Source organism: Cupressus sempervirens, chromosome 11, assembly GCF_028749045.1.
Source record: "Cupressus sempervirens isolate cs-2001-9-10 chromosome 11, ASM2874904v1, whole genome shotgun sequence".
NCBI lineage: Eukaryota > Viridiplantae > Streptophyta > Pinopsida > Cupressales > Cupressaceae > Cupressus > Cupressus sempervirens.
The window spans coordinates 48,504,616-48,648,794 of NC_143128.1; the positions used below are offsets into that span (position 1 = coordinate 48,504,616).

A 144,179-nucleotide genomic window follows, 5' to 3' on the forward strand; every position below is an offset into this window, starting at 1 on the left:
TCTTGCCAAGTTCTTATTTTTCTTTTATTCATTTTTCTCTTCATAGTCGATTTAATAATTGGAATCCGAATGATCATCCTGGAAATTCAAATAGATTTTTTTTAACTAAAGGAAGCCGTAGAATCAGGCTCATCTCTATATTATAGACTCTCATAATCATATCACACACTCGCATTCTATTCTGCCTTCGAATTATTCACTGCCAAATCATCCCTCTTCATACGTTGTCACGGGTCACAGAACAGAAATTGAAGACAACCTTCCAAGCGCAAGCCTTTCCAGATTTTAATAAAGGAGTCATGTAAGGCATTGCCGTAACATGGGTTTCTTGTATTCTCTTTTCATGTTAAGTTCGATGCATATAAAACAGAATGTATATATATATATATATATATATACATTTTACCGCTGGATTCTCTGTTTTTATATTTCATAAGTATAACATTAGTAGTATGGTATCAGTGACACCGAGTCCATAGCATGATGTCTGCTGATTGTTATGAATTCAAAAGATAATAAATATAATCATTCTGCAACATATAATACTGATGTAATCCTTGGCGTGGAAGTTTTCAAACATGTAAAAATCTAATCATCTCAGCTTAGATCCAAATTTAACATTTTATATCTTACCATGGTGAAAATGATCTCTTAAGAAAACATTTCAAAACATCAAATTTTGACAATGTACATAATTATTATTATATATAACATTTTTGTCATGCAATGTGGAAAGTGGTTCATTATTTGTTAGTCTGACGAGCCAAGATTGCAACAACCTAAACTCTTCCAACCAAACTATAATGAGGTTAGGACGCGATTAACGCAATTTCCTTTGACAAATAACAATACAGTGTACATAATTATTATTATATATAATATTTTTGTGATACAATGTGGAAAGTGGTTCATTATTTGTTAGTCTGACGAGCCAAGATCGCAGCAACCTAAACTCTTCCAACCAAACTATAATGAGGTTAGGACGCGATTAACGCAACCTCCTTTGACAATTAAAGGTAGAATTTTATCCTATGAAATTTTATTTATGTTTTTGGCCCTCTGGATTTCATGGAATTTGATCTATTTTCTTGTGGTCTATGTTTGGTGCGTTTGTCAGGTACTTTATAAAGTTTCATCTATTTTATTAAGCTGCTCAGGAACTCCTTAAAATCTTATCTATTTTCTTGTACCACTCAGAGACAGTAGAATTTTATCTATTTGATTGTGAAATCTTATTTATTTTCTTCTGCCCCGTGGAAACTTCCAGCAATTTAGCTATTTTCTTGTGCTATTGAAGAATTCCATAGAGTTTTATCTATTTTCTTGTGTACTTATGGAAAACGTTTCCCTTGCTATATGCAAAATGTTGATCAGCAGCTCAGGCTTCGTTAGAGCATTTCGAGAGTTAATTTGCATGAGCTGAACTTGGGGGAGAATCCCGACAACGGAGGTGGCTGAGGGAGAATATGACAAGAGCGGGCTTAAAAAAGACGAGGTACGGTAAACTAGTTCTGGATACAGCTTTAGTACTTATTGATTAGAGCTTAGATACTTATGGCTTAGAATATCATGTATAATATTTTCCCATTCAGATTCATTGTTTTATTTTAAAAAATAAAAATATTCTTAGATATTATTTGAAGATTCATAAATAATTATAGTAAAGGTTTAAATAGGCCTATTACAAATTATCGACTTTCAAGAACTAATATCAAAATGTTAAATCAGTAAAAATTATAAAGATTGAGGATAATCTGACTTGTGATCTTCCAAGTATGATTGGCATCGCAAGAAAATGTTACTAGAGTCTCTCCCTCTTCAATCATCTTATGATTAAGAACTTTTGGATCACCTTTTTTCATATGGAACATATGAAAAGATTGAAATAACAGAATTTTCTTAGATCAGTCAAGAAATAACGCCATCATTTCCCAAATTATCAAACAACAATCTAAGGTAAATATCAATGCTATTACCTTTGAGAAATGAAGGTCAAACAAGAATTAGAGTATAAAAAAAATCCTCTTAAATATCTATTTGATTGGTATAGTAAAAAGAAAACTGAAGGTGTACCTAAGACACTCCTAGGAACTTTTAGTCGAGGAAAATATTAGAAATTGGAAAGTTACTTTTATTGAAGGTTTCAACAAAAGTTCCAGTATTGGATCAAATAATAAGACTGGAGCTATTGGTTCTTGACACAAGATAAAGTGCTTCAAACAATTAAATTATGACAAACACATCCTTAAAAGAGACTCAAAGTTATTAAAGGATTACTTGAAAGAAACTGATGGATGTACTTAGTACCTATTAAGGGTAGGTCCCCATGTGACTACTAAGCTTATTTTGGGTAGTTTCTAATGTTCAACTTTTTCAGGAATAATATATAGAGTTGGTGGCCCCATGGTTCTTGATGTTTGCTTCTTTATTTCTTAGTCGACATCTAAAATAGAATGTTTAAATTATAAATTTAATAATAAATTTTGTAAATAAGTTTCTTGAAAAAAAATAGGAGATAATAAAATAAAATAAAAAATATTATGCAGTCATGTGTCTTTTTTCTAAATAAGCACATATTCTAGCTACACATTTATTTAAATTTTACACAGAGACATTGAAAAAGTAGGGATAGATTCTAACTTATTTCTTTCCCCATAATAAAAAATTGACATATAGTTGCCTAATTTAAGTACAAATTGTACTTAAGTAGCCGCATGGGGACACTAGGTAAGTATCCTTGAGAATGTAAAAAAAAATCTATCTACTTTTAAGAGATATTGATGCATCAACTTCTACGGAGTCATAACTTTTGATTGAGGATTTATTTGAATTTTTGATTGAGCTCAACTCGATAGGTGGCCATTTCAACATTTTTTTCAGGAGCCTAAAATTTCATCTTAACCTCCCAAATTGAGGTTTTGTATTTTTTGCCAGTTTTTTAGAAAGTTTTTTTTCATAAATCTGAAATCATACTCTTGATTTCATAGATTAGTTGGAAATTCATCTTGCCTTAGTTGGGAGCTTTCTTTGGGAAAAATTGGTATTTGTAGGATGAATTCTGAAAATTAAAACAAAATTTTTCTTTTTTTATAATTTCCAAAATCCATCCTACAAATCTCAATTTTTCCCAAGAAAAGCCCCCGACAAAGGCAAGATGAATTGCCAACTAATATATGAAATCAAGAGTATGATTTCAGATTTATTTAAAAAATAACTTTCTTAAAAACTGGAAAAAAATACAAAAACTTAATTTAGGAGGTCAAGATGAAATTTTTGGCTCCTGAAAAAATGTCAAAATGGCCACCTATCAAGTTAAGCTTGATCAACCATCCAAACAACTCCTCCTCACGTGACCACCTATAAAATTTCAGCCAAAACCCATATCTGAGTCAAAACTTATGACTCCCAAAAGTTGATGCATCAGATATGATGTTAGCCATACTATAAGGGAACGAAATCATATTGCTAACCTTATGACTAATCTAGGACTTGACTTTGAAGATTGACACAATATTCATTTTGAATAATTGGTGCAGAGGCTTTAAGAAATCATTGCTAATGAGAGAAAATGTATGAATCCTCAAAATAGTTGTGATGGAAATTTTATTGAGAATTATTATGTGGATGATAATCAATCTAGTGTGGAACTCTAGAGATAGTATGTTGGATACTGATCAGCTAAGTTATTATTCAATTGAAAACATAAGACATTTAAAGAGTTATAATTGCATGCAAATGAATGATTATCCAAAAAGAAATATCATCTGTTATACAAATGATAGAAAGTGGGACACCATACTAAATCCCATTAGGAAGGGAGATATATTTTAACTCATTCGCATAAGTATGTAGATGGTTAAGGTGTTTTTAAACCAAACCATCCTAATGTATGACTATATAGAGTATCAGATTAGCTAGTAGCAAAGTACGATATATCACTCAAAAGGCATGGGGATAGGATAATCTCCAAACAAAATGTACTAAAGACAAAACAAAGTCAAACTTTTTTTTCCATAGTCATGAAAATATAGTTATTTTACTACAATTTTTTTGTTGTTTTCATCTGCAAACTATGTAGATCATGAAGATCAAATGCTATTAATTTTTTTGGAAAAATTCATGATGTTTTCAATTTTTTGAATAGCCACATCCAAAGGCATGTGGGTCCAAAATAATGATAACACTATTAGTGACTAAGAAATTGATAAATTAATATATTTTGATTAATTTTTTATGTAATTTTAAAATTTATTACGAGCTTTTTTCATAATCAAATGTAAAATTGATAAGAAAATTATTTTAAAATTAAAAAAGTAGTTTTTTTTCTTAAATACACAAGAAAAGACAATAATATTTAAGAAGGTGGTCATATCTCAAGGATAGAATAGTTTGTACACTTTATTGGTTGCCAATAGGAAGGTGGGAATATCTCAATGAGAATTTATTTTTTGAAATAAATGGTTGCATCAATCTTGATTATATCATTGTTAATTGCATCAATCTTGATTATCACACACCAATTAACTAATTGAAAATTTCTTCTTTATATATTGCCAATCATGAGTATGCTCCCATGCAGTATTGCCCAACAAAAGAAGATAACCTTTGGGATTATGCTTGAATTCCAAACATATTTCTAGTCCATAAAATCTACTAGATAAACCATAGTGTTGTAGGTATATTTGACACCAAACTCCCCAAAGGCAATCAAATCCCAAACAATAGAATTCTTGGTAGAGAAGGATGGAATTTGCGTTCCTTCCATAATACTTTTTAGCCCCTAGATTAGTTTCAAAATTGAGATAATATGGTCATGTTTTCTCCATTTCCCATCGTTATCAATATAGTTACTTATCCATGTGCAAAAATGGTTTAAATTCAAGCATTCTTCACCAAGAAATATTGGGTCACTACTACATTTCATACCAAATTACCATGATAGGTCTGTCAAAATTATGGCATCACAACCTATCGTTGTCGCAATTCTAACAACTTACCATTAGAATTGTCATGATGATAGGTTGAACTACATCATACTAATGACAAACCTATCATGGTCATTTGGTATCAAATGCAGTAGTAGGATTGGAAAGCAAGATCACGACTCCATTTGTCTTCCCAAAATATGATAGTGTTCATATTCCTAACTACCCATCTCTTTCCCTTCCTCAAAAGAGTTTAGTTTTTAACAATGTTTTTCTATATTCTTGATCTAGTTGAGCGGTTTTAGAAAGGAGAACCTCACATGTATTTTTCCTTCATAATTCTACACCAATATGCTACATTCTAAGTCAACCTCTATCCTACTTTAGCCATATGCAGTCAATTAAGATCTATAATTCTTCTAAAGTTTAATGCCCTTTGGTACTTAGATTTGAAGATCTTCTCCCAGGACATGAGATTTATCCTAGATTTCTGATCTATTCCTAGCCAAAAAATATTCTGCTGAATTTTCTCAATAGTATCCCTAATTTTTCAATAAATTTTAAATAAGGATAAAATGTAGATAGTTATACCTTGTAGGGAGGTTGAGAGTAATTTAAATTTTCCTGTACTATTATGAACCTTCCCTTCTCATCCAACCAAATTTCTCTACATGTGCTATGTTATCAAGTTCCAAAACTAGAGAGTATCCATTTGGTAATTTAGTTCCCTTATAATTTAGTTACACCAAAGAACAGTGTGAGTATTAGAAGGGAATATAAAATTACATTTTGTTAACCATAAAAGAGGTTTTGAAGAGGTTGTAAATCTCATTCAAACAGATTTTGAATGGATTCATAATCAAAAAACAAATAACTACAAAAAATAGATCACAAAACCTAGTATATGCTTGCCATCATGTCCAACATATTAGAGTATAAGATAAAAGGAATACAATTCAAAGAGGTGATGAAATATAACTTGGAAGGACAGAAAGGTGACTATCAATGGTATGGGATTTGAGATCTCTAAGGAAACCATTGTGAGGGTCAAAGAATTTAGTATGGAAGGAAAGAAATGGAGGAGATAGGCTAAGGTCAATGAGGAAGCCAGTTTGAGGAAATTTTTCAATCTCAAGGAAGAACTAATGCGAAAGCTTAGAGGGTTTTCACAAGAAGCCCTCCCTAAGCCTTGGCATGCCATCTGCTATGCATATATGTGGTATATCACCTAGGGGGACCACTTTCATGTAATCTATTATTACCACTTCCCTAATTTGAATTAGTTTAGGAATCTTGATAATATTTCATTCATGTTTCTATTATTGTACTCATTGGAAGATTATTTTTTTAAGGCTAGGAGGAAACATGATGAGGGTAAAAATTTCTACCTTATCCATTAGGATCTTATCAACAAACTGTATATCCAACACCTAGCCTAAAGCCTACCTCTTTTAGTTAACTCTCTAGCCTCTACCACCCCCCAAGACTCCTTGGACCTAGGCTTGATACCTCACCACAAGAAATTCAAGAAAACCCTAGCTCGGAAGTCAAAATGGACCCTGAGGTTAAGATCATCCAAATAGAGTCGCATTTAGATACAAGGATTGGTACACAAAGAACCAAAAGAACCAATAATTGTCTTTGGTTAGAAAAATTTAGTTCACACCCCCCCCCCCCCCCCCCGCCCGCCCCCAAGCATGATTCCACCTCTAAGTCTTCCAATAGTGATGCCAAACCTACGAGAAAGAAGAGACTTCCTTAGGACAACAAGCCTACACCTAGCTCTCTTAGCTCTTCCCATATCTCTTATAGCCTGAAGGACACCCCAACTAGAATGTGTGTGGGAGGATATCATTTCCCCTAGGACAGAAACCAACAAAGATGTTGGGAAGAAAGGGAAGCATAGTCACACTAAGGCTAGACTGGAAAGGTTTTAGTAGTCTTTGAAGGACCTAGCTAACAATCAAACTGGTGTTTTCCAGAGATTCAAAACTTTGGTAGGGTTTTCCACTAAGGTCATGCACTCCACTACCACAATATTATACTTCTTGTAGGTTAATAAGGAGGAGAAGGGCCTGGGAAAAGCTACTAAGACAACTTGATCCATCTATGGGTTTCTAGCATAGGACTGGCTAAAGACCATCCTAGACAAACTAGTTAAGGTGGAAGGGTAGGATAGAGAAAAGGATGTTCTTGAGGAAAAGGGGGAGGAAAAGCAAGACAAGAAGAGGGAAGCTAGCCTTGCATCTAGTCTTGGACAAAACATTTAGATCCAAGACACATAAAAAAAATCAACTAGAACGTGAATGCAATGAAAGCTTTCAAAACAACAAGAATTATAGAAGGCTTTAAAATTAGAAATTATGAATTAAAAATAAAAGTAAATAATTGTATGAATGTTTTTAAATAAAATTGATTATAATAGATGATTGCAATGAATGAATATATTAATTCTTCAATGGAAATAAATTGAACAATTGTTAGGATATGGATTATAGATCAGGAGTAAAAGACTAGTGCCTAATTAAATGGGTAATCAGAGTCAACATTATTAGTTGAAACGTACAACTTTATAAAGTTCAATATATTAAACTATAAATAATTTTAATAATTCTGACGTGACAGATCAATTATATGAATGCAATCTAAATTAGTCTAACATGCACTTTAACTCTTGCAAAGACAAATTAGACATAAATACGGAAACAATAAAGTATTTCACAGTATTTAAGTTTATCTAATTTAAAATGCAATAATGATCCAGTCCACTTATCCAAATATTAAAATGTTTATAGAAAATAATAAAAAACACTTATAAAGGACACAACTTAATAAAAAATTAAAACTCTAATACAAATAAATTAAATAAATACGTCTTACTGATCCGTAAATAAAATTGTATGGGAGACACTCCTCACAGATGATCCATCCAATACAACTCGACTCCAGACATGCACAAGAATTCAATCGAAAATCTACCATCCACAGGCTTAGTTCAAAAATTTATTTCTCTACTAATTAAAAGAATATAATACATCATAAAATATACAATAGGTAAAAAATAAAAATATGGATATGAATTGTCTTCTCTCCCCCTTGTCATTTGACATTATATACATTTATAAAGGTAAAAAGGTTGCAAACTAAAAGAAACCACTCTTCACAATACCTAATCACAATATATAACTATGTGATAATATTAAAGAAAGAATTTTAGTAAGATGAAGATTAAACTTCTGATGCACCAATTTAACCTAACATTTCTGGCAAAGACTATAGTTTGAGAAAATAATTTCCTCTTCCTAAAGTGAAGTATTTTATCGGCATGGTGAAACCCGTAGAGACTTGGACACTTAGTCCCTTACCTGTGCATAAGTTCCACATATTTTTGAACTTCACACTTTGACTCTCGCTATTTTTATCCTTTCTATAATTAACAGTCCATGGTAACTCTCTTTTAATTCATTCGCAAATGGTGGGAATCACACAGGTGGGCTTCAATACTAGCGTGAGTATCATCAATCGATGTGCCTCCATATGGTGCTCCCATAAACCTTTCCTAAACCTAATGCATCATTATTTCTCCTGCAGTTGGATCTGTAAATAATCTTAGACTGTATGTCCAAGTTTTCCATCCTCTGTTCGAGTGCCTGAAGACATGAGTCTATCCACATTTTCTCCAATCTTCCTTATCTACAACAAATACAAAGCAACATCAAACATAAATTTATCATGAAATTGCAAGTATGTTCCTTTTTGGTTACTACATTTGAGTAGGCTTCTACATTTGTACAATGGCTAGAAACACTATCATCAATCAGAACTGGAGTTTTTTGTGCATCACTAGCTTCAACTTTTGTACTTGTTTCGAAAGCCATAATATTAGTGTCTTCCTATGCTGCCATTACAATGATCTCATTAGTCAATCCATTGTCTTCCAATTTCATAACCAAAAAGGAAGGCCTAAGGAATTTCACAAGTGAAATACTCAAGAACTCTTGCCGAGTTACAAGAAAGCTCAAAAAAATTCATGCATTTTCTTTGCAGCAATTCTGAACCCTAGTAATGTTCTTGCATCTCCTTGATTGAAATAGAAAACTCAGTAATGGTCCAACTCAAAGTGTTAAAAAAATGATTAAGGAAAGATGCAAAAGCTTTTCATCTGAGATACATTTTTGTCGCAATAAGACTTGAAGCAAACTGGACCAAGATTCATGTTTTGATGTTCCAAATCCAGAACCCCTAAAGAGATGTAGAAGAATGTTTGTTACTGGAATCCAAAACCTATTATCAAATGCTGATAGTAATGCTCCAGGCATTCTTTCCACTAACACTTTATTTCTTTCAAAGGAAAACATGTATTCTGTATACTGTACCAACACAGATATAGAATGTAGAAGAACATTCCTTAGGTCTATATTTGCTACTCTTGAATCATTGAAATGCATAATAAAAATAGTTACGAATGATGAGAGTCCTTGTTGCAAAAGAGCATCAGGAGAAGCAAATGGAGGATCACTTCTTCTTAGTACATGGAAACAATCTACCAATGCTTGTATTGCTAAGACCATCGGAAAGGGACCTTGAAAAGTTGCTCAAAAGGCCCCTTCATGAGATCTAAATGAGTCAACAGCCAAGATAAATATAAGGATGGCAGATTAAAACCTCAAAATAGTCTTTATAATTCCATTCCTTAGTTTTTGCTATTCATCAACATGATTATCATGATCTATTCATGCTTGTTTGGTATATACTTTGCCACATCTTAAGAAGACTTGCATATATGCATACGCTGATTGTACTCTTTGGTCACTAGAGATAACCTTTTCTGGGCAGTAATTCATATACAAATAAAGCTTCTAATTACTACTTCAGTTTAGTTTTTGTTGCCCCTAACTACAAATATAAATACTAGAATCACAAAAAACTAAAATCAGCATATGCCAAATTCATTTCTAATTGTCACCGTATATGACTGTTGCTACTCCATTAAAGGCATGCATTGGATGTCTGAGTATTGTTTAGATTTATTAATAATCTCATTATGAACAACCAACATAATGTATACATATTTTCCTTTATTCAACCAATATTTTGAGACAATTAACCAATCCCGATGTAACTTCAAAACTAAAGGTGATGGCTGGAAGGAAACAAAACTATTGATAATTTCCAAAATATTGAAAGAATATTGAAGTAGATGGTAGCATATTTTCATTCAGGTAATGAGAGATCCAATTTTTCAAGCACCCTCTATCCTTCAAGACCATCAGTTCTACTTCCATGAACAGTGTCTCAATCCTATCTTTGTAATGATGTCTGATACAATTCAGTGACTGTATAAATGGAGACACAAATTTTAGGCTCCATCAGTGGCTCTTTTTGGGTATGTATTCTCCATGTGAGCATAGCGAGATCTCAGTTATCTCTAGAGGAGCAGACCAAGTACTCATGCTTAGCATGATGCGAGGTGAAATTGGGTAGCCACCGGCCCCCAAAAATGAAAATTGATTCTTTCCTTGATCAAATACCTGATTCTGAATCTGCAATACTATGAACCTGTTGAATATGGTATTATAAAAATCTGATCCATTAACAAGTGTTAGAAAACAATCATTACATAACCTGTGGATTTCATTCACCACTTGTCTCGAATTAGAATTTATAGTTGTCTTATCAATGAGATTAATAGAAAAGAAATAAATTTCATCACTATTTAACTCAACTATATGACCTCTTGCACCACTCATTTGATTAGTATAAAAAGAAATTAAATCCATAGAAAAAATATGATGAAAACTTGGAAACATTTTACTAAGCTTTTTCTCAATAAATATCATCATAGAATCCTGATAGATACTTACCTCGGTATGGTGCATATACTTCATACCTATATCAAATGCATCACAATCATGACCAATATTTACCAACTCTTTTTTATTAATGTAATTCTTCATATTTAACTTTTGTTTAACCTTTGAGAGATCTTCAAATACATTGTAATCCATGCTGAATAGAACACACTTATGTTTTTATTTGTCATAGAAAATATTGCTTTAGCTTTATTAAGAATCTGATTAGGTAAGATATTTGGAGAGCTTTCAGTACCACTTTGCAACATGTCCTCCTTATTCGATTTCATCTCATTCTCACATTCTAAATGCAAATATTGATCATAAAATGGATTGGAAAATGGCTCTTCCTTTGAATACATTGCTCCACATAAGCTATTATTTTTATTATTTTTAGAATCATCCTATGCCATTTCATCATTGTGCTGATCTAAAAACTCTTCTTCAAACATTGGACTCAAGAAGGAAACCTCGAGAATATCCTCAAAAGAACTTGTTATCTTTTGTTCACCCGCCAAAGATTTAAATTTCAAATGTTTGGCTCATCCAACGGCTAATTCTTGAAGATAATACTATTTTAATGCCAAGCCTTAGAACATGGCTCTACGAATCACAGGTTCTCTGCCGTCAGATCTAAGTCAGATCTATGGTCGGCCCTATCTCACCATCAGAAGCTGCACAAGATTTACATACATGACATGGCACCCTTTCGCCACATCTTTGATAGGTCCAACAGGCCAGGTAGCAGGTTTGGTGGTTCGAAAAAGTTATGTGGCACCATGGGCACTATGTCGCTATTGTGTGTTTGCCAAAAAATCTCCATGGTGACATAGCGCCTGTCGAAAAAGGTTCTACGGCAGACAGTCAATTCACGGACTGGAAAGTGTTCATGGCGGTGAGCGAGCATGTTCTGACAGCCGAAAGTCTCAAAAAGTGGTAAGGCGCCATGTCGCCAACGGAAAACCCATGAGTTTTTTGTTGGCGACATAGCACCCAAATGAAAGATCAGACCGACTGTAGGAGTGATTAGACAGTTGGGTCCCATTTGTACCTCATCTGCATAGTAAAAAAACCTGGTGCCATGATGGCGAATAAGAGGGAGCCACGTGCAATCAGATGACATGTCATCAGTTGGGCGCTACGACGCTATGGGAATTTGACCTCGATTTTCTCATAGTGACATGGCGCTTGGGCATCATGTGTCCCTTAGTAGGGTCAAGCGGTACGAGCCCTCCAAGTTGATGCTTTGTCAGACCAAGGTGGTGGTTTGTTAGGCTAATGGGGAGAAACCACGTATGCCAGGACAGAATACAGTCAGTGTCGCCAGTGCATGAAAGGATTAAGATCTCCACCATCAGATCTATGGAGATCAACGACAGGTGCCATCAGGCTATGGATAAGCTGCACAAATTTTATGTTAACGACATAGTGCCCTTTCGCCATGTGTCGGCAGGGCCAGGTTGCAACAGGGTATGTCGGTTAGATATTGCCAAGTGTCGTTTGGGCGTAGAGCAGTTACTGAGGTGGCACCAGATATGATGGGCCCGAGGTAAGAATAGTATAGTGGTACAATGAGTCTCCACGATCATCAGATTCAAGGAAAATTGACAGTTGGCGGCTGGCAATTAGTGTAACTGTTGCAGTTAAAGATAACGGCTCTGGGGTGGCGCGATTAGTCCAACGTAAGGAATGGTCAGCGCAAGGGACCTTGAAGAAGTGACAAAATAAAGAGAGACGATTGGCCCACGTGGCCTAGTTGGCACATAAGGAGCTGTTCAACTTGCTTTGACCTCATGGATTCATGAACCAAAAATAGCAAATCAGGTTTTGCCATGAGATTTCGATCCTTTGATCAATGCCACCGACTCAAGAGTGAATGCAAAACATAGAAAGAAACTCCACCATCTCAGTTGATCCATCTACCTAATTAGAGTGCAGTTATGGCACCATTTCTATCTTCTCCAGGCTCTTTCTCAAAAGAATATTAGATTTTTGGGTACTCAAGACCACCAGATCTTTGATTGGATTTTCAGGATGAGAAGTTAATGCCAGTAGGTGAGAAGTAAATGTAATGAAAAAATCCTCAGTTATGCCTGAACTATAAAGGCAATTTTGTGATCTTTTTCTAGGGTCGACTTTTTTCTGATTTCTCTGCTACTGCTTGTAGATCTGTAGTAAAAAATTCCCTTTGTCTCTGAATTGCATAACATTCTATATCATCTCCTTCAGCCATCAATGTGCATGTGCATCCATCTTGCCTCTCATTGGTGTATTGTTGAGATCTGTGGCTTGCATACTACATCTATTTTTGACCCATTGGATAATATATAAGTGAAATCCATTTTCCTTGTGTTGTTCAATCTGGTTCCTTGATCTGTATGTGGATATTGATTGATACAAGTCTGGGTGTGTATGGCTTTTGAATGTTATCTTGGTTTTGTAGCACATACATGGGCAGAAATGAGTCTGAACACTCTATTTTGGTGCATCACCTCTATAGTTTAGGTAGGGTAGAGTTGTTGTCTGCATCTCTTTCTTCCCCTTTTCCTTCCGAGAGTAGATAGGTGTGCCCTGATAGTAAGAGGAAGCTGGCCTTCTCCGAAGACTCAACCTTGTAGTTCAAGTCCCATAGCTTGGAGGTTGTTTCCATGTTTCACTAGGTTGTCCTCGTGCATAGGCCTTGGACAAGGGTGCAAACCTAAGTGACAACAGTTTTGGCATGCCCGATGGGACACTTTTTCAAACAAAATTTAAAGTCTACTGGTGTCAAGAAGAAAGAGTTTTAGAGATTAATGCTAAAGAGGTAGTGCTGGCTTTAGTATTCAAGCCTTTAAGAGGCTGATCCTTCAAAGTACTTGGCAACTTTGAACATCAAAAAATCTGGTTCCAGGCCAAAATTATAGTGATTCATGCCCGGAGCTGAAACAAGGGCATCTTCTAGAGGTAAATTTTGATATCAAGAGCTTTCTCTTTCAAATCCTAGAAGAAGGAGGACTACAACTTCATTATCACTAGTTAGGGGTGTAATAACAATTAATATACCTGTAAGATCTCTCTCTACTCCTCCTACTATTCAAACTCAGCCTAGATTGCCATCAACACTCATCAATAGAACACTTGTTTACATGGCATAGCCAAGAGTTCATGATTTTGCCACCTTTAATGGTGGAAGTCCTCTATTGTTAGCCCAAAGAAATGATATACCAGTATCTGCACTAAAAAGTATACCTAATTTTACTGGTGAAACTTCCATCTCCCCTTTAGAGCACATCCAAGAAGTAGCAAATGTCTGTAATATTCATGGTATCACAGAGGATGATGTTATCGTCAGACTTCTAGCCTCATCTTTAAAAGGGAAAGCATTACAATGGTATAGAGGCTTAGCTCATGGTTCTATAACTTATTGGGATGGACTAGGAGCAGGATTATGCAAACATTTTGAGGATAGAAGTGACCATCTGTCACTTTTAGAGCAGCTGACTACTATTAAAAGAGCCCCCCATGAATGTATGACTGAAACCTACCCACTATAGTGAAACCTACCTCTGGTAATGCCTTCTTGCATTACCTTAGAGCTTTTAACATTGATATTTCCACTACAATCCAAACTATGGGAGGAGATACCTTGCCTAATGCTTATGAGATAGCCATAAAAGCTGAGAACATCTTGATACAAGGAGGAAAATTGGCTCCAAGGCCCCCTATGCCTTCCTTTCCTGATGTTCCCAACCACAAACCAGCAACGGCCCCTCTTCCTACAACTTCTACATCACAAGCCCTTACTCTAGCCCCTCAAGCTTCCACATCCTCAAATGGGATAGATGAACTCAAAGAGATGCTCCAAGGTCTAATGCTGAATATAGATAAAAGAGAAAAGACCCTGGATAAAAAATTGAAAGAGGAGGGGAGGGAGTTGAAGGACCAAGGGAAGATATTAGAGGATAGTTTTTCTATAATACAAAAAATGAGTAACAAGGTGGTGGCCTTAGAAAGGCAGCAAGCTCAGGGTGGCAAGCCTCCCCAATTGCAATATCAAGCTTCAAATGGTGGTAGGTCTCCTAATCAGTGGAATAGCTCTTTTGATCAGGGTAGGCAAAATAGTCATGCATCTGCTTCAAGCTCAAATCAGAACAGAGCTATAGTCCCTCAAAATAACTTGGCCCAAGATCAAGATTTCTGTCCTTCCTGCAACTATTCTTATACCTATTGCATGTGCCAAAAGCCAGAATCTTATTTGGCCCTGACTGACCAAGAACCTATAGCAAAGCAATCATACAAGGAGGATCATCCCAAGGAGGCTTCATATATTCAAGGATGTAATGATTGCTCTTTCATGAATCATCAGATTGGGGAGCATTGTAATGTAAACTAGGATTTTGTTGCTCATAACACAAGAAGTAAGAAGAGAGCTATGGAACATGCTACCCCTCCTTCTCCTAAGCAGGCCTCAACTTCAAGTACTACACCTCATATACATGCAGCAAATGAACAAACAAGTACTTCACAACAGCAAAATCAAGATTCTAGAAAGAAAGAAGCAAGTGATCCTTATGTTGCCCCATCTCAACCTCTTATAAGTACAGCTCCCAGAGTTCCTACCAAAGTTGCTAATGCACCATTTAATGTGGTAGAGCAAATGAAGAAGACCAATGTGAATATTTCCATGTGGGATGCCATTGCTACCATACCAATGCAGAAGAGGATGTTGCAACAAGAATTAGAGAAGATTGAACCCAAGGATCAGCCATCTACCATGGAGAGTGCCACAAGTCTAGTACAACCAATAGGGGATGTGGAGACAAATAAAAAGGTTAGACCTCCTCCATTCTATGTTTCTCTGGTTATAGGGGGAAAATTAGTCCACAATTGCATGATAGATTCAGGGGCTAGTAGCTCAGTAATGCCTAGGTGTGTTGTTGATGCTTTAGGAATGAAATATGAGCCCATTGTTAGGGATGTGTTACAATTAGATGGTAGTACTATCAAAACTGTAGGCATCCTAAGGAATGTGGAGATGGCCCTACATGCATGCCCTGGTTGCACTGTGATTCAAGACATATCTGTTGCTGAAGTCAAACCCTATTTTGCCATCTATCTTTCAAGAGACTTCATTGCTCAAATTTGTGGATTCATATCTGCTGATTGGTCATATATGTCATTTAAGACTAGATATGGAGCCAATGCCTCAATTAGAGCAGAACAACAGCCCTTCATCACACTGAATCTTACAACCCCAATCCCATCAATATGAATTGCCCTATTCTAGAGATGGATGAAAATGACATAGTAAATGAGCCTACCACTTCCACAGTAGAGATTCCTGATTTCTTCTGGGATGAGTGGGCAAATGCATATCAGTTTGAGCCTATGTTAGAGACTCTTGAGACATGCCTTAGTACATATTGCATAATAGAGAAAAATGCTCAAGTTCCTGATCTTGTTGGGACTAATGATGATATAAATGGAATATGGAGTATGTACTTTGATGGCTCAAGGAATAGAAATGGATTAGGGGCTGGTGTTATGTTGATCTCTCCTGCACAAACAAGATACTACATCTCCTTTAGGCTCCAATTCAGTTGCACCAATAATGTGGCTGAGTATGAATCTTTGATTCAAGGTCTCTTACTTGCCCAAAAGAGAGGAATTCAAGCCTTGAGAGTATATGGAGATAGTGAGTTGGTAGTTAACCAAGTGAGAAATAGGAATATCACCAAAAATTTCCTACTCAAGTCTTACAAACATAGAGTTTGGGATTTGCTTGAGGGCTTCAATGTATTTAATATTCAGAGCATTCCTAGGAAAGAAAATAAACATGCTGATAGACTTGCAGCAGTGGGTGCAGCTTATGATGTACCAGAGAATCTTGAGGAGAAGAAGAAGCAACAAATAAGGGTGGTAGTGAGGCATGCCATCCCTAAAAACAACACTCATTAGCAGGTGTTTAATTCTGATGAGCAAATTGTGAGGTTCTTGTAGAATGAAGCAGAATTCTCAGATCGGAACTAGTCAAAACTACAAGATCAGTATGGTGATCAGATCATTCATCTCAATTCTAACAAGTTGCCCAAGGGTCTCATTACCTTGGAGAGTGCCTTTAATCTCGATGATCAAACAAGAGGCAAAGGAATGAATCTAGCTGCAGAAAAGGATGATTATGCCCCAGTTATAATTGCTGATAAAAAATTTCTGCATATGGGGAAGGTATGTTCTGAAACTGAGCAAGAAAACTTCATCCATCTATGTCAAGAATTTAATGATGTATTTTCTTGGAAATATGATGATTTAAAAGGATTTGAACCTAGTTTGTTTCAGCATACCATAGATTTAATTGATAAGGCCAAACTAGTAAGGCAAAAATAGAGGCCAGTGAATCCTAAGATTGAGCCTCTAATGAGAAAAGAGCTGTCCAAGTTGATAGAAGCTAATATAATATTTCCTATCAAACACTCATCATGGATAGCTAACCTTGTCCCTGTAAGGAAGAAAAATGGGGAAATCAGACTGTGTGTGGACTTTAGAGACCTCAATCAGGCTTCTCTTAAAGATCACCACCCTCTCCCTTCCATGGAGCAAATTCTGTCCAAAGTCAGTGGTTTGAGGAGATTCTCTTTTCTTGATGGATTCTCTGGTTATAATCAAGTGTCGGTTGAGGAATTTGACAGATATAAGACAACATTTACTACTAAATGGGGCACCTATGCTTATTGCAAGATGCCATTTGGACTAACAAATGCAGGTGCCACATTTCAAAAGGCAGTGGAGATAGCCTTTAAAAAATTAATTGACAAGTTTGTCTTAGTATACCTTGATGATATAAATGTATATTTAAAAAATGTAGATCATTTTGATCATCTAAGACAGGTATTTCTAAGATGTAGAGAGTTTGGGGTTTCCCTTAACCCAGCCAAGTGTGTCTTTGCTACAAGCCAATGAAAATTATTGGGACACATTGTATCTAAGGATGGGTTGACCATTGATCTAGAAAGAACAAAGGAAATACTTGCCCTTCCTCTTCCTAAACACAAGAAGGGGCTGCAAAGTTTCCTTGGTAGGATAAATTTTGTAAGCAAGTTTATTCCTAATCTTGCTACCATGGTGAAACCTCTTACAGCTATGCTGAAGAAAGGTATGGTCTTCTCATGGACCAAGGAAGGGAGGGAGAGTTTTGAGGGGATCAAGGTAGCCATAGCCTCAGCCCCTACTCTCATGAACCCAAATTTTGAGAAAGATTTCATCCTCTACACTCTAGGTGGTGAGTCAAGTATCTCTGTTGTCTTGACTCAAACAAATGACAAGGATGAGGAGTAGCCCATAGCTTTCTTTAGTGAAGGGCTCAAAGAATATGAGGATAAGTATAGCTTTTTTGAGAAGTAGGCCCTCGCGGTCATCAGAGCCTTAAAGAAATTCAAACACCTCTTATCCCACAATAGGATCCGTTTGTTGGTGCCCCATGCCAGTGTAAAAGACATCTTGTTAAGCAAAGATATCAATGAAAAGAGAGCTGGATGGATCACTAGGGTAATGGAGTATGATGTCGATATTCAGATTACCAAGCTAGTAAGGGGAAGAGGATTATGCAAAGAATTGTTATCAGGTCAGGATTCTAATGAAGAGACTGCTATGGTAATAACAGAGCAGCAGGAGGAAGGAAGTGCTAATGGTCCAAGGAGCTAGATAAATGATATGAAGAGCTTCTTATCAGGGAATGGATACCCTCAGGGATTGGACAGAACCAAAAGGAGACAATATAGAATGTAGTCCATTCCCTATGTTGTGATTGATGGCATCCTATTCAAGAGGGATTTTAATGGGACCCTATTGAGATGCATTGAAGAGGATCAGGCTGAGAGGATGATAAAGGAACTTCATGATGGCCCTGATGGTAGCCATTTCTCTACGAGAACAATTGCCATGAAGATCATGAGGGCTGGTTATTATTGGCCATCTCTGTTCCACAATTTTTATGGATATGTGAGAAAATGTGAGAAGTGTTCCTTCTTCTCAGGCAAATAGAGGCTTGCAACTCTCCCCCTTCATCCTATTCAGGTGGATCAGCCCTTTACCCAGTGGGGTTTGGACTTTATAGGCCCCATTAACCCTCCATCTAGTGCAGGTCATAAATGGATTTTGGCTGCTACTGATTATTTCACTAGATGGATAGAGGCAATTGCCTTGAAGGATGCCACAGAACCATTAGTTGTCGAATTCCTTAATGGAATTCTATCTAGATTTGGTTCCTTTCTGTTGTTTCCTGCTTTCAATAAGTGCACGGGCACATGGCTCTCTCTGGGAGTTGCCAGCTTTTCAAAGTTTTGGCAGTTTTGGGTCTTCTGTTTCCAAGTTTCGGAGACTAGGGTTTCATTTTCTATCCTTTCATGGTAGGGTTAGGGTTACATAATGCTCAGAATTTGTCTTATTTTCTAACTCTGTAGCCTAATGGATTTTATATGGCAACTGGTCATACACATAGCAGGCTTGTGTCCCATGTGAGTCGCCAAAAATGTTATCTTTTGTTCACCCACCAAAGATTTAAATTTAAAATGTTCGGCTTGTCCAACAGCTAATTCTCGAAGATAATACTATTTTAATGCCAAGCCTTAGAACATGGCTCTATGGCCCGCAGGTTCTCTGCCGTCAGATCTAGGGTCGACGCTATCTCGCCATCAGAAGCTGCGCGAGATGTACATACGCGACATGGCACCCTTTCACCACATGTTCGGTGGGTCCAATAGGTTAGGCATTAGGTTTGCTGGTTTGGAAAATTTTTGCGGCACCATGGGTGCTATGTCGCTATCATGTGTTTTCTAGAAAATCTCCATGCTGACATAGCGCCCGTCAAAAAAGGTTCTACGATAGACAGTCAGTTCATGGACCGAAAAGTGTTCATGGCAGTGGGCAAGCATGTTCTGATGGTCGAAAGTCTCAAAAAGCGGTAAGGCACCATGTTGACAACGAAAAACTCACAAGTTTTCTGTTGGCGACATAGCGCCCAAACGGAAGATCAGACTGATGGTAGGAGCGATCAGATAATTGGGTCCCATTTGTACCTCATCTACATAGTCAGAAAGCTCGGCCAAATGATGGTGAATCAGAGGGAGCCATGTACAATCGAATGACATGTCATTAGTTGGGGGCTATGGTGCTATAGAAATTTGACCTCAATTTTGTCATAGCGACATGGCGCCTAGGCACCACGTGTCCCTCAGTAGGGTCAAGCAATACGAGCCCTCCAAGTTGATGCTTTGTCAGACCAAGGTGGTGCTTCGTTAGGCCAATGGGGAGCAACCACGTATGCTAGGACAAAATACAGTCAACGTCGCCAATGCATGAAAGGATTAAGATCTCCACCATCAGATCTGCGGAGATCAATGGCAGGCGCCATCACGCTATGGATAAGTTGCACGAATTTTATGTTAACAACATAGCGCCCTTTCGCCACGTGTCGGCGGGGCTAAGTTGCAATAGGGTAGGTCGGTCAGATATTTCCAGGTGTCGTTTGGGTGTAGAGCGGTTGCTGAGGTGGTGCCAAATATGATGGCCCCAGGGTAAGAATAGTATAGTGGTACGACGAGTCTTCATGATCGTCAAATTCAAGGCAAATCAACGGTCAGCGCTATCTCACCTTCTGAAGTTGCACGGTGGATACCATGGTGACATAGTGCCTTGTTGACACGTGTCTCACTGGCTCAGCTAAGATTGACAGTTGGCGGATGGCAATAAGTGTAACCGTCACAGTTAAAGATAACGGTTCTGGGGTGGCACGATTAGTCCAATGTAAGGAATGGTCAGCGCAAGGGACCTTAAGGAAGTGGCAAAATAAAGAGAGACGATTGGCCCGCATGGCCTAGTTGGCACATAAGGAGCTATTCGACTTGCTTTGACCTCGCGGATTCATGAACCAAAAATAGTGAATCAGGTTTTTCAGTGAGATTTCGATCCTTTGATCAATGCCACTGACTTAGGAGTGAATGCGAAACATAGAAAGACACTCCACCGTCTCAATCGATCCATCTACCTGATCAGAGTGCAGTTATGGCACCATTTCTATCTTCTCTAGGCTCTTTCTCAGAAGAATATCAGATTTTTTGGTACTCAAGACCACCAGATCTTTGATTGGATTTTTAGGATGAGAAGTTAATGCCAGTAGGTGAGAAGTAAATATAATGCAAAAATCCTCAATTATGCCTGAACTATAAAGGCAATTTTGTGATCTTTTTCTAGGGTCAACTTTTTCTAATTTCTCTGCTACTGCTTGCAGATCTGCAATAAAAAATTCCCTTTGTCTCTGAACTACATAACATTTTGTATCATCTCCTTCAGCCATCAATGCGCATGTGCATCCATCTTGCCTCTCATTGGTGTATTGTTGAGATCTGTGGCTTGCATACTACAACTATTTTTGACCCATTGGATAATATATAAGTGAAATCCATTTTCCTTGTGTTTTTCAGTCTGGTTCCTTGATCTGTATGTGGTTAATGATTGATACAAGTCTGGGTGTGTATGGCTTTTGAATGTTATCTTGGTTTTGTAGCGCATACATGGGCAGAAATGAGTCTGAACACTCTATTTTGGTGCATCACCTCCGTAGTTTAGGTAGGGTAGAGTTGTTGTCTGCATCTCTTTCTCCCCCTTTTCCTTCTGAGAGTAGATAGATGTGCTCTGATAGTAAGAGGAAGTCGGCCTTCTCTGAAGACTCAACCTCGCAGTTCAAGTCCCACAGCTTGGAGGTTGTTTCCATGTTTCACTAGGTTGTCTTTGTGCATAGGCCTTGGACAAGGGTGCAAACCTAAGTGACAACAGAACCTTCATCTGAAACTTCCTCATGCTTTCCTACTTCACTTTCACAAAAATATTATGTCCAGATTCTCCATTATTTCATTGTGTAAGAGATCTGAAGTGATTTTGTAATCCTGCCTAGATGCATCTTCTTCTTCATGTATGCTCATATTGTCTTCAAAATCTGAGAATGTAAAAGGGCCATAGTATTCATTCCCTTCTGCTAGTTCATATATAGGATCTAAAAATTCTTTGAAACTATATCCAAATAGATTCCTTTCTATATAATACCCATCTTCAACAAATATTTCATCCTCTTGAGAATTATATACTCCTTGGGGTTCATTATTTTCCTCCTCATGAAAGTAATATGGACTTGTAGAAATCAAATTTTCTTGTTCATTAAAAGACACATCTATTATCTCATCAATATGCTTTGCTTTATATACAGGAAGAAATTTTTTACCAAGATCATCCACACTAAGAGAATCCTCCTCATCATTTCCATTTTCGCCTTCTAATTCCTTATTGTTCTCAGCATGATCAGATTCATCTTTTATTTTCTCTATAGTTGAATCCGAGACATCATCATATTCTTGTATTTCTTTGGTATCCTTTGCTTCATCTTTAATACCTTGTTCCCATATCTAAAGAAGAAGTTTCACATCATGGTCCTTTGGTGAAATTCTCAATTTGACAATTCTATTTAGGAATTCGATGTAAGGAGGTTTGAAATTTGATGGAATCTCATGGTAAGCATTCATCACTCTCAAAAACAAATGCGCTGAAATCTCTCCTTCATATCTCTCTATATTGAAGAAAACATCAAGTGGAAACATCTCAGGATCCTCTTCCATGTTGCAACTTCAATCAACATATTGTTCATAACACATCTCTTCTTCATGGCTTATATCATGAAATTCACAAAGGAACCATTGTTCTAAATATTTCCAAGATGAGATGCATTGTGTGGGTAATAATTCATATGCCTGTCTTGCATTATCCTTTAAAGTCCTAGCAAACAATTTCATTACCTAATCTTTGGAATAGATCTCATAATCCTCTAAAAATGTATAGAATGCATCCAAATGTCAAATTTTTGATTTGTTCCATTCTCCATGGAACTTTGGTACCAATTGTGAAAGCTTTGGAGATAACCGACTAGATTCATAATCAAAATTACTGAAATCCAATGGCCTGATGCCATCTAGAGAAAAAGGCTTTCTTTGAATTGATCGATGCATTTGAAAGACCATCTACAATTTCCTTCTAAGTCTACTTCCTCAACAAAGTCACTAATGCTTCAAGCACTCCTTCTATTAGAGCACCAACCACAATACAATAGAGTCGCCACCTCCAAATGGAGGACATGAATAAGCTTTAAGAATATGAGTTCTTCCTTCCAGTAGAGTATATCTCATTTGTGTCAAAGATTTAAAGAAGACACACAAATGCTCTACAAGATATAATCTCCACAAAGTAAATAGGTTTATAAAATGATTACAAGATCAAAATTCTCAAGGAAAAATGCACAATATTAAATGTAAAAGCTCATTAATCCAGAATTTCAAATATATCAAAGTTTTTTAACAAATTAAATAAAATCTAACTCTTATTGATATCAAAATAAAAAAATCTTAGGGTTTGTGTTGCAACTCACCCCAGCAGAGTCACCAATATGTTGGTTCCCAAAACTGCAAATTGGAATCCTACGAGCCTTGCCTACTCGATGCTAGGATGTCTAACTGGTTAAGGCCAACTTGATCGAACTGAACAACACGGTCCGAGTTCCCTATGCTTTCCACTCTGCAAAATCAAGGCAGGTGTAACTAGCCTTGGACAAAACACTTAGATCCAAGACACATAAAACAGATCAACTAGAACATGAATGCAATGAAAGCTTTCAAAATGACAAGAATTATAGAAGGCTTTAAAATTAAAAATTACGAATTAAAAATAAAAGTAAATAATTGTATGAATATTTTTAAATAAAAGTGATTATCACAGATGATTGCAATGAATGAATATATTAATTTTTCAATGGAAAGAAATGAAACAATTGCCAGCATATGGATTATAGATCAAGAGTAAAAGGCCAATGCCTAATTAAATGGGTAATCAGAGTCAACATTATTAGTTGAAACGTACAACTTTATAAAGTTTCAATATATTGAACTATAAATAATTTTAATAGTTCAGACACAACAGATCAATTATATGAACATAATCTAAATTAGTCTAAGATGCACTTTAACTCCTGTGGAGAAAAATTAGACATAAATACAAAAACAATAAAGTATTTCACAATATTTAAGTTTATCTAATTTAAAATGCAATAATGATCCAGTCCACTTATCCGAATATTAAAATATTTATAGAAAATAATAAAAAACACTTATAAAGGACACAACTTAATAAAAAATTAAAACTATAATACAAATAAATTAAATAAACACTTCTTATTGATCTGGAAATAAAATCGTATTGGAGACACTCCTCACGGATAATCCATCCAATACAACTCAACTCCAGACATGCACAAGAATTCAATCGAAAATCCACCATCCACAGGCTTAGTTCAAAAATTTATTTCTCCGCCAATTAAAAGAATATAATACATCATAAAGTATACAATAGGTAAAAATTAAAAATATGGATATGAATTATCTTCTTTCTCCCTTGTCATTTGACATTGTATATATTTATAAAGATAAAAAGGGTGCAAACGAAAAGACACCACTCTTCACAATACCTAATCGCAATATATAACTATGTGATAATATTAAAGAAAGAATTTTAGTAAGATGAAGATTAAAATTCTGATGCACCAATTTATCTTGACATTTCTGGCAAGAACCATAGTTTGAGAAAATAATTTCCTCTTCCTGAAGTGAAATATTTTATCAGCATGGTGAAACCCGTAGAGAATTGGACACTCAGTCCCTTCCCTGCGCGTAGGTTCCACATCTATTCAAACTTCACAGTTTGACTCCCGCTATTTTTATCCTTTTCGTAATTAACAGTCAATGGTAACTCTCTTTCGATTCATTTGCAAATTGTGAGAATCACACAGACGGGCTTCAATACTGGTGCGAGTATCATGAATCGATGTGCCTCCATATGGTGCTCCCATAAACCTTTCCTAAACCTAATGCATCATTCTTTCTCCTATGCTTGGGTTTGTAAATAATCTTCAATTGTATGTCCAAGTTTTCCATCCTTTGCTTGGGTGTCTGAAGACATGAGTCTACCCGCATTTTCTCTAATCTTCCTTACCTACAACAAATACAAAGCGACATCAAACATAAATTAATCATGAAATTGAAAGTATGTTCCTTTTTGGTTAGTACATTCAAGTAGGCTTCTACATTTGTACAATGGCTAGAAACATTATCATCGTTCAGAACTAGAGTTTTTTGTGCATCACTGGTTTCAGCTTCTGTACTTGTTTCGCAAGCCATAATATTAGTGTCTTCCTGTGCTACCATTACAATGCCCTCATAAGTCAACCCACTTTCTTCCAGTTTCATAACCACAAAGCAAGGCCAGAGGAATTTCACGAGTGAAAAACTCAAGAATTCTTGCCAAGTTACAAGAAAGCTAAAAAATGATCATGCATTTTCTTTGCAGCAATTCTGAAACCTGGTAATGTTCTTGCATCTCCTTGATTGAAATAGAAAACTCTGTTATGGTCCAACTCAAAGTGTTAAACAAATGATTAAGGAAAGATGCAAAAAGCTTTTCATCTGAGATACATTTTTGTCACAGTAAGACCTGAAGCAGACTGGAGCAAGATTCATGTTTTGATGTTCCAAAGCTAGAACCCTTAAAGAGATGCAGAAGAATGTTTGTTACTGGAATCCAAAACCTATTATCAAATGCTGACAGTAATGCTCTAGGAATTCTTTCCACTCTGACTTTATTGCTTTCAAAGGCAAACATGTCTTCTTTATACTATACCAACATAGATATAGAATGTAGAAGAACATTCCTTAGGTCTGCATTTGCTACTCTTGAATCATTGAAATGAATAACAAGAAAAGTTATGAATGATGAGAGTCCTTGTTGAAAAAGAGCATCAGGAGAAACAAATGGAGGATCACTTCTTCTTAGTGCATGGAAACAGTCTACCAGTGCTTGTATTGCTAAGACCATCGGAAAGGGACCCTAAAAAGTTGCTCAAAAGGCCCCTTCATGAGATTTGAATGAGTCAACAGCCAAGATGACTATTAGGATGCTAGATTAAAACATCAAAATAGTCTTTATAATTCCATTTGTTAGTTGTTTCTATTCATCAACATGATTATCATGATCTATTCATGCTTTTTTGGTATATACTTTGCCACATCTTAAGAAGACTTGCATATATGCATGTGCTGATTGTACTCTTTGGTTATTGGAGATAACCTTTTCTGGGTAGTAATTCATATATAGACAAAGCTTCTAATTACTACTTCAGTTCAGTTTTTTTTGCCTCTAACTGCAAATATAAATACTGGAATCACGAAAAACTAAAATCAGCATATGCCAAATTTATTTCTAATTGTCACCGTATATGACTGTTGCTGCTCCATTAAAGGCATACATTGGGTATTTGAGTATTGTTTAAATTTATTAATAATCTCATTGTGAACAACCAGCATAATGTATACATATTTTCTTTTATTCAACCAATATCTTGAGACAATTAACCAATCCTGATGTAACTTCAAAATTGAAGGTGATGGTTGGAAGAAACAAAACTATTGAGAATTTCCAAAATATTAAAAGAATATTGAAGCAGATGGTAGCATATTTTCATTCAGGTAATGAGAGATCAAATTTTTCAAGCACCCTCTATCCTTCAAGACCATCAGTTCTAGTTCCATGAACAGTGTCTCGATCCTATCTTTGTAATAATGTCTAATACATTTTAGTGACTGTATAAATGGAGACACAAATTTTAGGCTCCATCAGGTTCCACTAGCCAAAATGACAGAAATCAATAAAGGGGAAAAAATTGTGAGTAGTACAACTTTTCCCTACAAAACATTGGTAATAAAGTTGGTACTAGGAACGTCAGCACATGATAACTTATTCAATGGATAGGTAAGAGTATAAACTAAATTATCTAATCCCTTCTAAGAATAAACGAAATAAGAATACAAAACGGATAGAGATAATTCCATCAACTAATGTAAGAAACAATAAAAAAGCCTTCATCCCCACCTATAGGATGACCATTAGAAATAAAAACTGCAGTAATTTCCTTCAATAAGCCCCAAAAGGATAGAACCTTACATAATTAAGAACTTCCCTGTAGAAGTAAATATCCAAAAGATGTTATAATGAACAATAGCATCTGCATCATTAGACATCTCATACAAAGAAAGGGAAGGGAATGTAACTCCCAATTTATCCATAGAGACAAGCACCACAAAAAAGATAGGACCATAAAAAACGCTTAAGGTGGTAACTAAGACTAATAAATTAAAGTATTAATTCCAAAAAACTATAGAAAATAAAGCCCCATCTAAAATGGAACTAATAAAAAACCTCACCACAAACGTTTGTCTCTTTTGCTACTATGTCAAGACAATCCCTCCAATGACTAAGCCACTTAACATAGAGAAAACCATTTCATCTGCAACATCATCTCCTTTGTTTGTAACCCTTAAGAACCCAAAACACTAGTCAACAAAATATAGTGGGAGTTAAGAAACTTTATCCTACCCATCACCATCTTTCTCATTCTTTTATCCAACACATTCTCCTGATCACTCCCACTCCTATCTCATTTGCGTAATGAACTACCACTCTTGCCTATTACACCTTTTCTCTCCTAACACACCATTCAAAAGATAAACTTAGTTAATAATTGAACTGCGTTTCAATATTTTTTAGGATCATTCAAAATGATAGGACTTGAATTTTTTTAAACAAGATTCTTTAAGAGAATATAATATAGAAAATTAAGAAATACTACCAAGGATCTAGTTGCTTCAATAGAGTATAGGCTCATCTTGGTAAAGTTTTAATAACTAAAGATATAGGTGGAGATAAAAATCATATATAACCTCATGAAATAAATAATTCTCAAGATATCTAGAGTAGTGAGTAGATGGACATGGAGAATGTAGTCAGAAAGAATGTACATGAGGAAAACACTTATCAAATAAGAAACATCTCTTAAAAAGGAATCTTTAGAAATATGATTAAATAATCTATATGTGGTAACATCATTATAGTATTTTACTAATAGTATGAAGGATATGGCTGACTTTATAAATAATAATGATCTTTTAGATATGGAGATGCATGGTGTGAAGTTTACATAGTCAAATAATAGAAAAGGGGTTGACCTGATCCAAGTCAAACTGGATAGACTTTTGGTCCTAGCGTGGTGGGAAGGATTAACTTCCTCCTCTCTTATGGGACTACCCAGGATAATTTTGGATCATGCCCCAATCCTTTTTAATTGGAAAGAAGATTCCTTAGGAGACCCATGACCTTTTAGATACAAAATTATGTATAGACTCTTTGTTAAACTAGAAAATTTAATGAGAAATGTAGTGCCCTTGAAAAATGGTTATTTCAAGGATATTTTTAAGATCAAGGTGGAGGTGGAAGGGAAGTTAGTTGAACACAAGAAATCTATGGGGGAAGGCATAACAACGTATAACATGATCCAGGAAGAGGGGAATTACAGGAAACTTTGGAAGGAAACTTTGAGCAGAGTGAAGATTTACTAGAAAAATAGATCAAGGAAGTTATGGCTTAAAGTGGGGGACAGGAACACTGCATTTTTTCATAGATCTACTTCAATTGACAGATAGAGAAACACTATTGATAGAATTAAAGATGACAATAATGTGAAGCTAAACAAACCTGAAGAGATATGGAACTGGGCGATGGCTTATTTCAGTAATTCCTTCAAGGAAGAACAAAGGGACTTCAGAGAGGAGGATCGATAGTGGTTGATTGAGACTATTCCCTTGGTGATCTCATCTGAAGAGAATGAAGAGCTTGCACAGATGGTGACTAAGGAGGAAGTCCATAGAGCTATGTTTTCCATGAAAACTTATAAATCCCTAGGTCCTGATGGTTTCCCGCCAATGTTCTTTCAACACCTTTTGGAGATTATCAAGTTATATCTCCTTTAGGTGGCCCTTGACTTCTTTAAGATTGGAAAGCTTCTCAAATAGCTTAATAAAACTTTCATTTCTCTAATTCCCAAGGTGAAAGACCTGAAAGTTCTCTTTGACTTTAGATTGATCAATCTTTGTAATGCCACCTACAAGATTTTCTCTAAAATTTTGGTGAATAGGTTGAAGCCATTGCTACATAAGTTTATTGGGAAAACCTAGAATGAGGTTTTCCTAGGACGACAAATCCTAGATGCAGCAATAAAAATGCATGAATTTTTGCACTCTATGGAGAAAAGTGGTAATCCTAGTATAGCCTTGAAACTACACATCTCTAAAGCTTATGATAGGATCAATTGGACCTTCATGTATAAAGTTATGGAAAGGATTGGCCTAACTCAGAAGGTTATTAGAATGGTAAAATCAATGGTGGAAACTGTTAACTATTGTGTGATGGTTAATGGATCATCTTGAGGAAACTTTGGGGGGGGGGTGTAGGGAGAGGTCTTAGGCAGGGTGACCCTATCTCTCCCTTCCTATTTATTATTGTGGCTGAAGTTCTAGGGAGAGTGTTCATGAGGAAGTGGGAGGGGGGGATAATCAAAGGGATTAAATCTACATCTACTTTACCTCCTAAAGTGATCCAACAATTTGTGGATGACACCTTCCTTAGTGGGGAGTCTTTGGTGGGTGAAGCAAGAGCTTGGAAGTCGATGCTAGAGATATATGCTATGAATGCAAGATAGAAGATCAATTTTGACAAAAGTAAAGTGTTCTTTAATACTCCTCCAGTCTTTCAACAAAGGATTGTTAATATTCTAGCTTGTAATGTTGCTGAGTTGCCAGATACTTATTCAGGTCTTCCTTTAACTGTGAAAGAGGTTGGTATTAACTTCTAGAATAACATTTTGGAAAGAATGGAGAAAAAGCTGATTGGATAGAAAGGAAAAACTCTTAGTAGTGTAGGTAAACTGAAACTTCTAATCTCCTCTCCAAGGATTACCATTGTACTTCCTATCCTTATTCAAAATTACTCAATGTATGGCTAATAAATTGGAGAAAATTCAACATGACTTCCTTTGGTTTGGGGGAAGTGAGAAAATAAGATTAAACTTGGTCAGTTGGGATACAATCTATAAACCTAAGTATACGGGAGATATTGGGATAGAGGAATATGACTGATCTAAACAGTGTGCTTCTCACAAAGATGGGGTAGAATTTGATGAAGAGAGATTCTAATTCATGCAATATTATGAGAGCTAAGTACCTTGGTAATCTTAATTTATTTCATTGTACCTAGAGAAATGATCTTCCTATGGGCTCTAAAATCTTTGTTTACATCATGAGAAATAGAACCCTTTTGAAGGAGGGAGTAATGTGCATTGTGGGGAATGGTAACCATATAAATTTCTAGGAGGATCCATGGCTTATAGATAAACCTTTTTCAAAAACAAAGTTTGGGTCTCTCTGATATAACCTCCAAGACATGGAGGGTAGAATGGTTGTGGATTTTATTGGCCTGGGAAGAAAATGGAAGAAGATGAGGTTGCAATAGAATGATTTGATAGAAAGGGCCCTAATTGATGAGCTGAATTATTTGCTAGAAGAGTACAAGTTCTCAAGAAGAGATAGGACTGATGATTTCATTTGGAGGGCCACCTCTATTGGGGAATTCTCAGTTAAATCTACCTACAAGCTAATGTTTGATAAATCTCTTGAACCTATTGACTAGGAAATGTTTGGTTTAACCATTTAATCCCGAAAATCAACATTTTCTAGTGGACCACTATCCATGGGAAAATTCTCACTATTGACAACTTGAGGAAGAGGGTGTTCCAAATATGTAATAGATTTTGTATGTGCAAGAGGGAGGAAGAGAGCATCAACCACCTATTCTTACATTGTAGCTTTGCATCTAGGATGTGGTGGAAAATTCTCTAGAAGTTAGAGGTTAATTGAGTGTTCAATGAGGATATGGGACATTTGGTGAACTGGCAGGGCCTCTTCACCCACCCCCTGCTTATCATTTTTTTGAAGATTATTCCTCCCTAGGTGTGTTGGGGTATTTGAAAAGATAACAGGGTGTTCAAAAATAAGGAAAGGCAAGTGAAGATCATGATTGATATGGTCTTCAAATTGATAGTTTAAAACATTATATGCAGCAACTGGAGAAAACCAGTGTTCCCCCATTCTACCCTGGAGGTTAGAATTGCGAAGTGCTGGTCCTTCATGGATGGGATTATGGAAATTAACAACTCTAATCTTATGGCTATAAAGAGAACTCAATGGAAACCCCTACCTGCTAACTAGGTCAAATTTAATTTTGATTGTGTTGTCAGAAAGGTGGGATCAATGGGGGGAGGGATTGTCAGGGACTGTAAGGGAAGGATATTGGATTATGCTGGTCCATTAGGGAAAGTTTGAAATAATTTTGCAGATGTGATGGCTTTGTACTAGGGTATAAAGTTTGTCTTGAGTGTGGGATGGTGGGATGTGCAAGTTGAAGGTGACTCTAAAGTCATTATTGAGATTGCTAAAGGAAATATGTGGGAGGAATGGGCTATCAAAATTATTGTTGATGATATCAACTACCTATTAGCCATTAGCCATCCTCAATAGGTTTGAGTTGAATCACATTTTTTAGGAGGGAAATAGTGCGGCTGATGGTATGGCGACAATTGGCCTAATGCTAGAAGGGCTAAAAGGTTGGAGGAATAGAGTGAAGTATTTTTCAAGGACTAGGATTTGAATAGAGAGAGAGAGGAGAGAGAAAAAATTATAGAGATGGGCGATGACCTAATGCACATTGAACTGGCTATGATCAATGATAGTGTGAGGAAGGCCTTGGTCTGGTACATACTCAAGGTGGGCAGTTTTGTCCCGTTCATGGAGACTCTCAATGGTCATGACAAGAATTGTTCTATATAGTTTGTTAACTCATGGGAGAATTGCAAAGTGACAGTTATGGTATCTCATTTCACATTTTAGAGAAGGTGATTGCTATGATGATAGACATGGAAATGAAGGGAAGAAAATGGTAGAACATGACATGAGGGACTAATGAAACAAGTCTACAAAATTTCTTTGTGGAGGGTGAGGAACCAATTTGACATAGAGGGGGTTTCATGAGGGAGAAACTACCTAACCCATGGAATGAGATATGTCTGATTTTGATCAAATATGTTTCCCTAGAAGGAAGTTAAGGATTTTGCTACTACTATTATTTTCCTCTTCTTAATTATTTTTGACACTGTGATTTTCTTTGACTTCCCTTCTTCCTATTACATGATCTTGAGGATATTGTTGTTGATGTGAAATATAAAATTAGAAGGGTGGTTAATTTAACTATTCTACACCAGGGTTTTATTTTTTGGTTGTACCAATTTTACCTTGCCATGGTCCCCCATAGGGTTATAGAATTGATATGCCTAGTCACCCAAACCCTAGGCCCTAAATGTTCCCCCTTAGGATTATGGGTCCTAGAGCCCCTACCCCTCAACCCTTTCCCAATGGGTCCTTAGTGAATCCCTCCCTTAAGGGGGAAAAAGGAAAAGGTAAGGAGATAGTGTAGATGGAGTTGGAGGATGAGGGGAGAGGGGGAATGAGGAGGTTGGCTAAGTCTCAGGGTTAGAGGAAGTGAAGGGAGGGAGCCTCATAGGTGGAGGAATTAGATTCTAAGGATTTGAATTGCTACAAAAGAAGGATAAAGGAGAAAATTGTTAACTTTGGAGTGGGAGGTACTGAGGAGGTTGAAGAGGCAATTTTTTATTCCTCTAGATTGAACTCAGGTAATGGCAAGGAGAATAAGGAGGTGTTGCATGTCTTGATGATAGTTGTAATTGGGTGTGTGTACCAAACAAAAGATTAAAATTCCCCAAAATGGTGGATAGAATTCCTCCCCCATTACGATCTTCTCCCCTTTTAAGGCAGGTTCTAAAAATGCCACTAACCCCCTTATTGTGTAGGATACTTAGGCTAGCAGGGATGGACATCTGGGTGATTTGAATAAGGCTGGTAATGAGCTATGGGAGGGACTCCAAGTAGTGGAGGAAAGAATGGGATTGTTATCCAAGTTTACAATTAATGTCACTCATGCAATTGCTACCACTTTGTGCCTATTGAATGATGCCAAAAGGGACCTGCCCAAGGAGGACTCCAAGCTACTTTTTGACTTCCAAGTGGAAGGCTGGGCAAATTTCCTTCTAGGGTAGAAGGAGGTCAAGAAATCTTAAGGGCTCCCCCTTTCTTTCATTTTTGCATGCTATAAATCCACTAGTTTGTAGACTTTTTCAATTTTAAGGTTGTCATGCCTTTTTTTTTGTTAAGTGACTTTAGCTTGTTAGCAAGCATTTTTTTTAAAGCCTGTAATTACTTTTTTAATTATATTTTAAACTTATGTTTCTTTTTAATAGGCATTTTTTTTAAAGGTTATAGTTACTATAATAATTATAGTATATATTAGAATCTGAAAAGATTGATAACCTAGAAAACTAGTGCAAATAATAGATATCTAAACTATGAATGCAAATGATATAAAATCATAATAGCAACATAGAGTTAGTCTCCAAGAGAGTACTATAAATACTAGAAGCAAAATAACATTAAGAGGATGCAAAAGAAATCGATCACAAATACAAGCTAGGTAGCATGCTTATATAGACTAGGAAGAGGGAGGAGGTGGCAACACCGACCAATGAGGAGCAACCATCTATCAGACTAAAGATAGTAAAGTATCTTCCTAAGATAGCTAATGGATGCTCACATGTAGGAAGGTGACACCTCACAACCACTTTCTAAATAAGACATGCTTTATTAACCTAAGCAAGATTATTGAAAGTGTAGCAATAAAGGGGAAAAAAAAAATCACTAGGAAATTAAAAAACTACACTAACACCCCCCCATAAGTGAAGCTTAGGTGGATGGAGAAATGGGTCCCGACAAGTTAGGCCTGATGAGGTACCCATGCACATAAAATTCCCCCAAAAGATATAGAAGAGACCCTGAAAAAATAATCAGGACTCCAAGTGAGGAGAAGAGCCCCCCCCAAAAGATGAAGCATCCCACACCCCTAGCAAAGCTGGCAAATGAAGAAACTTTCTCTCAGTGAAGGGTTTGGTGAAGATATCAGCAACCTGCTCGGATGTCAGACAATAGTAAAGGTTGATGAAATGACCATGGATGAGCTCCCAGATGTAGTGCATGTGGATCTCAATGTGTTTGGTCCGTTGATGATGGACCAAATTTTGTGAGATCTAAATGGCACTCTAGTTGTCACAAAATATGGACTAATGGCCATTTGATCTAGATACCAAACTTAGTGAGAAGATGTTGAAGCCAAATGGACTTAGTGGTAGCATTCACAGCCCCTCGATACTTAGCCTCAGTAGAAGATAGAGTAATAGCATACTACTTCTTACTCGACCAACAAATAGGACCGAAACTAAGTGAGAAGCTGTAACTTGAAGTAGACTTGTGATCTTGAGAATCACTTGCCTAATCTAAATCTATGTAGCCCACCAAATCAAGCTCACTACCTGCTGCATAGTGAATCCCATAACTATGAGACCCTTAAATGTAGTGAAGGATTCACTTGGCTGCTCTCTAGTGTAGCTCGTGAGGCTCATGCATGAATTGAGAGACCATGCCTACAGCATATGAGATGTCAGGTCTCGTATGAGTCAAATAAATGAGACTCCCAACAAGTTGGTGATACAAAGTTCCATCAACAAGTGGAGAAGAACACTGAGCCTCAAGTTTGACTCCAGAAAGGAAGGGAGTTGGAGTAGGCTTATAGTTAGCCATATGAAACCTCGAGAGTAAATCTAGAACATACTTGGACTATGTGATGGTGATCCTAGAAGGAGACTGAAAGATCTAAATCCCAAGAAAGTAATGCAATAAGCCCAAGTCAATCATCAAGAAACTATTTTGAAGGGAAACTTTGACAACCTTAGTGGTGGGTGAAGAACTTCCTGTGATTAGCAAGTCATCAACATACAAACCCAAAAATAGGAGTGAATCACCTTGTTGTAGAATGTTGACATTAGGATTAGAATGGCACTGAGTGAACCCAACTGATAGAAGAAAGGAGTCCATCTTGGCATACCAGGCTTGAGGAGCCTGTTTGAGGCCATAGAGAGACTTTCAAAGACGACACACAAGTGAAGAATCTTGAAGGAAACCCTATGGCTACTCCATGTAGATCTCCTCATGAAGGTCACCATGAAGAAAAGCACTCTTCACATCCATCTAATGTACTTCTCAATGATTAGTTGTAGCAATGGTAAGAACAAGTCAAATAGAATTCATTTAGGAAACTGGCACAAAAGTCTCAGAGTAGTCAATCTCAGGAACCTGGGAGAATCCTTTAGTGACCAAGCGAGCCTTGTGTTTGTCAACTGACCCATCTGCTGCAAATTTTTTTCAATAGATCCACTTACATTGAACAAGTTTTCCTCCCTTAGGAAGAGGGAAAAGATCCCAAGTGTGGTTCCTCATCAAGGAACTATACTCTTCCTACATAGCTATATCCCACTCAAGAATACCAGAAGCCTCATGAAAGGACTATGGATTTGAGGCAATAGCAATGAAGACATGTGGAGCATCTTAGAATTATGAATGAGTCCACCTAGTGTCTAATAGATCCCTAACCTAATCACCTAGAGACTGCAAGCTCTGTCTAGTGCAAAGTGGACTATAAGATGAAGAATTTGGAGGAGAATCATCAACCTACAAATGATGACTAGGAGAGGAATGAAATGAGTCCTCTATATCACCCTCTGCATTAGAAGTGGAGGTGGAAGACTATTCAAGTGAATCTAACCCATCAGAAGAGTTGTCATGTATTCCAAGTGACTCCACTGTCAAAGTAGAAGGAGTTGGAGAAGTGATAGAAAGGAAGCTTGAAGTTCCCTCCTCAAACTAAACACTCCTCTCAATGAACAACTCATGTATAGTAGGGTGGAGTAACCGATAACCCTTCACACCATCAAGATAACCTACAAATATGCAAGGTTTGCTCTGTGGATCCAAGGCCTTGTGTTTCTCTGCAAGAATGTGGGCCCATGCAAGAGAGCCAAAAACTTGAAAGTGCTTAACTAATGGTTTTTGACCATTACAAGCTTCAAAAGGAGTAACTCCCTTCAAGGCTTGGTGAGAAACATGATTTTGGATATAGCAAGCACAGTTAATGGCTTCTACCCAATAGTGTGGTGCAAGAGATCTAGAGTGAATCATATAGTTTTCCATTTCTTTCAAGGATCTATTCTTTGATTTTGCAACACCATTCTACTGAGGATTGTATGGAACTAAATGTTGTAAATCAATCCTCTCTAAAGTGCAAAATATTTCAAACCGATGGTTGGCATACTCACCACCATTATCTATGCACAAAACATTGATGGCTTTCCCGAATTGCTTCTCTACAAAAGTTTTGAAGTCCTAAAAATGATCAAATACCTATGGCTTCTATTTGAGAAAGTACACCAAAGTATATCAAGAAAAGTCATCAATGAATGTGAGGACATATTTGGCCCTGCTAAAAGAAGGATGCTAAAATGGACCAACCAAATCACTATGAACTAACTCTAGTATTTGTGAAGCTCTTCATGCCTTACTTTTGTCAAAATTTTCCTTAGGATGCTTACCAAGAATGCAACATTGGCAAACACCACTTGAGAACTCAATCGAAGGCAACCCTATGACCATGCTCTGCTAGTTGAGATAATGCAAATAGCAAAAGTTAAGATGGCCAAACCGCTCATGCCATAATTTACTCACATCATTAGAGTGAATGAGAAAAATAGATGAAGAAGGATCAGGAACAAAGTGAGAAAATAGATAGAGTCATGACTGATGATCTGCTCTTCCAACTCTAACTATAGAATCACTATGCAACTCACATATCTCCACTGAATCAGGAGTGAATTCAACCCACTTGCTTGAACCTATGTGAGTGATCTTGTATAGTGATAGGAGATTAGTTGAAAATGAGGTTACATAAAGAACATCGTGGAATGTGTCATCTCCCACATCAAAAGACCCTCTCCTGCACACCTCAATAGGTGTGTCATCACCAATCAAAATAGAAGGCATAGTACACAGCTCCAAGGATGCAAGTTCTTCCTTAGATGAAGCCATGTGGTGTGAAGCACTCGAATCAAGAACCCAAGTGGATGGTGAGGAAGCAACTGCAAAAAGGGTCTTGCCCTTTCCTTTCCCCTTGCTATTTTATTTTTCCCTCTTAGACCCTTCATTAGAACTTTGTTTGATAGACTCAGGAACATTGATATTATTCTTCTCAAGAATGTATGTCAAGTGATCAATTTGTTTCTTCAAACATGTATGTTCATCATGACTAGGTCTTTTACCATAGGCACATTTGACCTTTTCTTTCTTGGGCTTATCGCCCTTGGAAGATGAGGTATCAATAGTTGCTTTTGAAGCAACCAGTATTTGATCCTTCTCTTCCTCACTATTATTTTATTTCTCATCCTTCCTATTGTTGTTACTACTTTGTCCTTTTTGTTCTTTTGTGCCTTGGTTGGTAGCTAAGGCATGTGACTTAGAGGACTTAAGAGTGCCCATCTAGATTAGCTTTTCCTATTCTTGAGTGAGATTGATAGCAAAATCATCTAAAGATGGCATGGTGAATTGAGTACCGAGTACACCCTTAGTAGCATAGAAGGTGGAGAAAAACACAAAATATTTTGAACTTAGCTTAGAGATAATACTAAGAATCAGTTGTTCATATTTCTTTTCAATTCCACATGGTTTTAATTGCAACCTTAGTGACTTCAATTTAGTGAAGAAATCCTAGGTTGTGTTGAAATTGCCTAGACTTAAACTAATCAGTTCATTTTCCAACATATTACCCCTTATTGAATCTTGTGTACCAAATAGTGTTTGTAGCTTTAACCATATTTCATTTGGTGTATTCAAAGATTCAATGTGAAATAGAAAATTAATAGAAATAGACAAACACAATGTTCCATATGCCTCATCACATTTGTTAAACCACTTAGGCTTGTCTTCATCTTTAGTAGGTTCAGTTTCAAGTCCCATAGTTATCCTATTTAATCCAACTTTCTTTAAGTGAATTTTCAAGCATGATTTCCACCAAAAGTAATTGTATGGAGTTAGGATGGGCATATTTGTTTGATCCATGATGAAGAAATGCAGAGAAAAAATGCCAAAAAAAGAGAATCTAGCCAGGACAATGCCCTTCCTTTTATTCAATCAAAGAACCCCCCCAAAGAAATATGATTTGGCACTTTATTTTAGTGCATTTACAACTACCACTAGAAAGAAACACTTAGTGGTCTTCATTTCAATGCATTACAAACCCTCATGAAGAGCATATTTTAAAAGTGAAATTTGGGCACAATAACCAAAGAAACAAATAGCACCATTGTAATCTACTCATAAAATTATTCACTTTCAAAAAAAGAATCACCCTAATACGAGGTCGTATGAGAAAGTTATGATCCTCCAAAATTTCCAAAATGAGAACTGTGCATAGTCACGACTGAGAATCTGCAATTTCTGAAGAATTTATGCATGAAAATTAAAAAATAGCTCCACTAGTGGATAGAGCACAAAAAAATAGCCAAGGTCATAATAAGAATCCTCAAAATCAGAGTCCGTATGAGAAAGAATGAGACATTTGAAAACTACGTTCAAATCTGCGACTACCAATGGAGAGGGGTATGACTGTAGCTTTCTATGCTCAATTCTTCAAAATATTGAGCTTACATGCAAAAACTAAAAGATACCCAGATAGTTTTTTGGTGTTGCAAACAAAACCCAGAAAGAGATTTTCTTATTGATGTAAAGAAGATGTTTCTATAGTGTAAATCAGATGCCTTTAACAGTAAAAAATAGCTCCATAAATCAAGAAATGACCCCAACAACCAAAATATGACATGCAAATGCTAGATCAGCTTCCTAAGTCCATCAATGGCATGTTGGAACCTATAATACTGATTGAAAACTCCAAATATGCACGTTGGTTGTTAGATTTGAGATTGAAACCCTAGAGAAAAAAATATATTTGTCAAAACTTTTTTGATTCTCAAGATCATCCAAAGATGCAAGAGAAGAGCATACATTTTTTTTTAAAAACTACAATAAAATTTATTAGCCCCCCCCCCCAAATCTCTAAAATAAGGAAACTAAAATCTACTCTTGCACATAGAAAAGCTCTGATACCATATTAGAATCTGAAAAGATTGATAACTCAGAAAACTAGTTCAAATAATAGATATCTAAACTATGAATGCAAATGATATAAAATCATAATAGCAACATAGAGTTAGTCTCCAAGAGAGTACTATAAATACTGGAAGCAAAATAGAATTAAGAGGATCCAAAAGAAATTGATCAAAATTACAAGCCAGGTAGCATGCTTATATAGACTAGGAAAAGGGAGGAGGTGGCAACACCAACCAATAAGGAGCAACCATCTATCAGACTAAAGATAGCAAAGTATCTTCCTAAGATAGCTAATGGATGCACAAAGTACCTTGTACATATTTATTTTTGATTAAAAAAATTCTAGCTTGACATGGGGGATAACTTTCAATAACTTAGTATATATGCCCATGTTGATAAAGGTTGAATAACTAGAGGTGGAGGTGTAGATAAAATTCATAAATTTATTTGACAAGTAAATAAGTCTCCAGAAATCTAGTAGCATGGGTATATGGGGAGGGAGAAGCTAGTAGTAAAGAATCTACATGACAAAAACACTTAGAAAACAAGAAATAGTTCCTTAAAAAAGACATATCTAGAAATATGATCAATTAACTTATATGTGTTAACATCATCACACTCACTAACAAGCATGAGTAATCATTTTTTCCTCTCTATAGATTGCTGCTGATAGTCAAGAATAAATTGTTATTCCTTGTTAATAAGAAAAGTTTAATTGAAAGTAAATCAAACTTAACATAGGAGGAAGATTTAGTAGAGTCATATATTGGAAGACATTATGTGTTACATGTTAGATTGTGGTGACTAATCAGGAAAGTACTGTACATACTTCATAAATTCTTTGGAGCTCAAAAAATGATTTGGGCCCTATTTTATCGAGATTTTGGGCCGACATGTAATTATTAATTATAAAGTGGTAAAAATACTTGTATAAAAGAGCTTAGGGTTAGGGATTGTTTCATTTTGTTGTGATGCAAAATTGCTTCTTGTAGTGGTATTGAGCTGTAAGGGATTACAGATTGTATTCAGGTTATAATCTTTGAATCATAATAATATTGGACTTGCTATTTGGTGGATGTAGCCCAGGGATAGGGTGAACCACGTTAAATTTTTGTGTCTTGTGCTCTTTTCTGTGTGATCTACTATTTTTTGTTATTGGTTATATTTGCATGTAATTGTTCCTTTTGTTCGTGGTTTAATCCTAACAAGTGGTATCAAAGCAAGCTTATTTTTTCAATTATCCTCTATAGGAAAGTCTCACAATGGAGTGGGAGTCTCACGGTTAAGTGGGAGCGATGGAAAACAAGGTTAAGCTGAGGGTTGATAGGTTTAAAGGGTAGAACTTTCAGTTATGGAAGATGCAAATGGAAGACTATCTTTATCAGAAGGATTTATGGAAGCCATTAGAAAGAAAAGCCAAGAATCAAGAATCTATATCAAATGATGAATGGGATCTTTTGGACAGAAAGGCATTTAGAAGCATTCAATTATGCTTGGCACCATCAGTGGTATTTACTATTACGAAAGTGAAGATGACAGAAGAATTGATGCAAACCCTAGTGAAACTATATGAAAAGCCCTCCACTTCAAACAAGGTATTTCTCATGAAGCATTTATTTAATATGAACATGACAGAAGGTGGATCTATTGTAAATTATTTAAATGATTTTAATACTATTACTAGTTAGTTATCTTCTGTGGGTGTCAATTTTGATGAAGAAATTAGGGCTCTCTTGATTTTGTGTTCTTCGCTCGAAAGTTGGAATGGCTTGGTAATGGCTGTGAGGAATTCTATTCCTAGATCTAGTACATAAAAATATGATGATGTGATCGGTGTTGTTTTGAGTGGGGAAAATCTTAGGAAATCCTCAAGTGGATCTACATTAGGAAGTGCTTTGAATGCACAAAGTAGGGGCATAACGACTGAGAGAGGAAGTAATTCTGAAAATCATGGGAAATCAAGAGGAAAGTCAAAGGGGAGGAGGTCTCAATCAAGAGGAATGAATGATTACTGGTATTGTGGGAAATCAAGTCATAAAAAGAAAGATTGATGGAATTGAAAGAAAAATGAAGGTGATAAATCACATGGAGACAAGGAGGAAAATGTGGTATGTAAAAAATCCGAAGAGGATTCTTTGCTTCTATCTTTAGAAAGTGTTGATGATTCATTGGTTTTAGAATCTGGTGCTTCATTTCATACTACACCTCATAGAGGTTATTTATTGATTATGTCCAAGGGGATTTTGGGCTTGTTTATTTTGGGGATAATGAACCCTGTCAAATTGTTGGAAAGGGAAAAATTAAGATTAAGTTACAGAATGGGAATCATTAGCTACTACATGAGGTAAGACATGTTCCAAGGTTGAGTAGGAATTTAATTTTAGTAGGGCAACTTGGTGATGAGGGTTGTGTAGTTACTTTTAAATATAAAAATTGGAAGGTTTCAAAAGGTTCTCTTGTAGTAGCAAAACGTGTGAAAGTAGGCACCTTATATCTTTGTAAAGGTCATATTGTTCCTTCTATTTTAATTGTATCAGAGAAAAATGAATGTTCAGGAACAATTGCTATAGTTGAGCAGGGAAAACAAATAGCTATTGTAGATTCTAATACAACGTTGTAGGACAATAAACTTGGGCACATGAGTGAGAAAGGAATAAAAGTACTTCATTCAAAGAAATTTTTACCAGGTCTAAAATGTGTTAATATGGATTTCTATGAAAGTTTTGTGTATCAAAAACAAAAGAGAGTGAGTTTTGTAAATACTGGGAAGGAAAACAAAAAGGAGAAATTAGAGCTTGTGCATATCGATGAATGGGGACTGGCTTAGGTATCTTCCCTTGGTGGCTTTCATTATTATGTTACATTTATTGATGATGCAACTAGAAAAGTATGGGTTTATTTCCTTAGATAGAAATCTGATGTATTTCAAATTTTTAAAAAATGGAAATGCTTGGTTGAAAATGAGACTGGTAAGAAATTAAAATGTCTCAGATCTAATAATGGTGGTGAGTATTGCATTCATGAAATTGAGGATTATTGCTCCACTAATCATATTTATAGAAAAAAAAGTATTCCAAGGACCCCAGAGGAAAACGGAGTGGCTGAACGTATGAACAAGACTATAATGAAGTGTGCAAGGAGCATGAGGTTGCATGTTGGGTTGCCCTCACACATGTTGGTAGAGGATATCAATACTACTATAAATTTGATTAATAGAGGTCCCTCTACTCCTTTGGACTGTGGTATTCCAGAGAAAGCATGGACTAGTAATAAGGTGAGTTATTCTTTTCGCAAAACCTTTGGTTGTGAAGCATTTTCTCACATAGATCCTGAAAATAGAACTAAGCTGGAAGCTAAGTCAAATAAATGTGTATTTTTTGGATATGGTATTAATGAATTTGGTTATAGGCTTTGGCATTTTGAAAATTAGAAAATTGTAAGAAGTAGGAATGTCATATTTAATAAGAATGTGTTATACAAAGATCTGTTGCAGCAACATGAGAGGAAAGAAGATGATTATGTAGTGCTAGATGATACTCCAAAAGCTGATGTTCCAACCATTCCTCATGATGTGCAACAATCATAACAAAAAATACCACAAACGTTGATGAATGTTAAATAGCCAACAAGGCAAAGTAGACCTCCAGAAAGATTATCTCCCTCTTTGTATTCAATTTTACTTATTGATGCTGGTGAACTTGAATGTTATGATGAAGCTATGCAGGTGGATGCTGAGATCTAGTAGGAGCCTACAATGAAAGATGAAATGGACTCTTTGCTAAAGAATAAGACATGAGATTTATGCAAGTTTCCTACAAGTAAAAGGGCTTTACAGAATACGTTGGTTTACAGGTTAAAAGAAGAGGAAGGAGGTAAGAAAAGATTTAAATCCAGGTTAGTTGTAAAAGGATTTGTATAGAAAAAGGGCATTGATTTTGATGAGATATTTTCTCCTGTTGTTAAAATGACTTCTATCCGTTATGTTTTAAGTTTTGTGGCTACTGAAATTTTTTATTTAGAGCAGCTTGATGTTAAAACAACCTTTCTTCATAGAGATTTCGATGAAGAGATATATATGGCTCAGCCACAAGGATTTGCAGTCAAAGGTAAGAAGAACTTAGTGTGCAAATTGAAGAAAAGTTTATATGGCTTGAAGCAAGCACCTGGGCAATTGTATCTAAAATTTGACAGTTTTATGCATGAGCATAGATACAATAGGTGTCATTTAGATCATTGTGTCTACTTTAAGAGGTTGGATGATGATATCTACATTAATTAATATTTATATGTTGATGATATTCTTGTAGCTGGGTCTAACATAGATCACATTAAGGGGCTGAAACACCAATTAGCACATGCATTTGCTATGAAGGATTTGAGGGCAGAAAAACAAATCCTTGGTATGAAGATTTGTAGAGATAGGAAGAATAGAACATTGATGCTATCTTAGGCTGATTATGTTGAGAAGGTGTTGCAACATTTCTCTATAGAGAATGCTAAAGCTGTTAACACACCTTTACTTAGTCATTTAAAGTTGACTAAGGAGATGTGTCCTAAGACACAGGAAGAGCAGGATAAGATGTTCAAGGTACCCTATGCTTCAGTTGTAGGAAGCTTGATGTATGATGTGGTATGTACTAGGCTAGATATTACACATGTAGTGGGAGTTATTAGTAGGTATATGAGTTACCCAGGAATTGAACATTGAAATGTAGTCAAATGGATTCTTAGATATTTGAGAGGAACATCCAATAAGTGTTTACACTTTGGGAGCTCTAGTACTAATTTTTTGACTCAAATTTGGCAGGGGATATTGATACTAGGCGAAGTACTACAAGTTATGTCTTTACTATTGGTGGGGCAGCCGTGAGTTGGGTTTTCAAGTTACAGAAGGTTAATGCTTTATCCACTATAGAGGTAGAGTATAAATCTGCTACAGAGGCAGCCAAAGAGATGATATGGCTTCAGTTCTTCTTGGAAGAATTGGGACATCCTCAAAAGGATAATTATTTCTTCACAGGTAGTAAGAGTGCTATTCATCTTGCAAAGAATTCAGCTCTACATTCAAAGACCAAAAACATATAGTTGTAGTACCATTTCATTTGGTCAATTTTGGAGGATGGACAGTTAAAGCTAGAGAAGATACATACAAATGGCAATCCAACAGATATGTTGGAAAAGGTGGTAACAAGGGAGAAGTTGAACTCCTCTTTAGCTTTGGTTGATCTTCTAGATTGAACATGAATAAAAGAACAACAGAGTCTAAGGTGGTTTGATCTAGTGGGAGCCGCATGTGGTAGTAGTATTGTTACAAGATTAGTCTCCAAGTGGGAGATTGTTGTTTAGTGTGGAGAATGATGAGTCCCCAAGTGGGAGATTGTTAGATTGTGGTGATTGATCAAGAAAGTACTATACATCATAAATTCTTTGGCGCTCAAAAAAAAATTGGCCCTATTTTATCGAGATTTTGGGTCACATGTAATTATTAATTATAACCATAAAGTATTAAAAATACTTATATGAAAGAGCTTACGGTTAGAGATTGTTTCATTTTGTTGTGATGCTAAATTGGTTCTTGCGACAGTATTGAGCTGTAAGGGATTATAGATTGTATTCATTTTATAATTACTAGATCATAACAATATTGGACTTGCTATTTGGTGGACGTAACCTAGGTATTGGGTGAACCATGTTAAATCTTGGTGTCTTGTGCTCTTTTCTGATCTTTTTTTTTTTTTTATTATTATATTTGCATATAATTGTTATTTCTATTTGTGTTTTAATCCTAACATTACATCCCAATTTTTGACCTAATTTAAAATGTAGCTGTTGAGGTTCACATGAAGTTAGTTGGTAGTTTAATTCATTATAATCCTAAGAAATGGTAAAACGGTTAGTCATTATAATTTCAAAGTGAGGATAACAAGTTAGTTGATCATTTATCATGAATTCATATAATTGAGAATATGGTTAACCGATATGATTATTTATATAATTTAAGTACAGAGAACTTTCTTGCAGAAAACATGTCAAAGGCTAGAGTATCACCATCACTAGGCAAATGGCTTGAGGACCTGGCGACTTGAAATAGGATACATTTGTAAGACTCACATTAGTTATTTAAATATATAATTTAATTAAAATAATTGGGTTAAAAGTATAAAAGAATCTCAAAGGATTTTAATTTATCTTTCATCATATTATTTTAATAAAAATTTATAAGTATTCATATTAATATAATATAAAAATGATTTGGAACTATTATCATTTAATAATTTAATAGAGTGATGTTTAGTTGTACATTATAATGATATTAGAGTTGTAATAGTTGAATTATTATAAATTCCAAATTATAATCTTCAAATTCTTCTTTCCAACTTCTTATTTTTCTTTTATTATTTTCTCACTTCATAGTTGATTTAATAATTGGAATCCCAATGGTCATCCTGGGGATTTGAAAGGATTTTTTTAAATTGAAGGAAGTCATAGAGTTAGGCACATCTCTATATTATAGACTCTCATAATCATATCACACACTCTCACATTCCATTTTGCCTTCAAACTCATTACTGTAGGTACTACCCAAACAATAGAGCTTAGTATACAAATTATTTACTGCCGAATGATTCCTATTCATACCTTGTCATGGGTCACAGAACATAAATTAAAGACAACCTTCCAAGCACAAGCCTTTCCAAATTTTAATAGAGGAGTCACATAAGGCATTGTTGTAACCTGAGTTTCTTGTATTCTCTTTTCATGTTAAGTTCGATGCATATAAAACATAATGTATATATATACTTTTCATTGCTAGATTCTCTATTTTTATATTTCTTAAGTATAAAACCAGTAAAATGGTATTAGTAACACCAAGTCCATAGCATGATGTCTACTGATTGTTATGAATTCAAAAGATAATAAATATAATCATTCTACAACATATAATACTGATGTAATCCTTGCCATGGAAGTTTTTCAAATATGTAAAAATCTAATCATCTTAGCTTAGATCCAAATTTATCCTTTTATATGTCACCATAGTGAAAATGATATCTTGAAAATTAGAGCACCAAGGAATTCACCAAGCGATGATGCCAGTAAAATGGTGAAGAGGTGGAGTTAAAGAGAAATCAATTATGATTAATTAATTAATGAAACATGAGTTCTAAAATCTTTATGAACATAATCATGTGGTCACAGATTGTGAAATGTTGGATGCATGTGATCCTTTTATATATTTGATAGAACAAGTGGTTCTAAGAATTCTGAATACTTGGGACTCAGTCAGCTATGTAGCCAACAAGATGGATGATGAAGAGAGAGATAGGAATCATCAATAACATGAATCAGTACCAATTATAATAGAACAACATTTATCATTTTTAATATAAATTAATTAATAACTCATGCTTAAATTGTGATCTCATGTTGCCAAGTTGCATGTTAAAATACCAGGAAGCCCAATGGATGGTAAGATGATCCCTATGTGTTCTAGGTAGGGAAGACCTTTCTCATTATAGATCATGTGGGGATAAGATTTGGTCCCAGGTTGGGTGGTTAAGCCCCTAAAAATGTTTAACCTCCCTCTAAGATATCAGTCAAACATCAGGTAGAGATAAGCTATACATTCAATTATTTATCGAAAATAGTTAAGCAATCAGAAGGAAAGGAACCTAAAGCACTAAATTGATGGTATAAAAAAACCTACTGTATTAAAAGCCTAATTGATGGTATCAAAAGCCCAAATTAAATTAATGGTATCAAAAACCCTAAATTAAATCTATGGTAGTAGAAGCCCTATTTGAATAAGTGGTATCAGAAGGCCTAAATGAACCAATGGTAAATGATGCCCTAATTATTACAGTGGTATATGATGCCCTAATTTTAAATATAGTAGTATTTAATTGCGATCATCATTTGATTTTGATATAGCAATTTTTAGCTGATAGTTCTAATGTGTAATTGTTATAGTGTATTCATGGACTAACCCGAGTGGTTGCAGAAGCATCCCTAGTTTGATTTTGATCTTACTTTTCCAAGGTATGTAGTTTTCAATTTCTATAGTAATTTCATTTGATGGTACTTCAAGTTTATAGTTCAGAATTTTTTTTTAACTAATTTTAACAGTAAATCTTATTCACATGAACATGAATGATATAATTGTCTTCCTATGGAACCAAGTAATAACTGTATTCCTTGAGTATGATAGATGTTAATTTGGACCTGAGAAAGTGGATGTTATAAATGGTATTAGAGTCCTAAGTGATACAGTGGACTTAGAAGCCCTAATTGAATCCATGGTAGATGAAGCCCTAATTGAATCAGTAGTATCGAAAAACCTAAATTGAATCCATGGTAGTGAAAGCCCTAATTGAATCAATGTTATCAGAGGCCCTAAATGAATCAATGATAAATGATGCCCTAATTATTATAGTGGTATATGATGCCCTAATTTTAAATATAGTGGTATTTAATTGTCATCATCATTTGATTTTGATATAGTGGTTTTTAGATGATAGTCATCACATGTAATTGTTATAGTGTATTCATGGACTAACCTGAGTGGTTGTAGAAGCATCTCTAGTTTGATTTCGATCTCAATATTTCGAGGTATGTGGTTTTCAATTTTTGAAGTAATTTCATTTGATGGTACTTCAAGTTTTTAGTTAAGAAATTTTGTCCAACTAATTTTAACAGTAAATTTTATTCACGTGAACATGAATGATATAACTGTCTTCCTATGGAATGAACTAATAACTGTATTCTTTGAGTATGATAGGTGTTAATTTAGATCTGAGGAGATGGATGTTACATATGGTATTATAGTACCAGGTTCAATGCTAAAACCTTGGGTCCAACACTATTTCTAAGAAACTGAAAATGTAAATGTTGAAAAAGATTTATTTTCCACAATGGATATTGCAATTAAAATTGGAAAAACACACTCAAAAATCTTTCTGAATAGCTAGGAAGGCCGAGATGATATAAAATGGACAAATGAATAAAATATAATATCATAAAGATGAAACCTAAGTAAGAAGATAAAAAGGATTGTCAAGTCGAGTGGTGGAGATCAGGTTTGTTGACCCAAATTTTAAAATCCTTGGTCATGGTGGAATTAGGCAGATTTTTCAAACAAGTGATCTTTGTTGATTGTCCACATACTTTAGTTATTTTGGCAAATAACTATTGAGACTTGAACCCACCTAAATACTCCAATGGCTAGACTAATGAACATCCTAAGGAAGACATTCTAATAGGTCAAAATGAGTAAGGGATAAGTATGGTTTAGGCTGAGGCTTGTGCAATCCAAAACAATTTATATAATCTTAATAAAAAGTTATCTAAATCCATCATGATGGCTAAATAATTCTTTATGAAATTAATGATAGAAATAAATTGTTTCCTATTTGAACTTAAACTAAATGAAAAAAAAAATTGTGAACCATGATGCTTTTTGATGTTGATTAAACAACAAGAATGTTATGTGCTCTAGCAAGGAGTAAACACACTTGCATAATTGGAACTATCAATGCTTGTTTATAGATGTAAACTTTGACAAGATGGGCATGGAAGCCTAAAAGCTTAGAAATGGAAAAGATGAATTTCCAAATAATTACTCATGAGAATATTTTGAATTGTTTTAGATGCTTACAGCCTTAATTTGATGATCTTTCATAGTATACCATGTATTTACCCTTTTGACACATTGCTATACATGTATAATATGCATGATGTTGATCTTACTTATTAAGCTATTGTATTCTATCATGAGATGACTGTTTTAACAAAACGTTATGAGATGGATATGAAGACCAAAGTCACGTAAATGGAAAAACATGGATTCACTTACCCATTCCTAACGATTTGTAAGTTGCAAGGATGATCTACCCAATAATGAATGCCATATGCCCGATGGTATGTATAAGTGATTAAAATTATGATCAAGTTATGATCTAGAATTTGCTAGCTAAAGAATTTCAATTTTGAATACTTAACTTACTTTCAGTCATTGAACCTTGAAAATTCTCTTAAATGAAGATATCAATATGGAATCAAACTAATGAGATGGTGAGTATCTATATGAGTATTATAGGAACATGAAATAGAATCAACTCAAATGATGCTAAGACAACCCCAAGTACAATAAAGTAAACTCAGGTGAGTACATGCTTAATTTATGTTACCATGCAAGTATTTCTCTGGAAACTTTAAAGTAAAAATGGATCTTGAGTTTCGATTATGATTATGATTCTGATCCAATTGAGAAAAGAGATGATATGACAATGTTATATATATCTTGTGTTTGGAATATTCTTTAAGTGTCTAAATTATAGAGGACATTGAGGATGTTGAAACACAAGGAGAATAGTACATTACATTCAAATTTTTAAAATACTCCTTTATAATGTTTGTTATAATTTCAAGTTCATTGAGGATGGTGAACCACTAGGGGAATGGTATGTTACATCCCAATTTTTGACCTAATTTAAAATGTATTCTTTGAGGTTCACATGAAGTCAGTTGGTTTTTTAATTTGTTGTAATCCTAAGAAATGGTAAAATGGTTAGTCGTTATAATTTCAAAGTGAGTATTGCAAGTTAGTTGATCATTTATCACAAATTCATGGATATGAGAAGATGGTTAACTGATATGATTATTTATGATTAAAGAATTTATTATGATAATATAATTTAATTACATAGAACTTCCTTGCAGGAAACATGTCGAAGGGGTGGAAGCATTGTTAGAAAAGAATTAGGCAAGAGCGTCACCATCACTAGGTAAATAGGTTGAGGACCTGGTGACTTGAAAAGGGATACATTTGCGAGACTTGCATTAGTTATTTAAATATATAATTTAATTAAAACAATTGGGTCAAAAATATAAAGTATCTAAAAGGATTTTAATTTATCTTTCATCATATTATTTTAATAAATATTTATAAGCATGGATATTAATATAATATAAAAATGATTTGGCATCATTATCACATAATAATTTAATAGAGTGATGTTTAGTTGTACATTATAATAATATTAGAGTTATAATAATTGAAATATTATAAATTTCAAATTATAATCTTCTAATTCTTCTTTCCAACTTATTTTTCTTTTATTCTTTTCTCTCTTCATAGTCGATTTAATAATTGGAATTTGAATGGTCATCTTGAAAATTCAAATGAATTTTTTTAAACTAAAGAAAAATATAGAGTTAGGCTCATCTCTATATTATAGACTCTCATAATCATATCAGACACTCTCACATTCTATTCTTCCTTTGAACTCAATACTATTGGTACCACCCAAACAATAGAGCTTAGTATTCGAATTATTTACTGCCGAATCATTCCTCTTCATACCTTCTTGTAGGTCACAAAACATAAATTTAAGACAACCTTCCAAGGGCAAGCCTTTCCAAATTTTAATAGAGGATTCATGTAAGGCATTGCCGTAACCTATGTTTCTTGTATTTTCTTTTCATGTTTAAGTTCGATGCATATAAAACAGAATGTATATATATACTTTTTACCGCTAAATTTTTTGTTTTTATATTTCTTAAGTATAACATTAGTAGTATGATATTAGTGATACCAAGTCCATAGCATGATGTATGTTGATTATTATGAATTCAGAAGATAATAAATATAATCATTTTGCAACATATAATACTAATGTAATCCTTGTCGTGGAAGTTTTCAAATGTGTAAAAATCTAATCATCTCAGCTTAGATCCAAATTTGTCATTTTATATCTCACCACGGTGAAACTGATATCTTTAAAATTAGAGCACCAAGGATTTCACACCAGTAAAATGGTGAAGAGGTGGAGTTAAAGAGAAATCAATTATGATTATTTAACTAATTAAACATCACTTCTAAAATCTTTAAAAACATAATAATCTGATCATAAATTGTGAAATTTTGGATGCATGTTATTCTTTTATATAATTGACAGAATTGGTGGTTCTAAGAATTCCAAACACCTAGGACTTACTCAAGTATGTAACCAAGAAGATGGGTGACGAAAAGAGAGATAGGAATTATCAATAACATGAATCAGTACCAATTATGATAGAACAATGTTTATCATTTTTAATATAAATTAATTATAACTCATACTTTAATTGTGATCTGCTATTGCCAAGTTGCATGTTAAAATACTATGAAGCCTAGTGGATGGCAAGATGACCTTTGATAAGTAGGAGATAATTTCCACAGCTAGTCAAATTGTGATATGAATATCAGGATTTAACTGTGTGATTTTGAGTCAAACTCGATGACCCATGTTTCATGAGTAGTGAGCATCACCTAGATCCAATGAGTGCTAAGTGTTCCATTTATTCTCATGAGAGATGGATTCATGTTGAATCACTACTCATGAAACATGGGTCATCGAGTTTGACTCAAAATCACACAGTTAAATCCTGATATTCATATCACAAGATGACCTTTGTCTATTCCGAGTAGGGAGGACCTTTATCATTAGAGATCATGTGGGGATAAGATTTGGTTCGAGGTTGGGTGGTTCAATCCCTAAGAATGTTTCACCTTTCTCCACGATGTCAGTCAAGCATTAGGCAGAGATAAGCTATACATTCAATTATTTATTGAAAACAGTTAAGCTATCAAAAGGAAAGAAACCTGAAGCTCTAAATTGATGGAGTGATGACTAGAACCCTAAGTGATACAGTGGGGTCAGAAGCCCTAATTAAATCCATGATAGTAGAAGCCCTAATTCAATAGGTGGTATTGGAAACCCTAAATTGAATTTGTGGTAGTGGAAGCCCTATTTGAATTAGTGGTATTAGAAGCCCTAAATGAATTGATGGTAAATGATTTCATAATTATTACAGTGGTAGATGATGCCCTAATTTTAAATATGGTGGTATTTAATTGTGATCATTATTTGATTTTGATATAGCGGTTTTTAGATGATAGTTGTCATGTGTAATTGTTATAGTGTATTCGTGGACTAACCCAAGTGGTTGCAGAAGCATCCCTAGTTTGATTTCGATTTCAGTTTTTTGACGTATGTGGTTTTCAATTTCTGTAGTAATTTCATTTGATGGTACTTCAAGTTTTTAGTTAAGAAATTTTGTCTAACTGATTTTAATAGTAAATCTTATTCACATGAACATGAATGATATAACTGTCTTTCTATGAAATGCAGTAATAACTGTATTCTTTGAATATGATAGATGTTAATTTAGACTCGAGAAATTGGATGTTACTTTATGAAAGATGTGATTATAATTGTATGTTGAATGCATCTTTTGATTTAAAAAATCAATATGAAAAAAGAAAACCCAAACGTGTTAACTTTGATTATTGAGAAACATAACACAAAATGTGTTGACTTTGATTATCGTTAAAAGTATTAAAAGCTATGACACAATATTAGTGTCACCGACTACAGACTTCAATTGTTAAACAGTCTAATATTCTAAATAGAATTGATATATAATTCACATTCTTCGTAACGAAAACCTAGACAGTGAGCACAATATAGAAGAAACGCAGATTAAATAACAGATTGAATTCTTAAACGGCATTCGGAAATCATAGATGTAATAACTGAATTCTTTGAATATGATAGATGTTAATTTAGACTCGAGAAATTGGATGTTACTGTATGAAAGATGTGATTATAATTGTATGATGAATGCATCTTTTGATTTAAAAAATCAATATGAAAAAAGAAAACCCAAACGTGTTAACTTTGATTATTGAGAAACATAACACAAAATGTGTTGACTTTGATTATCGTTAAAAGTATTAAAAGCTATGACACAATATTAGTGTCACCGACTACAGACTTCAACTGTGCAACAGTCTAATATTCTAAATAGAATTGATATATAATTCACATTCTTTGTAACGAAAACCTAGACAGTGAGCACAATATAGAAGAAACGCAGATTAAGTAACAGATTGAATTCTTAAACGGCATTCGGAAATCATGTTTAAGATCCAGAACAAAGCCCGACTGCAGCAAACTTGTTTGCACAATAAACCCACATCAAGCGGAATTTTGGACAGAATGACGACTGTCGATCAGAGTTATAAAACGAGGCATTCGACGGGAGTACATAAACCTAGCTTGCTCCAAAAATTCTCATCAAGAGGACTTTTAGACAGAAGGTTGAGTACCATCTCGAATGACATGACACCAAACGATCAAGGGTAAAATCAAAGTGTATTTTTTCAGCTGTTTGTTACCGTTCCACTTATTCAATTCACCATTATATCAATTTCCTGCTGCAGGTTTGAAACACCCACTATTTTCTTGGGTCACTCAGGAGCTCAAAAGCATTTTACGGAGCAGCTGTGGGTCAATCTCCAAGGGCAAAATCGTCATGCTTTTATAGATACTCAGAGTCTCCCTCATGGAAAATGTTTCCCTCGCCATATTTACGAAGCGCTTGCCAAGTGCCAAGTTGGGGTATTTATTTTATCAGAGGATTTCTTCGTTAGATCCATCTGGCCGATGCACGAATTGCATCATTTTTTGCAAGAGAACTCGAGAGAGAATAGGCACCTCCTTCCTCTATTCTTCGGGATTTCTCCCGACGATTTGAAAAATCCAGAGAATGAACGTCGCTGGGTGAGAACATGGAAAAAGTGGGCCGCGAAAGATGGACGAGCAGATGTATGCTTTTGGAGACATGCTGTTAGGGTTTTGAAATCATACAACGGCATTGTTTTTGAGCAAGGGATGGGAGAAGTAGAGTACAGACGAATGGTTGTAGAGATCATATGTGATATTGTTCCTCCCTATTTCACAGCAGATCTATCTTATGTGAAGGGCGGTGAAAGAATCTGTCAGGTTAGTACCCATTCTGATGTATAAAAGAATTACAGTAGTAATTTATGTTATTGAATAATAGAGTTGCATTTCTATCTTGCAGGAGATGGTCAGTAAAATGAATCAACTTCAACCTTGCAAAGGGACGAGGTTGCCTTCAGGTGCACAGACGGTGCCTGTTTATGGCAGCAGTGGAATGCGTAAGACCGCTCTTTGCAAGCTAATGTGCAATTACTATAGAAGAATATGCAGGGTGTACCACATACAGGTTGCAGCTAATGGTTTTGACCACCTTACTCAACAAAAGATTGTGTTAAGACAGCTGACTAGAGCATCTGAAAGCTTGTTGCAACATGTAACGGACACAGATGTGGTACGCTACTCTACTCTAGACAGTTCCAACAACTTAATATATTTCGATTATCAATATTCTAAAGACTCAAAGAAAAATCAACTTATAGCAAAGACATAATGGAATGAACAAATATGTATTGAGGACTCTAATCCCTGTATATGTCATTATAGTCTCTACAATCTGCACATCAGATAACCACTTGACCTTAGAAGGTGTATTTGATACGCTTACTACTTTTGAGGTGTTTAACTTTGATAATTATACACCTGCCACTATTGAATCTTCTTTCAAGTCACAACTAGTTCTTAGCAAAAAGAAAGGTAAATATGTGAAGATTGGCAATGATAGTTATAATGATGACATTGATGAACTTGAAGCCTTTATTGCAAAAATATTTGGAAGAGGAAGAGATAAATATAAAGGTAAATTACTTAGTAGGTAATTTTCATGCAACAAAGTTGGTCATATTGCTATTAGGTGTTTAAATAGAGAGGACAAGGATGAAAGGAAGTACAAAGAAAAAAGAGATGATAAAGACTACAAGAAAAGAAAGGATGGAAAAGGTAAGAAATCTTGTTACATTGTTGAAGAAGAAACTAACAATGAATCTAAGAGTAGCGATGATGAAGTTGTCTATTTTGCTATGCAAGAAGATGCTAACAAAGATGAGAAAAATGTATTAATTTTATCTATAAACAATAGTGATAAATGGGTAATAGATAGTAGATGCTCTAATCATATGATTGGTGATAAAGATAAATTTGAAGATATTGGTCCATACAAAGGTGCATATGTTAAATTTGGTAATGATATTTCATGTGTTGTGAAAGATAAAGGAACTATTCAATTGACTGACAAGATAACATGTGACAATGTTTATTGGGTTTAAAGACTAAACTATAATCTATTGAGTGTTTCCCAACTAAAAAAATCATGTTATAGAGTTGAATTCCACAAGAGGAAGGCCAAGATACATGATGCTAATGGTAAGGTAGTTGGAAGTGGTGATCAAACAAAAGGTAATATTTTCTATCTAGATCTATCAAGTGAGACATGTTTGTTTGCACAACAAGAAGATGCTTGGTTATGGCACAAGAGACAATGTGACATTTTGGTGAATATTAATAAGATGAAGAAAGTAAGAGGGTTACCTAAACTAAAGAAGCCTAATAATGCTATGGGTAAGCAAAGTCAATTGGGAAAGATGGCCAAGTCTAGTTTCAAGAGCAAAATATAGACTTCTATTAATATTTTGGAATTGTTTCATACTGACTTATGTGGACTCATTGAAGTTCATAGATACTACAGAGATAAATCTTTCATTCTATTTGTTGATGACTACTTTAGGATGATGACTATAATGTTTCTTAAAGCTAAATTTGATCTTTTTTTAGTTATTCAAGTGGTATTTGGCTAGAGTTGAGAAAGAAATAGGATATAGTTTGAAGTGTTTAAGATTTGACGAAGGTGGTGAATTTGTTTCAAATGAGTTAAATGCATTTTGCAATGATAGAGGAATTAAAAAATAGATGTCAACACCAAGGAGCCCTCCTGAAAGAAACAAATCAATAATGAAGTGTGCAAGAACATTAATGATGGAATAGAGTGTATCAAAGAAGTATTAGAGAGAAGCAGTTAGTATTGTTGTCTATACCCTAAATAGAGTGCTTGAGTCAAGAAAGGTAGAAATGGTAAACCTTTTGAACTATCGTATGATTATGCCCCTAATGTGAAATATTTCAAAATCTTTGGTAGTAGGTCTATTATATACTTAAAGATGATATGAATGGTGGAAAAGGTGATGAAGGTATATTCTTAGGTTATTTCACCGAGAACAAAGCCAATAAGTGTTTAAATTCTAACACCAACAAAATTGTCGAAAGTGCAAATGTGAAATTTGACGAGTTTACATAAAGAAGTGACACTACATGTTAAGAACTTGACGACTATAGTATATTCATCTATGTGGATGTTGATGCTCCAAGCACTCCTAATAATCAAACAAATCAAGTTACAATCTCTCAGTAGACAAGAAATCATGAAAGACAAAATCAAATTGTCGAGTAGTAGAGAGTGGGTGTGAAGATACAGACTGAAGGTGTCGAGCCACATATGGGCAATGTTGACCATTAGATAGAAAATGTTGAGCATGTAGAACATTACCTAGAACCTAAAGAAGAAAAAAAAAATGAACTTGAGATAAATTTTCAAGATGAAAGTTTAGAAGAACAGAGAAGTAAACTTCTCCAGCTAGCAAAATATGTTAGACGAGATCATAAACCTGAGAAAATCATTGCTGATGTTGAATAAGGTGTTATGATTAGAAAAAGAATCAAAGATGATACATGCTTACTTTGTGAGTTTGAGCCCAAAAGAGTAAATTATTCTTTAGACAATAAAGATCAAATCCATGCAATGAATGAAGAAATTGAGTAGATTGGGAAGAAAAATACTTGGACCTTAGTGCCAAGACCTAAAGACAAAAAGGTCATTAGAGTAAAGTGGGTTTTTAGGAACAAGCTCAATGAGAATGGAGAAGTAACAAGAAACAAAAAAAGATAGGTATGCAAGGGTTAAGCTCAAGAAGAAGGAGCTGATTTTGGAGAAACTTTTGCTCCAGTGACAAGACTTGAAAGAGTTAGGACTCTAATTGCAAATTTAGCCTACAAGAATTTTAAGGTATATCAAATGGATGTCAAATCCACATATTTAAAAGGTATACTGTAGGAATAAGTATACATTGAACAACCTAAAGGATCTATGGATCCAAACAAGAAGAACACGGTATGTAAATTGAACAAAGCTCTTTATTGATTGAAGGAAGCCCCGAGAACATGGCATGAAAGATTTCATAACTATTTGATGAAAATTGGTTTTGAAAGAAAAAATAATAACAATAACCTATATTTGAAGAATGGTAAGAACAATGAAGTACTATTATCAGAAATATTTATTGATGATATCATATATGGAGGAAAAGAACCATTATGGTAATCATTTGTTGATGAAATAAAGAAGGAATTTGAAATGTGTATGTTTGGTGAAATCAAATTTTTGTTCTATTAAAAGTATGTCAAATGAAGTTTGGTATTTCATTACATAATCCAAATATGTCAAGGAGATATTAAAGACTTTTGGTATGGAAGATTCCAGGCTAGTGAGTACACCTATGTCTACAAGACATAAGCTATCTAAGAATAAGGATTGTACTAATGTGAACTAGACCCTATATAGATCCATGATTGAAAAACTATAGTATGTTTTTTATAGAAGACCAGATATTGCTTTAGCAGTTGGAATAGTTTCTAGATTTTTAAAAAATCTTAAGAGAATCACATAATGGTAGTGAAAATGATCATGAGGTATCTGCAAGATATGAAAGACTATGGATTGTATTACAAAAGAAATATTGACTTTGAACTAAAAGTGTTTACTAACTCAGATTGGGTAGGAAATATTGATTATAGAAAAAAAACTAGTGGAGGTGCATTCTATTTAGGAAAGAGATTGGTGTAATAGACGAGCAAGAATCATAATTATATTTCCCAATCAACAGCTGAACCTGAGTATGTGGTAGCTATAGTGAACTATTCAAACATAATGTGGATCAATAAATTGCTAAAAGGTATGAAAGAATAAATTACATATCCAATGGTTATCTATTGTGTTAGCACAAGTGCTATCAAAATTTAAAAGAATGAAGTGATGCACACTAAGAAAAAGCACATTGCAATCAACTATCGCTACTTGAGAGATTTGGTTCAAGACAAAGAAGTGAAGCTAGAATATGTGAATACCAAAGAACAAATTGTTGATATCTTTAGAAAACCTTTATCAAACATGCTCATAAATATCTTAGAGATAAACTAGGGGTGATTCCCCTAGCCAAAGCTACTTAAGAAGATAAGGTGCATTGCATCATGTGTGCTAATAAGAATATTCTACATAGTGATGCAATACAACTTTACTTTGGGACATGTTTGAGGTAGATAATTCAATATAGCTTAACAAATTAGTCATAAATAGATGGCAAGAATAACCGAAACATGCAAAATCTGCATAATTGAGATGTATGAAGAAGTTTGCAGCTTAGATAACTAAATGTCTTTGGAATTATTATCAAAGAGGGAGAGATTACTAAAGATTATGATAGTGGGAGAGATTGACTAAAGAAGGAGAGAATACAATAGAGAGAGAGTTGCATAAAAGAGGGAGAAATAATAAAAAAGGGAGAATTATTTTTAGAAAGAAAAATTTAGAAAATAAAATCAGATTGAAATATGTTGGATTATATGCTAACAAGTGATACTACTACATATTGAGATATTGAGATGTTGCCATCAATTTCAAAGAGGGAGATTGTTGGAGACTTAGAATTGGAACAATTTTTTTTTTTTCATTGATGTCAAATCTATTGATAAGACATATTGCTACCCAATCTAGATGTCATATCTATTTGATAGATGAAGAGGATTAGAGAAGTTTCATATAATAGTAGCACCCAAAGGAAAGGTTGAGTTAGGAAAAGGGAGTTAAAATGGACATTTGATTAGATAGACTTTGATAAATAAAAGTGATTGTTTATGTCAAGAAAAATAAGCCAAGCCAAAAATGAGAGTAAAATTCTTAGGAATACTAAGTAATGCTAGTGTCAATTGAGCTACAGTTAGTGTCAAGAAAATCTAGAGTGGCCAAGCATTAGGATGCATCGAGTGAGATAGTTGGTGCCAAGATACAAAGTATTACTACAACTGAGTATTTCATTGATGATTGAGTGTCAAAATTTAGAGATTGTGGAGTGGAAATATCTGAATGAATTCAAGGAAATCATGAGATCAAGCCAACACAGTTGATTTCTTAGGGGATGTAAACTACATTGAAGATAAGACTGATGAGTTGGATCATTAAATTCAAGAAAAGGATTAGGTATAAATTAAAAACCTAAAAGACATATTTGAGAGAATTTTCTAGAAGAAGATCAAGAAGATGGATAGATACAATGAATTGATTTCAACCTAATCGTAAACCCTAAGATCTATGGTGGATGTAGAAAATGGTAAAATGGAAATTGTCTATTTAAAGAGATAAAGAGCCTAATAATTAGTGTAAGTGTCAGTATTGTGAGTTGTGAGTTGTGTGTGTGTGTGTGTGTGTGTGTGTGTGTGTGTGTGTGTGTGTGTGTGTGTGTGTGTGTGTGTGTGTGTGTGTGTGTGTGCGCGCGTGTGTGTGAAGACAGGCATATAGAGCAAGCTTGATCAGAAATGCTTAAGTGTGAGTGAATGTGAAGTTAAAAGAGAAAGCTTGAAAAGGTGATGCTAATATTGGTAAGTGAATCTAAGTAGAAGGTATAAGTGTTGTTGAGAAGAGCGGGTTGATCACTTGAAGGGTTTCCAAGAGAATGAAGATCAAGGACTACAATGGAAGACTTATTAGTGAGTTGGCACAAAAACTAAGTAGAGATATGAACCAGAAAAAGTGAGTTGTAATAATATAGATCAAAACCTACTTTTCTTTTCTTATCATTGTAAATAGTTTGTATTGAATTTTTTTAAATACAGGTTGACCTAATAGTCATTTTAAGACTTAACAGTTTATGTAAATCCTTCAACAAGGTGAAATTCTAATGGAATGATCAAAGTTCATTAACAAGGCCACTCCTAACATGGTGATTAAATAATTTAACAATGTCACATTTATTAGTGTATTTTTTAACATTTAATAGGGTTGGCTCCTAACAAAGATCACTTTGAAAGAGTGAAAAAGAGTGACATGCTACTGGTGGTCTTTCCCAAATTGGGTTTCCATGTAAAACTCTTAGTATCAAATCTATGATGAATTCTATATATATTTTCTATTTGATAATGTTTTCATTCTATCAAGGAAGTTATGTTTAAGACAATATTTTTTAGTATAGACCAAGCAACAACAAGATTAGCAAAATAGTGAATGTTTGTTTTATTGTTCAAGTGGTACATAAAGGCCTTGAGTAAATGATTCATCCCCTGCCCACTCTCTCAGTTACTCTAGACATTTCTAACAAATCCTTTTATTATTATTTTTTGATTGATAAATGATCGAAGCCTTGAATTATATTAAAATTAATAAGCATTACATAACTCTCCATTCTGATAGGTATTGGTAGGAAAGAATAGAGAAAGAAGACCTCCAGTCTAGCCCGGGATCATAGTCTTTTATTATACATGAATCAAACGGGCATACTCATGTAAAAATACAAACTAATAAGTATCTTAAATTATACTTTCATTTATACTTGATGGATTTTAAAGTTTACATTTCTCCTATACTTTGAGGATTACCACCTCATATGATTATCATCCCTACGTACATAAGAAACACCACAAACTAACCACCATACGATGTTACTTGTTAATCCTAAATTAAAATCTAATCAAGGGCCATATTATTACAACCAGAATGGGGTTAAATCACAAAGGAGCCAAGTTAAGTTAATTTTTATTAGTAATATGAAATTGAGTTCCCAAATTTAGGCAAATCCATGCTTTCTTAGGTTTCTTATAAATAGGGAGTTTAAATATATTTGACTTGATTGATTAAATTTAGAGTTAAATTTGAGTATACGTGCTTACTTGTATGCATTGAGAAGTGTTAAAAAAGAGATGATTTAATGTTAATTTGATTAATGCACCCATTTTCTAATTTGAATTCTTGGAGTCTTTATTAGTCATAAAATCTTGTTCTCCCATGCCAAATCTTTGCCTTTAATTTTGGGAAAAATTAAACATGTTTTAGTTCAAAAAATGATAAACTTAAGCCCGACTGAACATTTTCTTGCTAGAAATCATGCGAGTTCAAGACAGTTTTGAGACAATATATGTTAAATATAGTTTTCATATAAATATACTCTAAAGTATTTTAATACAAGCTTGCATTCTAGAAAACCAAAAAAACTATCGTAGCTGGTAAGAAATGACCCAATTTTGACATTTTTTTGACTTTATACAGTATATGAGCTGTCGAGATACAATGCAACAATGTCATGTCTAAGATTAATACATTTACATTGACATGGAAGTAACAATAGACATTTCTCAAAAACTTAAATAAACTACAGAATTATCATCTATGAGGCTATATTTTTGAAAGAGGAAAATATGAAACATAGCAGAGACATCGAGACACCCACTGGCTTAGTTAATCTGCCTAGCTCCATTTGTTGAAGATGATAATAATCTTTGTGGCTTCTTGTAGATTGTTTTCCCTTGAACCTGAAGGAAATTCGTAAGTGTTCCTCGCCCTACTTGACCTATCATAGTTAGGAAGGTAGAATTCGATAGCATCCAACTCAGGGAAATTCACCTCTAGGTGGATGTAGGCATCAAAAGCTTGAAGGTAGTTCAAAAGCCAATCTCTAGTTGGGTCCTTGATGATTGCTCTCCACCATAGAAGAAAATGTACACCTACCTCCATTTTTGGCCATTCTCTATAAAAGAGAATGTTGTTTTGAATTACCAAGCAAGGACATTTTGGGCTTCTCATGAGATCAGGGCTACCCAATTCATATTCCATATAGGCCTCTGACAAGGGAATGTTAAGCTTGTCATCAATATTGAAGAAAACTTCCTCCAATCGAATTTATTGAGGCTTAATTTGACTATGTCTAATTTAGCTACTCTTGCCCTAGCTAAACATCCTATTCAAAGCCCTAATATATTACTATTTGTTCACCATGAATGTTCATAGTTGATTACCCCTTCTCCCATGTCCCTACTAACAACTACTCTGTTCATGTCATCAATTGATCGAAATAGCCAGTTCCATTTTTCTGACTTGACTAAACCAAAAAATGCCATCATTCTGCTTTTAAAGGAATTATATAGGCATATGTTAGTATCCATAATGCAGTGGCTATACTAGCTAATTGCTAAAAGGGGAGAGTAGAAATGAGGAGGCTAGTTTCAAGAATGGTATAATATACCCCCAAAGTGAAGGATCTAGAACTTTGCATAATGACACCATATCTAAGATCGTTAGATGATAATTTCCCCTCTAAGTCATCATTGAAGTGTCACCTTGGTGGTTAAACTTCAAGAAGCTAAATTTGTGTAATCATAGAGGCAAGTGCTAAAATATGTGCCAATTTGGGAAATCATGATGCCTAGTATTTAATGATTGATACTTTTTTATTTAACTATGATTAAAAGTTAAGATGTGTTCTCCATCTATACTCGCATTTTCTAGTTGATCTACTTCATTATTACCTTCTCTAAAAATATGGAAAAATCTTATTTCTTTGAATTCTTCCAATAATTTTAAGTTAGCTTCGAATCAAGAGTTTATAATCCAATTTGGGGATTTTCCTTTTCTAAGAGCATTTTGGACTATCTGTGAATCTCCTTCGATTATAATTTTTTTAATTCTTAGCTTTATGCATATCTTTAGATCTTCTTCTACTGTTTCCAATTCTGCCATATTGTTTGATGTCACTCCCAATGGCTTTTCTCTTTTCACAACCCATTTTCCCATTTCTTTCCTATGTATACATCCTATTCCTCCTTTGCCAGGATTGCCTCTAAAGGCCTTGTCAAAGTTTAATTTCTTCTAACCTTTCAGGGATGGTACCTATTTACATTCTATCCTAGCCATTTTATTCTTCTTCTTATATATTAGGGGTGGATTTATTAGAAGATTCCATTATTTTCTGATTCAGCATCCCATTCGGTAAATGAGCTTTCTTCTATCATCTTTTTTCTTAAGTCACTATTCATAACTTCCACTATATTTGCTTCAATTTTGTTGCAAAGTGTCAGTGAATTAAGTTCTATATCTTGCAAAATTTGTCTATTTCTTTCTTTCCATATTTCCCATACTAAGATTGCTAGGGTGATATTCCACAATTTTCCATATACACACTTGTTAGTGTGTTTTGGCCATCTGGCTATGTGGTTTTGCCAACTTTCTTATAGGGGGACTGTCCAATTAAGCCTTGATTTGAGCCAGGGCTAGCATTCCTTTACAAACTTGCATTGATAAAGGAGGCGCTTAGAAGTTTTTGTTTTTTCTTTGCATAGAATACATGTTGATGGTCCTTCTAATCCCATCTTTCTAATTTTGTTTTCTATGAGGATTCTTTCTTGGATGGCTACTCATAGAAAAATGGCAACTTTGGGAAGCCCTACTAGGTCCCAACATAGGTTCATTGGGATGTTTAATGCTTCCCATTCCTATGAGTTAGTTATTTGTTTATATCATTCTTTGACTTTATAAGTTCCATCTTTGGATGCTGCCCATATTAGCCTATCTTCCCTATTTTTAACTTTGATTGGGCTATCTTTCAAAAGTTCTTCTAGGAACACTTGATCTATCTGACTCAGGCTGCAATCGATTAATAATTTCCATTCCCAAGATGTTTCCATAGAGGTTTGAGTTACTATGATGTAATCTTTAACTTTGGATCCCCATTTTTTCTTTAAATGATTAATGATGTTATGATTCAAACCTGATTTTTCGATGGGAAGTGTCCATTTCAAGAACCTTCCTACAATAATGCTTTATCTCCTTTCCCAACATCCCAAGTTATGCAATTGGTTATGATATGGTGACACTTCAAAAGGAAATTCCATGCTACCAAGGCTTCGGGGGGATTCCTAGTTCTAAATATTAAAGTTCTTTCCTCTATTTCTAAATATTTATTGTAAAGGATTCTTGCCTATTTGCTATCTCTTTCTTGATACATTCTCCAAACTTGTTTGGTTCCCAAGGCTTCATTCTGCCATTCTAGGTTTTTGATTCCTAGACCTCCTACTTCTTTAGGTGTAAATATTTTTTCCCATCTGATTAACATCTCTTTCTTTCTATCTTCTAAACCATTCCAGAAGAAATCATCAAAAAAAAATTTCAATTTTTCGATTCGTGTTCTTTGGTATTGTAGACAGGAAAGATAATAAGTAGGTAAAGTTGATAACACTGCTTTGTTTTTTGTCACTTTCCCTGCCTTGGTTAGCCATTTTCCTTTCCAAGCTTCAATTTCTTTGTCTATTTTTCCCAGTATTTGTTTCCAGCCTTTTTTTCTTTGATTTCATTTTTCTAGGTGTATTCCTAGGTATTTGAAGGGGAATGTACCCTTTTTGAATCCAAATCCATTGCATATATAATCTTCTCTTTCCCTTGTTGTATTTAAGAAAGAAATTTCTATTTTTTCTACATTGATTTTTTGACCTGAAGCTTCAGAATAATTGTTGAGGATATTTTTGAAATTCTCCATCTCTATTTTAGTGCTTACTCTAGCAAGAATTGTATCATTCGCAAATTGGTGGTGGGTGGTATTTTCTACATTTTTTTGTGACTTTTACTCCTACAATTTTATTTTGGAGATGTGCTAATTTGATTTCTCTACCAAAGGATTCAACCATAATAATAAACATAAAAGGAGAGATAGGGTCACCTTGTCTGATCCTTCTTGAAATACTAAAGAATTATTTTGGTGTCCCATTAACAAGGATTGAAATTTTTGAGGTAGAAATACATTGAAATGTTATGTTTATCCATTGTTTTGAAAAATTGAAAGCTTCAAGAGATCTACATAGGAATCTCCAATCCACTTTATCATAAGCTTTTTGAATATCTAGTTTTAGTAGCATGCATGCTTTGTTATTTTTTATTGGTGAATGGATTGTTTCTTAGATGATTGAGATTCCATCTAGGATAGATCTCCCTGGTACAAAGCCTATTTATTTTTTCTGATATTAGCTTAGGGAGAAGGATTTTAAGATGATTAGCTAAGGTTTTGGAGAATACCTTGTAAATAGTGTTACAAAGAGGTATAGGTCTAAAGTCTCTTGGTTCCACACTTTTGTTTGTCTTGGGTAAGAGGGTAAAAAGGTGTCATTAATTTCTGCTAGAAGTTCCCCTCCATTCCTAGTTGCTTCTAGTGCTTTCCATAAATCTTCTCCTATTATCTCCCAACGTTGTTGAAAGAAGAATGCTTGAATTCCATCAAGTCCAGGAGTTTTATCTAGATTGATATTAAAGAGGGTTGTTTTTATTTCTTGTAGTGTAAATGGTTTGTTAAGAATTTTGTTGTCATTGAGTGTGATGATCTTGGGAATAGTTTTCAGCAATTCTTCTTGCTTGGTTCTATTGGATGCTTCATAATTATTGAGAATATCTTTGAAGTGTTCTACTAAGATATTTGCTATGCTATCTAGGCTATAAGTAGATTCTCCTTGCTTGTCTTTGATTTTTGATATATTATTATAGTTCCTATGATGCAATGTACTGCTATGAAAGTATTTTGTGTTACAGTCTCCTTCTACCAACCATTTTTCTCTAATTTTTGCTTCCAGAATATTTCTTCTTTAGCCAATATTTCTTCTTGTTTTATTAGGTATTCTTTTTCAAGTTGGTAGGTTTAATTATTCATTCCATTTTTTATAACTTCTTTATTTAATTTTTCTAGTTTCTCTTCTATATCTATATTTTCTTTGAAAATATTTTTGAAATGTGTATTATTCCATTTTAGAATTTTTTCCTTTATGCTCTTAATTTTGGACACAAAGCAAAATATTTTAGATCCTTGAAATTGTTCTTCTTGCCACCACTTTTTTATATTATTCATAAAGTTTTTTCCCATGAACCACATCACGTTTAAATAGGTTTTTTCTTGGTTTAGTTTGTTCTTTGATTTCGATTCTTACCGAAAAATGATTCAATCTTTCCATAGGTAATATTTCTGCCTTGATTTCTCTATTCAACTTGTTTAATTCTCCTTCGAAGAAGAATTTTTCCAATCTTTCTGCAATGTAGTTAAAGTCTTTTCTCCTATTTAATCCATTAGATGTTGAAATTTCAATGAGAGAATTCTTTTCTGCCCATTCTTTGAAATCCTATGTAGCTCTAGACATTGTTCTGACTCCACATATTTTTCATCTTTCTTTAAAATTTCATTAAATTTTCCTCCAATAATGATGTTTCCTTCCTATAATGTTTTGATGTAGTTAGTTATCTCACTTCAAACTATTGATTTTTCTACTATTTTTATATGTCCATAGACATTGATTAATATTATCTGTAGGTTTGTCTTATTGCTAGACACTCTACTACCCATCCAGTTTGAGTGAGAAATAGTGTTTTCCACATTAACTTTACAATTATTCCAAATAATTCCCAGCCCTCCTGAGGTTCCCTATAATGGTTTAAATTTTGATTTCCATATTCTTAGTCTCTACCCCAGTCCGATGCCTTCTTCTTTACTTAGTTTTGTTTCTTGAATTAATAAAATTTCTTTATTAAAAATTGTTAGATTATGCTTTAATAAGAGTTTCTTGCTAGGGGTGTTTAGGCCCCTAGCATTCCATGTAGTGGTTTTCATTGTTCCTTGGGAATGTTCTTCCCCTTCCCTCCTTGTAGAATTTCCTTTATTTTAGTTTGATCCTTTACCTATCCTACTACTTCCTTCAATTCTTTCAATGAGTCTTGTCCTCTTTTTGTTTTTTTCTTACCACATATAGGTGTCTTTATGCCTTCCTGATTCATTGCTAAGCCCAAGTTTTCCAACCTTATTTGGTTGATTACTTTTAGTGCTATGTCTGATACTTCTAGTGGCTACTAATCCTCTGCTAGGATTTCTTTGATAAGTTGATTATTCATTAGCTCCTCTTCTACTTCTAGATTTTGTCTATATTCCTCCTACCTTGTTTCTTTTTTTCATTCTTCCTACTAGAGCTTTCAACCAGGGGTCTAGATTCTTCCCTTGCTTCCTCTACTTAATTTTCCTATTCATCTTCTTGCATAATTATTTTCTTTCTTAGATGTTCTATTTCTGATGACTCTTTACCTATAGCTTACACATTCCTAGATTCCTCTTCATCTTGTTGAACATGTCCTTTCCCTTACTTGGTGTTTGCTAGAATTTGTAGCTCTTCTTTTTTCTTTTTTCTTGATTGTTATGTTACTCCATTAAGTTGAGTCTGCTGGTGGGATGCATAGATTTTTCTCTGTCTGCCTCATTATTTGATCTTGTTCTAGAATACTTCCTTGTTTTGGTTCCACTTCTTGGTGGTTCTCCTTTCCTAACTGCTTATTGCTAATATCTTCCTTTTCTTGTGTACAATGTGGGTTACTGTTGTTTGGTATCTCCTCTACCTCAATCTCCAAAATACCTTTTCCTTTATGTTTTGTATGATTTGCTTCTCCTATGATGCACTGGTCTTTCAGTTCATTTTGTAATAGCAGGATGTCATGAGTGATCTTCTTTATCTTTTTTATATTACTTTCAATTTCATCTATTGAATCTAGCTCTATTTTGCAATCTCGACATTTCCTATATATCTGGAGTGAATGTTAATGGTCTATATTTTTCATCAATCCTTCTTCTACCTCTTCTATCCTTTCTACATCCTTGGTTTAGACTTCTTACTCTCTTTCTACTTTTCCTACATCTTTAACTCTAACCTTCTTTGGTGACCTTATTATCCTATTTTCCTCAAGTCTCTTGTCCTCTTTTCTGCCCGCCCTTGGTAATTTTTTAATGTTATTTTTTATTGTTGTTTTCCTTAAATCAGTTCCTATTATCTTGTTGATTTCTCCTATGTATTTAGTGAATTTTAAGTTGTATATTGATCTATTTGTTATAATTTTCTTTTTTATAGAGTCGTTATGATTGGTTTTTATTAGAAATCTAATTATATGTTATTTATGTTTGTTTGATTCAAACCCTATTAATGTTCCCAAATATTGACCTATTCTTTTTAGAATGTGGTTTTCATTTAGTTCTAGTGGTATGTTTACACATTCCATCCTTTCATTTCATATTTATGTTTATTATCATTTACATTGAAATCTGGTTTCCATTCTAAGAAATCTATGTGATATCCTTTGTAATAATAGTTTGTTAAATCCAAAATTTCATTTCTAGATTGTAAAAAGGTGCTTACATTCACTAGAATGGCCTAGATAAATATAGAGCCAATCTAGAAAGGTATTTAGAAAAAATCTCCCAAGCACAGAATGTGAGAAATTTGTGATTTGCATCCAACATAATTGAATTCTTGAAATATAAAAATCATGTTGAAGATAAGGATGCACAACCATGAATATTTAATTGAAGTAAAATAGTTGTTGAGGGGTTCTATACATGAATTCAAAGAAAAGTTTAGAGCAGTTTCTAGAAGAGAAGGAGAATGAAATGGTTGATAGATTCAATATATGTGTTGAATTTGATCGTAACCCTAAGATCTACGGTAATGTTTAAGTGTCAAAAAATTAGAACTACCTATTTAAGAAGGGTGACCTAAAGAAGTTTTCAAGAAGATGTTTTATCGATGCTATTGATTGGTGAACTTAAACAAGAGGTTGTAAAGAGTTATGAAAAGGTGAAGTGTGATTGCTTGAAGTATTGCTAAGAAGATCAGAGACAAAGATGATAATGGTGTTGGAATTAAGGATAAAGTAACTGAGAGGGGGGTGAATCGGTTACAAAAATTAATACACAAATCCCTTAGATGTCTTAATGATCTAACTACTACTTTTACTCGGTAAACAACTATTGTAATTCGGTTAATTAAACTATTACTTTCTTTTCAAGCAATCATGGATGTAACTAAAAATAAAGTGAACACAAGAGACACCAAATTTAATGTGGAAATCCAATATGAGAAAAACCACCAAGTAACTAGACACCAATTTTCACTCTTTTGAAATGAGCCATGTTAGGAGCCAACCCTGTTAAAGGTTACAATACACACTATTAAGTGTGACCTTGTTGGAAGATTTAATCACCCTATTAGGAGTGGCCTTGCTAGAGGTCTTTAGAACAATTCAACTAAACTGTCACCTTGTTAGAGGATTTACAAAATGGTTGTTAAACCAACTCTGTTAAGAGATTTGAAATCACTACTACAATGGTTAGAAAGCAACAATGAATTGACTTGAACAAGATGCAACTAAATTTGCTAGACACAGGTCTCTGTTCAACATCATTAGATCCTCCTTGATCAAATATGACTTTGCTGCTCCTCAAATATCTCTAATCATTCTTCAAATTCACTTCCACAATAATCAATCTTCATATCACATTAACTTCTTATATCTCCACATCATACTTCTTTGAATTCACAACTTGACTTCTTACTTATACCATTAAAATTATCACGTCAGCTTATTTACATGTTACATTTACTAATAAACCATTCATCAGTCAGCTATAGATATTATTCTTAAACAAATAAATGTCATTTACTAGCCGACCCTGCTCGGTAAATGCTGCTTCTAGAAATTTCCAGAGTTAACCTTCTTGACTCGGTTAACATTACAATATCTTAAAATCCTTTGGCTGTCGAGTTTACTCAATAAGAACTGCTTTTACCAAATTACCTTTGATGACCAAGTGAACTCGGTAAGAACTGTTTCTATCATATTTTCTTCGATTACCGAGTGATCTCAATAAGAACTGCTTTTGTCATATTTTCTTTGATTACCGAGTGAGCTCGGTAAGAGCTAAATTTATTTGATTACCTTGAAGGCTTGGTAACCAGTTATCTACTTGGTAGACACTGTAAGCTATCTTTACTAACCTTTTTGGCTCGATAGACACTATCTATTGCCTTGCTGACCTTCTGAGCTTGATAGACACTGTTCTTTGCTTTGCTGACTTTCTAAGTTTGGTAGGAACTATCTGATGACTGATATGACATTTGTATGACATCAAAGACAACACACAATTGGACAATTGTATCCAACAATCTCCCTCTTTGGCATTGATGGTAACACAACATGTCATAGTAGAATGAAATTTGAAAACAAGTCTTTTAATGACAAAACTCCTTCTTACATATAATCTCTCCCTCTTACGCAAACTCTTATTATTTGAAAATTATAAAATGATATCTCCCTCTTTGACAACACATGCCAAAGATAACTCAAAACAATTGAATAGCATTGTATCTGATGTACTGATTCATATGCAATGTCTTCACTAGTTTACTCATCAACTGATAGATCTTCAATTCTGTTCCTGTTGATGCATCACTAAAACTGTATCTTAGTGAGCTTTAGATAGGGGAATGACCCCTAACTTACCTCTTAGATACAAGAATGCATCCTTAGGTAAAGGCTTTGTGAATATGTCAGCAATTTGTTCCTTTGTATGCACATATTCCAATATTATTTCCTTTTCTTGCACCAGTTCTCTAACAAAGTGATACTTTATGGCAATATGTTTGGTTTTTGAATGCATCACTGGATTCTTGGAGATGTTAATTGCACTGGTGTTATCACAAAACATAACAACTGGTTCTATGATTTCTCGCTTCATACCTTTCAATAATTGTTTAAACCATAAAATGTTTGAGCAATTTACTGCTGCTGCAACATATTTAGCTTCTTTTGTGGATTGAGATGTACAATTCTACTTTTTGTTTGTTCAAGAAACCAACCTTTTTTCGAGAAAGAAAGCTCCTCCACTTGTGCTCTTTTTGTCATCAATATTTCATGCACAATCTACATCAGTAAACACCTTTAAATCCAATTTTCCTCCAAGTTTATACCATAATCCATATTCTTCAGTTCCTTTCAAGTATCTCATGATCCTTTTGATTGCCATCATGTGATTTTATTTTGATTTTGCTGAGAATCTTGCTACAATTCCTACTGCAAGGGCAATGTCTGGTCTTGTGTGCACTACATATTGCAACTTTCCAATCATAGATCTATACAATGTCTAATCCACTTCTTTTGATTCATCATCCTTGGTGAGTTTTAATCTAGTACATATAGGAGTCCCAACTAGTTTGCAATCTTCCATACCAAACTTTTTCAGTATCTCCTTGATGTATTTAGATTGAGTGATGTAGATTGCATTCTTATTCTATTGAATTTGAAGACTAACAAAGAATTTGATCTCACCAAATATTGACATTTCAAATTCCTTATTCATTTGTGCTAAATTTTTTTTGCAAAGATCATCATTTCCTGTGAAAAAAGTATCATCTACAAATATTTCTACCAAAATAATCTTATTATTTGATCCTTCCTTTATGTACAAACTACTATTGTCATTAGTTCTTTGAAAACCAATCTGAATAAGATAGTTATGCAATATTTCATACCATGCTCTAGGGGCTTGTTTCAGACCATATAATTCTTTATGCAATTTGTAGACCATGTCCTTCTTGTATGGATCAAAAAAACCTTCAGGCTTCTCAATGTAAACCTCTTCCCCCAATATGCCATTAAGAAATGCTGACTTGACATCCATCTGATAAAATTTGTATCCTTTGTATGTAGCATATGCAAATAAGGTTCTGACACCTTCCAATCTTGCAATAGAAGCAAAAGTTTCTTCATAGTCTACACCTTCTTCTTGAGAGTATCCTTTGCATACTAGTCTAGTTTTGTTCCTTGATACCTTACCATTTTTATTTAGTTTATTTCTAAATACCCACTTTGTTCCAATCACATTCTTGTCTTTGGGTCTAGGTACAAGAGTCCATGTTTTTTTTTTTTCTATCCGTTTTATCTCTTCATTCATAGCTTCAATCCAACTTTCATTGTCTACTACATCTTTGACATTTCTAGCTTCAAAATCAGCAAGTAAACAAGTGCCTTTCAACTTACTTCTTGTCATTGTTCCTTCTGATTTATCACCAATGATCTGATCTGGTGCATGATAGTTTCTGACATACTTGGCTAACACAGGTTCCTTTCCTTTTGAATGATTTGCATTTTTATCCTTCTGTATCTTAACTTCTGGTTCTAATTTTGGTTGCTTGGGCTCGGTAGATGCTAACTTGGTAACTTTTGTTTGCAACTCGGATTCTTGCAGCTCAATAGATGTTGACTTGGTTTGAACTTTTTGTGACTCCATTAATGAAGGCTCGGGAGTTGAAGATTCATGATTGATAGGTATACTTGGTATTGTATTAGGTTCAATGTAAAAAAATCTTCTATAGTCTTCAAGTTCTTTCTTGCTTTCTTCTTTTGTTCTTTCTACAAACTCATCAACTTTCACATGTGCACTTTCTATGACTTTTTGAGTAGATAAGTTCAAACATCTATATGCTTTGCTTTTGCAAGAGTATCCCAAAAATATTCTTTCATCACTTTTTACATCAAATTTACCTTTTCTAGATTCTTTCAAAATATAACATTTGCTTCCAAATACATTTAGATCACTTACATTGTTTGTAGCCATACCATAATTCATAGGGTGTTTTGAATGAGTCCTTTTTCAGCTGTACTCGATTCAAGGTATGAACTGTAGTGTTGATAGCTTCCTTCCAATATTTAATAGCAATGTCTTTCTCAATCAATAAGATTCTTGCACAATCCATTATAGATTTGTTCCTTCTTTCTATTATTCCATTTTGTTTTGGAGTTTTAGGTGTTCAAACTTGTCTTTTGATTCTTCTTTCAATGCAAAATTTATTGAACTCATGTGAAATGAATTCACCACCTCTGTCAGATCTTAAACATTTCAGTCTTTTGCCTATTTCCTTTTCTACTCTGGCCAAATACCATTTGAAATTTTCAAATGCTTCTGATTTCTCTCTAAGGTACATGATAGTCATCATTCTTGAATAATCATCAACAAACAGAATGAATTTTTTTTCACCATTATAACTTTCAATGCCAATAGGTCCACACAAATCAATATGCACAATTTGTAGAACTTCTTCAGTCTGATAGTTCTTGCTTTTAAAACTAGTCTTTCCCATTTTACCAATTTGACAATTCTTCCATAGACCCACCTCAGGTTTCTTTATGTCAGGAATACCTCTTACTTTCTTGAATTTACTGATCTTTATTAAGTTGTCAAATTTTACATGACACAACCTCCTATGCCATAACTAGCTTTCTTCAATTTGAACAATGAAATATGAACATTCACCAAGTTCAAGATAAAATAAGTTACCTTTTGTTTGAGTGCCAGATCCAATCAGCTTTCCTTTGCCATCTAGTAATCTTGCTTTTTCATGCATGAATTCTACTTTGAATCCATTATTGAGTAGTTGTGCCACACTCAACAAATTGTGCTTTATTCCTTCTACCCAATATGCATTATCACATACAAGTTCCTTGGTTAGTGAGATTCTTTTTTTTCATTTTATACAACAACATTCATTATTACCAAATCTTACACTACCACCATCATAGTCTTCAATGTATTCAAACTTAGTCTTATCATTGATCATGTGATGAGAAAAACCATTATCTATGATCCATGTATCATTTTTTCTCATATGAGAAATTAGTGCCATTTCCTCATCATTATCAGATTCATCTTTTACAGCAATGTAGACAATTTCATTTTTTTCTTCATTATCAGAATCATTAGAATCTTTTGTCATAAAATATGTTTTCTTACCTTTATCCGTGAACGATTTGAAGTCTTTCTTGCCATTGTACTTGTGACCTTTCTTCTCATCTTTGTTCTACTTATTTGGGCACCTAACAGCAATATGTCCAATTTCTTCACAAGAGAAATAGATTAAAAAAGCTTTACCTTTGTATTTTACTTTGCCTCTTGAATATTTTCTTACTAGTAGAGCTTCAACCACTTCAAGATCACTGTCTAAACTTTGTTCTAATTCTTCATCACTTTCTAATTGTGGTTCCTTCATCTTTTTCCATTTTTCTTTGAGTGAAAGTTTGGCTTCAAATGCTGATTCAACATTCTTGGCAGCTGGAATATAGTTGTCATAGTTGTTTAGCTCAAATGAAGTCAATCTTCCAACTATGGCCTCTAAATTTATTTTATGATTTTCCTCACATCTCCTTTCTTGAATTGCAAAAACTTTGATTGCATAAATAGGAAGTAGAGTTCTAAGAACTTTACTTATAACTTTCTCCTCACTGATATCTTCTCCAGATGCTTTGATTGTACTAACACATGCTTTAACTCTTTCAACATACTTTGCAATATTTTCATCCTCTCTAATCCTCATTTGATCAAATTGCCCTCTCAAACTTTTTGCTTTGGCTCTTCTCACATTATCATCTCCTTCATAGATTTCTTTTAGCTTGTTCCACATTTCAAAGGCAGTTTTGCAATCCTTGATGTCATCAAATTCTTCATAACTCAGACTAGATGCTACATCTATCATCATGTTATTGTGAGTCTTCTTTTCAGTAATATCATTGATAGATAATGTATCAAAAGGTTCTTCATATTTTTTATCAAGGTACTGCAGCCCTGTATCACCAATGGAAGCCAGATGAAGCCTCATCAATCCTTGCCATGCTGAGAAGTTGTCCCTGTTAAGTATTAGAATTTTTTTTTTGTAAGACATCCTGATCTTTAACTTAGATCCTTGAAATCTTTTCCTATAAGCACCAATAGCTCTGATACCAATTGTTGGAATTAAAGATAAAGTAACTGAGTGGAGAGTGAATCACTTACTTACAAAAATTAATCCACAAATCCTTTAGATGTCTTAATGATCTAGTTACTGCTTTTACTCGGTAAATTAAATTATTACTTTATTTTCAAGCAATCATGTATGTAACTAAAAATAAAGTGAACACAAGAGACACCAGATTTAACGTGAAAACTCAATATGGAAAAAACCACCAAGTAACTAGTCACCAATTTTCACTCTTTTGAAGTGAGCCTTCTTAGGAGTCAACCCTGTTAAAGGTTACAATACACACTGTTAAGTGTGACCTTGTTAAAGGATTTAATCACCCTGTTAGGAGTGGCCTTGCTAGAGGTCTTTAGAACAATTCAACTGAACAGTCACCTTGTTAGAAGATTTACAAAATGGCTGTTAAACCAACTCTATTAAGATATTTGAAATCACTGCTACAATGGTTAGAAAGAAACAATGAATTGACCTGAACAAGATGCAACTAAATTTGCTAGACACAAGTCTCTATTTAGCATCATTAGGTCCTCCTTGATCAAATATGACTCTTCTGCTCCTTAATGATCTATGATCATTCTTCAAATTTGCTTCCACAATAATCAGTCTTCATATCACATTAACTTCTTATATCTCCACATCATACTTCTTTGAATTCGCAACTTGACTTCTTACTTATACCATTCAGATTGTCAAGTTGGCTCATTTACATGTTACATTTACCAATAAACCATTCATCAGTCAGCTATAGATATTATTCTTAAACAAATAACGTCCTTTACTAACTGACCCTGCTCGGTAAATACTACTTCTAAGAATTTTTAGAGTTAACCTTCTTGACTCAGTTAACATTACAATATCTTAAAATCCTTTGGCTGTCGAGTTTACTCGGTAAGAACTGCTTTTACCAAATTACCTTTGATGACTGAGTGAACTTGGTAAGAACTGTTTCTATCATATTTTCTTCGATTACTGAGTGATCTCGATAAAAACTGCTTTTGTCATATTTTTTTCGATTACCAAGTGAGCTCGGTAAGAATTAAATTTTTTTGATTACTTTGAAGGCTCGGTAACCAGTTGTCTACTCGATAGACACTGCAAGCTATCTTTAATAACCTTTTGGGCTCGGTAGACACTGTCTATTGCCTTGCTGACCTTCTAAGCTCGGTAGACACTATCCTTTGCTTTGCTGACTTTTTGAGTTCGGTAGGCACTATCTGACATTTGTGTAACATAAAAAACAACACACAATTGAACAATTGTATCCAACAAATGGAGGTTAGTTAGTGGATCAACATATGAACTACATTGTGATATGTATTTGTAAAGTGAGTTGTATTTGTTTAGATCAAACTACCATTACTTTCTAACCATTGTATCAATTTTGAAATCTTTTGATTAAGATGACAGTGTAGTAGATTTTTTAAAAAATCCTCTAATTAGGCTACTTCTAACAATGTAATTAAATCCCTTAACAAGGTCACATTTAATAATGTGTTTTGTAACCTTTAATAGGATTGGCTCCTCACAAAGCCAATTTCAAAAGAGTGAAAATTGGTAGCACATTATTGATGGGTTTTTCCAAATTGGATTGTCAAATTCAATCCTAGTGTCATACTTGTGTGAATGTTATTGGAGATTTTTTATTGGTAATGTTTTACATTCCAAGTTTGTTACTATTCAGATAGTGGACTGTAAATTTTATGTTGTTGATTATTTTCTATAGAAACCAAACTACTTAATGATTAGATCTAAAGTATTTGAAGTGATAAAAAGTTCAATTGATACATCTTGACTTGAGAATAACTTATTCGCTGCCCCTTCCAATTATTCTGAATCATTCTAATAATGAGAACTCGTTATATTCTCATAATAGTTATTCTACCATAATAATGGCTTTATATAGACCTTTACTAGCAATGTAGTGATCATCGAATTCAATTTGGATTTAATAAAGCAATCAATTACGTTTGCTTATGGTCGTGTACTCTGTATCAAACAAGACATGAGAGTATGAGAGTTGGAAATTCTAGCAAGCGTATGAATTTATTGGAATACACGTATATTTAGTATAAAAGGGATGACATAGTGTTTGAAAAGGATTTATTGAAAATTTAATATAGCTGATTGTAAACAAGTCTCCATTTCAACTATTTATGAAGTTATGTTAAAATGATGGCACTAAAACGATTCATGTGACCATTTAAAATAGTGTTACTGGAAGATTAATATCAGGCTTTTTGCCTTTTACCAAAAAAATAAAATAAAAAACTTAGTAACTTAAAAAAACTAACAAATGTTTGATTTATTTATGTTGAAATATATAATTGAACACATGAAATTCCTGTCAAGGTACGCAAAAGAATATTGAAACATACAAGAGGCATTAGAAATTTTGGTAATTCTACATCGAAAATGTTTGAACTTTTTAGCTTTAATGTTTTGATTGGGAAGATGTGTGGGACGTCTGGTAATTGTTTTTGACTTGGTCTATAAAGTTTAGTTACTCATTTCTAAAATGAAAAAATAGAATATATTGCAATCACATCTGTAAGTACATTATGAGTTCTAATTGTTTCATTAGAGAAAAACGAATTCATCCCACAATGGCATATGTATTAAGAATCCAGGCTACCAATGTCAAGTAATTTTGATTTGAAACAAATTTCGTTTGAAGTTGGTTTAGAAGAAATAATTGAATGAAGTGCATGGATCGTCAAGAACAGCTTACATGTAAGTTCGGAAAGTTAACTATGAAAGTTCAGTTTTCTGTTGCAGGGTTGGTCACGGGTTTTAGTCTCTCCCGTCTTCATAGTACTGGTGGACTTGTCGCGCCAGCGCTACTGGTCAAGTTAAAAAGTTTATCCGGCGCACTGCAGTTTATAAAGGGGACAGTGCTGCACCTGATTTCTGCAGTTTAATCAAAAAAATAAAAATTCTTGAACTTATGTCACTCACCAAAGTTCAGCTTTGTAAAATTGTGGAAAATATCTTGAGTTTACTCACGCATCAACGGGAATATGGTAAATGATTGCTGATTATTATCAGAGTTCATCGTCGCATATTTATGATAAATTATTTATACTAACTCAATGTTCCTTACTTAGGAGTTCTGCAACTAGAAAGCTGTTTTTGGATGATTGATTATTCATGCTAAATCTGGAGATTCGTGCTTCTGTTCGTCAATTCTGAAGTTCAGTTTGACGGTCATTTGGAGTTTTCACGTAGTTTAGGACTGAATTAATTGGGGCATTATTAGTTCCTACCACTCCATGGCAGAGAACTATAGCGGAGGATTATATCTTAAATAGTTATTAATATAGAGCTATATCATCCAATCAAATTCTTTATTTTGTTCATTCCTAATTTAACACTATAGTAGTTCAAGAAAAGATGCTAGTTATGTTAGTTTTTTTATACTTAAAATTCATAAAAATATTGCTAGTTCGTCTAATTGGACTGCCTGCAGAAATAAATCTCTCTCTCCTTAAAAAGTGAGTAATATGTTTTGTAAAAGAGCAATGATTCACAGAACCGAAAATGCAAAAAGCCCAAATCCATTCTGAAATTTTGGGTTTATAAGAAAAAACAGTGAGAGAGCCATAGTTTGTATAAATTTGAAATTGCTAGTCTGTCCCATCAAATTTGCCCCGCTCACCATCTACCGCTGAATTTCAACACACTATAAGATTCTGAAGGTAATCTTGCCCAAATTAACACTATAAACTTTTCAACGATTCAGTATCCAGACAATTTGTTAAAATCATGTGCAGGCTGCTTGAGAGCTTCAGACTGAATATTTTGGTTTAGGCTATTGCTTGATAACTTTCTCCAGAGATTATCTTTTGAACCAAGCAAAGGCGCAATCATGGATGATAGCATTCACATATAGGAGACTAGGTGCAATGACCCTTTACATTCAGATTACTCATTGTTGTGATGCCACACAACCTTGTATATGTTGATTTCAGTTACTTTTTAGAATATCTCTTCAGCGCCATTTAACCTATTACTGAATATTCCTGAATATTCCACGTTAAGAGGACCTCCACATGTATAGAATGGGGAAGCTCAACTTACCAGAGGTAAGTTTTGTATTGTAAGTGATACTCCAAATTAACTCCTAGGCAAAAGCTGTTACACTAAAGAGATTCCAGCACCATGGAAACCCTAGACATAATCAAATCCGATTCCATCTGTAACTTTGGCACATGTTTTTTTTTGTGTAATCATGATAGCAACAGACTGATTTGTTGTTGAATGAAAAATTTTGACCTGTCCTCCCTTGTTTTATCCTCTATTTCTACTCATTGGAATGTCATGTTTTATTTATCAATGCAGAAATTCTACGATAAATTCTAGAAGAACGAAGATTTATGTGGAATTTTAAAAAAAAAACCTAGTTTTTTCAAAGAATCTCTAATCGTCTAATCAAAGTAAATATATTATCTAGCGTACATGAACACTGTTTCAGGACATACAATTCAGCAAATCAAAGTTACAATAAAACATACCATGAAACCCCACTCCATCAACCTCATTCAAATGTTTATCAAATTAGTGAAGGAGGTGGATAGAGTGGATCAAAGACAAACACCAACTCAAAGACAAGCATTCAGTTCAATATGTAAAATACAAAGACTTATCACAATGTACTACAGCACTTCATTCTCATTAACTTAACTAAAACCTATTACAAGTCCTTAGAATGCTACAGCATTCTATCCACCCATTATCCACAATGATTAGATAACATCTGATGCCTAAATCCTTACATAATGCTTCTATATATAGAGATATAAGAACTCTCTAGAATATCAAACACATGTATTGCATGACATAAAATATTAATATATATCAATAAATATATGCAACTACTGGTAGTTGAAGACTGATTCTGAAATGATGTTGGGTGGCTGAATGCAACGTTTTGTCTGTTGTTGATGGTGGGCTATTGGTTGTTGTGGGTTGTGGATGGTTCAGAAATGACGCATGATTTATTGCTTTCGGCAAATTGAGGATGGCAGGGAAGGTGGAGAAATTATTTCGCTAACACTCCCCCTTAATTTTTTCCAATAATGCTACTGCATTTATATTGTTTTCCTTGTCATAATTACTTCAAATTTTATGACTTAAACCTAACAAATAGAATACAAATGGTTTTTAGCTGAACAAAGACTTTACATTTGAATGGTTGCGGCTAACCACAAACCTCACATTATAGTGGTTACAATAGACCACCAAACATTACAAATGGTTTCAAATTACCACTAACTCAACATGAAATTGTTTCAAATTACCAAAAACTCACATGATGGAAAAACTATCTTCACTTTGGCTTTTCTCCTTCTTGACTTGCATGAAACTGATTATTGAGTCCATATAAAAAGAAATCTATCTACCGAGATATATAGGTACCTAGCCACTGTACTTGTCAGTTCTATAGGAATCCTTTTCACATACATGGTTCATCAATATGTCAAACCAAAAACCTTTGGGGTGTCAGGCACAACCAATAATGCACTCCATACATTCACATAGCCCATTAGCAATCATCACTAATTCAATTTTCATCACTTGGTTGGAGAATATCAATGCAACCGACTTCTATTACATGACCACTATCAAGAACATCATATCCTTCACAATTAGAGAAACAAATTTTCACTTCCGATCCCAACACTTTTATCCAATCAGCACACACATAGACTTTTGAATCATGACAACCAACTCACCACCAATACAACCTACTTTCACTTACTGCAACCACAACTAACTTCAGTAACTATTCAATAACATCAAATACACATGCTTCAAACATAAACATAATAAAAAATTTCATGATCAATATCTTCCATGTAATGTGTATGCATTCTCTGACACTCCCACTTGCACAAAGATGCTCCACATGCTTCTACTCTAGAAATAACAATGTCACACAATGCTAACTCAAACACACTTCAACTTTGACTACCTTCTTTTCATGACTTCTCTGTTTCTCATAGCAGTCTCTTGATTTGTTCATCTCTTTATTCTTGTAGAAGATAACTTCAAATGTTGTTGCATATTAGGTTACGATGCCACGACACTTTTCACTAGTTCTAAACTCATCAACCTCTCCACAATCTCCAGGACCATTTCCCATTAGCTCTGATACCAATTGAAGAAGGTGGATAGAGTGGATCAAAGACAAACAACAACTCAAAGATAAGCATTCAGTTCAATATGTAAAATACAAAGACTTATCACAATGTTCTATAGCACTTCATTCTCATTAACTTAACTAAAACCTATTACAAGTCCTTAGAATGCTACAGCATTCTATCCACCCATGATCCACAATGATTAGATAACATCTGATGCCTAAATCCTTACATAATGCTTCTATATATAGATATATAAGAACTCTCCAGAATATCGAACACATGTATTGTACGAACGGCTTAAACATCACACACTAATGCTTCATTCCTAGAGTAAAAGTGTTAAATAGTCAAAGTTTGACTTACTTTTCCAAGCTTAATTTCTTGGTTAGTGTGATGTTTAAGACTTACATGACATATAATATTAATATATATAAATAAATATATGCAACTACTGGTAGGTGAAGACTGATTCTGAAATGATGTTGGGCCGCTGAATGCAACATTTTGTCTTTTGTTGACGGTGGGCTGTTGGCTATTGTGGGCTATGGACGGTTTAGAAACGGCGTACGATTTATTGCTTTCGGCAAGTTGAGGACAGTGGGGAAGGTGGAGAAATTACTCCGCCAACAATTAGATGCAGTCAAGTTATTTTGACATCAAAATAATGTACAATTCTTAAAAAATCTATAATAAAACATATCATCTCATTCAAATGATTATCAAATCAGATGCAGAGAAGATAATTTGACATGAAAGTAATAAGCAAATTTTAAAGGTAGAAATTTAGAATAAAACATACCCTACATTCCCATTTCATCAAACTCATTCAAATGTTCATCAAATCAAATGTTCATCAAATCAGATGAAGAGATGACCATGAATACCTACTTCATCAAACTCATTCTGTTTTGCAAATGTGCTATGTACCACAGGCATGTCACTCTAGACAAGAAATCGCAAGAACTGTGCAGGCAATAAGCATTAAATATGACCTCTACCACCACCTATTTTCATAGTCCAGCTGTTTGAATGTGTAATAGATGTCTATTTATGCCTCAGGGATCCAAAGCTTCTTTTGCCTACACGCGTTAACATATAAATTAAATAGAGTATACCAGGGGTCGTGGTTACGGTACAACAATAATGAGCTCTATTATAAATGCTCCTCAAACCTCTTTTGTATTCCAATTGAAGTTGTCTGCATGTGCATTTTTTTTTGATTCTACAGTACCGCAATCAAAAGATAGTTAGCTGCAGATACAGCATAAGCAACAGGAAAAATGATAGCAACTGCAACAACAACAAAACCATCCACTGTCCACAGACTATAGGATGCCATAAATAGCAGACAACCCAGCCGTTCCAGCCGCTTGACTCAGCCGTCCATAATGAATGCACTATAATATTTTATATGCTATGTAATGAGTGTTAGATTTCTAGACACTTCTCAGACCTCTATAAATAGAAGCTTATGTAATGTATTTCAGCAAAGGCAATAAGACAATGAAATAAGTTTTATTTCTGTGTATTTGTTTATTTTTGCCTTCAGATACAACATAAGCAACAGAAAAAATGATAGCAACTGCAACAAAACCCACCTACAGCAAGAGAAGCAATTATTGCTCAGCTAACGAGGAACATGAGTCATGCTTCTATTAATGGTGTTGTGAATTCGATCAATCTTGAAAATCAAATGTCACAGTAGGAAGTGTAATGACAACCAAAATTTATGAACACTTAAGAAACAATGATTTCAAAGGAAACAACACTTGAAACAATCACATCAGAAGGATGGATTTAAGGATTTTCCTCTGACATCCATTGAAATCTGATTTCTCTGTCTATGTTTTTGCATTTAGGACAGATGTCTCTTGAGCATTTTTACAAGTAAGATCAGTAATCTTAACAATGAAGGTGCATTCTTTACTCTATGATGCCCCTTTTGTCCTAGAGTTAACAGAGGTATTTGCAGTGGAATTCATACAATGGTTAATACCACAGTTAACATAATTTATAATATATAATGTCTTCTAAAATATATATAAATAGTAATACACATAATTTATACAAATCTACTGCCTTTTTGCTCCCTTTAGTGTTTTTCAGAATGATTTATCCATGTTTTTTTCTTCTAATAGAAGCACTAAGAGTTCATTTCTATTTTGTATTGATTTTTTAAATTAGAAAAATTTATGCCACTTCTATAATCCAACAGTCATTTGGTAGATGATAAGTTGTAGCCTATTTATGCACTATTTTCTTATGCAAAAACTCTTTGTCACTCATACCTTATGCCCAAGCCCAGCCTGCCCACCCTTTGGTAGGAACTAAGCTGCCCTGCAGCACTTGTTATTAGGAGTTCTTCTATAGTTTAGAAATCAGTCTTTCTTTTCGTTCCACCTCCATGTAGTTTCTTTCTAAGGATTAGTTTATTCATTATTTGAACTGCTGTAAGAAGCTGTTAACTAGAAGACTGTATAGTAGGTTTATTGATTAACATGCATTGGCAGGGAAGTGACGAGTTGTTAGGTAACATCAATTAGTTAACTCATAGTTAAATTTGAAAGGGATGAGTCTATACGTGTTTTATCTGCTGAGAACCACTCTTAGCATTCATATTTTTCAATTGAAATTCTTTCAGTATGTATGCTGGAATTAAAAAGAAAATTCTCTGTTGGTTTTTCGTATTGGTGTTTATACAATGGCTGTGTATTTTGTTTGATGATTAATTACTAGTGAGGTGTGTTGTTCTTGTTTTCTTCAGAATCGAGAGATTGCATTTTCTCTTCACTCCAGTTTTATCAAGAAAGTCTATATAAAGCGTTGAATCAATTTCGTTTCTATAAAAGGAAACACTTTATTGCTGTTTTGTGCCAATGCTGAGCGCTCAATTCGGAGCAGTGCTGAATGAGAGAAGCTCAGAAAATGTTGGCTCCCCAAACTAATTTCCAAACTAATTTCCAGATTGGTTGAAGAAATTATAAGTTAGTGTTAAAGCTTGGTTGAAGGAATTATAAGTTAGTGTTAAAGCTGACCGTTTAAACATCATACATTAAGTTTCATTTCAATAATAATAAAAGTGTTAAAAAGTCAAAGTTGATTTATTTTTTCTAAGCTTAATTTTTTTCTTCTTATCATGTGATGTTTAAGATAACCATGTCAAAATCTTTAGTTATAAAAAATTATATGCAGAAGCTTATAGGATCTAACGATGAACATCATTGGTAAATGTTTCAGGCACAAAACCTCTTGATTAGAAGAATTGGCAAGCAGCAGGTATTCCTAGCAATCGACGACGCCCACACTGAAGAGTCATCAGTTGGTATGATCCGTAGGTTGCTCTCTCTTCCTTTTACTGAAAATAGCTTAGTTCTTGTCACCGCATGCACTGGCAAAGACCTTTCGGAAGTGATTGGCTATAATAGATGTGGTACTTGTTTTCATCTTCCAAGTGTAAATGAAGAGGAAGCAATTCAGATATTACTTGAAAGAGCCATACCAAATTGCAACTTCGAATCCCTATTAGATTTGGATCAACATATTATCAGATATTGCACTTTCATGTGCAAGATCAGCTGTACGATTCAAAATAATAAAGGAAATCGCCAAGGTGCCATGACAGAGTACTATTATCATCCTCCCTCTCTAATTAAAATGGGTGCTCAGCTTGGGAGTGATTTATCTCAATGGAAACACATTTTTGAGTGTTTCCGGATTTAAAGATGAATGTGAGGATGATAAGTCCGGTTTACCAGCTCATGTGTGTTTGAAGTTTTTATATAATTATCTGGTTTGGAATCGATGCATAGGTTGAGTAGTTCACGGTGAGCGGAACTGATCAGTGGAATTGAAGCTGACATTGTAAGAATGGGTTTATTACAGTATTTTGTAAGTTTAATAGTTTATTTGAAATCATCCTTGTAGATATGTCACAGTGGAGAACGTTTTTTGTAAGTGTAGTTAGCGTAATTTTTAAACTTTGACTTCGAGCAATCTTTCTTTTTCGTATGAGTTTTTCTTTGTGAGTTCTTTTATTTGGAATTCTTTTAACCAGTTATTATTAATAATATAAACATAAAGTTTTATCAAAAAAATTTAAAAAATAGATTTTATATGAAAAACTAGTTTAATAACAAAAATATTATTAATTTTTATTAACAAAAAGATATTTAAGAGCAAACTCCAACATTCCTATTATGTTTGTGATAACAGCGTATGTCCAAGTCTGCTGGATCATGTTGTAGTAGAATTTTATGATGCACCGTAAATCCATTAAGCTGAGTTATGTATCAGTCTAAACATTAGTTTTTGATAAGCAGTCGTTGAGATTTTAACCGTGGACTTATTCTTAACGGTGTGCGATTTATGTATTTTTATCTTCTTTTTGCAGGCTCGAGCTTAATGAAGGATAGGTTCAAGTTTAAAAAACATTCTAATGATTTATTTACAAACTAAATCCAATCTTTGCCATTGTTTATATAGCTTAATAACTATAATTATTCTCTTAATACAGCCCTATTCCAGTTGTCATGTTCCTTAGACTTGACTGTATTGCACAACTTGGTATGATCTGTGCTACTTTATAACCATATTTTGAATGACTTGTACTTAATGCTGCACGTATAATGTATAAATAATTTGCGCCACTAAACATTATTCTCGTTTTGAGAGCTTTAATTGTAGCATATCTATTTCACCGATAAATAGTTATCGAGAGCTAAGTAATAAGTCAGGGAAAGTCCAAAAGTCAAAAGGAAAATACGCAGTCCCTGTTCCAGTTCCTAATCCCGACATTATTATTTTTCATTGTATGAATGTCATCATAGCTGGCAAGCCCAAATCTTGCTGCCATAAAAGTCCTCTTTATATTACTCTAATGAGGTGAGTGAGATTTTATGAAATTCAAAGCATACCTTTGAATTTTAATCATTTTTCTTACCCAAATTCAATAAAGATGTGTATAATCACGTTTTCTTACATTATTTCCTTTCCATGATCTAAATAAATGTGACATATCAACATTTTGTTTTACGTGTAGGAAATCGTCTTAACAATTTTATCTTATATTTTTTCATATTTAGTTTTTCAAGTACTACCTTGTTTGAGTTCTAAATTGTAGGACATCTTTGACATTTTTGTTTCAGTCAACTTGGTCGGTGGACCTTGCTTTGTGACTAGGAGTTTTATTATCTTGAATTTCTAATTTGGACATTTAGTCGATATGTAGTTAGATTATGTAACTATGTATTTTGGTCTTCTTGAGCTTTCTAGATGTAGACTTTTTAAGTAGGTATGCTCGAGAGTTATACAGTGTCCTTGTTCTTATTGTTATTATGGTCTTAAACTTGTAGTTGATGTTTTGTATTGATACTTATGACCATGCTACCATATTTCTCTTATTACACTTAGCATGTTTGATTTAATACATGATGATGGTATTATACTTTAATAATGGAATATGATCTTGATACATTTAATATTGATTGTCACATTAGTTTACATACAAAAAGATGAGAAAATGGTGTATAAGCATCTTGATAGTGTTACGTTGATGACATTTGGATCCTCAGATTGTATGATGCAATTTTTTGGAGACTAGCTCCTTAGTAGTGGTGGATACGGATGATTTAATCTAGCACATACAACACGTCCAAATCTTGTGGTTTAACCTTGAGTGTATTAATGCAGAAATTGTTAGCGTTATCATACTTGAACTGTGTCAGTCATGCATTCTCCACTTGGAAGAACAGGTTTTCTTTTGAGTAATAAATATATATGTTGGATTCAAATTTGACATTATATTATACTAGGAATTTTCTTGATATTGATATTTTTATTAAATTATTTATGATCAATAAATGAATGAGATGGTCAACAACTCCTTGATAAACGTCATAACAATAAAAATAGAATACATCATAACAATTAAAATAGAATTTTGATTTTGTGTTTATTAAAACATGGAATATGTATTGGAGAAGTAAAAGAAATAATTTGAAATGTAATTGTTACTTAAATATAGGCCACCATGATCTATCCAATTGAAAATTTAGACTCCTTAAGGAGAAATGTCTATGAAGTAGTGATGTTTAAAAAAAATTGAAATGGGGAATTTTTGAGGGCATGATCTTATGATGGTGAGCAAGCATTTGGAAAATAAAAACCTAATTTTTGAAATGTAAATAATATATATAGATAAATAACTTGTGGATGCTAGAAACAATAGTCCACCAAGATAACTGACGGGGGGTGGTGAATTACTTATCCAACAATTACAACATTTATCTTTATTAAACATTCTTAACCACTCAACCAAAGTAAACACCAACCATAATAAAATGCACATAGAAAATTACACTAGATATATTGACTAGGGAAACCCTTTACTAGAGGGAAATCCTTGGTGGGAATGATGCCCACAAGATAATGCACTAATATAAATATTCCTTCTTTGAGGATGGACCCTATTAGGAGTCTATTACAACATTTAGTACAATAAGTCCCTATTAGGAGATTCCAACCCTGTTAAGAGTGGTGGTACAATGTATGCAAGATGAGCCCACTGCACAGACATGCAATTTCAACTACAAGAAGAGTTCACTACTTGAACATGTAATTTACTATTATGTTCTCCTTTCCTTTGTTTTTTTGACTAGACCAATCACTATCAGACCTTATATACTAGGTCATGAACCACAGACCAAATATCAAACCTCAGATCACTCAGCAAAACCTCGACAATGAAGATTCCTTCACTTCTGCACTGCTTTGCTCAACTGCATTCTGCTCTTGCTACTGCTTATCATCAATTATCAAAACCATATCATTTCATACCATGATAAAGGAAAATTTCCTTCCTTTATACCAATTCCTCAAAACAATCCCATGAGTCAGCTGTTAGACCTTCTCAATTGGATAACATTAATCTTTCACCTTACAACTTGAATAAATTTTCATACAAACAATATTATGATGAGTGAACTTAGCCAAGTCATCCTGAACATGTCTTCTCAATGTCCTCAACTTTGATTCTCAGAATAACAACTCTCCTAAGAGATATAACAAGTTTACTAGAACATGTCTCTGTAAACACTATCTCAGAACAAACATCACCAAAACTTACATAACTTCCTCTAGACATAGCCTATCTTCTTTTGATGTTAACTACATATACTAGATAGTCATAAGTATCTCCCATAACGTGGAATAGTGTAAATACTCAACTAGTCATCTATACCAACTTGATCTTCCCACTGTTCTTCTATCAGATACCATAGAGAATTTCTATATTGACATCAATGACAAACTCAATCATGAATATAACATATCATCATAGTAACATATCTATAGTACTCCCCTAGAGGAATATCATCAGCATTCATGCTTGTAACCAATCTTCTAACAATCTTCCCCTTTGGCATTGATGACAACATAGATGAAAAACATCTAGTTCCAAGAATACCAACAAAAGACTGTTCAACTTACTTTTCAAATCCTATTCATCAATCATTCTCCCCCATTTATATACCTCAATGTACATTCTATTAATATTTTAGCATTAGTAGAAGTATTGTTTAACTAATATGATAGTTTATATTTATGCCGTTACTGTTATTCATCAACACACACACACACACACAGAGGGAGGGAGAGAGATTCTTGGATTAATATATACTCTTAGCATAATCCTTGACTAATGCCTATCGGCAGTATAGCATTATTAATATTAATGCAGTAAGTATATTATACTTGAACTAGCAGATTAATAAGTTGAAGGTTTATTAAATCAGTTTGTTAGTTTGGAAAACATGCCACCAAAGAGGCATGTCTCTACATGGCCAAAGGCCATGTAGAGCCATGACTCTATGATGGTTGTGGCTCTCTCCTTTTATAAATAGATGAGCAGATTGTTGTGGAAGAATATCAATATACGACATAAGACTCCCAGTGATATGCAGATATATATCAGTCATAAGACTCTTAGCTATTTGAAAAATATATCAGTATTATATTTCAATATATCTTCATCAAGGACTAACTTGCAAGAACATCAGGATAGTTAGCATACTATTCACATTATTAGTAATTCACAAGGTCCACACTCAGAACTAGTTTAGAAAAAGGTCATACGTTTTTGAAGCCATTCTCTCCACATCTATAATACAAGTAAGACCATCTATTGTTCACTCATTTATTGTAATTATTTTATCTATCACAAGATCCATAAAACTTAACATGGTATCAGAGCTATTCTGATAAGAGAAACTATTACAAAATAAAGTCTAAAATCTCAAAGTTTAAAAAGAAAGAGGCTAAAATCATATTTTTAAAATGGTGAATCATGTGAGACTAGAAGATAGGCTTGAGGGTGCATCTAATTTCTCTTCATGGAAAATTAGAGTATTAATAATATTAAGAGAAATGGATTTAGAGAAATATATTGAATCAAATCTACCCATGCCTTAAAATGAATTTAAAAGAAAAACTTGGAAGAGACATAATAATAAGGCAATGAAAATCATTATAGATTCTATAAAAAATCATATCCTTCCTTCCATATCTAATCTTCAGATTGCATTTGAAATGTTCTCCAGTATTCAAGATACATTCGAAAACAAAAATAGTAGTAGATTATTAACTCTAAAAGAAGATCTACTATATATAAAAGTGAAAAATGGAGAATCTATATCTTCATATTTTCTAAGGATTTCTAAAATAAAGGATCAACTCGCAACTATGGAAAATCAAGTTCATGATAAAGAACTCAGCATGATCACTCTAAGAGGTCTTCCTCTTTCATGGGAAACATTCATTCGAGGTTTAAGCTCTTGATCCGAACTTCCTAAATTCAATCTATTAAAGAATGAGTGCACACAAGAAGAATCTAGGTTAATTTCAAGGGGACTAAGTACCAATCAACAGGGAGAAATTTAGGCACTTCATGTGAAATCAAACAAGAAAAGAAAATCCAAGTATAACAAAAGGAAATCTAACAAAAATCACAAATCAAACAAGCAATGTGATTGGTCCAAAGTTAGATGCTTTAAATGTGATAAAATTGGTTACTCTCGTATGTTCTACCCCAAAAAGAAGAAAATACAAGCAGCCTTAGCAGAAATTAAAGGAGAAAGTGAAGATAAAGAAGAAAGAGAAAACTATGCCTTTTACTTAGCCCTTTTAAGTGAAATAAATTCTAACCACAACACTTGGATCATAGATAGTGGAGCATCTTGGCACATCGCTGGTTTTAAAGAAAAAATTGAAACCTTCTCTAATCAAGCCTTAGAAGAAGTTACCATTGGAGATAACACTACTTATCCTATTAAAGGAATTGGTTCCTATTCAATACAACTAAATTCAAGAATTGCACTACAACTCAAAAATGTTTTATATGTACCAAGAATCAAGAGAAACCTGGTCTCTATTTCTAGTCTTGTTGATCAAAGCTTCAAAATTACATTTCAAGAAGAAAGAGTTCTATCTTGGCCCAAGAACTCTAATATTGTGAAAGCCATTTCCATTGGATTTAGTGATGGAAGTCTTTATAAACTTTTTAATAATTAGAATCAAAACCTAGCTCTTAGTCATGAAACTTCAAATTCCACTAAAATTTGGCATAGGAGGGTTGGAAACCTTCACTATCAAGCATTATCATCTAGAGGGAAAATTGTAAAAGGTTTACCTAATCTAAAATCTAATCATTTAAGTATTTGGAAAGGATGTGCCTTAGGTAAGACTATTAAGCAATCCTTCCCTAAAAGTGATCATAAATCCAAATCCATTCTTGAACTAATTCACGCAGATCTTTGTGGCCCTATGTTAGTACCCTAACTTAATGGATGCCTCTAGTATATAATTTTTATTGATGGTTACTCTACAAGAACTTGGATCTATATTTTGAAACAAAAGGAATCAACTCAAGTCTTATCCAAATTCAAAGAATTCAAAGCCTTAGTAAAAAATCAATCAAGAAAAAAGATTAAAACCCTAAGGTCAGATAATGGGGGTGAATACATATCTGATATTTTAAAGAACTTCTGCATTGCTATTGGGATTAAGAGGGAGTTTTTTGTTCCTTATAATCCTCAATAGAATGGAATTGTTGAACAAAAAAATAGGTCTATAGTTGAATCAGCCAAAGCAATGTTGCACGATCAAAATCTTCATTATTCATTTTGGGCTGAAGGATCTAATGCAATAGTGTACATTCAAAATCAATGCCCACACACAGTATTAGAGAACACAACTCTAGAGGAAATATTCACAAGCATTAAGCCTGACCTAAGTCACCTAAGAATATTTGGATGTCTAGTTTATATCAACATATTAAAAGAGAAAAGAACAAAATTAAAACCTTCCAGAAAGAAGGGAATATTTATTGGATATAGTGAAAGCATGAAAGGATATAGGATGTTTGTTCTAGGTCAAAGAAAATTTGAGATTAGTAGAGATGTGAAATTTGAAGAAGACACAACTTTTAAAATCTTTAGAAACAATGATGAATCTATTACAGAGTCTATTTCTGAAGAAGATCAACCTACAAAAATTGAGAGGGAGAATGATTTTGAACCTTCATCTATGTCTAGTTATAGAGATTCTGAAAACATCAATAATAATAATAAAAAGAGGCCTCTTTGGGTTAGGAAGATAATAGAAGAAAATCAGGTTGAAGCAGATGAAGTAATTCAAGAAAGAAAAAGGACTAGAAATCAATCATGCTATGTTGCATTGTTAACTAAACTTATAAAATCAAAACCTTCTAATGTTGAAGAAGCACTTCCAAATCAGTCTTGGAAAGAAGCAATGGTTGAAGAATATAAGTCTATATTAAAAAATGATGTATGGGATGTTGTACCAAAACCAAAGAACAAATCAATCATTTCTTCGAAATGGTTGTTCAAAATTAAAAATGCATTAGATGGCAGCATTGAAAAATACAAAGCCTAATTTGTAGCTTGAGGGTTCTCTTAGAAAGAAGACATTGATTATGAAGAAATATTTTCTCCAGTTGCTAGATATACTTTAGTCAGAACCATCTTAGTAATCACATAATCCAAAGGATGAAAGGTACATCAAATGGATGTCAAATAAATATTTCTTAATGGCAAGATTGAAGAAGAAGTCTATATTGAACAACCAGAAAGATTCAATACTCATGACAGTAGAACACATGTTTGTAAATTAAAGAAAACACTTTATGGACTCAAACAAGCTCTCAGAGCTTGGTATGAAAGAATAAACAATCATTTATTGAAGTTAGGATATTCCAAAAATGAAGTTGATCCTAATTTATATTTCAAAACTAATGGTGATGATATGATTATTCTTGTGTTATATGTTGATGATTTATTAATAACAGGTGATGAACATTTCATAAAGAAATGCAAACAAGAGCTCATAATAGAATTTGAAATGAAAGGTGTAGGGCTACTTCACCACTTTCTGGGATTAGAAGTCTGGCAACAAGATTACTGCATTATTCTAAATTAGGTTGAATATACAATTGACATTTTAACAAAATTTGGAATGATGGAATGTAAACTAGTAGCTACTCCTATGGAAGTAAATCTACACAAATTGAAAGATGATATGAACAAATTTGAACCTATAGATTCTACTTACTATAGATAGATTATTGGATCCTTAATGTATTTGGTTAATACTCATCTTGACATATGCTATGCTACTCACACCTTGTGTTAGTTTATGTGTGCACCAAAGAAGATACATCTACACACAGCTAAATACATTTTGAGATACCTAAAGGGCACTATCGGAATGGGAATCAAATATGATAAAGTCAACATTGAACTTCATGGATATTCAAATTCTGATTGGGCTGGCAACTCTGTTGAACAGAAGAGTACTTTAGGATATTACTTCAGTCTAGGATCTAGGATGGTTTCTTGGTCTAGTAGAAAATAGACTTCAGTTGCATTAAGTTCCACCAAAACATAATACATTGCATCTTCTTTAGTTGCTAGAGAAGTAGTATGCCTACGAAAGTTGTTAGTAGATTTATTTAAAAGACATTTGAAGCCCACTGTGATTCATTGTGATAATCAAAGTTGCATCAAGCTTTAAAAAAATATAGTCTATCACAATCACTCTAAACATATTGGAATTCCTTTCCACTACATTCAAGATATGGTAAATCTTGAATCATTCAACTAGAGTACATCTACACTAATGAGAAAATAGTTAATATCATTACCAAGCCTCTTGCTAAAGTGAAGTTGAAATACTTTAGAGAAAAACTTGATATGATTAATTTGTAATATTGAATATTAAATTAAATTGTAATTCATGTGATTTTATGCTTCTATTGTGTTGTTTAGCAGCATCATATATGTAATGAAAGGTGACGATCTTTCATGGACATATTTATTTAGAAGGTAATTATTTACAAGGTGATGATCTTGTAAATAATAGACCTATTATCATGGACATCTCTAGACATTTCTTAAGTGCAAGTACATTCCATGAGCATCAAATTTTTCATGGACATCTCTAGACATTGCTTCAAGCAATTAGTGATCATGAAAACTTATGTTATTACTATGGACATCTCTAGACATTACTTTAGGTAATTAGAGATCATAGATAACAAATTTATGTTACTATCATGGACATCTCTAGACATTGCTTAAGTACAAGTAGAGATCATAGGAATTTTTTTTTACTATTTCAAATGACTAGAGAATATAATGCACATTGTGATAGTATTCATAAAATGGTGATAACATGACGATTTTTTGTTATCTGACTTTTACTAATTTATTGTAGTATTCTAATGGTGTATTACTTCTCCTTTGCTAAAGAAGGAGTGTTGATGTTTTAGAATCAGTAGAAGTAACTAATGTTTATCTAATATGATAGTTTATATTTATGTTGTTACTATTATACATACATACATACATACATATGTATGTATGTATGTATGTATGTATGGATTAATATATACTCTTAGCATAATCCTTGACTAATGCCTATTGGCAGTATAGCATTATTAATATTAATGTTGTAAGTATATTATACTTGAACTGGTACATTAATAAGTTGAAGGCTTATTAAATTAGTTTGTTAGTTTGGAAAAAATGCCACCAAAGAGGCATGTCTCTACATGGCCAAAGGCCATGTAGAGGGATGACTCTATGGTGGTTGTGGCTCTCTCCTTTTATATATAGATGAGCAAATCACTGCGAAAGAATACCAATACACAGCATAAGACTCGCAGAGATTTGCAAATATATATCAGTCATAAGACTCTCCCTAATCTCAAAATATATCAGTATTATATTTCAATATATGTTCATCAAGGACTAACTTGCAAGAACATTAGGACAGTCAACATACTATTCACATTATCAATAATTCATAGGGTCCAAAGTCAAAACTAGTTGAAACAAAGGTCATACTTATTTGACGCCATTCTCTACACTTCTATAGTACAAGTAAGACATATGTTGTTCACTCAATTATTGTAATTATTTTATCTATCAAAAGATCCATAAAACTTAACACATTCTAACAAACTATCATTCCAAGTTGTTTCTCATTGAAAACATATTGTACTCTTGCTAAACATCTTCCTCAGTATGATTTTTTTCATGTGATATTCTCCCCCATTGACATCATTGTCAAAGGTTCCAACAACCAACCTTACTACATCAAACTCTATAACAACTAGCTCAAGTGTCAAAATACATTGTTCATAACAACATCCAACAAGAGTCCTAGATTACTTTGTCCATCACAGATATCCCCCAATACAGGAAGCATTAGCATTTAGGCCAGACAAACAATGGTACTCTATTACACTAGATTGATGCACTCTTTTATCTTCTATTGTGATGTAGGAAAGGGCATAACCCCAAGCATACCTCACAAATTATACACAAAATTCTCTTTGGGAAGAGGCTTAGTCAATATAACTGCAATCTGCTCTTAACTTCTCACATACTCCAATCTGATTTCCTTATCTATAAATTTCTCTCTTGACATGTAATACTTTATAGAAATGTGCTTAGTCTTTGAATGTAACACTAGATTCTTAGACATATTTATTGTGCTTATTTTGTCACAATGTATGACAACATGTTCACTGATCTCTATCATTATATCCTTTAGCATCTACTTCATCTAAATGACTTGATTGCAATTATGTGCTACTGTAACATACTCTACTTCTATTGTACTTTGTGATGTACAATCCTACTTCTTGCTTAACTAAGAAACTAATCTTCCTCCAAGAAAGGAGGTTCGCCACTAGTGCTTTTTCTATCATCCATACTACTTGCCCAATCTACATTAGTATAGGCACTTAGAGTAAAAACATTAGATCTGTCATACCATAATCTATACTCTAATGTTCCTTTTAAATATCTAAATATTCTATTTACTGCTACATAATGTGCTTCTCTCGAATCAACCTTGAATCTTGCAACAATTTCAACTACATTTGCTATATCCATCCTTGTGTGAGTTAGATATTGCAATCATTTGATCATATATTTGTACCTTTTTTGTTAAATAATACGTGTCTCATCTTTTGTAGATAACTTGTGTCCAATTACCATAGGTGTTCCAATCGGTTTACATGCATCCAATCCAAACCTTTTTAGTAAATCCTTCAAGTACTTAGTCTAAGAAATAAAAATTCCTTCTTTATTGTGTACAATCTGTAATCCTAGGTGATATTTCATTTCTCTTATCATACTCATTTCAAATTCTTTCTTCATCTCTTTAGAAAACATTTTTCTTTCCTCATCATTTCCTTGAAATATGATATCACCAAAAAATATTATCAAAATCATCAAACCATCATTAATTTCTATCCAATATAGATTGCTATCTACCATACCTTTTCTATATCCAAGTTTTGTCAAATGTTTGTCCAACCTTGCATACTAGGTTCTAGGTGCTTACTTCAACCCATATAATGTTTTCCTTAGTCTACATACTATGTCCTAGTTATTTGTCAAAGGACATCCTTTAGGCTATTCAATATATACCTCTTTTTCAAGTTCTCCATTCTAAAATGTTGACTTGACATCCATCTAATATATTTTGAATTTATTCTATGTTGCATAGGCTAAGAATAATCTTACTACTTCTATTTTAGCCACTAGAGCATAAGTCTCCTCATAATCTATTCATTCTTGTTGTGAGTAACCTTTACATACCAATCTTTCTTTGTTCCTTATGACTTCTCCTTGCTCATTCATCTTGTTCTTGAATACCCATTTAGTTCCTATTGTAAATTCTTGTCTATTGGTTTAAGGACCAATTCCTATGTCTCATTCTTTACTTTTTGATTCAATTCCTCTTTTGTGGCTTGTTTCCAATAGTATATTTACATGCTTCATTTGCATTCTTAGGCTCAACTTGAAATATCAAACACAATTCTTCATTGACTCTACTTCTTTTCATCACACCTTTATCCTTGCTTCCAATGATCTATTTAGATGGGTGATTATTTATCATGTTCTTTCCCAAAATAGGAGTTGCTATTTCAACTCTTGGCTATACTGAAGGTTTCAAGCTTTGTTCCTACCTTGGCTTGTCTTCATTCTGTAAATCATTGTTAGTCTCAAGAAATACCTCATCATTCCTTGGCTTACTAATAACATCATCATCTGAATTGTAATCAACTATTCTCTCTTGTATCCTAAATTTCTCATCAATTCTCACATTTGCACTTTCCATAATAGTTTTAGTTCTCTAATCATAACATCTATAAGCCTTTCTTTTCAATGAATAACCAAGAAACATACCTTCATCACTTCTAGCATCAAACTTACCAATACCATCATCTCTTTTGATATAGCACTTACTTTCAAAGATTCTTAATTGTAGGTGAGTGTCCAAACCATAGTTCATAAGGGGTCTTGTTTGTGTCTTTCTTGACTTGCACTCGGTTCATAGTGTAGACTGTTGTATTGATAACTTCTCTCAAAAATGTTTTGGATACATCATTCTCTACTAACATAGCTCTTGTTGCTTCTGTAACTGACTTGTTCCTTCTCTCTACAATGCCATTCTGCTCAGGGGTTCTTAGAGCTAATAACTATCTTTTAATTCCATTTTCACTAGTACATTTGGACCCAAATTTTGACCAAGGTTTGTTGCTATTATTCTTGTCAAAATTTTGACCAAATTGTAGGTTGGTCAAAATTTTGACAAATACATTCGTCAAAATTTTGACCTACCTACAATTTATTTGTCAAAATTTCAACTAATCTACAACTTGGTCAAAATTTTAACGAAAAAAATAGCGATGAACCTTGGTCAAATTTTGACCAAAATTGGTCAAAAATTGGGTCCAAATTTAATAGTGTTCTTCACAAAGCATGTTAAACTCATTTGAAGTAAATTTTCCTCCTCTATCTAATCTTAAATATTTAACATTCATACTAGATACATTCTTAACCCTATTCTTGAATATCTTAAATTTTTCAAATGCCTCATATTTCTTTTTAAGAAATGCAACCCACATCTTTCTAGAAAATTCATCAACTAAAATCATAAAATACCTTTCATCATATAATCCTTTAGTCTTTGTAGGACTGCTAAGATCTATGTGTACAATCTCCAACTATGCTATAGTGGTAAACTTCTTGCTATGGAAATAAATTCCCTTATGCTTTGCCAAAACACATTCCTTGCAAATTGTGTTAGTAGGCTTTACAATCTTTGAGAAATCTATAACTACAAAAATTCTACTAGTCTTCACAATACTATCAAAGTTTATATGAAAAAATCTCTTATGCCATAACCAACTATCATCTACCTTTGTAACCAAACATGTCATTTCAGTAGGATTCAACTGAAATACATTATCTCTAGATCTTTTTCCTATTCCAATTACCTTTTCCATCTTTGTCTTTGATCATGCATGCCTTTTTTGTGAACTACAACTAATAACCTTTGTCTACTAATTGTCTAACACTCAGAAGATTGTGCTTTAAACCACCAACAAAGTATACATATTTAGTATTAGTCTTAACATTAAGAGTTATAGTTCCAATACCTTTAACTTGGCATGCTGCATTGTTTCCAACTCTGACAATTCCTCCTTATTCATTTTTGAAGTCAACAAACTTGCTTGTGTCACCAATCATATGATGTGAACAACCACTATTAATTATCTAGTTAGATTTCTTCTCAACCTGTGAAACTAAAGCTACCTTTTCTAGAATTTTTTCTGTAATTGCTACAAATCCAATTTCATCATCACTAGCACTTAATGTTTTTTCATCAAAATCATTATCTTCGTTTGCATACAAATACTCTCTATCATTTCTAGGTTTGTAATTTTCCTTATATTTTTCTCTCTTTTAGGACACTTAGATGCATAATGACCATATTCATCACAAGTCCAACATTTAAAAATTTTCTTACCTCATTTTTCTCTTCTTACCAAAAGGGCTACTCTTTCTTCAATCTTTCTATCTTCCTTAGATTTGCTCCTACTAGCAAAATCTCTTCTAACACTTATGCTCCTTGATAGACTAGGTCAAATATTCAAGGCACTAAAAGCTATCTCTAGTATGGTCAATTCTCTAGACTGTCTAAGTTCATTCTCAAAAACTTCATGTCTTCCACGTAATTTATCCTTTGTGAAGTCTTTGGTACAAGATATCAATAACTATATCATCTAAAATGTTGACTTAAATTGTGGTGTTAGAGTCTTCAATATCTTCCATATAATGTCATCATATTCTTTGGTTCCTCCTTAAGCTTTGATACCTGTAGTAATTTCTAATATTCTACCTATATATGTTCTTACATATTCATTTTCCATCATTTTAACATCTTGAAATGCACAAATCCAACTTTATATCCTTAACTTCTTAGAATGTGTATCACCTTTAAAACTATTTTCCAAATCTTTTCAAATCAAATGTGAAGTAGCAAGTGATTTGAGCTAATTGTACTCAATTTCAGGAAGTGTAGTCAATAGTGCTTCTCTAGCTCTCATGTCACACATGAAAACATCTCTTTCTACCTTGGTGCAAATTTCCAAATCCTTTTAAAAAATGATTGTCTTCTCTAATTTTGTAAAGATCCAATATCTTGAACCCATATACAACAAATGTGTCTTCATCTTTTCTTCCATCTATCATAACTTGTTCCATCAAATTTTGGACTATCTTCCCTAAAATTTTTCCCTGAATCAGTTATCAAACAATTAAAACATTTATCTTTTTAAAAAAATCTTAATCATTCAACCAAAGTATACAAGAACCATAATAAAATGCACATATACAATTACACCATATATGTGGACTAGGGAAACCCTTGATTGGAGGGAAAACCTTAGTGGGAATGATGCCCATAGGATGATGTACTAATATTAATATTCCTTGTTAGAGAATGGACCCTACTAGGAGTCTATTACAACATTTAGTACAATAAGTCTATGTTAGGAGAATTTAAATCCTTGTCAGGAGATTCCAACACTATAAGGAGTTGTGGTACAATAAATGCAAGATGAGCCCACTACCCAAACATGTAATTTTAACTACAAGAAGAGCTCATTGCTCAAACATGTAATTTACTATTATGTTCTCCTTTCCTTTTTCCTATCAACTAGACCAATCATTGTTAGACCTTGCAGACCAGGTCACAAACCTCATATCCAAATATCAGATATTGGATCACTCAACAAAACCTCAACAATGAGGTTTCCTTCATTGTCGTAGTGCTCTGCTCAACTTCACATTCTACTCTTGCCGTTGCTTATCATCAATAATCAAAACTATATCATTCCATACCATGATAAAGGAAAATGTCCTTCCTTTATACCAAGTCCTCAAAACAATTCCTTGATTCATCTGTTAGACCTTCTCAATTGATTATTATAGGACCACATGAAGAACACATTACACTTACTGATAACATTATTTTTTCACCTTGCAACTTGAATAACTTTCTATACGCACAATATTATGACAAGAAAACTTAACCACATCATCCTCAACATGTCTTCTGCATGTCCTCAACTTCAATTCTTAGAATAAAAACTCTTCTGAGAGATATAACAATTTTATTAGAACATGCCTCTATAAACTCTATCTCCAAATAGACATCACCAAAACTTACATAACTTCTTCTAGACTTATCCTTTCTTCTTCTGATGTTAACTACATATACTAGATACTCAGATGTGCCTCCCATAACCTCAGATAATGTAAATATTGAACTAGCCATTCATACCAACTTGATTTTCCTCTTTTTTTTCTATTAGATACCACAAAAAACTACTATGTTGACATCAATGGAAAACTCAGTCATAAATGTAACATATCATCATAGTAAAATACCTATAATACTACCCCATAGGAATATCATCATCATAATTCATGCTTGTAACCAATCTTCTAATAGTGGAATCACTAATAACAATGAGACGGTTCTCTATGTTGAAATCTGTTGATTGCCCCTTGCACTAGCTGCCCACCATTTAGTTTGACACATTAAACTTGTTAGGTGAGTTTGAATCTAGAAAAGAGAGGAAATTTTGTTGAGACAAGTCTAAAGGAAAATATGCTTATTTGTTCAATAAGTAGAAACAAAAGAGTAGAAGAAAAAAGAACATAAAATATCAAAGTAGAGAACGATGCATTCAAAGTATAGAAGGAATATGAAGAGGATCAGAGTTACAACAACATAGGATTAGATCTTTTATTCTTTGTAAGTTTATTTTGTTTGTCCTATGAAACAATGATTGTTCTAAGCATTATTCTATATAGTTGTATAGTGTTGTAAGTTTATATTGCAAATAGAAGCTATAGGATAAAGTATTTTGATTTTAGTAAAAGCCATATGCTCCTAGATCTGTATTAGTTGAATCAATTTATGAATAAAAAGAAAGCAAGAAGGCATATTATTTGATCCAATTATTTGGCTTATTGTTGTCTCCATTTTTATTGATTCCATATTGGGTTTAGAATATGTTCAACTCTCTATTATTACCTCTGTGTTCTGATGGTGGAAAAGACCAGACAACAAGTTTGTTACTGACTCACTCGGTTCCCTTGTTAATCAAGCTCTCCTTGTGTTAACTTGGTCAATATATGGGTGAATGCACAAAGTTGGGTCGCAATTCCTTGGAAGTCAAATCCATCAAATGAGACCTCTTAGAAATGGGTACCTGATTTTAAAAAATGGGCACCCGTTTTAGGCTCGGGTGCCCGACCCTAAATTTAAAAAATGGGCACTCGCTATTTTTAAAAATTGGGTACCCGTTTTTTATTTTCAAAAAAGGGGTACCCATTTCTCAAAAAATAAAAAATTTGAATTTTTAAGAAACAGGCACCCATTTTTTAAAAATAAAAAATGAGTATCCTTTTTTAAAAGTAAAAAACGGGTACCCATTTCTTAAAAATTCATTTTTTAAAGTTTTTGGCTAATTTTACATGCCACTTTTAGCTTTTCAAAACGGGTACCCATTTTTTGAAATTCAAATAATGGGTGCACGTTTCTTACAACATGAGGTGAGATTTTTTTTCCTGCCTCGAATTTTGGTTTGGGACAGGCTTGGTGAAACCAATCCTATGCCTTGGCCTCTCAAGATTTGGCTAAGGCATTGAACTAACAAATTCATGCCTTGCCATCATTTTTAGAGGGTCTTCCCGATCAAATTTTTTTACAAAACAAAAACCCATTAAAGCTCTCACTGTCCTAATTTCAGAAATATAAATTTTATAGAGTTATGATTTTATTTCCTTTTTTTTTTTTTTTTTTTTAATCAAACGTGGTACCTAAATGTAAAATAGCAATGTTCACTAAAACTTTAATAACTTTTTTATTTTATATTTTTTCTTAAATTAATTTATATGTCATCAATCTACATTCAATTCTTTTGAAGTTCAAAAAAAAATTTGAAAAAAGTGAAATTTTGATCAAATTATGGTGTCCATACATGAGAGGTTTTAAAATTTTCCTTTATAGCCAATTAAAAATTAATCTAAAAAAATACTCATTAAAAAATTAAAGAAAAATATTCTCATCAATCTTTGGTGTGTTAGGTAACTCCATTTAAAAGGATTTGCAAAAATTCATTCATTTGTGTTAAATTATGGTTTCCATACATGAGCATGGTATGGTCCTGAAATAGGCCTTTCGAAAAAGTGGTTTTTAAAGATCCATACCAAAAAAATAATCTATCATATGGGTATACAAATAAATTACATATTCAAAAAGAAGATTCTAGGCACTACAATTTTTATTTCTGAAGTTTTTTATATTTAATCTCTAAATGGCTAAAATTTTGGCATCAATTGACAAAATATTTCAAAAATAGGAAAAACACTTCCACTTTTTGGCCAAAAGTGAGACCCAACTTCTTGCACTAACCCATATGTTTGTGTTGTGTTTCACCAGTTATAGATGAGTCCACTGATTCTCTACCCTATGCCTTCCAAGCTCACTTAGTTTTTACTCTTACTGAGCGCACTCAGTTTCTATTCTTACCAAGCTCACTCTGTCCCTTCCTGGCTGAGTTGACTGAGCTCACTTGGTTCCTATTGATCTATGTCACAATAGGTGTATAATAATCATGCCTAAGGCCGTATTTACGAATATTATATTCAATATAAGGACTATTTTCCCCACCATGAGGTGCATTTAATTTTTCAACATAGGGACATATACTTGAAATGGTCGGCACGATATGTGCACTAGGATTCTTAATGAGTCATTATGCTTATGTTGCAGGAAAGTAAAATGCAAGGAAAGAACCTTCACTAGTGTAGCAGGAAACTAACACACTTAACAATTCACTAAAATGAATGCTAGAAATACAATTGAATACTAACTTATATTCCAACTCAGTTAATCTACTATATCTATTCTTACAAATGCTATAGGAACACTCACAAAGTATGATGCTACATGAAGGAACTTATAACTTCTACCTGGAATACTAGAAATACTAGAAACAAATCTATTCTACTCTAATCTAATCCACCTTCCAAGTAGGCCCCCTTGGTTGGCTTCTGCTAAACTACTAACACGGAGTGTAAACCAAGAGCTATTTCATTATGTTCCAAAAACTCCTTACATGAGAACGATACATAAAACTATAAAAATAACTCACTATAAGAGTCAACAGTTTCTTTCCATAAACTTTCTTCAAACTTTTTAACAACATTGACCTAATGCCTATAAATAGAGGATTGACACTTATCCAAAAATAGGAAAGCAAACAAACTAACTACAAATCCATTAGAAGGTAATAGTTCATGGTATGAGTAATAAAGTCTGGGCAATTGATTTGACACAATAATAAATGTAGAGAAAATATAGCAATTCTTCATAGCTCCTCCTTGGTAGCGGCTATGTCTCTTGGTACTGTTATGACTTCTTCCACTCCATTGCAGATCAACCTTAACATTTTTTCCTTGAATGTCATTGGCCATCTTCAACATTCTCTGTTAAATGGTTTCGACCATCTTCAACTTCCTTTGCTAACAGGTTAGTTATAATGCAAAGATATTTGCAAATAAGCATAATCAAATTAAATCCAAATATTAGAATACACATTCTAATGGTTATATGAAATACTACATTATATATATATATATATAAGCCTCATCACCTATGTCAACCAAGCTCACTTGGTATAATGTTATCTAATGCCATTATTAGTGAGATTTTTCCTTTGGTGGTTGAGTCACTTTGCTCCCATTGTTCCCAAGCAACTTGACATTTCCTATCACTCATCTACTTAAGGTGTCGGGCAACTCGACAGTCACTATTTTCTTTTTTTTTGACTAAAATTTGTTGTGATGTTTTTCTACATGGTATTAGAGCTTTGAGCCCCACAACCTCATGAATTTGCACTTTTATTTTTGGGTATTTGACATGGTAGTAGCTAGAGGAAAGACATGGTAGTAGCCATTTTCCTTTAATGGACATAATTATGAAACTTGGGAAAAGAAAATGAGAAACATTATGGTTTCTAATAATTTGTGGGATTTTTTGATGAATGGGTTCAATGATATAACTGATTGAATATAGTATGTTGCCCTCACAAACCTTTAGAAGACTTAGCAAAAGGAGTTAAGAAGAAAGGATGCAAAATCCCTAAGTCTAAGGTAGCCATAAAAGAAGCAATCTTCCCTAAGATAGAAGTAGATAATTATTCAGAGGAAGCATGGGATATCCTTGAGACAAACTTCAAAGTGACCAATAAAGTCTGAGTAGTGAAGCTACAAATGATTAGAAGGGAGGTCAAGAACCTTCAAATGAAGGATAATGAACCTATTGCAGAATATAGCTCAAGAATCTCTACTTTGATAAACTAGGTTAATTCAAATGGAGAAGAGTACAAAGAGAAAATGATTGTGGAGAAGGTATTTATGAGTTTACCTCAAAAATATTGCAATCTTGTGATGATCATTGAGGAAGCAAAAGGCCTCACCACATTGACAATGGACAAGTAGATGGGAACTCTTCAAACCCACGAGCACCAGATTAACAGGTCAACTAGAACTTCCCAAGAACAATCTTTCAAGGCTCAAGAGAACTGCAGAGGTAGGGGGAGAGGAAGAAATGGCTTCGATAGAGGCTCAAGAAGTACAGGTCATGGAACCAATGGTTAGAGCAATGTTGGTGTAGAAAGCTCAGGGTGAGCATGAAATCAAGAGGGAGCAAGTAGCTCTCAAAATAGCTTTAGAGGAGATAAAACAAATTACAACTCCAATAAGAGCAATGTAGAATGTTATTACTATCATAAGTTTTAACATTGTGCAAGTAAATGTTGGAAGAAGCAAGGTGATAATTCAAGACATAATGCAAATGTGGATGATGTGAACATGGGAAATGCTTGAAGAACCCCACAACCTTCATCATGTGTAACATTGGTAGAGAAGGTAGTCATGAGGCATGGTACCTAGACAACAACTACAACAACCACATGAGTGGTAATGAAAGTTTATTTTCTTTCATTGATATACATTTCAAGTCTAAAATCAAGATGGGAAATAATGAAACCATTCCCATTGTGAGCAAAGGATCTGTTATGGTCGGCACCAAGCAAAGTGAGAAGAAGGAGATATAAAATGTATATTTTTCCCTAGGTATGAAGGAAAATTTTATGAGTTTTGGAAAACTCATTCAAAATGGTTACAATGTGCTAATGAAAAATGACAAGTGTGTCATTCATGAAAATGATGGGAGTAAGAGAGTACTTGTAGCAGTCCAAATGATAATGAACCATATGTTCCCCTTGATGATAGAGACATGTTTCTCTTCTTAGGTTATTGTTGCACCTCCCAAGCATGCATGTACAATAGTACATCAACAATCAACTATTAGGAGCATGATTGAAGACCCCTCCAAGCTATGGCATCTCAGGCATGAACATATTGGCTTTGCTAGTTTACATTTTTTGTCCAAGAAAAGAATGGTAGGTGGTTTTCCAAGCATTGTAGATTCATGTGACAAGTGTGAGGCTTGCATTTTGGGTAACAAACATAGGCTTACCTTTATTTTTGGTAATTCTAGAAGGGAAAAAGCACCATTAGAATTGGTTCCTTTTTATTTAGTTGACCTTATGCAAACCACTTCTATTGGAGGGAGTACTTATTTCATGACATTCATAGATGATTTTAGTCATAGGACATGGGTGTATTTTTTGAACAAAAAATCTAAAGCATTTGATAAATTTGTTGAATTTAAATCCTTGGCTAAAAATGAATTTGGACACTCTGTAAACTTCCTTAGGTCAGATGGAGGAGAGGAGTATACCTCCAATTTGTTTGTAAATTTTTATAGGAAGAATGGAACCAAAAAGGAGCTTATAACTAGTTATACTCGATAGTAAAATGGAGTGGCTGAGAGGAAGATTAGGACCACTATTGAGATGACAAGGAGCATTATGAAAGAAAAGGTGCTCCCATCTTCATGAGCACTATTGAGATGAAAAGGAGCACTATTTGTAAATTAAATGCATGATGACATCTTCATCTCTCAAGAAAAGTATGCAAATTAGATCTTAGAGAGATTCAAAATGCATAAAAGAAAAGCAGCCCCAAGACCAACAACAATAGGTCTAAAGTCGAGCAAGGAAGATTGAAGAAAAAGTGTGAATCCAACATTATACAAGAGTATAGTTGGAAGATTAATGTATTGGACAATAACTCAACTTGACATCATGTATCTAGTAACTTTAATTTTGAGATTTATAGAAATACCAAAGGATTCCCATTGGCAATGGAGAAATAGGAGCCTAAGGTATGTGAAGGGTACCAAGGAATTTGGCACTTTGTACACTATTGATAATAATTTAAAGTTGGTTGGATACACTGATAGTGATTGGGATGGAAGCCTAGATGACAAGGTACAAAGGAATTTGGCATTTTGTACACTATTGATAATAATTTCAAGTTGGTTGGGTACACTAATAGTGATTGGGATGGAAGCCTAGATGATAGGAAGATCCATTCCAAATATATGTTTCATATGGGCTCAGGTGCAATTTCATGGGCAACCAAGACGAAATGTATTGTTTCTCAATCTACACAAGAGGCTAAATACATAGGAGTAAATGCAACATGTCAAGCTATTTGATTCATGAGAATTTTTGACAAATTTGAATGAAAAACAAGACGATGGAACCATAGCCTTTTGTGACAATATTTCCTCAATTGTACTATCGAAGAATCCAATATTTCATGAGAGAACAAAACACATTGAGATCATATATCACCTCATTAAAGAGCTAGTGGAGAATGGAGAAGCTAAGATGGAATTTTGCAAGCCTAAGCAAAAAATAGTAGACGTATTTACTAAGCCATTGGGTATAACAACTTATGTGCACCTAAGAAGTAGTCTTGGTGTGGTTGATTTGGATTAGAAGTGATCCTTGTTTTTTGTTGTCTTAAGACAAAGTGGGACTATTGAAATCTATTGATTACCCCTTGCTCCTGTTACCCACCTACCCATCTGGCACATTAAACTTAGTAGATGATTTTGAATTTGGAAAAGAGGGAAAGTTTTTGAGACATGTCAAAAGGAAAATATGCTCATTCATTGGATAAGCAACAGAAGAAGAGTACAAACATAAATGATAGAGAGTATTAGAGCATAGAATGGTGCATTCAATTAATAGAAGGAACAGGAAGAGGATCAGAGTTGTAGTAGCAAAGGATACATTTTCTTGTTCTTTGTAAGTTTATTTTGTTTTTCCTATGAAGAAATTATTCCTTCAGGCATTATCATATGCAGCCTTGTAGTGTTGTAAGTTTATATTAAAAATAGAAGTTGTGGGTTAAAGTAATTTGATTATGGTTGAAGCCATATGCTCTCAAATTTGTATTAGTTGAATCAATAATGAATAGAAAGTAAGTAAGTAGGCATATTAGTTGATCCAGTTATTTGGCCTATTGTTATCTCCATTTCTAGCTATTCCATATTGGGTTTAGTATCATTACAACTCTTTGTTATTACCTCTGTGTTTTAATGGTAGAAAAGACCAGACAATGAGTTTGTTGCTAACTCACTTGGTTCCCTTGTTAACCAAGTTTCCCTTGTGCTAACTTAGTCAATATATATTTGAGTTGTGTCTACCGAGTTAAAACTGAGTCCACCGAGTCCATATCCTGTACTTACCAAGCTCACTCAGTCCCTTCCCAGCCAAGTTGAGTAAGCTCACTCTCTTCCTATGTCAACTGAGCTCAATCAGTATAGTATTATCCAAGCCCATTGTCATTGATCTCTTTCCTCTATTGATTGAGTCAATTGGGTCCCATTTCTATCGAGAAACTTGGTATTTTTAGTCACTTAGCTAGTTAAGGTGTTGAGCAAATTAGCACTCACTATTTTCTTGTTTTCCAAGCAAAATTTATTGTGAAGTTTTTTTATAGTCTAATATTTAGTATTTTAGAAGTTGAAAAAAGTGAGACATGCCTTGGAAAATTCTAGCACTAATCTTCAACCTCTAGAAGAAACACTCCCACTCAATTTCTTTTGTTTATGAAATGTGAATTTCAAAATAGTGTTGAAGTCATGGTTAATGTAATTTTATTTAGTGGTGAACTACTTTTAACCACTTGACTAGGTGTTGATTGTGTGTGCAAGTATTAAATGAATTATTTCTAAAACTTAGTATCTCATTGTAGGCTGGTATGAAATGTTTCCCCCTTGTACCTTTAATTAATTCTCTTGAAGATACAACAAAATAATTGTATTTATTCAAGAAAATTAGCTATGGAAAAGTGTTAGATTTATAAGAAATAAATCTGACAATAGAGTATTTTAGTCCAAAAAGATAGTAACTTGAATAGGAATGAACAATTTGCATTACCTTTTTGAGTATTCGCAACTAGTCTACATCGATCCATTTCATTATCGATAAAGAGAATTGGAATTTTGACTTTTTTTGGTATGAGAAGAGTGTATTTTCAATCATTATTCAAATATTTGTTTGAGTCCCTAACAATTTAATTTTGGGCAATAATAAAATAATATAGCATATTTTTTAAGTGTACTTGAAATGAAATTGTTGAGGACATCTCTAGGGTAAAAAAGGCCTATTGTTGCGAAGGGTGGACATAGTTGCTTAAATTCTGATATTTTAAATATTATTAGATGGAATTTATTATTATGTATAAAAGGTAAAGAAATTATTTGGTTTGAAGTTCAATTATTCATTTATATTTTCTTCATTTTGCATTTCATTTTCTCATCTTTCTCTTTCATCTTCTTTCAAATTCTATTGTATAAATATAGGTACAAACCCCCACATATTCATGTTGTAAGATGAAAAGATTGAATACAATATTTTCTCTATTGTTTTAATGTGAACTTAGCCACATTTGTGGTAAAGAAAGATAAATATTGTGCACAAGTATTTTATTTCTCTATTTTGTGGTTTCCAATTTGACTTTTAAATTTAACAGTTAGTATTAGAGCTATAAAATCAAAAGACATAAGGTCATTCAATAGTGGGGCATGAAAGAGAAAGAAATTACATATTCCTCTATAGTAGAGTCACCAAATTATATAATACAAAACTACTAGAGCATATTGGAGATCACAAAGGAGCTCTAAAAGGATGTAGAATTAAAGGAGTTGAGTGTGGAGAGGTAAAACAAAGAAGGCACCAAGCATTTAGCAAATTAGAGAATATTTGGGATAGTTTGTTGTGTTGTGGAGAAGATGTAGATAGGATTTGCTGCTTGTGTAGTAGTTTTGAAAGATTTTAAAGAATTCATCCTAGTTTTTGGAATAATTACCCTCTATTATGGATACAATTGATTTTCTCGTCCAAAAGGAATTTTTCATTTTCCATCTTGAGGAAGAAATATTACTATGCATATTAAATTTGAGAAAGATTGAATGTTGCATGGTAATAAGTTGGATAATTGGGCTAAAATAGGATTGCAGAATATTCAAGAATAATAAGTTTTAATTTATAATATCTTTCTACTCTATGGATTAGAAGTATTACTTAAGATTATAAAGGAATGAATTAAGATTTTTCTACATTGTACGTCTTGGAGTTTGTCTTCCTATGTAAGAAAGTTAAGATACCATCAAGATTCATCATTGTACTTATCTTTGTTTCTCTTCACCTAACCAAAGAGGCATATGAAAGTGATGAAGATGGAAAAATAATGGATAATATTATGAAATATGGATTAACATTTATAGATTAAAGGTAGGAGAGTGTCCTCTAAGAGTTGAAGAAGCACCTCTAGTAGCAAGAAAGTTGTTGATGTGGATAATTAATAGGTATTTTACATCAAATTTGATGTTGGAGCACCCTACTAGGAAGAAAGGTGCTAAAAATTGTTAATCTAAAAAGAGTAAATCGTGAATGATGGTTGTGCATTTGTAGGAGGAACCATTGATCACCTTGTCCTTTCTTCATTTTTGATTGAAAACTTTCAAGAGCATCATGAAACATGTCAACAATGGAAATTATTACAGTGGTGATTATTAGGAGAGAACTTTGTTTGAGAACAAGAAAGACCCTAATCAAGAATAGATAAAAAAATTCCTTTTAGGTTGTAAGATTCCAAAAGACTCCTTTCTATAAAAGGTAAAAGAAATCATTTTAGATTGTAAAATCTTAAATAACCCATTCTAGAAGAAATTTAAAACATTCTTTTACATTATGAAATCATGGAGATGGTATACTAGTCTATTGGGAATTTACAATGAAATTCCTAGGAGAAGAAAAGGTAGTGTTAATAACATCTATTGATGCCCATATTTTTTCTTAAATTAGAGGAAGTAGGTATGTTGTGTATGCACTTCATAAAATGAATGGTCGATTCTCGTAAATTTAGTGAAAGATAATAGGTAAACGAGGATGAAGAATTCTCTAGAAGAATCTTATGAAAATGTACAAGAGATGAAGAAAACAAAGATCCAATTTAAATGGAGTTTGTTAGAAATAGTTATGCATTCCCTTGATGATGCGAATTCTAGATAGACTATTGATGACATAGATACAAAATTTCAACTCCCATTTTCTTCTTGATGAATTCGACATAGAGGGCAAGGTCAAGAGGCCAAAGTGCAAATACATGTATAATATCAATTGTCTAAATGTTAGGGTATGGCTCATATTATGGTGGTAGTGATCATGGTCCTACTAGCTATGGGAATTTATAGTAGGCTTTAGAGCTCATCATGGTATTCAATTTCTTAGTGTAAGTGTACAATGAAGGGGCGGGGGGGGGGGGGCGCGGCGGGGAGGGGCGTAGGGGGGGGGGGGGGGGGGGTTGCATAAAGGGGTGTAATTTTCCACTTAGTTTTAACATCAGATAAATCTTAACTTTGACAGGGAATTGAAGGTAGTTAGAGTCAATATTTGATGATATGAAAAAAAAAAGTAGTATCCATCTGAATCTAGTTTCTCAAACACCAATTAATTTTGTTAAATAGTAGAGTTAAAGAGGTTTGAAAGGGGGAGAACACAAAGTGGTCCTAGTTTTAGGATAAATTTATAGCATAGTGTCAGGTGTACTACTCTAAAAATACTTTAAAAAAAACATTGAATTTTCATAACCTATTTGGTGAGAAGTTATCCATCGTTATGTAGTTTATCTCAAACCTTTTGGTAATCATTTACTCTATATTTGAATTATTACGAATTTTATCACCAAATTATAATGTAATTGATAGTGGGAAATTGTTAGTTGTTGTTGCTATGAATGTTCATAAGAAAGTCATATCAGTTGTTATATTTTCATTATTTAAAAATTCTTATTTGGTTAGACATTATGAAAAATTAGTAGAGTATCCTATCATTAGATTCATGAAGAGGATTTGAAGAGAGTGTGATAAATACAAAAGTGATATGTAAGGTATTCTTGGGTACTTGAATGAGGTGGATAGTGATTAGTTTATATTGAATTGATTTTTACAATCTTATATGATTGAAATATATTGAATATCACAAGGTTAATAGAGTGATAAAGTTAGTGAAGGGACACTAATATTTATTGATTGAATACAATATTGCTCAAGTGATTAGAAAAGGTAAAGAGAAAAGCATAGTATTTCTTGAGAAGTGAATAATAACCGAGTGAATAGAAAAATTATGAATAGATTTGAAAATGAATATGAGGTATGATGATATAAGAGGGGGAATAGAGGACCTATCCTTAACCCAAATTTCCAAAAGGAATGAGCCAAATTGATGAATCATAAAGAACTGATCAATGCACAAATGGATCAAACGATGGAGAATATGAAGAAAGGAGAAAATCCTATAATTAATTATAGAAAATATGTTCTTGAAATCTTAAATTAATAAAAGACAAATACTAATGTCAAAGTACGGAAAATTTGGAAAATGCTGATTTTTGATGTCTATGCACAATTTTTAGATATTCTGCAACCTGCTCCAGATTAGAAATGCCCAGGTAGAGAAAATAGAAAAAAGTTTCTTTCCTTCCAAGGGTAGGTCGACCTTGACCTAGATAGCAAGGCACAATCTTAACCTAAAATGTTGACATTGAATTGCACTTCCTTGATGAAAATTATGTTTGTAGATCCTAGAAGTTTGCCAAAATGGTTATCCAAATCTTAACTCCAAATCACTATCCTATACCTGTACCTACAAGAAAAATGATATGTTTATTTGGATGTGGGGTTTGCCTTGGTCAAATAGTAGTTTGGAATCAACCTTGAAATGTAATTGAAATAAATAAATGAAGAAAATAGAACTATTCACCTTGCTTATGTTGAAATCCTTGTGTGAGATTCAAATCCTTGAATCCACAAGTATGGATGCTCCAAATGAATGTAGAATTGTGTGTAGGATGTCTCAAATCAATGGATTTATATCTTCAACACCAATCTTCAATGGATCTTAGCATAGGAAGAGGCTTGAATGAAAGTGGATGGAGAAATCTTCAACAAGAGGGCTCCATAGAGATTGAATGCTTTAATGGCCAACAATGTAGCTCCTTTATGAATTGGATGCTTGAATGCTTGAATGCCTAAATTCTTGAATTTTTAATAATAGATCATCCAATATAATGTCTTCTCTTGAAAAGTAGAAAGATAGATGTGAAAACTTCATACTAAGTGGATGCAAAAATGAGAGAAGAAGGCTTTCTTATATAGTGATCTAGGGCACAAACTTCTAGAGAGGTTGACATTGAAAAATTAAATCCCAATTAATCTTAAGCCCTAGAAATGGAGCTAGATTATATTTAATTTAAGAGTTTCCCATTTGGAAACCCAAAATGACAGACCCAAAAGTAGGAAAATAAAACCTTCTGAAGCTCAATATCCTAAAACCTTTAGAACTTGAAATTTGAACCTAGGGTCAGGGTCAAGGTTGAATTTTCCCTAGGTTAGGGTCAAGGTCATCCTTGACCTAGGTCAAGGTTGAGGTTGACATTGACCCTTCACATTGTCATTGACCCAAAAAGTTAGTCTTCAGTTTCCTAGAGAAAGATGTCAAAAAGAGGCTAGAAACAAGGGGAGAGAAGAAAAGTAGGGAAAAAAAGCCAAATCCATGCAAAGACACAATAAAAATGCTTGACATGATCCCAAACCACTTACTCAAAGGGCTAAAATCTCTTATCATGGAAGTGCTTCCATTTGAAGATGATACATTAAGCCCTACTTTAGAAAGAGTATTGACTCAATACAAACTCTTGGTAAAGGAGATCATAATGAATAGATAATATTATTACAATCAAAGTGACAAAGGGATCCTCATGTCCCTAGGGACTCAAGCCTTCATCAAGTCCAAGATCATAATAAGAGAGACATCTCTAGAAAAAGAGAAAGAGAGAAAGAGTGTGATTATCTCTCCCAATGAGAACTTATATAACATTGTGAACCACACAAGGAAACAATGAAACTAGAAAGATGGAATTGAATGTCCTAATGAATGTTTCTATTCATTAGTCAACCCATTTAGGATTGACCCTCAAGACTATTCTATTTCATAGGAGTAAAACCAAAAATAAATAGAGATTCAATCTTAAGGACACCTTTGACCTTAAGGGATAATTTTTTTTTAAACTGGAGTGATCAATAGATCCTAAAATATAAATTCATGCTTTAAGGATTAGTTAGTAATCCAAAAAGGGAGAAAAGGTATCTTTAAAAATAATACATGTCTATTGAAAAATGTGTTCACGCAATAAGTGAGCAGAGCATGTGAACCCATGTTAAAGTTATTACTAACACTTTAAAAGAAGCAATGGCTTTAACAAAAACATAAATAGCTCTAATGGTTATGTTTTCACTACAAAATGCCCCTAGAGGGAGACAAATCAAGGGAAATACCACATACACATATAGAGATCACAGAAGGGATCTACTTGTTGTGGGGTTAGTATGATCATAAGATTATATATATATATATATATATATATTTGATATTATTGTAAATGAATTGTCATCATTCCCCAAAAAAAGTATAACTACAATCATAAAGGAGGAAAGATCACATAAGAGATACAAAGAAGAATATTTTTAGACCATGAGCCAGAGACCAAAAAGAATCAATGTTAGCAAGTCACAGATCTAAGAAGATTACACAAGGAAACATGTATAAACAATAGCATAGGTACAACATAAAATAACATATGGAAGAATAGAGATACATATATAGGAATAGTACAATAGGTTTGACTCTTTTATCACCTTGTGCTAATAGAGAAACAAGGATTGTATAAAAGAATCTAACAAAATTTAGTAAACACATCATGAGAGAAGCACATGACAATAGAAAAAAACACAAATAGTTACCATAAAGGACATGCCAATCAAATGTGATACCTATTCCCCCCATCTCATTTTATATCATTTGGAGAAGGTAGAAAAATCACATGACGGACTATATCCAACATAGTAGGAATGCTAGTTAGTTCCAAAAAAGGATCCTCTTGAGAATCACAATGTTCGATACTAGGTGAAAGTGTCAATTATGAGGAAAGAATATTGGATAAATCAATGTTAATATCAATAGTTTCATATTCATCATTAACATCATCAATATCATCAAGAGTATCTTCTTCATCTAAATTAATCAAAATAGGATCTAAGATACAACTAGAATCATCATAATCATGCATCTTAACATCATTATTAGCAATATCTTCTTCTAACACATCATGCATAGTTGTATCCAAAGAAGGTAAAGGTTTTTGAATAACATAATTAAGAGCTTTAGTTTGAGCATGAGGCTTATTACAATGTTCAATAGCAGATCAATTATATTTTGTCTTTTTTGAAATGTGTTGAGAACTTGGAGGAGCAATTACTAGAGCCTTCATAGGTTCCATAGGAGGATTAATAGGATTATTTTTAGATGAACAAGAAATAGGATGAGCTTGATTAACATATGGAGAAGCCATAGATAAAGGAGGTATGGAAAGTACAGGGAAAAGACCAAGGTTAGGATCCATTGGAGGTAAGCTTAACTTGATAATCTTATAATTCTTATAGGCTTGATATAGGTAGAAAAGATTATCAGGTTAGGGAGGACATGAATTAGGTAATGAAGGAAAAAAGATGTCAAGTGTAGCACAATCCCTGGGGCTAGAAAGGTGATCTAAACTATGATTAATCATCTTCACTTCTTCACCATCAACAAATTTAAGCCATTTATGGATAGGTGAAGCAAAAACATGCATAGAGTTTAACTACAGTAAACCAAGCCTAACTTGAAATTGATCAGAAGTAGAAAAAATAGCAAAGGTAGTGTTCCTATAAAATAATTGAACTAGATGATGAATAAAGAAAACCATTACAAGTTTGAATCCACACATCAAGTGTATTATAAGAATGATATTGAAATTTTTTCATAAAATTTTTTTCCTTAGTAATAACATTGACTAAGGATGTAGAATCAACAAGACAACCACAAGTAGGTATGTGAAAAATTCTAGCATAAATATTAAGGGGATCATTAGGAGCTTTAATACTCTTAGAATCATCAAAGGTAATCAAGAGTTCTTTAGGTCATTTATTCTTAGGTTGTTGTCGATGTTTAGGTTCAATATTCATTTTAGGGTTAAGTTTTAGTTGAGGTTGAGATATAACTTGAGATTGAAGCTAAGGTTTAGGTGGAGATATAGATTAAACAACATGCTCCACTTGATTAACAATGTGATTAAGATCATCCATCTTTGAATTATACACAATATGCATAGAAGATGGTTTAGCAATGGTATTAGTATCATGTTGAGGTAAAGGATTCATATAGATTTGAAGATTTTGATTAGGAGGAGAAACAAATTTGTTCCCACTACCATCATAATTATCAACAGATAAGGTATTAGATTTGATTAAATCTTGAACCTTATATTTTAAAGAATAATATTTCTCAGTATCATGACCATTCTAATGATGATATTGACAAAAAGCTTTAGAATCAAAGGATTTAGATGCAATCATAGTAGGTAAAAGAGGTCAAATAGGAGGTAAAGTAATCATATTAGTAGTTAACAACCTATTCATGATAGAATGTAAAGATTCAGAAAGAGAAGTAAATGTATAATTTAATTAAAAAGAAGTGGATGTAGAAGTGGCATTATGAGATGCAACAACAACTTCATTAGCAACTGCACTTTCTTGTTTGTTTATCTTGAAATAGTTGTTGAATTTTTTAAATTTATTTGGATTAGGAGCATAATAACTTTTATCAATAGGTATATCAGCCATTGAAGTGTTTCTCTCAAGTTGAATCACTTGTAACTGATAATGATGAAGCACTACACAAAGTTGTTGAAAAGTGGTAAATTTAATAAGAAAAATCTTGTTTCTAATATCCTTTTGCAAATTTAAAATAGACATATGTTGAATATAAATATGTAGAACATGATAGGAAATTTGGGCATGTATATGTTTAAATATACCAATAAATTTGGTCATTTTTTCCTTAGAATTTTGTTTACAATGCATCAAAGCAATCAAATACACTTGCAAGACAATTTTGTTTTGAAATTATTGAATAAAAGAATTGGCAAGTTGTAGAAATGAATCAATAGAATAAGGAGGTAAGGAAGAAAATCATTATAAGGTATTGCCATGAAAGGTTCTAGAAAACAACTTGGCTAGAATCCTATGGTCATCAACATAATCACTACAAAGAATTTGAAACATGATGAACCAAGTTTTCCTTAACATTGTAATTCTCAAGATGAGTCATATCAAATTGCTAAAGAATGAGAGTACAAATTATATATTGAGACAAAGGACTTCCTATGTCACACATAGGAATACTAAACTTGTTTCGAGTCAAAGATGAAAGTTATTGTTGTAAAGATGACACAGTTTGAGCCAAACTGATGTGTGTTGAATCATAAAAGAAAATTGTAGGAATAAAAACTTTAGAAACACTAGGTAAAGTGTATCATGCTATAGGAATGGGAAAAGTAACTAGATAAAAATTGGGGACTATAGTTGGTAGAGGATTAGAAGAAGTAAATGGAAAATTATGATAATAAGGTTGTGATGTAGGAAGGGACACATGAGGATCACTCATGGGAATAGAGGGAACCATCGTAGTCACCAAAGGAGTATAGGTAGAAACACTAGGTAAAGGAAAAAAAGAAGGTTCTACACTAGTGATAGGAAGAATCAACCTTGAATCTTGAGCTTCTTGAGCTAAAGGTTTAACATTTGAATGTACAAGGTGTGTAATACCACATAAGAGATAAACACCTTGATCACTATCATGAAGAACTTCCTTAAGTGCCTCAATAGCTTAAATAGAATCTTGATTGTGGTTTTCTTGAATAAGCCAATTAGCCATTTTATCAAGTACAACTAAAAGCTTTTGGACTTGTTTAGGAGGAACTCTTAAAGGATCATCCTCATCATGAGATGAGTGAGATGAGATTTTCTTTGTAATAGGATTAAAAACATGGTTAATCAAATTATTATCTAAAATCCTAAGGAAGGAAAAGGAAGACTCAGGATCAAAGGTGCCCATATGTATACAACTTTATCTAAAAAAATTATTAGAAAGATGACTAGAGATAGTAAAGGTCATAAACCAATGCAATGCAAATGAACTAAACTAAGAAAACATAAAGCATGAATATTTTAGTATTTTTAAAGAGATTTTGCAATTTTTCTATATTTTTGAAATATAGATGCAAGAAATCTAATTAGCATGGAAGATTTAACATAAAATAAAAATCTAACACCAACAAGATAATATAAAAGGAAATCTAACACCATAAAATACAATAAGGGATCTAATTCCACAAAAGAAAGAGGGTAAGTGTGTTGAGTTAACCAAAATGAATAGAAAGAATTATGAATAGATGTGAAAATGAATATGAGGTATGATGATATATTAGGAGGAACATAGGAACTATCCTTAACCCAAATTCCCAAAAGGAATGAGCCAAATTGATGAATCACAAAAAAGTGATCAATGCACAAATGGATCAAATGGTAGAGAATATGAAGAAAGGAGAAAATCCTATAATCTATTATAGAAAGTATGTAATTGAAATATTGAATGAATAAAAGAAAAATATTAACCTCAAAGTAGGGAAAATCTAGAAAATGCTAATTTGTAATGTTTGTGCACAGTGTTGGGAAATTTTGCAACTTGCTTTAGGATGGAAATGTCAAGATAGAGAAAACCCAAAAAAAATTTGTCCTTCTGAGGGCAGGTCAACCTTGACACAAATAGCAAGTAACAATATTAGCATGGGGCACAATCTTACCCCATAAATTTGACCTTCACTTGCACTACTCTAATGAAAATTTTGTTCATGGATCCCAAAAGTTCATCGAAAAGGGTATCCAAACTTGATCTCCAATTTGACAGTTGTACTTGTACCTACATGAAAAATATTTTTTTTGTTTGGATGGGGGGGCGGGGGGGGGGGGGGGGGGGGGGGGGGGGGTGGGGGTGGGGGGGGTGTTGCCTTGGTCAAAACCCAATTTGGAAGAAACCTTGAAATGTAATTGAAATAAATAAACAAAGTAAATTATGGAACTATTCACCTTACTTATGCTGAAATCCTTGTGGAGGATTCAAATCATTGAATCCACAAGTATGGATACTCCAAATGAATATATAATTATGTGTAGGATGTCCCAAATCAATGGCATTACATCTTCAACACCAATCTTTAATGGATCTTAGCATAGGAAGAGGCTTGAATGAAAGTGGACAGAAAAATCTTGAACAAGAGGGCTCCATAGAGATTTAATCCTTCAATGACTAATAAATGGATCTTCTTGATGAATTTGATGCTTGAATACTTGAATCCTAAATGCTTGAATTCTTGATAATGGATTGTCCAATATAATGTATTCTCTTAAAAACTAGATAGATACATGTCAAAACTTCATAGTAAGTTGATGTCAAATGAGAGAAGAAGGCTTTCTTATATAGTGATCTACAACACAAACTTCTAGAGAGGCCGACATCAGAGAATTAAATCCTAATTAACCTTAACCCTTAAAAATAGACCTAGAATAAATGAAATTTAATATTTTACCATTCTAAAACCTAGAATAGCTAACCCTGAAGTAGGAAAATGAAACTTTGTGAAGCTCAAAATCTTGAAACATCCAGAACATAAAATTTGGACCTAGGGTTAGGGTCAAGGTCGGCTCTACCTTAGGTCAAGGTAGAGGTTGTTCATGACCTAGGTAAGGGTTGAGGTCAACCTTGACCCTTTAGGTCATCATTGAACTTGAAATTCAATATCTTTTGTTTCTCATAGAAAGTTGTCAAAAAAAGACTAGAAATAGGGGGAAAGAAGCAGAACATGGTGAAAAAGCCATATCCATGCAAAAACTCAATCGAGGCACTTGAAATGACCATTGACCACTTACTCAGAGGGATACACTCTCTTAACATGGAAGTGCTTCCATTTTAAGATGATACACCAAGTACTAAATTACATGAGTAAATTTTATGTTTGCCAAGTAACAACTAGATGAACAATATTGGAAAATTAGAATTTGATGACAACTTTTGTAGGAAAAATGGAAAGCTTGAGAAGATCTATGACATGACTCAAATTTTGTTACATGATATATGGTAGGGAGATTTCAAGAAGGATTTGATGATGTAAATTGATGAAGGATAAGCATGGACACAAAGCTCTATGTAAGTTATACTTTTTGAGTCTCTAAATTTATTGTATAAAGGAATTTTATTATGAACCTAAGATCGACAATGGTGATTAAGAGGAAAAAGATGGATGGATATGAAAGTATTGAGAAATCTGTTTTAGGAGAAGAACCAAAAAATTTATGTCGTTAATGTTGTTGATTCAAGGCTACTAATCATTATTGATTGAAAGTTGTTGTGAATGAAAATTTGTTAAAGGAATATGAGTAAAGAGTTAAGGTAGATGAGTCAAGCATAGGAGAGAAAAGATAAGAAGAATAGTTTGTGGAAGAGTGATTTAGTTAAGTGATTCAAGAGAAGAAGAAAGAGGAGAAATGGATATATAAACAAGAAAATGTAACTTTTCTATTCTTAATAGATTATTTTCTATTGTTACTACTTAGCCATTGTAGCAAAAAATCTTGAAAGAAATGATTGGATCTAACAAGTATGTAAAATGTTAGAATGATTATAGTAAATGAGAGGGGAGGGGTTAATCAATTTTCCTTAGGTCTAGATGTTCTGAATCAACATTTACCAACTCCAAACAACTTTAAAAAACTCATTAAACAACTCAATCAATATAATAACTCATTAGTGACTTAACATTCTTTAACTCTCAATTTTGTACATGTGTTGACTAATAGTAAAATAAACAACTATAAAATAGCAAGCATAACATAATATTCACACAACTATAGACACCATAATTTAACATGGAAACCCAATTTGGAAAAACCACCAATAACATGCTACTACCTTACCACTCCTTTCAAGTGAGCTGAATGAAGAATCAACACTATTATAGCTTATAAGATGCATGATTAAGTATGATCCTATTAAAGGATATAATCAACCTATTATGAATGACTTGGCTAGAGGACTTTGGGTCAGTCTATTAGAGTGTCACCTTGATTAAAGGATTTACAAATGACTATTAAGTCAATCTTGATTAAATGAATTTGACTAGCACAATAGTTAGAATGTAACAACAGGTTTGATTTGTAAAATATAACTCACTTAAGAAATTTAGATCATCACTCATCTCATGTTGGTTCATTGGCTAGCCTCTATCATGTTCTTCTCTAATCTTCTTGGCAACCCTTCAATAAATCATACGATGCCAATCTTCTCACTTTTCCTTTTCCACTCTATTCTTTAAAGGTTCTCCACAAAATTTCCAATAAACAACAAATCTACCTTACAAAACATCTCTTATGCCTCCTTAAATAGGTAGCTTTGATATTTTTCTACTTAAAAATAACCATAGATCTTAGTGTTTGTTTAGATTCACTGAATTTGATCCCTATTTTATTCATCATCTTCTTTCTTGAAACTTCTAGAAAATTATTAGCATATCCTTTCTTTTCATTACATAGAAAACTCAATTTTTGCATTAAATACATCAGCTCATAAATTTTTATCTTTTATGTATTTTGACCATCTCAAAATTTCAACCATGTCAGTCTCAAAACTTGATTCTTTTACAAACTAGTATTTTGGTGGTACTTTATCACTGCTATGTTCTTCTACTCAATATTCTTTGAATTTCTTAGTTTTCACTATTCTCTCCATTGCCCATATTTCACTACCTCTTTTGGTCTATACTATGCTTAGTGGTTACTCTATATTAAATTTCTCTTGCTTGACCATAGCTAACACTTGGTTGATACTATTTTATTGGTTATCCTTTAAGTTCTTTAATCTTATGCTTTCTTAGCCTTGTAAAACTTTCGCTTGGTTAAGCTTAGTGATTTAATCAATTTCTTATCTTATTTTCTAATCATGAACACAACCATTTTCTCCACTTCATGTAGCGATTAAATAATGCATCATCTTGTCAAAGACTAACTTATCAAGTTCTTATTGTAATTCCATCATATTTACTCCTATTTACTCAACAAATTCACTAGTTCATCTAGTTATCTCTCTTTTCAGATTATCTTCAACTATGAAATATTGAGACACTCAACATTATTACAAAATGTCTCTTAGGTAGGTTTGACATCAATTAAAACCTAACAATTATTTTAATTGTAGTTTCTAATAACCTCCCTCTTTGGCATAGATGGCGACATCTCAAGTTACCATTAAAATGAAAAAGACATCACTTGATTGATCACTATCAACTCCCTCTATATTTTATAACATATCTACAATAATATCCTTAGTTTCATTCTAATTCTCGTCAATGCCATAGCCAATATGCTTCCACTTATTTCATGTAATATCAATTGCAATAGCTCCCTTTCTCACATACATCTCCAAATTAGTATAACAATTTCTTCATTATATTTCTACCTCTTTCTATAGATGGTAACTACATACATATTCTCTCTCTCTTTTATCTCAGCACATACTCTCCTTCTATATATGAATAACAACTCTGTAGATACTCTCTTCCTCTTTGAAAACAATGCCAATGAATTCATCTTCTAGAATTCCTCACACATCAACTTCATGTCACTATATTGAATGATATAGAAACATCACTCCATCTTTCATATCTTTTCATGAGTTCTTATAGCTTCATCTTCTCATAGTTAAGTTCTCTCCTTTTATAGATTTAGGTAGCTCCTATACTGTGATCTCCTACATCAATATGTAAGATATTCTAATCATAAAATTTGATGTAATGCTTCATCTCAAATTAGATTTATTTTGATAGGGGAGTGAAATCTATTTTACTTCTTAGATACTCATAAGCATCATTAGGTAACGCATTAGTGAATATCTCAACTATCCCTTCCTTTGTCTTCACATATATTCTGCTCCCACTTCTTTCTATTTTACCAACTCTCTCAAGTAATGACACTTTATAGAAAAATATTTTTTCTTTGTATGCATCACATGATTCTTTGACATGTTTATAGTGCTTGTATTATCACAATTTATTACCATAGGTTTATTGATCTCTTCTTTTTTACATTTCAAAAATTGCTTGATATACACAATATTTGAGCAATTAACTATTGCTCCAACATATTTAGTTTCTATTTTAGATTGAAAATACATTTTTTCTTTTTTCTTTTCCATGAAATCAATTTCCTACATGGAAAGTTTCTCCACTTGTACTCTTTCTATCATCACTATTTCTTGCCCAATCAACATCTATGTAAGCCTTTACTTCAAAATTATCACTCTTTTTATAGGTCATAATCCATAGTATTTTTTTCCTTTTAGATATCTCAATATTTTTTTTAGTTCCATCACACAATTTTCTCTAAGATTAGAAGAAAATCTAGCTACAATACCAACTACTAATTCAATTTTGGGTCTTCTATGTACTACATATTGTAATTTACCAATGATTGACCAATACAATGTTTAATTAGCCTCAATATAACCATTATTCTTTGAAAGTTTATGTCCAGTGAACGTAGGTGTTCCAACTGGTCTAGAGTCTTCCATTCTAAAGGTCTTCAATATTTCCCTTATATTCTTTGATTGTATAATATAAATACTCTTCTTCCTATGATAATCTTGGAAACTAAAAGAGATCTTGATCTCACCAAATATTGACATCTCAAATTATGACTTACACATCATATCTTTTCCTCCAAATATGATATCATCAAATAAAAATCACCTAGCAATATCTGACTCTCAGATTCACTCTTCAAGTAAAAATTATTATTGTCATTTGTTCTTGCAAAACTAATTTTCACTAAATAAGTGTGTAACCTTTCAAATCAATCTTTAGTGGATTTCTTCAAAGCATATAATTATTTGTGTAACTTACATACCATATTCCTCTTCCTAGGATCACAAAATCCTTTAAGTTGTTCAACATGTACTTGTTCTTCAAGATTCAATTTAGAAATGTAGATTTGAAATCCATTTGGTATTCTTTGAATCCTTTGTAAGAGTCACATGTAAGGAAAGTTTTCACTTCTACTAAGATTTTAACATTGGAAAATGTTTCTACATATTCAAATCCTTCTTCTTTTGCATATCCTTTACAAACTAATCTTTCCTTGTTCCTTGTGACTTCACCTTTGTCATTCATCTTGTTTATGAAAACCCAATTTATTCTAATAATGTTTTTATCTTTTGACCTTGGTAACAATGACCATGTCTTTTTATTTGTCTATATGATCAATTTCTTCATTCATTTCCTTAATCTAATCTAAATTTTCTAAAGCATATTTAACTTACTTTGACTCAAACTCACATAATAAATATGTATCATGTTGGTCTTAAGATGGTTTTTACATTTGAGTGTCAACACACTTAACCACCTTTTATATTGATGCTGAGTGCACTATGTATGTTGAGCTGTATTATATAAGTGTCAAGTGACTTTAAGTGCCGAGTATTATATAACATCCAAGTGACTTCAGGTGCCAAGTAACATAAAGGTGCCAAGTCACAGTTAATGCTGAGTAATCCAAAAACATATATATTCTAAGCAAGACAAAGTGTAATAGGTGTTAAGAAATCTAGGATAGTATATGTGCCAAGCACCAGTAGTCCAGTATGTGTTGAGTAACACAAAATCAACATATGAGCTTGTACCCTCACAAACTCAGATGTAAACCATTTTTGGAGTCAACATAGAATGATTTCAAAGGAGAAAATAGATAAGATTGAATCTTTTACATTCCCTATATGACCAACATGCAACCAATCAAAAAAATGAAGAAGGCATGCAACCAATCAAAAAAACAAAGAAGGCATGCAACCAATCAAAAAAATGAAGAAGGCATGCAACCAATAAGAAAAATGCAAGGAATGAGTGAGAACTTGAGATTCAATATGGATCGTAGATCCATACCTAACCCTAAGTCTTCGCAATCTTTAAAAGGAGGTCAAAAACTCCATTAGGCATAAGGTAGAGAATAGTGCATGGGGAGAACATAGAAAAATTCAGTGTGAAGAAGGAAAGACTTAGAGGAACAAAGTAGCAATTTCATATCTAGTTGATCAGAATAGCACAAGGGACAAGGGACATGATCAGACATCAGATCTCAGAGGATCAAGATTAGAGAGAGTAGATCAAGTGCTTGAATCTAGCAATTAAAGATTGCATACTATTAGGTTTATTATTCTAATACTTTCTTGCCATTGTATTAGATGTTGAAATCCTATACTAATAGGTTAGCTTAACAGCTAGATAGGAGAACCTTTGGAGAAGGTGATTGAAAATCCTATGTATTAGGCGGGTTTAATAACCTATTGTAAATCCTTTAACAGGGTGAAAATTCATGCAAGTTTTTGTAAATCCTCTAATTAGGTCACTATTGATATAGTGTAAAGCCTTTAATAGGGAAGGCCTTTCATAGGGTAGACCATCAAAAGTGGTCGAATAATTATTGCTGTAGTAATTTTTGTGGGTATCATCCCCACCCTAGTTTTACCTTTTTATTCCTGGAGTGTTTTTGGGTTACCAAATTTGGTGTTGTGTCTTATTGCATTTGTTTACTTCATGGCTATTTAATGTATTTATAAGCATGCATCTTATTTTCAATTATTTGATTTAAAAGATTTGAAAAGGTAAAGAAAGTGTGGTACTTCTGATTCACCCCCCCCCAGAAGTACTCTTTCCATTTTGGACATTCCAACAATTGGTATTAGAGCTTAGGTTCTCACAAGGAGAAGCCTAATAGCTTAGAGAAAAGGTCTAAAGATGGAAGTCTTCAAACTTGAGAAGATCATAGACAATCAAGTGATTGATGTGCACCTAGCTCTACACAAAGTGGAAGAAGCTACATAAGAATTGAGAAAGTCCTTAAAAAGAAGGAAGGAGATAACCATAGCTGAAAATGACATACACTACAAGGAGATTGATACCACACAAGTTTTTTTCAATGGATATTCAAAGGAGTTTGAGTAGCAATAGCAGAATTGATGGAGAAAAATAGAGCACAAGCTAAAGAAATTAGAATACTCAAGCTTGAACAAGAATCACAAGCCACAATGCTTTGTGAAGTGACTGAACAAAAGAAGAGAGGCATTGAAGACAAGGCCATGATAGAAGATGAGAAGAGAAATCTTACCAATAGACTAGAGGAGAATACAATTGAGTTTGAATATATCTCAAACATGTAGCTAGACACCTTAAGTAAAATGATGAATGCTCATGATGAGCTAAATATGAAGGACATTGAGATCTCTACTCTAAAAATGCAAAATGAGCAATTGCAGAATGGATTGAAAAGAGAGAAGGAGATAGCAGAAAGTTTAAACAAACCAAATGAGGCCATCAAATATTTTGAGAAACTACTGAAACCACCAAGGGCTAGTAATGATAGTTCAGGTCTTGGTTACATTAGTGCTAAACAAGGAGAATCATCCAAGATTGCAGAAGAAAGGAGTAACAAAAGTAAGAACACTAAACCTATTTTTCATTTTTGTGGTAAAAAGGGATATACCTCTAATGTATGCATAATCAAGAATGGTCATTAGCACAATAAGCCTACCAATGCAAGCTTTTTTCACAAGTTCAGAAAAGGAGGACATCAAACACATGAATGTAGAACCAAGATCATGAGGACACCAAGATTTGAAGGTCATTGCCACAACTACAAAAACTATGGACATAAATCATTTGAATGTAGATCAAAGCCTATGTGGACACCTAATCAACCTACAAAAGGAAACAACCATGGCCATCACTACAATTGGGATTACAACACTAGGTATAGCTATCACTATTGTTAGGAGTATGGACACATTCCTAAAAATTGCATTAGGACACATTTTAGAGGGAATTACAACAGATGGTTATGTCAAACTACATGTTTCAGCTACTTGAAAACTAGTCATATTGGTAGGAATTGCCCAACAAAGTCAAAAGCACCCAAGACAGAAGTCAACAAATGAAAAGAGAAGGTTGACGTTGAACAAATAAGAGGGAAAATGAACAAGACTTGGAAAAAGAAAGATGAGTGTAGCACATCAAATGGAGAGATGACTTCACCCAAGAGGTCAAGTGATCATACTTCATCCAACTAAGCAAAAGAAAGGTGTATGGGATTGATATATAGAGTTATATCATACATTAGTTCATAGACAAAGAGTACTAGAAAGAAGAAATCTGCATAAGTAAAGATGCCAGGTCAAAATCAAAAGTTTTTGCAAATGCTGCCTAGTTACCCTTAGATGCCAAGTAAAGTTCCAATGGATGTCGAGTCTCTAGTAGCTATTGAGTTGATAGTTGAAGCTGAGTGAAGAATTGGTGGAAGCTAAGTCAATGAAATACAATGGGAGCTGAGTCATGTTGAATCCTTCAAGTGCTGAGTTTATAGCTCTATGCACAAAGCATTTAATTCTAGGTTTTTGATAGGTATAAAGTCAATTTTTGTTCATTTTCATGCCATTTTAACATAGAGAAAAGTCAAGAGGAGTGAAGAAGCAATCAAGTAGCAACCTAACAGCCATTTGAATGGATCTCAATAGCAATTCAACACAAATTCATTAATTCAAAGGTATTTATCAAGTGCCAAGCTATGCAGAAGTTAAAGTTTTAATATGTTTGAAGCCCTAGTTCGGTAAAATGGCCACTAGCTCTAGAAACCCCAAAGAAAAAGAAAGTCATGAGATTGAGTTAGTCAGCAATGAAGTAAAATAGCCCAAATTTAGGCCAATCCCTGAAGTTGCCTATACGAACTACCTAGCTGGTGCATTATCCATCATTCCACCTAAAGTAGTCATGGTTCAAGATGTAAGAAAGTGTTATAATTGCAAGATAGATCCAATAGGTAATATAGATATATACCAAGCTTATGAAAAACTATGTGAGAACAAGATTCTAAAAAAGGAGTTCGAGATTGTTGAGAAAAAGAGTTTGACGAATGCCTTAGTCTACCCTATTAGTTTCAAAATGGAATGGATATAGATTGTTCTGAGTTGAATTCATGATGGCTATCTATGGTTGGAAATAGGACCTATTAAGATTACCAAGAGAATAGTTCATAGGGTTACAGGATTCCCAACCCTAGATTGGCCAAAGACATTGAAAAGTGATAGAAAGGAGGTCATTGAGAAAAATAGAAGAGCAAAATGGAACAATAGGGGAATGACCATTGATACAATAACTGATCCACTTCTAGATTTTGCTGTGAGAGTTATATCTTATGAATTCTATCAATCCAGTAGACTAAATAGTGTGCCATGTCTAGCAGTTGATGTAGCCTACAAAATGGTGAAGAAAGATCATAACTATGATCTGGTAGAACTCATGTTGCAAAAAAATAATGAGAACCTAGGAGCTATAAGAAGATACAAGGGAGAACAATGCAAATTTGGTTCAGTTCTTATGTGTATATTCTTTTATGTGATGGTAGAATTCCCTTCTATAGAAAAGGTTAATTGGAACCCTAACAAAATTACAATCACACAAATTAATGAATTCATTGATCAAATGGGTGACAATTTTGAGGCTCAGATGACAAGTTATTTTAAAGATTTTAAGAAATCTATGAAGTAGAGACTGAGAATACTAGTTTCATTGGTAGAGAAACATGTCAATGACATATGTTTCTTGGTTGACATAGACTATACCTACATCCAAGCAGCAATACCAAGAGTGAGATGGCTAAGGCCATTAGGATATGAGCCTAATGTAGATGAAGCCTTAGTAGCAATCACAACATTTCTAGTAGAAGAAATTAATAAGGAAACTCCTTGCTTTGGGACATATGATGTTGCTAAGTCCAAAGTTGAGACTAAATTGAAAACAACTTCTGTCATCAAGAAGAAAGATAAAATGGTGAAGAAAACAAAGAATACATTTGGAGAAAATATTGAAGGAGAGGTAGAAGAAGAAGAAGTAGAAGAATTAGAAGGAGATAGTGAGGAAGAAAGTGAGCAAGGGCAAGGGCTAGATGAGCTGACACAAGGCCTAGCAGAAGACAAGGAGGAAGGTGCCGAGGGAGAAGAAGTTGAGAAAGCACCAACACCTACTGAGAAAAAGAAGAGAAACATAGAAACTCATCCTACAACTCAGTCCAAGCCTAAAATGGTCACCAAGCAAGCTCAAACCAAACCAGCTCTAGCAACAAGGGCCACCACAAGGGCAACCACTCAAAAGGCCAAAGATGCATTAAAGGAAAAGAAGAAAGCTACTACATAACTAGCTAAAGAGCCCAAGAAGAGAAAAAGGTATGTGGCATAGCTAGATATAGATGATGAGGACAGAATAGAATCAGAGGACATAAGCCAATTTAAAGTGGTAAGTCATCCTCCAAAATCTGCAATTGATAAGCTTTGTAATAGGAATAAAAATGTAGATTTAAATGATTTAAAGTATCTTCATTTCAATAAGCTTAGTAGGGAAGAGCAGAATAAAATAGAGGAGTTTGTGTATGCCATGATGAAAGAATTGTTAGATTGTGGTGACTGATCAGGAAAGTACTGTACATACTTCATAAATAGTGGGGTTCGAGGCATCGCCCCGAAATTTTTTTTTTTGGAAGTAGCCGACATGGTAGCCGACATGGTAGCCGACATATTATGGCCGACATATGGCCGACATGTTATAACCCTAAAGCGGTTTAATAATTGTATAAAAAGGGCTTAGGGTTGGGTATTTTTTCATATGTGGTGATACGAAATTGGTTCTTGTGGCGGTATTGAGCTGTAAGGGATTACGGATTGTAATCAAGTTGTAATCACTGGATTGTAATAAGATCGGACTTGCTGTTTGGTGGACGTAGCCCAGGGATTGGGTGAACCACGTTAAATCTTGGTGCCTTGTGTTCATTTCTGTGTGTTCTATTATTTTTTGTTATTGGTTATATTTGCATGTAGTTTTTATTTCTGTCTGTGGTTTATCCTAACAAGTGGTATCAGAGCCTAGTTGTTTTTCAGTTATCCTCTGCAGGAAAGTCTCACGGTTAAGTGGGAGTCTCACGGTTGAGTGGGAGCAATGGCAGATGATGGTAAGCTGAGGGTTGATAGGTTTAATGGGCAGAATTTCCAGTTATGGAAGATGCAAATGGAAGACTATTTATATCAAAAGGATTTATGGAAGCCATTGGAAGGAAAAGCCCAGAATCAGGGAACTATGTCAGAGGCTGAATGGGATCTTTTGGACAGAAAGGCACTCGGAAGCATTCGGTTATTCTTGGCACCATCAGTGGCATTTAATATTACAAAAGCAAAGACGACAGAAGATTTGATGAAAACCCTAGCGACACTGTATGAAAAGCCCTCCGCTTCAAATAAGGTATTTCTCATGAAGCGTTTATTTAATATGAAAATGGCAGAAGGTGGATCTGTTGCAGATCATTTAAATGAGTTTAATACTATTACTAGTCAATTATCTTCTGTGGGTATCAATTTTGATGAAGAAATTAGGGCTCTCTTGATTTTGTGTTCTTTGCCTGAAAGCTGGAATGGCTTGGTAATGGCAGTGAGTAATTATGTTCTTGGATCAAGTACCCTAAAATATGATGATGTGATTGGTGTTATTTTAAGTGAGGAAACTCATAGAAAATCCTCAGGTGGATCTACATTAGGAAGTGCTTTAAATGCACAAAGCAGGGGCAGAACGACTGAAAGAGGAAGTAACTCTGGAAATCATGGGAAATCAAGAGGAAAGTCAAAGGGGAGGAGGTCTCAATCGAGAGGACCAAATGATTGCTGGTACTGTGGGAAACCAGGGCACAAAAAGAAAGATTGCTGGACTCGAAAGGAAAATTAAGGAGATAAATCAAATGGAGACAAAGAGGCAAATGTGGTAAGTAATAAATCCGAAGAGGATGCTTTGCTTCTGTCTTTAGAGAGTGTTGATGATTCATGGGTTTTAGATTCTGGTGCTTCTTTTCATGCTACACCTCACAGAGGTTATTTCATTGATTATGTCCAAGGGGATTTTGGGCTTGTTTATTTGGGGGATAATGAACCCTGTCAGATTGTTGGAAAGGGAAAAATTAAGATTAAGTTGCAGAATGGGAATCATTGGCTACTACATGAGGTAAGACATGTTCCAAAGCTGAGTAGGAATTTAATTTCAGCAGGGCAACTCGGTGATGAGGGTTGTGTAATTACTTTTAATGATAAAAATTGGAAGGTTTCAAAAGGTTCCCTTGTAGTAGCAAAAGGTGTGAAAGTAGGCACCTTATATCTTTGTACAGGTCATATTGTTCCTTCTACTTTGATTTTTTCAGAGAAAAATGAATATTCAGGAACAATTACTGCAGTTGAGCAGGGAGAACAAATAGCTACTGTAGATTCTGATATAGCGCTGTGGCACAATAGACTTGGGCACATGAGTGAGAAAGGTATGAAAGTACTTCATTCAAGGAAAGTTTTACCAGGTCTAAAATGTGTGAATATGGATTTCTATGAAAGTTGTGTGTATGGAAAACAAAAGAGAGTGAGTTTTGTAAAGACAGGGAAGGAAAACAAAAAGGAGAAATTAGAGCTTGTGCATACAGATGTATGGGGACCGGCTCAGGTATCTTCCCTTGGTGGCTCTCATTATTATGTTACATTTATTGATGACGCAACTAGAAAAGTATGGGTTTATTTCCTTAGACAAAAGTCTGATGTATTTCAAACTTTTAAGAAATGGAAATGCTTGGTTGAAAATGAGACTGGTAAGAAATTAAAATGTCTCAGATCTGATAATGGTGGTGAGTATTGTAGTCATGAATTTGAAGATTATTTCTCCACTAATGGTATTCGTAGACAAAAAACTGTTCCAAGGACTCCACAGGAAAATGGAGTGGCTGAACGCATGAACAGGACTATAATGGAGCGCGCAAGGAGCATGAGGTTGCATGCTGGGTTGCCGTTACACATGTGGGCGGAGGTTGTCAATACTATAGTATATTTGATTAATAGAGGTCCCTCTACTCCTTTGGGTTGTGGTATTCCAGAGGAAGCATGGACTGGTAAGAAGGTGAGTTATTCTTTTCTCAAGACCTTCGGTTGTGAAGCTTTTGCTCATATAGACTCTGAAAATAGAACCAAGCTAGAAGCTAAATCAAAGAAATGTGTCTTTGTTGGATATGGCATTAATGAATTTGGCTATAGGCTTTGGGATTTTGAAAATCATAAAATTATAAGAAGTCGGGATGTCATATTCAATGAAAAAGTGTTGTACAAAGATCTGTTGCAGCAACATGAGAAGAAAGAAGATGATTATGTAGTGCTGGATGATACTCCAAAAGCTGATGTTCCAGCCATTCCTCATGATGTGCAACAACTACAACAACAAATACCACACACACCAGTGAATTTTAGACAGTCAACAAGGCCAATTAGACCTCCACAAAGGTTTTCTCCCTCTTTGTATTCTATTTTACTTACTGATGCTGGTGAACCTGAAAGTTATGATGAAGCTATGCAGGTGGATACTAAGATTCAGTGGGAGTCTGCAATGAAAGATGAAATGGACTCTTTGCTGAAAAATAAGACATGGGATTTGTGCAAGTTGCCTGCAAGTAAAAAGGCTTTACAGAATAAATGGGTTTACAGGTTGAAAGAAGAGGAAGGAGGTAAGAAAAGATTTAAGGCCAGGTTAGTTGTAAAAGGATTTGCACAGAAAAAGGGAATTGATTTTGATGAGATATTTTCTCCTGTTGTTAAAATGACTACTATTTGTACTATTTTAAGTCTTGTGGCTACTGAAGATTTGCATTTAGAGCAGATGGATGTTAAAACAGCCTTTCTTCATGGTGATTTGGATGAAGAAATATATATGGCTCAGCCACAGGGTTTTGAGGTCAAAGGTAAGGAGAACTTAGTGTGCAAATTGAAGAAAAGTTTATATGGCCTGAAGCAAGCACCTCGGCAATGGTATCTAAAATTTGACAATTTTATGCATGAGCATGGATATAACAGGTGTCATTCAGATTACTGTGTTTATTTTAAGAGGTTGGATGATGATAGCTACATTATTTTATGTCTATATGTTGATGATATGCTTATAGCTGGGTCTAACATGCATCATATTAAGGGGCTAAAATGCCAGTTAGCACATGCATTTGCTATGAAGGATTTGGGGGCAGCAAAACAAATCCTTGGTATGAAGATTTGCAGAGATAGGAAGAACAAAACATTGACGCTATCTCAAGCTGATTATGTTGAGAAGGTGTTGCAACGTTTCTCTATGGAGAATGCTAAATATGTTAGCACACCTTTACCTAGTCATTTGAAATTGACTAAGGAGATGTGTCCCAAGACACAGGAAGAGGAGGATAAGATGTCCAAGGTACCCTATGCTTCAGCTGTAGGAAGTTTGATGTATGCTATGGTATGCACTAGGCCAGATATTGCACATGCAGTGGGAGTCGTTAGCAGGTATATGAGTCATCCAGGTTTTGAGCATTGGAATGCTGTCAAGTGGATTCTCAGATATTTGAGAGGAACATCCAATAAGTGTTTACACTTTGGGGGCTCTACTACTGATTTATAGGGCTATGTTGACTCAGATTTGGCTGGGGATATTGATACCAGGCGGAGTACTACAGGTTATGTCTTTACTGTTGGTGGGGCAGCCGTGAGCTGGGTTTCTAGGCTACAGAAGATTAATGCTCTCTCCACTATAGAGGCAGCCAAAGAGATGATATGGCTTCAGTTCTTCTTAGAAGAATTGGGACATCCTCAGAAGGATAATTATTTGTTCACAAATAGTCAGAGTGCCATTCATCTTGCTAAGAATTCAGCTCTGCATTCTAAGACCAAACACATACAGTTGCGGTACCATTTCATTCGATCAGTTTTGGAGGATGGACAGTTAAAGCTGGAGAAAATACATACCAATGAAAATCCAACAGATATGTTGACAAAGGTTGTCACAAGGGAGAAGCTAAACTCCTCTTCATCTTCAGTTGGTCTTTTAGACTAAATGTGAATAAAAGAATAGCAGAGTCGAGGGTGGTTTGATCCAGTGGGAGCCCCATGCGGTAGTTGTATTGCTACAGGATCAGTCTCCAAGTGGGAGATTGTTTTTAGTGTGGAGCCTGATCAGTCCCCAAGTGGGAGATTGTTAGATTGTGGTGATTGATCAGGAAAGTATTGTACATACTTCATAAATAGTGGGGTTCGGGGCATCGCTCCGAATTTTTTTTTTTTGGAAGTAGCCGACATGGTAGCCGACATGGTAGCCGACATATTATGGCCGACATATGGCCAACATGTTATAACCCTAAAGCGGTTTAATACTTGTATAAAAAGGGCTTAGGGTTGGGTATTTTTTCATATGTGGTGATACGAAATTGGTTCTTGCGGCGGTATTGAGCTGTAAGGGATTACGGATTGTAATCAGGTTGTAATCACTGGATTGTAATAAGATCGGACTTGCTGTTTGGTGGACGTAGCCCAGGGATTGGGTGAACCACGTTAAATCTTGGTGCCTTGTGTTCATTTCTGTTTTTTCTATTATTTTTTGTTATTGGTTATATTTGCACGTAGTTTTTATTTCTGTCCGTGGTTTATCCTAAGAAGAATTCAAAAATACACCTCTAGAACTTTACAATACCAGGCCAAAGGAGTTATATGAAATAGTTGAGAATAAATGGCATTATTTTCTGAAGATGGAGAGGGAGATTAGAGAATCTACCCTAGTACAAGTAAAGCCAAACATGACAAAGGCTCAAATAATAAAGGAAAAAAAGAAACATAGTGGCAAGTTTGCACCCAAGTACAGAGCCTTTTGCATCCTTCAAAACAAAATTGAGGATGTTGTAAATAAATCCACACAATTGTGGAAAACAATTTATAAAATTACTGATGAAAAGGTAGAAGAAACCACTAAAGAAGAAACTAGTGCTAAAGAGAAGGTGGAGGAAAAGAACATAGAAGAGTAGAAAGGAGAGGTAGAAGCAAAGGAAATAGAGAAGAAGGAAGAAGAAAAGAGAGAGGAGGAAAAGAAAAGTGAGGAAGAGAATAAGGAGAAAGAACAAGAAGAATCAACTAAAGGAGAAGAAACTATGCAATAGCCAACTAGTAGCAATAAGAAGAACAGAGAGTGCAAGACACACAAATGCCACCTCCGAATCCACCTCATGTAACTACTACACCTATAGAGATAATAATCATTAAGGATATTCCTGACAACTCTACCTAGAACATCAATCCCCTTACTACAAAGGATCTCTTAAAGATCCTTCACTAATCTACTCTATAGGCACAATTGTATACAAGCCCTATATTTGTGAGTGTTGATGAGTTAAAAAAGGCAGTAACTACACCACAAAGAGAAAAGGTGAAGCCAAAGAAACCACCTTTCACATACACATCTACTAGCACCAACATTTTGATGCTTCCACCACTACCTCCACCAAGTTCAACAAGTGATATTGACCAAATGCTGAGTGTAGAGGAGAGGAAATCAAATGAGAAAGAAGATACAAAAAAAGAAAAGGAGCAGGTGGCCATTTAGACATTGGTAGAATTACTAAAGACTAACACTCCTACTACAACCATTCAGAAGCTGAGCACTGAAGGCATCCCCTTGCAATTTTCAACTCTAGGCTCGAGTTCAACAAGAGTGGTCAAGGTACTTCACTATGGAGACCCTAAATTAGATGAAGAAATTGTGATTCCTTCTTCTGATTCCAAGACCATTACAATGGCACAAATGACTGAAATGCAAAGTGCATTAGATAGAAGGATGAGGCAGGAGATACTAAGGAAAGAGTTCAAACATAAGCAAGCACTTCATGACATCAAGGAAATCTTTATGGATGCCTTCAGCTTACAGTCACCAAATGAAGCCAATCCAATAATAGAGCAACTATCAGACATATTTGACCAAGTGACAAATGAAGACCAGGATACCAATGTCAAACTCATGGAATGGTCAGAGAGAAAATTTCAAGGAAAAGTGAATGAAAAGATATCAAGTGGCATAGCACTTGAATAGGTAGAGTTAGCCAAGACAATAGATAAGGCCAAAATTGTTGTTGAAAATATTTTTTCTTTGTATAGGAAGTTGTGTGATTTTTCCAATTTCACACAAGAAACTAATCAAAGAATAATGAGCTGGGAAAGAAACTTGAAAATTACCTAGAGATCTAGCTCAAAGTGAGAAGCATTTTGCACAATCGCTTCACACACAAAGGGAGTTAGCTATACTAATAGTAGAGGAAGCTAATATTAAGGCTAAACTATTGCAAATTCAGTACTCCATAACCCCACAATTAGAAGTCCTCCACAAGGAACAAGTGTATGCTACAATAGTTCTAAAGAAAGATCCTAATATTTCTACACTTGATGGACTTATACACTTTGTTGCAAAGACTGCCATCCAACACAAGTCACTGAGCATAGCTTTGGAGAATTGGGATGCAGCTCTGAAAATAATGATGGAGGTAAATAGTAATTTTTTGGTTAAGAATGGTCTTACTCCTTAGAACCCTTTGACATAAGTGTCAAAAAGGGGGAGATAATAAGATAGGGGGAGAAATGATAATAAAAAAAGGGGGAGATATATGTTTATAGCCAAGAGGGGGAGATGCAAAATTTTGGCAATTTTGGAAATCATATGGAAAATAGCTCTGATGCAAAATGCAAAAATTCTATAAGCTCTGATAGATCAGATACAGAGACACAGGTATAGAATATAGGTATAGGGTAGAAGAAAAAGAGTATTAGGCACATTTAGCACATAATTTTGGTTTCAAGAATATCAAGGCACAATCAACTCAGGGGGAGTTAACGTATTTTGAATAAATTTTTTGAACAAATTTTGAAATTTTGTGGATAAGGTACTCATAAGGATAGATGAACAAATGTCTAGTTAAGTGTTTTTGACACTTATGTAAAAGGGGGAGATTGTTGGTCTTAAGATGGTTTTTGACATTTGAGTGTCAACACACTTAACCACCTTTTATATTTATGTTGAGTTCACTATGTATGTCGAGCCATAGTATATAAGTGCAAAGTGACTTTAGGTGTCAAGCAGGATATAAGTGCCAAGTGACTTTAGGTTCTGAGCAGTATATAAGTGTCAAGTAACATATAGGTATTGAGTCAAAGTTAATGCTAAGTAATCCAAAAACATATATATGCCAAGCAACATAGAGTGTAATAGGTGTCGAGCAATCTAGGATAGTATATGTGCCAAACACCAACAATCCAGTATGTACTGAGTAACACAGAATCAACATATGAGTTTGTGCCCTCACAAACTTAGATGTAAACCATTTTTGGATCTTACATAGAAGGATTTCAAAGTAGAAAAGGGATAAGATCAAATATTTTACATTCCCTATATGATCAACATGTAACTAATTAGAAAAATGAAGAAGGCATGCAACCAATAAGAAAAATGAAAGGAATGAGCAAGAACTTGAGATTTAATATGGATCATAGATCCATACCTAACCCTAAGTCTTCACAATCTTTAAAAGGAGGTTAAAAATTCCATTGGGCATAAGGTAGAGAACAATGTATTGGGAGAATATAGCAAAATTTAGTGTGAAGAAGGAAAGACTTAGAGGAACAGAGTAACAATTTCATATCTAGTTGATCAGAACAACACAAGGGACAAGGGACACAATCAAACATCAGATCTCAAAGGATCAAGATCAAAGAGAGTAGATCAAGTGCTTGAATCCAACAATTAAAGATTGCATACTGTTAGGTTTATTGTTCTAATACTTTCTTGCCATTGTATTAGATGTTGAAATCCTATACTGATAGGTTAGCTTAACAGCTAGATAGGAGAACCTTTGGAGAATATGATTGAAAATCCTATTTATTAGGTGGTTTTAATAGCCTATTGTAAATCCTTTAATAGGGTGACACTTCATGTAAGTGTTTGTAAATCCTCTAATCAGGTCACTATTGATACAGTGTAAAGCCTTTAACAAGGTAGGCCTTTCATAGGATAGACCATCGAAAGTGGTCAAATAATTATTACTACAGTAATTTTTGTGGGTATCATCCCTACCTTAATTTTACCTTCTTATTCTTGGAGGGTTTCTAGGTTTCAAAATCTGGTGTTGTGTGTTATTGCATCTATTTACTTTATAGCTATTTAATGTATTTATAAGCATGCATCTTATTTTTAGTTATTTGATTTGAAAGATTTGAAAAGGTAAAGAAAGTGTGGTACTTTTGATTCACCCCCCCGCCCCCCCCCCCCCCTCAGAAGTACTCTTCCCATTTTGGACATTCCAACATATCATTTTTCAACTTTCATTTTGTGATAACTCCAAAATATTTGTCCCCAATTATTTGGTCTAGTGTATAATTTCTTCGTACATATTTTGGTAAGATATGTTTAGGTATTTTTTCTTCTTTTTGTATCTCACCTAGTCCAAAGTGTGAACAACTTTTTCAATTGTCTTTGGCTATAGCTCAACATTTTTTTTATGTTTGGCTTCTTCATCATGTGACATGGATCCTATAATTTGATGCTTGACACTACATTTCTAGTAAACCTTGGTAGTGCTTAGTTGTTGATGCTAGACAACCCCCTTCTCTAGTTTAGATAAGGTACTAGGTTCACCTTCATTTATGTAGATGAAATTTCTATAATCTTTAGGTTCCTTCTTACATTCCTCTTCATTTTTTTCTACAAATTCAAAAACTCTAGCATTTGTACTTTCCACAATTTTTTTCGTGTTAGAATTCAAACATTTGTAAGCCTTTCTTTTAGTTGAATATCCTAGAAATATACCTTCATCACTTTTAGAATCAAGTTTTCCTTTCCTAGCATCTTTCAGTATGTAATATTTTCTTCCAAAACATCTGAAATAATTGACATTGGGTGAATATCAATAACAAAGTTGAAAAGGTGTTTTTTCTATACCTTTCTTGATTTGAACTCATATAAGTGTATAACAAATATTTTTTACACCTTATCTCCAATAATTTTGTGAAACATTCTTCTCCACCATAAGTGTTCTTGTAGAGTCAATGATTGAACTAATCCCTCTTTAGCTATCACATTTTGTAGTGGAATCCTTGGCACACTCATTTTTCTCTTGATTTCTTTTTCATTTCATAATATGTTAAACTCATCTAATATGAATTCATCTCCTCTATCTAATATCAAAAACTTCAAACTCTTTCTTGTTTCTTTTTCAACTCTAGCCAAATATCACTTAAATATTTTAAATGCATCAGATTTTTCTTTAAGAAATATCACAATCATCATTCTAGAAAAGTTATCAACAAATATTAGAAGGTTTTCTTTGTTTTGTAACAACACCTTACTATTCCTTCCAAAAGAATAAACTCTAGGCCCTCAACCTACACTATAGACCTATCACTGGTAAATTTAATCATTGCATACTCCCACTAGACTCCAAAACCTCTATCCTCTTCCTCATCTTCATATCCATGCATTCAACCATGTTGCATGCTCTATGGTTGCCTTCAAACAAACCAACCCAATACCCCTCAATCTCTCTAGTAGGTCTTTTTAACTTCCAAATGTCCTCAATTAATTCCAAATAAGATATAAACTACTCCCCAATTGAAAGGTTCCAATGGTTAATCACCCACAACCATACTACCCTCTTCTACGACTGCCCTACTAGCCTTGCCTAGTGAGAAATTTGTAGATTTCTCCAAATTTTCCCAAAACACATTCCAAAAAAATTAAATATTCAAATACCCTTTTCTAATTTATTAAACATATGGATAAATAAACCCCACTTTTTTTGCAACATCCCTTCCAAAAATTGCTACTTTAATTTTGGATTCTAGGCCTAATACCCCATGTTTTCAAAGCAACCCTATCATGGATGTACTCCCAACAAATTCCACTTTCAATAGTAGCATGAAATGGACCTAATTAGAGGAATATGCAACCAATTTAACACTATCACACCTCTAGATATGAAAGCCCCAATTTGGACCCCAAAAATCTAGGGCTTACTCAATGTTTGACCTCCCAAGAACATGCCTACAAAATGAAATTTTTTACACCATCCTTAGAATATTCTAAGATGGAATCCATCATAACAAGACCCCCTCCAATGGCTATATGTTCTGCTACTACATTTGTGGCTCCATTTCATAACCCCAAAAGCACTCCAAAACACCATCAAACTCCTCCAAACACTCTCCACCTAAAAACTCTCATTCTTTCCTAAATTCACATTATTATAATTATTTAATGAAATGTGACTCTTCTTTTCTTCAACAGGTTCCTTGCATTAGATCAGCAAACTTTTTGGTTTGAATCAAGAGGGCAAGTTTTGGACCAATTTTTTGTGCCTTTTAGAGTGTTGATCCATACTTTTGCAAGAATTTTTCTAGTTTTATATGATGAGATGATTGAATCTAGTCATTGGATTTCTTTCACATGGTCATTTTCCTTTATTTTGTGCTTTCCTAACAACTAGGGTTTTGAAGTTTCTAATACATTCCTACTAATCCATGATTGCTCCATTAGCTTTGGTTGGTTTGATTTATGCTATGGAAAACATCATTTCAGCCATAACATCTAAACTTCTAAGGGGGGTTGAATTAGTAGTTTAAACTTGGACCCATAAAACTTTCACCACACATCCATCTCAAACATTCAATAAGTAAACTGAAATAACATGTAAAGCATATACATATAAACATGTAAGCATTCACACACATAACACTAGATATGATTACCTAGAAACCCTCCAAGTGAAAAGGTAAAATAGGGGTGGGGATGACACCTAAAAATTTTAACTACTATAATAATAAAGTGTATCAAATGAAGGTTACAATATTTTAATTATGAGTCATGATCTACCCTGTTAAAGGCTTAGAAAGATTGTTAGGTGTCACCTTGTTAGAGGATTTCAACACCTTGTTAGAAGTGTGCCTTGTTAGAGGACTTTAACTTATAATCAAGTAAGCACCCTATTAAAGGATTTCATACAACCTATTAGGACTACTCTATTTAAGATATTTTGATTGAAATCACCTGTTAGAATGTCTTAGCTTTGATTTTGCAGTTAACACTTGCTTACTTGATAACAAATCACCTCTAAACAATGTCTTCTTGATCCGTCTCAATCAAATGTCTCTATACTATATACTCTTCTCTATCCTTTGTTCTACTCTAACTGATTCTATAATGTACTTTCACTTCATAAATTTTAAGCCCCAATGAAAGCTCTATTTGCACATGCAAACTTCTCTCTTCACTCCTTCAATTCCTTACACACTCATTCATTCATGAAGATTTTATGGTTTCTTCCTCCTTAAGAAGACTTAGTGACTTGGGGTTAGGTATGAATCTACGGCTGAGATTCATCCATTTTTCCACTTAATCCTTCCTATTTTCTGATTGGATGCATGTAATTGCATAGGGAATCCAACTTGAGATTCGTCCTTATCTCCAAAATATCAAAATTCAATCTTAGGTTGGCTTTAAAATGGTTTACAATATGTCAAAACTATGTCACTCAGTATTTGAAGTCTCTGATGCTCGACATGCACTAATCTTTTTGCTATGACTCGGCACTTGCATTTCTTAGCATCCACTATTTACTTGGATCCTATGTCACTTGACATATATTGTCTGCTTGGAACATGAGTGACTCGACACTCACTATGACTTAGCTTGGTCTATGATTTTCTTGAAATATGTTATGTGTTTGGCATGAACTAAGTAAATTACTTAAGTGTGTTGACACTCACTTGTAAAAACCAATCTAAGATCAACAATCTCTCCTTTTGACATGAGTGTCAAAAAAACATGAGTATACATTATCATCCTTAATCTCTCAAGCATAACATATCATAACATATCTCAACTCAACTTATATACAAAACTTCAAAGTTTCAAAATTTTGTAATAACTTAGATACTAATAATTTTCCCTAAGTTGATATGTCTGATTTGTATCTAAAATTTGGTACTCCTGTTGAGTAAATGTGTCTCTATTGATACACTTTGACTTCAATGCACTACCTTGTATTCTCTCTCCCAAAAGTAGCATCTCCCCCTTTGCTCTATTTCTCCTCCAAATATACATCTCCCCCTTTTTGACACTTAAATCAATAGGCTATACATTGATTGTGTGTTTTTCTAGAAAAGATTTATGGATGTCTAATATCATCTTAAGAGCTACATCCCAGTTCTCATATGCTACATTGAATGATTTGATTTGGATTGCAAGCTTGGTAGCAAGGTGAACTAGACCATCTATGGTAGAAAGATTGCGGTCTTTCTTCAATAGGATTTTAGCATAGCCTAGCTCCTTGTGCATTATTTCCATATGGGGGAGGGTTACTTGGATGCTAGTCAGTTTGACCCTTATGTTGACCTCATCTACTATAAATATAGCTAACTAACTCTGTGTCAAAAGTGATGTTCTGAAATGATTGTCACTCTAAGCTGGATTCATTGGTAGTCTTGCACCTGATGCAAAAATTTGGGTCTCTAGAATTAGAATGTGACTTCTAGTCTCTTGGGTGAAGAGTTTTGGATTGCATAATTTTGTGTACAATGAGAATATGTTCTCAAGTACTTTCCTCACATTCTCAACCTTAGTTGCCAATGCAACTTGTGTTAGTGTTATCCCATAAAAAAAATTCACATTTACTTTGTTTTGGAACTTCTTTTTTGACCATTCAAGTAATTTGGCATTGATATCCAAGTTTTCATTACTAACCTTCTCCACTATTTATATAAGTTGATCTATTAGTGGCTTGGTCTCATTTGGATTTGGTAGACTAAATGCATCTAAAAAGATGTAGTTGGTGTCTTGTAGTGCCTTCTTCTACCTATGCTCCCTTCTAAGCATTTCTTGATGCTTTTTCCTTGCTAGGGCCTACTACAATATGCCCATTTTCTTTATTGTCATGGTATCAAAATAAAATTTTGGTAAAATTATCTCTTCATAAAGGTACACGTCTCCATATTGAATTACTTCTTTAGCCTTTGATGAACTAGGGCTCAACACTAAGATTTGCAATGGAGTAGCATATGTGCTTAACTTCTAAAGAGTATGATGGAGTGCCAAATATTGGTAAGGTTACTACGGCTTGAATGGAAGTTTGCTCCTTGAGTTGTGGTATCATTTCACTCTCTTCAAGCTTGCATTGTTCTGCCACAATGACTTGTCTTACACCTTGTCCTTGTGCAGTAGGTGTAGATAAGCCTATCTAACCTATTTGTACAATAGCAACTTGTGCTTCCATTATGCTCTTCTCCACAATATTAATCTTGGAAATTGTATCAACCTTATTTGATATGGCTTATGGTATCTTTACCAAAGGTTTTACATTAGTGACTAGAGGGATAATAGAAGTTGGTTCTTTTGGATTCATCTTTTCTCTAGGAACATTAGTCACTAACTTCTATAGCTCATCCACATTGACCAAAATAGGATTATTACAAAGTTTGGCCTATAGTGTAGACTAATCTAAGATCTTCTTCAAATTATCTTTAGTAAGGGGATTAATGTTATGAGCTAATAGATTAGAAACATCCTTGATAGTTATTGTCTTAGTAGTCTCACTTGTGACATTTGGAGGACTAACACAGTAATTGTGTGTCTTGCACACTCTATTCTTCTAGCTGCTTAGACTCATTTGTTTCCTTGTCATCTTCTTGCATTTTTGTTCCTCCTCTAACTGTGTCACCTTTGTCATCATCTCCTTCATCATCCTTTACTTCAATGGATTCTTCTTCTCCTTCTTTTACTATTGTCAATCCATAAGTAAGTTTCCACATCTAAGTGGTCTTCTTAACAACATCCTCAATATTATATTGTAAAATTCTAAAGGCTTTGTATTTAGGTACAAACCTAATTGCATACTTCTTCATAGACTTATCAATTTTTTCCTTTGTTAATTCTGGCATCACTTCGGCTAGAGATGTTTCTCTTATTTTCTTCTCCAAGTTTAGATAATAGTGCTATTTTTTCTGAACTCTGTCATATAGGGTCTTAGGCACTGAGTTGGAAATCTCTAGTGAAGTCTTGAATTTTTCCATCATGGCATATATGGTCTCCTTCACTTGATTTTTTCTCTATTTTACCCAATTTATCAAAATCAACATGACCAAATTCTAATAGGTTTGCAATTTTTCTAAGATTTTCACATAAATTATCAAGATTTGAAAAAGGATTATGACTCACCACCTTAAATTGGTTATAGTCATCTGATTTTGTTTTATCTTCTTCAAACTCTGCTTGTGCCACATACTTTCTTCTTGGTCTCTTTTTCTCTTGACCTCCTTGTTCAGATTTTTTTTTCCTTTTCCTTGGCCTTTTGTATAGTTGCATGTGTGTTTGCTTTTGTAGTTGGTGCAATGGTCTTAGCTTGGCTTGGTTTAACAATTTTCTTAGCCCTTGCCACAAGTTGTGCCTTGGCCTTCCTCTTCTTTAGCTCAGCATGAGTAGGTACTTCCTCAACATCTTCTCACTTAGCACCTTTAGTCTCCTCTTCTTCTTGATCTTCTCCCATGCCTTGTGTCAAAATGAGAGGTGCTTATGCTTGGGTTTCTTTTTCTTCTTCTTCTTTTTCTTTCTCCTCGACACTCACTCCAAACTTAGGTTTCAATTTCATTACTATTTTCTCCTTTTTCTTCATGGTAGAGGCAATCTTCAATTCCATGGAAATTTTGGATTTTACTATCTCATAATTTCCAAAGACCTTTGCACTTTTGTCTACCTCTTCTAATAGTAAAGTTATGATGGCTGCAGAGGCTTCATCCACATTTATTTCATAACCAAGTGGCCTTAACCATCATACTCTTGGTGTAGCAGCTTGCACAAATGTATAGTTAGCATCCACAAGAAAACATACATCATTATAGTTTTTCTCAACTAAGGATACTAGTATTCTTCATCTTTCATTCATTGACTTCTTGAAGTCTTGAAAATAGCTTGTCATTAGAGATTCAAAATTCTCTCCTAGTTGCTCAATATACTCACCAATCTGCACTACTACTGATCTGTTGGTTTTCCATCCCATAGTACCAAATGAGGGGAATGTGTTTTGTAGTTGTAGCTCTCCTACATCATATGTATGATATTTCTTTGCAATCTTATATCCCACATCCACAGCTATACAAGGTACACTATTTAATCTACTAGATTGATAGAACTTGTGTGATATTACCCTTATAGAAAAATTAATAAGAGGATCAATGATTGTATCTATTTCCATGCCTCTTTTGTTCTAGACAGCTCTAGTGTTATTCTCAATC

The 144,179-nt window shown here is 33.9% G+C and overlaps 1 protein-coding gene across 2 annotated transcripts; it reads left to right on the forward strand.

Moving 5' to 3' along the window:
* The first annotated feature begins 1,059 nt into the window (after window positions 1–1,059).
* LOC149528190 (uncharacterized) lies at window positions 1,060–84,528 on the forward strand. Of its 2 annotated transcripts, none has more exons than XR_016358736.1 (3): window positions 1,060–1,117; window positions 1,378–1,495; window positions 83,780–83,917. XR_016358736.1 is itself a non-coding variant. In XM_089809949.1 (3 exons), the coding sequence occupies exons 1-3, from the start codon at window positions 53,385–53,387 to the stop codon at window positions 84,260–84,262; spliced, it is 1,092 nt and encodes a 363-aa protein (XP_089666075.1). In that variant the 5' UTR covers window positions 52,783–53,384; the 3' UTR covers window positions 84,263–84,528. The 2 variants fall into 2 exon arrangements, 1 of the variants encoding a protein (XP_089666075.1); XM_089809949.1 differs by lacking the exons at window positions 1,060–1,117; window positions 1,378–1,495 and adding exons at window positions 52,783–53,723; window positions 53,806–54,075 and having other exon boundaries at window positions 83,780–84,528.
* The last annotated feature ends 59,651 nt before the right edge of the window (window positions 84,529–144,179 follow it).

What these genes read in the sequence shown, in the direction of transcription:
- LOC149528190 (XM_089809949.1), top strand. Translation starts at nt 53,385, where the DNA reads ATGCACGAATTGCATCATTTTTTGCAAGAGAACTCGAGAGAGAATAGG. An exon ending in GCGGTGAAAGAATCTGTCAG is followed by an intron (nt 53,724 to 53,805) that starts GTTAGTACCCAT and finishes TCTATCTTGCAG; the next exon opens with GAGATGGTCAGTAAAATGAA. An exon ending in ATGTAACGGACACAGATGTG is followed by an intron (nt 54,076 to 83,779) that starts GTACGCTACTCT and finishes TAAATGTTTCAG; the next exon opens with GCACAAAACCTCTTGATTAG.